This window comes from Oculina patagonica, chromosome 8 (assembly GCF_052425735.1).
Source record: "Oculina patagonica isolate OP01 chromosome 8, crgOcupat, whole genome shotgun sequence".
Lineage (NCBI taxonomy): Eukaryota > Metazoa > Cnidaria > Anthozoa > Scleractinia > Oculinidae > Oculina > Oculina patagonica.
Window position 1 is genome coordinate 8,224,108 of NC_135765.1, and position 101,289 is coordinate 8,325,396.

Consider the following 101,289-nt stretch of genomic DNA (forward strand, 5'->3'; position numbering starts at 1 on the left):
CTTGGGAAAAATATTGAGGGTTAGGTGCATTTTAATCAACTGTTGATTTCGCGACCGTCATATGACGTTTAAAGGAAATACCAAATTTTAGAAAAACCCTTCCTGGCCTCAATTTTCCAAGAATTCTTCAATAATTGTGCACTGTTCATGATTTAATTTTTTCATCACTCCCACTAATATTCAATGACCTACATGTACTTTGAGAAGATAATTTAGTTTACCAACAACGTTTTAAGACGATAGATCACTAACAATTTGAACACTTACTAATTTAGGAATTTACTGGAAACACAGACCGTGACACTGTTGTTTATCATGATCTGAACCCACCAATCAGGGCACGTTACGTCCGTTTTCGTCCAGTGGCTTGGATTGACCACATATCAATGAGGGTAGAGTTTTATGGTTGTCAAGGTAATTGTGAAACGCCTTTAAATTTGTAAAAGTTAACACAAACCAAAAGCTAGGTAACGGCAAAGAAACTTATCATAAACGACCATAAAACGTAAGAGCAAAGGAAATTTTTAAAATGAAAACCTTTGACTTTACTAAACGTGGACAAAAAGGCAAGATGAAGTCACATTGGGTTAGCTTACAAACATGGGGAAATCATGAAAAGTAGTGCTTCAATGACTAACGTTTCGGTGAAAAAGCTAGACACAAAAAACGCAGTACATAGTTTACCTGCCTATATCATTTTGGTGAGATGACCGTAAACTGGAATTTTTCTTTGTTCTAAACCGAAGTGTTTTTACCAGGCAGGTTATAAATCGTTGGGGAGGGGTTGACAGGGAGGAAGCTAGATGTTAAATAATTATCTTAAATAAAAGAAGAATTGTGATTAATAAAAATATTACAGATATTAGTTGGACGTATAAAAATCATGCGTCATTTCGTACATGCATAAGGATACAAATATCCTGTAAGTGCCTCTTCATACGTGGTATTCTGTAACTTTGCAGGTAATTTATAATCACAGAGCTGTCTCTGATATTTTTTGAGTAAATACCATTCTATAATAAAAAAAAAAAACAGTTTGAATGCAGGGGAGTACGCAACGAAGAAAAAAACTACTCGGCTTGTCTGCTGCCGGATTTCTTGTTCAAGAAATGCTCGTACCAGCCGTCAATTTAAGTGCTAATAAAACAAGATTGATTGCAAGGCTGGTACATCGGCAGGAGGGCAATATAATTTGATTTACTATTTTTTTTATTTGATTTATTTATTTAGTTTATAGTTCTGGCCCTGAAGAAGACTAGCTCTGGTAGTTGAAATATTGGCCAATAAATCTTGCCCTCCTGCTGTTGTACCAGCCTTGCAATCAATCTGGTTTTATTCTATAATGGTGTATTGACTTTGTAACGATTTTATTAAACCTGTAGAATGTCAAGAATCCCTTGGGATGGAAAGCGGTGCAATCAGTGACGGACAAATAACTGCCTCTTCACAATTCGATAACAATCATGCCCCCACCCAGGGTAGACTACATTTCTCTTATACTTCAGTGAAAGCAGGCGCTTGGGCAGCTGCAATATCGGACGACAACCAATGGCTTCAGGTTGACTTGGGTAGCAACCACTTTACTGTGACACGTGTAGCAACACAAGGAAGAAATGGTAATAAACAGTGGGTAACCAAGTACAATCTGCAATACAGTGACGATGAAGTGAACTTCCAGTACTACAAGGAACAAGGACAAATTACAAACAAGGTAAAATCGACCTCGTTTATCGAAACGTTGATAAAAGCAACTGTCTATTTTTTTAAACGTCTTATTGTGAAAACAGTTAATAACTAAAATGTATTTTTTGTCACTAACATAGTTATCTTTTTCTCACATTTGCTACGCTCACCGTTACCATGGAAGTGGTGCCACGATGACACCGTACCATTAGCAATCGCAAAAAAGAAAGTGCTGCATTTTTTTTATAAATCATTAGTGAACTTAGTTTTCGAAGCATATTTTATCATTGTTTTGAACTGTTGATTATTTAAGTCTTCAATTATAACACCGGCCAGTCAGTGACCTAATTTTGATTTTACTGCTTTTTGAGAATACGATTATTGAGAGTTAAGTCAGAAAGTTTCCAAATGAAATTTCGTTAACAATTTGTTGTCTTACTATTTAAGGAATTTGCTGGAAACACAGACCCGAACACTGTTGTTTATCATGATCTAATCCCACCAATCAGAGCACGGTACATCCGTTTTCGACCAGTGGCCTGGAAAAGCCACATATCAATGAGGGCAGAGCTCTATGGTTGTCAAGGTAACTGTTCAACACATTTAATTCTTAAAAAAATAGAACATAAACGAAAAGCAAGTCAACGCCAAAGAGTTACCATAAAACGCAAGAGCAGTTCATATTTTAAAAAGTGGAAAACGTTAACGTAAATTAACGTCAACTAGAAGTTGAATCACGGTGGGCGCTGGTGGTTCAATTATGATCTTTCATGACATTCTGAATAATTGTTCACTTTCTTCATCCACAGCATAAATCTGTCAAAGGTTGACAGAACTGAATAAGACCAGTGGCAACTTTCTATTATCCAAGTACCAGTTCATTTGTTTCGTTTGCAAGGGACTTCCAGCACAAAATAAATGCCTACTTTATGTACACACCATTGATTCCATGCAGTGCCGTCTGGAATGGTGACTGAAGGCATGGGACAAATCCTTCCACGACATACAGAAGAACCATCGCACAAGGCCCAGTATGGAACTCGTTTTGCAACTTTAAAACTGAAGTCCGTTTCATGGCAACTACATCTGAATGTACTGAGTTTTGAAAGGAATAGATATGCCCTTATACTTTAATATAGGAGATCCCGGGTTAAGTCCTCTATCCTGCCATGCAATGTTACAGTTGTTGTCGAGTTCAGATGTTTGACTTTTCTCTTGTCATGATAATTAACTTAACCTTATTTATTTCCTGTTTTTATTAATAAAATAGCCCCATTTGTTAAATTTTGCATTCTGGCTTGATTTTCTATCGCTTAGGGATATTTTTTTGGTGATATCCAAGATGGCGGTATGACGTCATAAAATGTCACAGTGAGCAAAATTTATGTTACCGGTAGCCTTTTTTACTAATGGATGTTTTGCTTGGTAAATTTGATATCGATAAATACCGTTCTTGTAAACAACACTTTATTTTGCTTGAAAACGTATTCATATATCTGTGTAAGCTTAATCATGTAAAACCATCTTTGAAAGCTACTGTAAATTTGTAACGCGTGGTTGTTTGTTTAGAAAGCTGGCTGATTCATTAAATGTTTCTCATTTCTCACCGCTCCCAATATAATAATATACTGTATTGTAATTATAATTATTGTTACTTACACCTAATGCTAATGCTGTTTTTGTTTACTTGTGTAAGTCAAATGATGCTTGCGAATATAGTATTAGAAAATTTATGTGAAGTAAAAATGTATACAAACGTATACATTTGTATAAAAATGTATACAAAATGTATACACATGTATAAAAATGTATACAAACGTGTTGGATGACCACGCACCTCTTAGGAAGACAAAGTTGAGAGGTGCCTCTGAACAATCAAAGTTCATTACACCAGAAATAAGATCAGCTATGCGTAAAAGAAATGCTCTTAAACGCAAATACTACAAAACAAGGGCAGCCGTTGACTGGGACGCGTACAGGTGTCTTAGGAACCGCGTGGTTGCCATGCGTCGTAAATCCATCATCGAACACTTCAAACGCCTGTGTAACCTGAGCGCGGGAAACCCGAGGGATTTCTGGAGTTCATTGCGGCCTTTTATGAATTCGAGGCATCGCTCGCCAAATGAGCTAATTACTCTCAAAGAAGAACAAGGAGTTATCAAAGATCAAAATCAGGTGGCACAAACATTTAATGCATATTTCAGTAATATCACAGGGGACTTGATCGAAAACAAGCATACCGCTTTCAAAGAACAATCAGAACAATCGCACGTATGCAGATTCCCATCGAGCAAGAATGGTAAGACAACAAGCACGTTCTCATTCAAGCCGACGAATTACCACACAGTGAAAGCAGTGTTGGAGAATATTAAGCCGAACAAAGCTCAAGGATACGACCTGATTCCTCCGAGAGCGGTTAAGGCATCTTCTAGGTCCATTGCAATGCCTTTCTGCAAACTAATTAATACTATCATTAGTAGGTCGCAAGTACCTGACACCTGGAAGCACGGTCAAATCACGCCACTCCACAAGAAAGACAGCGTCTTGGATAAAAAGAACTTTAGACCGGTGACTGTCTTACCTGTTTTTGGTAAAGTGTTTGAGAGGCTAATACACATGCAAATGACGGAACACTTTGAGCCCATTTTTCACGATTCTGTTTTTGCTTATCGCAAATATCACGGATGTCCTTCAGCACTATTAACGCTAACAGAGCATTGGAAAGAGGAACTGGATAAATGCAATGCGATTGCTGCGATAGCAATTGATCTAAGCAAGGCATTTGACTGCCTGCCACATGAACTGATCTTGGAGAAGCTTAAGTTCTATGGCATGGAGGACAAAGCAGTTGCCCTTTTGTACAGCTATCTATCATCCAGGTATCAGCGAGTGAAGCTGGGCGACACCTTTTCAGACTGGACAGGTGTGGCGGCTGGGGTCCCGCAGGGATCTATTCTGGGACCACTGTTATTTAACATTTTTATGAATGATTTAAACTTTGCTATTGAAAGGTGCAAGTTCATGAATTACGCAGATGATACGAAGATTCACACCTCGGATCCAAACCCACAAGTTGTCGAGGAGGATATCAATAGGGACTTAGCAAACACGCTGCATTGGTTCCAGCAAAATGGGATGAAAGCGAATCCTGAAAAGTACCAGGCTCTTGTGCTGGGAAACAGTGATTATGATATGAACATTAAATGTGTGGATAAAAGAATTCCCATTTCTAAAGAAATCAAATTATTAGGTGTTACACTAGATAACAGGCTCAAGTTTGATGCCCACATCGCGGATATTTGTCGTAAAGTAGGAGGACAAGTGAATGCCCTGAATAGGCTAAAAAATATTCTACCTTGTAAGACCAAAGAAGCACTCTACCGCGCCTTTATTTTCCCTTATTTTACTTATTGCAGCCAAGTCTGGCACCACTGCGGGACCAGAAACGCTAACAAGCTAGAAAAAGTTAACGAGCGTGCACTTAGATTAATTTATAAAGATAATTCTACATCATATCAGACTTTGTTAGAGTGGATAGGTCTTAACAACACTTTAGAAACCCGTAGGATACAGGACATGTTAATTACCATAAACAGCTGTTTTCAGGGCAGAGCCCCTGTAAAAATTGGTCGTCTCATAAATGTGAGAAGGAGCAGTTACAATTTGCGAGGTGCAAATGTCTTGACATTACCTAAGGCAAATAGTACCAAATACGGACTCAAACGTTTCAGTTATTACGCCGCTAAGCAATGGAACGGACTTCCCGAGAACATACGCTGCCTAGCTGGCACCAAAGATTTTATACGCAACATTCGAAATTTAACGTTTTAAATTGTAAGTTTTTATTTTTTTTAGGACTTTTTATAGCGATATTAATCAATCAAGGGTGTTTTAATTTTTTATATTTTTAATCATGTTAATTATATTATCTATAGTAGCTAGCATTTTTATATTGTATATATTGTAATTAATTTAGATTTTAGTTTTTAATTTCGTGAAATAACTGTAAACTAGCCGTAAAGCTAAGATTATTTCACGTTAATAAAGTATCTATCTATCTATCTAAGTAAACAACGTATCATTAGTTTAAGTGTGGTAACAAAATGCATTGCTAGTTCTTACTATGTTAGGGGCTACAGTCAACTCTCCCTTAACGGACATCTCGATAAGACGAACAACAGTATAAGACGGACATCTGGTGTTGGTCCTGTCCTCGCAAAACATATCCTTTTTTCCTTACCACACTGCTAACGACATGCAATAGGCCATCATAGTTTTCGTATTCTCTGTATTGGATTGGAACCAGCTTGTAATGGAGGATAATAAACAGTTATTGGATGAGGTTTTTGTGATATCCGGAATAATCAAGGTCGAGGTAAGTCACCGTAAGTGTTATCAGCCGAAGCCGAAGGCTGAGGCTGATAACACTTACCGAGATCTTGATTATTCCGGATATCACAAAAACCGAATTTAATAATTGTTTTATCATACATTGTTTTTCTGCAAAAAATAAGGACAAAACGACTACAACCGTTCTACTAGTTCTACTTGTCGTCTTGCTTTTGAATGCTTTTCTCTCAAGGTATTCGTGAAATAGTTCCTCCGCAATCATTGTCGGTCATTTTGTGTTTTCCGAGAATTTATTATCCAGCAATTTTTCAGTTTAGGTAAATGTTTTGCTGGGTTGAAGAAGCGAATCGACGAACTATGAATTTCCTTCGCTGTCAGATGTGTCCCACATTCCTCTCGGAAATCATGCATTGCGCGCCCAACCTACAGATTAGTGAATAATCTGTTAGCAGATTATTCACTAATCTGTAGGTTGCGCTGATTCTCAGAATTAACTGTAGGCTCTTAGCCAATGAGAAGACAGATAGTGACTACAATGTATAATAATGCAGGTAACATTCTCGTCCCCAGAGGCCGCGATCCTTCTGGTCAGCACCCGGGATCGAGACCTCTGGCCGCTTCCGGTTCAGATCCGATTACGATTGGCGTTGCTCAAACAATAGAATTGAGACCGGAAGAGAAATTTCAGTCAACATGGCGGAAAGAACTTCGACGTAGCGTATTCGCTGTAAAGCGTCTGTTTGCCGACCTTGTAACGTAAATATTATCCCGAAGACGCATCTGTTGGCTTTATTTGGTTCCAAAGCAACCAACGAAGGAATCATGTGAGATTGAGAAAACATTTCTGCCTCAACAATTGCTTTCGAAGCTGGTTTCCCTCCCGAATGTGCTGAACTCTGTGAAATTGTAACGCGTGAAGCAGAAGTATTTCAGGAGTTTATTATGATTGCTGTCCATTCGAAAGCTCAGCAAGAATCAGTATAAATCTGATCGAAGAAAGGCAAATCGAATCGTTAGAAGACAGCCTGGCCTCAACTTCTTCGCCAAATTCAGGAAGAGAGAAAAAAGAATGGTATATCTTTTATAAGCAGACAGTAGTTAATCGCTTCAAAATTAGATGCAGCAAGTATTGTTGATTTATTCACTGCGAGGAAAAGAGCTGATATTTTTTTTCTTCACATTTTATTTATCACTTTTAAATGGCCTATGTACATGATTTGTTAACAGCTGAAATTACTATCAGACAGACTGGTTTGTTTACAGCCAGATGATAACAGAATTAGTGGAGATCTAAGAACTTAAGTATAAAATAATTAAGGCAATGATGATTTAAAATGACAACAAAATAAGTGGAGATCTAAGAGCCAAAGTACAATATTATTTAACACTGTAACAGAGATTATTAAAAAACATAGTTATAATTGTTTAAAAGAGAAAGGAGCTGATCATAATATGTCTGCCACAGGTATGCCATGTAATGTTATGAAAATAGCCTGTTAAATTATTGTTGTTTTTCTGTTGATACAATTCAAAACTCAAATTGGCTGTTATACCTGTGTGAGACAGTTTGGACAAAATGCAAGTGTGTCAGTTTTGTACCTCCCCTTTACATAATTTGTTGTTTTGCTTTGCTCAGCCATTGCAATGTTAGTGGATTTTATATCCATGCCACCAGCATTGCATTGGACTTGCAAATTTTACTTATTCTGCAGCCACACAGTGATCACATGTATATTTATTAGTTAGTTAATAGCCCAGATGCCCTTGAGTTCACCTCTGGAGTTTGTACATATAATATATGTAGCATTGAAAACAGATTTATTTTGCATATTTTGAATTATTGTGAACATTATTGGCATGTGACCTTCAGCATACTTTAGGGGAGGTTGAGAAAAAAAATAGTCTTTTATTCAGGCAAAATGGATGAACCGTTCAAGCAGAGACACATGCTGTGGTCTCCAAAAAGTTTTCCCTCCAAAAACTTACCTCCATCCTGGCCACAATTCCTGCAATCTTGTGGTAATGTAAAGGGGACTTTCAGCTCCCATTGCTGCTTTAAGAATTAACATTGACAGAAAGTAAAGTGTGCAAACAAGACAAATAAACATGAATGACATGCAGTTTTGGGTGTCCAAGTTAATGTTTTTAATTCTTCTTCTTTTAGAGCATATTATACCTTCAGTTTCACTTCATGTCAGTTTTAACTTCATGTCAGTTTTAATAATGTTGATCTTGATTTACCAATAAAACCATTTGTACTATTTGATCACCTGTGCTCTCATGGTATGCTGATTTAATGTGACATTACAAAAGAATCATCTTGAATGTGTAACCAGGGAGTTTCGGCAAATAATTTAAAGCGCACCCCCCCCCCCCCCCTTCTACAAAAATTTTCCCGTACACAATTGCACGTTACTATATGGCATGCCGATACCTAACAGCTAAACAAGGATAAATGAGATGTCCATTGCATGGGTGCCACTTTTCATCCTCTTCTCACATAACATTACCCCGGTACTTGGCAGTGCACATGCATGACTCAGGGTTTGTCAAACCAGGGTTTGTTTTACTTTTCTTTAACTAGTAATTTAATTATTGATTGTGTACTAAAATTATGCAGCCAACTGAACTGAGATAAATCAACATCCTCTATCATTTACACCAGCCGTGAGCATAACCTGTGTTGTGTCTGACATTTGCAGATTGCAGACAAAGAGAATATATCATGTTACGTACCATTTCCATAAACAGGCTAACCAAAGTGCTATTAAGGCTAACCAGAGTAAATAGTAGGCTAACCGTAGTGTGAAGTAGGCGAACCAGGGTGAAAGTCTGCAGTCTGCAAATGTCAGACACCGCAACCTATGCACCTTACACAATAGACCATTTTACAGTTGTCTGCTCAGTGATCTGGCCTTTGAATGGAAGTGAGGCTGGAGGTCACCTTGTTTTGATACAGACCTCACTGCTTTTGACATGTAAATCAAGTTGTTCTGAACAAGTTTGCATTTACATGAAAAAGCAGAGGTTTGTAACAATGCAAGGTCACCTCCAGCCTCACTACCATTCAAAGGCCAGGTCACTTGGCATGCAACTGTAAAATGGACTATTATACCAGCTGTAGCCATACAAGTAAGAGCAGGAGTGAATATGCTTCAGCAGTCCCTCTTGAAAATTGCCTCCAAAACTAAATTTAAGAACTAAAAGTTATCAACATTGCTCTGCATGGAGAGTAATTGCAGCTCCACTGTTTTACAAGTCCCACACTTCAAGCATAATGGTTTACCTGCTTTCATAATTTTCATGAGTTTGTATGGTGGATGCCTGAAGGAGTAACAACAGCTCACACTGTATAAATGAAGCTACTTCTTGTTTATGTAGGACCATTATATTAACAAGCAGAGGCCACAGTTCATTGTAAACATGAACAAGGTTGTCATTTTTAATTTTTTTTGTAAAAAGCTGTGAGGGATTTAAAGTTCAGTTCAGTATAGCTTTGTATAGTGTGAGCCCCAAATTGATCACTTTCTTGGATGATGGGATGTACATATAGCTAGTATACTGGGGAAAATAAATGATCTCTGTGTGTAGACTAAAATTGCCAGCATGCACATTATGTGTAACAAAATAGGAGTTCAAAACATATTTATACCTGGCACATAACATATTATTGGTGGGACTGAATTTAATAATCAAACCTACTGCATTTTTTTTTCAAGTTTGGTTGCCGAGTCAATGCCATTTAATAATAACCATGCCCAACAATTTGCATGAATTTGCCACTTTGAATTAAACTTCCTAAATATCTCACAACTTCAAACTTGGAAGTTGGAAGTTATATATGGGCCAGGCTACATATTCCTGAAAGAGGGGCTTCCCAGTTCTCCAAGTAGTCCAAGTAAAATCTAGCTTGGGAAAAATATCCATGGAATATTCACTCTAGCTTCCTATTAAATTTATATAATTCCTTGCAGAAATGTTTTTTCCTGGAATCACACATTTATCAGCTGAATCCTTGACATAATTATGCTGGAATGGATTAGAAAGACAAAAGACGCATACAATAACATTTTCTGCATTTTATTTAGCCGTTTAACTTTCTGTGGTTCACTCTCAATCGACTGGAGAAAAACCTAGCTAAAGTAAGCTTACAGATTTCATAAACAATAAAATTGCTACATAAAAACTGCATGCTTACCAATCGATTGCGAGATAAACTTCATCCACAACAATCCCTCGTACCTTGTGCTTAAAAGCGTTTTTTTTCTTATGGTAGTCAGTCAACAAAACATCGATTATGCATCATCTGCCATCATCTCTTGTGCAGACGTAAAGTGCTGATAATTTTGTGATCGCAAATCGGTACATTTAACGGTAAAATAACTGCCACTGTAGACTTTCTCGCGGACGATCTTCCATAAATTCAGTAGTTGATAAATCAATGATTTGCCATCGCTAACACATCTTTGCTCTTGACCGCTAACTGTTTCAAAGACCTTCAAAGCTCCATAATTATTTTCTTTTTGGTCCGCCATTTTGAAAACTGTCTGAGCTTGCGCAGAAGGACCGGAAGTCCGCGATTCGCGGACTTGAAATTGGAGCCGGCCAGAGGTCTCGATCCCGGGTGCTGACCAGAAGGATCGCGGCCTCTGGGGACGAGAATGTGCAGGTAATCTTTTCAAATACGAATTACGTGAAGCTCCTTTTAATGACATTCCCCGCATTAGCCTCCATTGCAAGCTATTTCCAGTCCAATACCGAGAATACGAAAATAATCTATTAATCCCCATCAATAAAATCTTTTCCAACAGAGACTCAATAAGTAAGGACAGTGATATGAAGGACATTTCGTTACCTAGTACATTAAGTTTGTGTACCTAGGTCACGTGACGTTTAACGCTAATTCGTTGAAGAAATCACTGCACTAGAGTCTTGTTCGATTAAATAGTTAAACTCGAAATCAGTCAGGGAAGCTTTTTTTTTAATTTTAAAATGCAGATTGAACATTTGATCCCGATGGTCAACAAAGAAACATATAAGTTTATTAACTTGTACTAGTTTATAAACGTTTTGTTATTTTATTTTATCTTTAATTTTTACACTGTCAGTTTATTTAGAATAACAAAATATTTTACGTATTTCTAGTATTACGCAAAATACCGCAAACCCTACATATATATATATATATCCTTTCCAATGTAATTTTAAGGAGGCTCGATGTAGTTTCTTTAGCCGACGGGTGGTTGTTTTGAAAATTAAAATTATCTAGGAAGCCAATGCTCGATTTTTGCCAAAATACACCATAATGATCAAATATGACCAAATTTTAATTTTTTATTCATCACTTAGCCACAAGGGTTACCATAGCAACGATTGACGTTTTCTTTTCTTGTTTTAATATAAAATAGGCGCTTTTAAATTGTTTTGTATTATTTGAGCGCAGTTACTCTTACTGAAATATAAATACCTACACCATCTAAAACCATTAACAAAAGGCGAAAGAGTTTTTGCTTTAATTTGTTAAAATATATCGACTGCCAATTGTAGGGAATTATAAGAAATAACAAAAACTTCATTCTTGATTTACTCAAAAACGCTCTTACAGATTTTCCTAAAATTTTGTGTACAGGTAGTCAATCTACTATACTTGAACATATCAAAAAATTAATACCAAGAGTCAATCTAGATTTCGAGAAAATCAAGCTTGTTTGAAAACAAAAGAAAATGCCAATGGTTGCTATGGTATCCTTTGTGATTAAGTGACGGGTAAAAATTTAAAATTTGGTCATATTTGATCATTATGGTGTGTTTTGGTAAAAACCATACGAACTTTTAGGCACTTCCGGATTAGGCACTTCCGGATTAGGAACACCTTCAAATTACAGACAGTTAAGTTGATCCCAGAGAACGAATCTAGAATTGGCTATCTCTCTATCTCAACTTTTAGACTTGACCACTCATATAACTTTTGAAATTTGCTTTTTTCGCTTAAAATCCATACATAAGTTACGTGAGACAATGTTTTTTTCCAACTTGTAGCGCTACAAACGTTGCATTGCCAATTTTAAAAAAAGAGTATTTCACGTGTGCCCAATTTTTGCAACCTGTAACGTAAATTTTGGAACATAAGTCACTTAATTTTCCAAATTAAAATTTCACGAAAATCCGTATTGAGCGACTTTTTTAATTTAATTAGCGATTTTTTTAAAAAATCGCTTAGTTTGCTGACGTAAAGTATCGGCAAAATTTCATGTAATTAGGTAGTCAGGTCCCTGAACTCTCCGCGCGCTATGTCATAGATATTGAACCGCTATGTAGGGCGGGGGTCCGGTAGGGAGAGTTTAGGGACTGGACTAATAGATGACTCGAGTCGATGTGGGTGTATTGGACATGCATGAGTTTAATCAACCCACTATGTATTAGCATTAGTTTATCTTTACGCTTTTAAAATAGTGCACTCGTTTGTTTCCACTCTCACTTTACGCTCTTTGCCAGAACTGCCCCTGATAAAAGTTGATTTTGTCTATGCGAGTCTTAAAGAAATCTGCTTTACATTTAATTTTCAGCTCTTTGATTAGCCTTGCACTTTATTTTTTTAAAGTTCCTTCTTTTATTCCATGCTCTAGCAGAGCCTGGGTGTCACAGGTGACTTACTTTTGTCTGGGCGACTTGTAAACGGATCTGTAAAACTTTGCTTTCATGAAAGCTTCTGAGAGCTGGGTACGCATGATTTCTTGCATAAGAGCCTTTGGGCACCCTGAAATTATTCTAAGAGCACAGCTTTGAGCAACATATATAGTCACTGGTATTTCCGGATTTCTAACCTTCAAAATATTTAATTTCTTTTCGGCGCCAAGGAACATCAGTTCTTGTGAGAATTCGCTTGGCTCGGTTTGCCGAGATGACTTCCAGCCCGGTATAACATGAGCCGAGTCAGCCGGGATGGACTAGATTTGGCACGAAAGACACGAAAGACGGTTTGAATTTAGCAAGAATGATTTTGGCGCGAAGATTGAGTCGATTGTCGATGACCTTTTCCTAGCAATTTGGTGTTTTATCTTCTGCCCGCACAGGAAGTGCAGTGCGTCCAAAAATTCGACTTCCTGAACACGCACAATATTTGTTCGAGATGAAGCAATTCATATAGACACCTGTGACGACATTGCCAAATTGGAAGCATGGCTCTGAATATATGAATAAATTTGCATTTAGCAGGCAATTTTCTGGCGGTTTCTTTGGGCTGCCACAAAGAATCTGCCGTAAAAACGCCAATAACGCCAAATATCTTTACCATCAACCAATCAGATCACCGCAAACTTTTGTCATGCAAATATCACCTTATTTCCATATCACGTGACCCCATCCATTTCGCAGTCCGTGCATGTTCTGTGGTTCGGAAACGATTATCAGCCATTTTGAGTTTTGTTTTCGAGTTTTGACTGAAGTTTTGAAGTATATTACGACCCAGGAATGAAGTGGAGTTGTTTGGAAACGATTTTTGTGTGTATGACCTTCCTTTCGGTGAGTATTTTGGGTTGACATTTCGATCACTCGACTGCGGAGCGGTGAAGAACTCACAAAGCTAACGCAGTTTAGTGTATGTAGTTGTAATGGGCGACGAAGTTTACTTGATTATCGTCAAGAAATCAAGCTTTGGCCATCGCCGCTCGCTAAATAAACGGGCAATTCTATTGAAAAAGTTGATTTTAAAGTCGTAGAATTGTTATTCCTATAATCGAGCTCGTTTTGGGGTTTAATTTAGGTTATATTGTAAGTCTATAATGTTGTCGGTTCTCTTTCGGCCCGTTGCTGCCCGAGGCAAAAGGGAAGTGTGAACGCAAGCGTTTTCTTCGCTTCTCAAAGCGCCTTCTGTTCCTCAAAGCAACTTCATTTAACGAGTAAATGGTGTACATTCAAAGCGGTATTACGTTTTCGCATTCTTGTAAGAGAAAAGAGGATTTAAAATCGGGTTAGAACTCGCAAAGTTTTCATTGCCTCTTCGAGTGTCGAAATTTGTGGAATACTGTTAATATTAAGCACAATTTATCTTGCTTTTATCACACCGACACGGCTATTCTGTGTTCAACGACATGCAACTGCAAAGATCTTATAAAGATCTTTATTTGAAGCGAAAACTGGTATTCTCTTGAATTTGAAACCAATGCAAATTTTGTGTGTAAACATTGTGTCCAAGTGTATTCCTTGTATCATATTACACTTCGATACCATTTTAAACGATCGACTTCAATATCGCCACGAAAAACATGCATTTTAAGTCTTTTACCGAATCAGTAATATTGTCTGTTAGAAAAAAATGAAATCCAGCAGTCTCTATGTTTAGTTGGCAAAAATTCAAAGCGAAATACAAGTCAAAACAAAATAGAGTACAGACTACTCACAGAAATAGATTATTATTCAAGCAGTTAGATGTTAAACAAGGCGTTTTTAATTTTAAAAAAAAGTTCTAAAAATATAAAAATAAGTTTAAAAAACAGTACATTTATAAATATAATTTTTCAAAATCATCTTCTAGATTAGTTGGGCATATTATTAGTGCATGTAAATACAGTATTTTTATGTACACAGTATTCAACATTGCATCATCAAAATAAAGCTCAAGAACATAATTTTGGGGGCTTGTTAAAACTTAGGGCATCGAGGAATAATAACATATTTCAGTTGCAATTTGTGAGAGTTTTCTATACAGTAAATTGAAAGTGTTTACATGTAATACTATTTTGTTCCCTTTTAAGAATTGAATTTTACAGTTTTTGTATAGTATAGTGCTGTAGTTTATACATCTGAAAATTGATAATCTGGGAAAATCCCAAACCATATAACTAATGTGTTGGTTGTATTGTGTAACAAACATGGATTGGTGTATTCACGTTATTGTTTGGTTCAGGTATGAAGCTTCTTCAATATTTTGTTGTAAACAATTCTGAATATCTGAGATGAGTTTAATTTGTTGACCAGTTGGATGCATTCAGAGAATCAATTCCTGTGGTGCGTTCTACACACAAACTTCAACTTTATAGGCTACTTCACCAGCAGTGTGTTTCATTATTAAAATTTAAAGCTCATTCCTAATTTTAAAATTGTGCCCAGTTAATTAACTCTTAAAAGTCGTAGGTGCGAATATAACGTGTGAAGCCATTGACAAAAACTTAAAAAAAAAATCCTTGCTTCAATCTGAACAGCAATTTAATTTTAGTGTGTAATAATAATGCAATGCCGTCTCCATCCCCTGGTGCTGTTTTGCTCCAGATTTCAATCAATAATTTATTTGGGCTCCATTCCTTTTAATTATTTGTGTTTTTTTGCAAACTTTCTTTTCATAGCGACATGTAGGAAACTTTAAAAGTTTAGTTGACACAGTACATGTAATTATTTTGAGCAGCAGTAGTGGCAAGCACTGTTTTAATGTCACAACTTTCGCATGCTAGTCTTGTGTCTACCTGTGTAGATCTTGGCAATGAGATTCCATAATGTAAATTTCTCCACAGTTTGGAGTTTGTACAATACCATTCGCTAAAAAGAACCCTGCAAAGCTGGAGACTCCTTTCTTCCAGAGCTTATAAACTAATTAGGCCATGTGCTAGTCACTTTTTTCAATAAAGCTGAAATCAGAAATACAATGTAGAAATACTACTTACAAAAAATGAAAACCCGTCACAGTTTTCTGTGTTGTCAATAGAACTGGTTGCATGGATAGTTTTGACACATCATTTGATTGATTACTCAATATTGAGCAGCTGGATTTGGTGATTGGTCTCAAATATACTGTACATACCAGTCCAATACTCGAGCAATAAAGTAAAACCACCTTCTTTTTACAAGTGATATAAACCCTTAATTTATATTTTGACTGTCTTTGAGCAATTCTCACCTTTTACTAACAGCCTTAAATTTTACGTTTGGTAATGCATAATTCACAGTCCTAAATCATTTTTCATTGGCAAGTTTGATAAATAAAAGTTTGAAGCAGGGTTTAACCTTTTTCATATGCATACATGTAAAGTTTGATAGCTAGAGGCTACAAATTAGAAATTTGCTGGTAAAGTTTGATTGGGGATTAATTCAATTTTTAATGTTACGTGTTTACAAATAGTGTTATCAGCTATATCAGTGCCGCAACTGTGGGGTAGTACATGTACTCAACTCCTGCCTTTGAAGTGCAACTAACCCCCAATTTTTATTTTTGCTAAAATAAATTTCCTTGTTTCCTTGATCTTTTCTGCGAAAAAATTATCGTGGTCAATAAATCCTAAGCTTGCACTTCTACAGGCATTTGAAATTCGAAATTTGTGTCCCGTGACTGTGCAAATGGGGACTTTGGTCGGGAATCTTGATGATGTAATGCCGGAACCGCATATTGATGTGGCCAAGAGATTGTTGTTTTAGCATTTGCATGTGTGCAAACCTTCTTTGGAGAATTTTTTTATATGCACGCCTTCCTTAGCGCCCCAATTGTTCCACAAAAAATATGTCTTCCAGTGACACAAGTCCTGAGTGCAACTATATTATTCAAAAGATTCTGATCTTTTCATGGCTTTGCTTTGTTACAGGTTGGTAATGCTCTTGTGGAGAACCTCAATGATGAACTGGACTATGATCCCCAAGTAGCCATCAGTTGTGATAAAGTGACAAGGCATGTTGACGTTAACACTGGAGACTGGGTTGCAGATAAGAACTCAACCAGGCTTTGTACAACTGACAAGAATGAAATCCTGAAGTAAGAATCAGCAGAGTTAACATTATTTGAATAGTGTGGGTAATCAAAGATAGCAAACTTGTGAAATTGGGATTTAATTTCAAAATTATCTTTCTTTCTAGGTACTGTAAGGCTGTCTATCCTTCTCAGGATGTCAGAAACGTTGTCGAAGTCAACAATCGTGTTTCAGTGGGTGACAGTTTGGTCACTCCATATCGCTGTCTGGGTGAGTTTGTTGGAAGGTACCGGGTATAATAACATTATTAACATTTACAGTCAACTCTTCTTATAGCGGACACGCTCGGGGCGTCCTTAATAATTGTCTGTTATAGCGAGAGTCCGTAATAGCAGGAGTCATTTCCAGTCAAAACTCTTTCGCCGGGGATCTGGATTTTGTCTGTAATAGTGAGAGTCCGCAATAGTGGGGTGTCTGCAAGGCAAGAGTTGACTGTATCTTGCTTTGTGATTAATGTTGGTGATACATGTATGCATTTCAACTTCAAATGATCCTTTTTCTTGAGTAAAAAATAATGTGCAAAGAAATACAGTGTGTCGTGTCTGCATTGGACTGCTAATCTTGCAGCTCTAGGCGTAATTTTGACAAAACACACATTTCTCACACTAGTACAGGGGATCATTGTTAGGGTAATGTGTCAAAATGCAGAAGGAAGTGAACATATAGCATTCCATCTGGGGAAAGTGTATAAAGCAATCTAGTCGCTTTTTGTTACTGGAGTTTTTGGATTTTGTTAGTTCAAACCTGACATTGTTTACTGATGTGTGTTCACCTTCAAACATTTATTACCTTTGACGTTTAAGAATGTTATGAAAGAACATTTGTTTTCTTAACTACATATTACATGTGCATGCATATATGATAAATGGTGATAATTAAATCGATGCAATAATTTTTTCTTTCTTCATACTAGTGGGCACTTTTGAGTCCGATGCCTTGTTAGTGCCTCCAAGATGTCGCTTTGAGCACATGCATTTTACCTCCGATTGCCTAAGTCACGACGAGTGGCATGAGCGAGCTTCAAAAAAGTGCCAAAGCGAGGGCATGATCGTGAAGGACTATGGAGTCCTCATTCCGTGCAGCGTAGGGAAATTCACTGGTGTGGAGTTTGTCTGCTGTCCTGAAGACGCCAGTGAGGAGGCCACTGATGCTGTTAAGGTGGTTCCTATTTCCGAGGCAAGCACTTCTGAGCCGACTAGTGTTTTGGAACTCTTGAAGAAGGAGATTAGCAAGTTTGCAGAGCATGTGGAGGGAGCTTCTGTTGGTATGTTTGAGAGTTTGTCTGAGAACTACTTGTTACATGTTTTATAAGTCATATTAGATTTATTTAATAGTTGAAACTGTAATGAAGCTTGTCAGATTTACAAACACATGTATATGGCAGAAATTTAACCATAATTATTTTATCTAAGGAATGTGATTTACGTTTTGAAAGTTTATATTTCAATTGTTTGTTTGGAGTGTTTTGTCATTCAGAAATTGAGTTTCAGGACTAAGAGGCATTGCTTTCAAATACACCCAAGCTCAATCAATACAACAGCATGTGCTACACTCTGTATATCACCGTTGTTAAAACCACATGTGTACTTCATATTGTTATTGACTTGATCAGTGCTTGAAAGTGTTTTATTTGGATCCCTGTTACAGGTACTTACTTAAAATTATTGTCAATTTCTTTCATAAGGTTGTGACAGGACGAAGTACCACGAACGCCGTGACAAGCTGGAAGAAACTCACCATGGACGAGTTCAGTCACTGATTCAACACTGGGAGCAGGCAGAGAAGCGCTACAAGTTACTGAAAGCAGGCGATCAAGACCAGGCAGATAGTTCCATTGAGGGTGAGCTTTGTTTTCATACTCTAAACATGTAATGTTGTTTCAGTCTGCATAAAGGTTAGAGTTATCAGGTGCTTCAAGTAATCGAGGATAAAATTAGTAAGAAAATGACCTGGAGGGAAAGCAAAAAGGTTTCAGTTAGCGGGAAGTTTGAGTCGTTGAGGGTTCAAGTAATCAGGACTCAAGGCTGTACAATGTTAAAAGGCTGTCATTTTCTTGCTTAGCTTGGTGGTTTGCAAGTCTCTAAAATAATAAATCATGAACTTCCTAACATTGCCAATACAATGTCCTGCTAATACCTGTACAGTGTGTACAGTCAACTGTCTCTTAACGGACACCTCTATAATATGGTCAAACATCTCCATAAGACGGACACCTAGTGTTGGTCCCTGCCGTTTTCAGTCATTTTACTGTAACTTACATGTACAGTAACTCCGTATAAGTCGGACACCTCTCTAAGACTGACAGTTGGAGCTGGTCCTTACTGTGTCCGTTTTAGACAGAGTTGACTGTACTTGCTCCTAATTGTTGCATTAGCTACATGTAGTGTACAGTTAACCTCCCATAAGGGACACCTTTGGGGCCAGAACAAGTGTCTATTTAGAAGAGTTGTCCACTTCTAGCAGGTTAAAAATAAAGTGTTTGCATGAGAATGGGGCCATGACTTGGGGCTTATGGGAGGTGCCTGCCTACAGGAGTTGTCTTTGTGTCCATAAGCAGAAGTTCAAGTGTATTTTTTTGTTGTCTACTTGCAGAAGAACTTGAGAACTTCAAGAAGTCACTGAACTCCTTTGATGAGCAAGCCAAGTTGGAACGTGCTCGGCTGAAAGAGGAGCATCACCAGTGTACCCAGATTGACCTGAATGACAAGAAGAACCAAGCAATGCGTGACTTTGTGGCTGCCCTTCAGGAGGAGCCCAGGGATGGTAACAAGATTCTGGAAGCTGTGCAGCGCTTTGTGAAAACGTGTACTCAGGATCGTCTGCATAAGTAAGTTGGTGAATGAAGCTAGTGAAATTCTACATCTGCTATGACTGAATGGTTAAGTGATGTAAATCATGGTACAGCATAAAATAAATAAATAAAAAATAAATCATCTTTTTTTCCGAGGGTAGCACGTAACAGTCTTGCGACTGACAAACCTGTGGCCCTCGGATTCCCGATCAAATAACACTTGGCAAAAACAATTTGCACTGAGCTAAAATCATTGTGCACTAAAAACTGTTACTGTCAAAGGTAAACTTTACCGGCCCTTAGCCAATCAGCGTGGCGTATTTGTAGAGCCTTCCCAGACGGTAAACTTTACCCAAGCCAGTAAAGTTTACCTGTTTGTGCAGCCAGCTGTTACTGAAATAGCGGCCTAGAAGCGGGTATATCAAATAAAACTATTACTATTTTGCTTTAAACCAGTTTTCTAATCGTAAGAAAGAAGTTATGCTACTGAAAACATCAAAATATTAAAGTTTTTCTCAAAAAGTGGCGCGCTTTTCTGCAAGGAATTCATGATAAAACTTTCTATTTTTGGCTGGTCAATTGACACTTGTAAAGATTACATCTAGGCGACGACAGGACTCTTCCTGTGTTATACATCCACAACTGGAAATAATGCATAACCGTACAAAAGTCGAAAATTTCCAATTTTAACCTAACATTAAAAAATATTTGCTGTCATGCAAGTTATCTCAGTCAGTCTGTCAGTTCTTTGGCTAGACAGCGTTTTAGTTCACAGTCGCTCTGATTTTCCTTTCTGAATTGCCTATTGTTCCAATTGAATCCAAATTGATTTTCAAAGGTTTTTTACTCGAACGCTCTATTGATTTAGAAATTACTACTTTCTCTGCTTGAAAGCAAACAATCGACACGCAATGCCAAACACCGCAATGTTTAAATTTGGACCAAGATGACCCTTTGAAACCATGCTACATTGGTAAAGTTTACCCTGTTTTTAGCGCCAATTTCTCCGGTCACGAAAGCGAATTCGCATCGGTACATAAATACTGCACTTTTGTTTCCTGTTGTTATCAGGAATATTTAATTTGTATCGCTGCTACAGGTCGAACATTAAATTTAAAAACGATTTGATCAATTACTGATTCAATACGTTCAATCGCAAACAACGCAACTTCGAGATTGGAAACCTGATACTGTATTGTTTACATCGGTAAAGATTACCGTCAGTAATTCAGTTTAGCGCCATCAGTCCTTCGCTAAATTTGTTATTTTTTCAAACGTTCTGAAAGCAAGGAAGGAAGGAGGGATTGTCTGTGTTTATATTCAGAAACACTTCGTTACGGACTACCTCAATATTACTAAAGGATGAAAAAAAAATCGCTTGCCAGATCCTGTGATAGACATAATAGATTTCCGTCGAGACTTAACCCCGTGTATGAATGAAATCTTGTGTCATTTTTCCTTAGAAAATTTGGCAAGAACGTTGTCGCTTGTATGTCGTTCACTGGATATTTATATTTTTTTCTTTAGTAACGATCTTGTCATTTATTAAAGTAAATATATCTTGAGAGCTGTTGGCAAGAAACTTCTCGTTTCCCGCTAAATGTTATTACTCAATCGAGCGTGGCAACATATATTTTTTGCCAGTTTTGTAATTTGCAACAAAACCGATAACTTACAATAAAAATAACAATCGCTGTGTTTGTCGTGTTTATCGAGCGCATAATTCTATTATAACTAACGAAGTATCAAAGTCTAAAGTCTAATGAATGGAACTGAACTAACACGATTGAATAATACTTTCCGTGACTCGATCGGTGACTTTGATGTTTCTGTTTCGATTCTGTTGATTTCCGAATTGAATTGAATTCAACTCTATTAAAACAAGACATAAAATTATCATATTATCGTCAACATTCCTGTATTAGTCTGCTTTCACTGTGTTTTTTTATGACACATGTTTTGCCGTTGTTTCTGAGACATGGTAAAGTTTACCTGAACACGAAGCATTTTCGCAATTTCGCGCTCACGGGTCACTGACATAAACATGCATGGAAGCTAAGATGCAGAGAGTAAATATATTTAACATCATAATCAGCAATAAAGAAAAGTTTGACAATCCTGAAAGCAGTAGAAAAAATAGAGAAAAAACAAGCTGAATATACAGGGAGTATAGCATACAGTGTGTGAAGAAAATATATTTTCCGATTATGTCTGAGACTGTATTAGGTCAGACAATTAAATAGGGTGTCGGTTTCCGTTTTGGTTAAGTTTACCAACAGGCGACACATTTTTGCGCGTTAGTTTCCACACTCCAGTCGACCTCTCGCTCTGGTTAGAAAGACCTTAATAATTCGTGGGCGAAAATATATTGCCTAATTTTGGTAAACTTTACCAAAACGGAAACCGACACCCTATTTCTTGTCTGACTTTTTAGACTTATTATAGTATGCTGTATCAGAAAAGTATTATTTTGATTTTTTCTCTATTTTTTTCTTTGCTTTCAAGCTTGTCAAACTTTTCTTTATTGCTGATTATGATGTTAAATATATTCACTTTCTCATCTCAGCTTCCATCATTTTTGGAAGTGACGTAAAGCACGTCTTAGTAACACCATAGAAAGAAAAATTATAAAAAAAAGTGAAAGCACACTAATACAGGAATTTGCGATAATATATAATTTTTTCTTTTTTATAGATGAACAATCAAACAAATCGAAAAGAAAACAAAGTCACCGACGAGTCAGGAAATATTAATCGTGTTAGTTCAGTTCCATTCATAGACTTCAGACTTTGATACTTCGTTAGTTATAATAAAATTATGCGCTCGATAAACACGACAAAGCTTTATTTTATTGTAAGTTATCGGTTTTTTGCAAATTACAAAACTGGCAAAAAATATTTGTTGCCACGCTCGATTGAGTAATAAAATTTAGCGGGAAACAGAAGTTTCTTGCCAACAGCTCTCAAGATATATTTACTTTTATAAATGACAAGATCGTTACTAACGAAAAAAATATATCCAGTGAACGACATACAAGCCACAACGTTCTTGCCAAATTTCTAAGGAAAAATGAAAGATTCATTCATACAAAGCGAGTATTCTTCTATCACAGGATCTGGAAGCTTTTTTTTCATCCTTTAGTAATATTGAGGTAGTCCGTAACGAAGTGTTTCTGAATATAAACACAGACAATCCCTCCTTCCTTCCTTGCTTTCAGAACGTTTGAAAAAATAACAAATTTAGCGAAGAACTGATGGCGCTAAACTGAATTATTGACGGTAATCTTTACCGATGTAAACAATACAGTATCAGGTTTCCAATCTCGAAGTTGCGTTGTTTGCGATTGAACGTATTGAATCAGTAATTGATCAAATCGTTTTTAAATTTAATGTTCGACCTGTAGCAGCGACACAAATTAAATATTCCTGATAACAACAGGAAACAAAAGTGCAGTATTTATGTACCGATGCGAATTCGCTTTCGTGACCGGAGAAATTGGCGCTAAAAACAGGGTAAACTTTACCAATGTAGCATGGTTTCAAAGGGTCATCTTGGTCCAAATTTAAACATTGCGGTGTTTGGCATTGCGTGTCGATTGTTTGCTTTCAAGCAGAGAAAGTAGTAATTTCTAAATCAATAGAGCGTTCGAGTAAAAAACCTTTGAAAATCAATTTGGATTCAATTGGAACAATAGGCAATTCAGAAAGGAAAATCAGAGCGACTGTGAACTAAAACGCTGTCTAGCCAAAGAACTGACAGACTGACTGAGATAACTTGCATGACAGCAAATATTTTTTAATGTTAGGTTAAAATTGGAAATTTTCGACTTTTGTACGGTTATGCATTATTTCCAGTTGTGGATGTATAACACAGGAAAAAGAGTCCTGTCGTCGCCTAGACGTAATCTTTACAAGTGTCAATTGACCAGCCAAAAATAGAAAGTTTTATCATGAATTCCTTGCAGAAAAGCGCGCCACTTTTTGAGAAAAACTTTAATATTTTGATGTTTTCAGTAGCATAACTCCTTTCTTACGATTAGAAAACTGGTTTAAGGCAAAATAGTAATAGTTTCATTTGATATGCCCGCTTCTAGGCCGCTATTTCAGTAACAGCTGGCTGCACAAACAGGTAAACTTTACTGGCTTGGGTAAAGTTTACCGTCTGGGAAGGCTCTACAAATACGCCACGCTGATTGGCTAAGGGCCGGTAAAGTTTACCTTTGACAGTAACAGTTTTTAGTGCACAATGATTTTAGCTCAGTGCAAATTGTTTTTGCCAAGTGTTAAATTGAAATTTAGAAGTGTCGATTTTTGTGGAGGGAGGAAAACTGGAGAACCTGGAGAAAAACCCTCGGAGCAAGGACGAGAACCAACAACAAACTCGACCCACATATGGCACCGGGCCAGAATCGAACCCGGGTCACATTGGTGGGAGGCAAGCGCTCTCACCACTGGGCCATCCCTGCTCCCCCAATATATTATGCTCTTTTGTGAGTAAATGAAATCTGTTGAATCAATAAATTTATCACAGGGCCTATTGAGATGCAAAGGGTGACAGACAACCTTAGTGAAAGTTGGTCTAATTATAACTTACCGTATTTATTCAATTAAGCGCCCAACCTCGAATAAGCGCCCACCTCGAATAAGCGCCCACCCAGTAGGTAGGAAAAGTTAATAAGCACCCAGCCTCGAATAAGCGCCCACCCCTATCCCCCTTAAATGAGGGCACAAGAGGAATTTTGATTATTGTTAAAGTTGAGATTAAAATTGACTAAGTACGGTACTACTTAGAGACTATCCCGAAGACCGAGTTTTTTTAGTTTTTTTTTACTGAAACTTTCAATGAACTTTTAATATTCAGCTTTCGTACACCTTCACGTTTAGTTATTACACATTGTTTTCTTGCAAAATAAACGTACTGCTTGCTAAAAATGGTGAAAATGTAATAAGCGCCCAGCCTCGAATAAGCGCCCACCTCGAATAAGCGCCCACCCTCAAGGTCCAAAAATTTAATAAGCGCCCAGGGCGGTTAATCGAATAAATACGGTATTCAAATTACATTATCAATTAGAAAAGTGGCAGTTATTCTTATGCAGAGTAGGCAAATAACTTTTCATTCTTTGATTTGTCACAGTGGCAGTTGAAGGGCTTGGTAATCTGGGTAACCTAAAATTCTTGATCAAAAATCGGTTTTGAACCTTGCAGCTTTTTTTGTCACATTTCAGCTTGCGTTACTTTGAGTATGTGCAGAAACACCACCCAGAGAAAGCCGAAGAAGCAAGGGAGGCCCTGCAAAACCACTTCAAAGGCATCAATAAGCTTGTCAACGAGTCCATGATTCTGTTGTACAAACTGCCAGAGGTTGCTCGCCAATTTCAGTTTGATTTGCCTGACTGGATTCCAAAGCCGCCTGCCCTGGTGAGTAAATAATATTATCACCTTGTAAAATTCATTAATAATTCATGAGGGTGCAAACCAATCCCAGCACAGTACAGATCACATGTACACAACTGTAAACCCCAATACAAATCAAACAAAAGAATAACTTGATACAAACTCCGCTCAGCTAATTAGTATTCATAACTTTGATACAGATCTCTACTGATTCGCAAACAATACTACATTCAATTATTGTCATTCACAAGCAGAATAAAATATTTGCGTCCGATCTGTATGGCCGTACGCCCATACAGATCTCATATTTTATCTACTAGTTATTTGATGGTAAGATACAGCTGTAAGTGATACATGTGCCGAACGGCTGGTTTGCCAAGTCACATTATTACAGGGTTGGTATGGGTCATGGTAAACCTGGAAAAATATGGAATTAATTTTATGCGTGGGCCATGGAAAGTCATATTTGATATATTTGATTTTGATTAAATTTTATTTTGTTATTAAGAAGATGACACACTAAGTGTAGATGATGAGTGTTCGTGGTTTTTTGTTTGTTTAGTTAGGTACGCTGGTTTAGATTTTAATGTTTGGTTACTTTTAGAGGACCCCTGAAAACCCTAGGTGATTGGAGGCCTCCTCTTAAAATATTATGTATTATTATTATTATTTATTATGGAAAATGATGTTGATCATACAGAATACAGTTAATAAATTAGTCAGGTTACATGTAGCTTACCCAAAATTGAGATAATGTTTGAACATTTCCAAGAAATGGTCAAATTAAGATCATAAAAAAAAACTTTGAAAATCATGGAAAAGGTCATGGAATGTCGTGTTATTTCAAAAGCAGGCAGGTTTACGTACCTGAAGTCAAGATAAGTTCGGAAATTTTTTCAGAAAGTAATAGTCAAATCTAGGTCATAAAAAACTTTGAGAATTGTGGAAATGGTCATGGCAAGTCATGTTATTTCAAAAGCTCAAATCATTTGTTATTATTTTGCTCTTGAACAGCCCACAGAGGCGCCAACAGTGGAGAAAAGTTCTGCAGCCAAGGACCCCACAGACCCACCAAACCAACCAGAAGGTGATATAGTTCATACTGGTGTGCCATCTAGTAGTGAGGAGGATAAAGATGAAAAACTGCCAGGTAAGCTCATAGTGAGAGCTGTCAGGGCTACAAGTCACTATCAGCAGGCAGCTCTGGCTTTTATGGTTATCAACTGCAATGAAAATGACTGGCCAGCAACATAGAGATAGAGCTGAAGGATGTACTACATTTTGTCCCGTAGCTAACAGGGTGAGACCGGAGCGCAGGCATGTAGGGGCACAGGAGCCCACAGCAGGAGTGTGGAGTACTGGAAGAATACCTGACAGTGATACTGGGATCTGACATGACAGCCAGAAACCAGTGAGAAAAGGTCTCAAGCGGCTAAGAAAAAAACATTGTTGGTTCATGAAGAAGACCAGCCATTTCTTCTGTCTTTATACATGTACCAGTACCTTCAAGATTATCCAATGTCTTTATTTTCTTATGAAATTTCAGCCTGTGATAAACTCTCTTTGAGTTGGTGAAATTAGCTGGTATTCAGGTATAAGCTTCATTCCATGAATTTTTGGGGTAGCCTGCAAATGCAGATAAGTCAGTCTAACAGAAATCTGTCTGTATTGGTAGGCTATGCTCAGGGAGGCAAGGGTTCATTACTCTCAAAAGCACTCTTCCAGTGGGAGAAACCTTACTGAACACAAAGAACCGTTGAATTTTACTTGGCATTGTAACATAGAAAGACTACATTGTAGGGCGGCCAGAATCATTTTCAACTTGCCCAAGGACATGCCGTCAAATGATGTGCTTAAATATGATCAGTGGTCTACATTTTCCCTGTATTATAAGCTCGACATCCTTAGGCTATTTTATAAGGCAAACAACGACAGCCTGCCCGAGCCCCTGATGGAATTGATACTTGACAAGTCCAGTCACGGCTATTCGCTTCGAAGCAAAAGAACTTTCTTCTATACCACGATTTAACTCGCAATTTATGAAGGACTCACTTAGATACAAGGGATCTGTTCTTTGGAACACTGTTTCACATCACGAACAACATAGAAGCTTTTCAAGCTTTTTCGAGCTGAGAGAGCATGTTGTAAATAGAGACTATTTTAAAGATTTTAATTTTAACGCCCTGTCAGCCTTAACAACCCGCCACAGACATAGTGATTTTATATACAATTTGTTTTTAGTTAGTTTATCGTAATTATATCGATATGGTAGATACTTAGTAACAGTTTTAGTTAGTAATTACTCAAATAATTATATTTTTTATTGTAAATCTTAATTTTTATTGTAAATATAGGAATTGTAATTTTAGATATTTTAATTGTAATTTTAATCTTAGCAGAGTTAAGCTTTAACTCACGACCCCACAAGCTTTTAGCTTTAATTATTATCGTGTTTAAATAAAGTTTAAAAAAGTGGACAAAAAGAAGAGAGAGAAAATAAAACTAAAGACAAATTATTTTCTTTCTTTGCTGTAGCTGAACCTGCTGCTGATGCTAGAAAGAAGGGTGATGATGATGTCGATGACGATGATGATAGTGATGAAGACGAGTCTGAGAACGAGGAAGCCGTTTACAGGCACACGCATTCCCGCCATTCCCGTGCCACGTTCTCCGCCGTGATTGGTCTCAGCTGCGGCGCCCTAGTCATCATGATCATCATTGTGGTTGCCATGGCAATGCGCCGACCGCGCTCTAGCAACAACACCAAGACGGTCCTTGTCGACACGGACGCCGAGGGCGCCTCGGAGAAGAGCCACCTGATGAACATGCAGGAGAATGGCTACGAAAATCCCACCTATAAGTTTTACGATTACTGAACATGCTGGCTAACTTTAAAGACACGCTTACTTGTAGGATTTTGCGAAGTTCTCATAACTGGTTTTACACTCGTTTGACCAGTATTGACCGGTTTTAATCTTGACTGTGTTTGAGATTCACTGTATTTATATAAGACGCATTTTTGGTAGTGGATAAGGCAAGGTCTTTCAGAGCACAAGTGAAACGTATTTAGTACAAAAAAGGCAAAGTAACTTTTTATAACCGTAATCGTTCTCTATAACTACAAATCGCGAGGGGGTTTCTTTTTAAAAGGCTAAGAATTCCGTGTTTTTATTGCAAAAGGATATTTGATTTCCAACCGGAAATTGGACCTTTAGTATTTTATTGGTGAGAGGCGGACACGTGCGTAGCCGTGTTCATCTCGTTGCCTTGGTTTCCAAGTTGATTGACACCTGTACATGTCACCAATAACATTACTAACCTCATTTCCTTTGCCATGTGATTTCGCCTCAAACTTTTCTTTCTATTTTAGACATGGAAGTCAACTATTGGAAGTCGATCCTTGCAATTTTGTGAACTAAACCCTCTCGCGTTAATTTTAGTCTTGGTGTAGATTTTATAGCTTTTAGTAAGGGGTGTAAAGACAGTAGATGTAACAGTATTTAAACAGTATTTATTGGACAGAAAGTCGTTAGAAAAAAAAAAAACAGTTGTAAGTTAACTTCGATTCTAATCAGCGGCTGCTGTACAAATATGCAACAGTCAACTTTTTCTATTGTGAAAGCCCAGTCTAGGCTCGATATTCCGCCACGTGGAGGGAAAACTGTCCCGCGCTAGGAACGCGGTTCGGACGCGAGAGAGCGGCGAAAATCGAGCCTATGAGGCAATATCAACCGTCTGCCATAGAGAGGCATCTTCCTTGAGAAGGCAGCAATAAAGGAACGGTCGAGATTTGTCTTCTTCAGCGAGGTGCCTTGCCTGCTACGCAGGCTAAGACAAAGTTGACTGAGCAGCGTACGTATATAGAACGAGATTCTAGCTATCGCATTTGTCATGTAAATGTGCAAGTAACAACAGTACCTGTAACATCAACAACTTTATCAGTAGCAGCAGTAGCAGCAGCAACAACAGAGCTTGTAGTCTCGTCCCTTTAAGTCTTAAAGATGTAAATGGCACTTAGAAAATCAAGAAACGCTTTTGAAAGTTTTATTACCTTTTAGTCACATATAGTACATCATGGTATCTTTTACTGATATTTTATGATCTTAGATTTAATTCTCTTAAGGTTTCACAGTGAGAGGTGTTCCGTTGAAGTGATAGTCTAGGTACCTCAAAAGTGCCCCCCTCCCGCAAATCGGGTCCTGCGGATTTTCGGAGCCCATGTTTTCTCTGCTTCGTTATTCTGCGACCTAAGTCGCAATGTAAGTAAGAAAGCAGGGAAAACAGATCGGTAAATAAACGAATCACTTTTCAGAACGCTTTTAATGGATCCATCGAGTATAATCAAGAGTGAACTCTTAACAATACTTGTAAAATGATGGGACGTGCTGTAATAAGAAACAAGCGTTTCTAGGGCCGCTGAAAGTTGTAATGTAAAGCACCGGGATTTGGCTATTAAATATTCCATTTTTAGTACCTTAATTTTGTGTGGACTGGTTTTCAGCAAATGAAAACGATCATTTCTTTTCGCTTTGTCGTGGAAGGACGTTTCGTCCCCAGGGACGCTCGATTATGGTGACGGTGGGCCTATGCGCTAGGCAAGCGTGCCAGGTAAATGAGGCGGGAGAAAGTTCTTTTTTTTTTTCGCTGCCGCGCCCGTCCATTAATTAATTCTCGCGGCTTCATTTCTCTGCATAAGGCCCCAAACGTGAGCGCACTTGAAGTCTGGGATAATAGGCCAGACCGCCGGACTCCCAGTGGACCAATTTAGTAAAATATTCTGTTTGCCAACGACCGCACGCGACTTGCCTCATCCTCGCCGTCGGAGACCCACGGGCCTCGGGCAGTTAGTCAAGGCGAAACGAAGTAAATCTGGCAGAAAAACTTTCCTCGCTACGATTTCTACCCGGTTTACTTCGTTTCGCTTCGTCTAACTGCCCCTGGGTCTCCGAGGATAGCCTTGTCTAGGACATGAATTATTTCTAATTTGTTTCTTAATCAAACCCAGCCTAGTCCCCTCTGAACGTGTGAGTTCGACTTGTTGGCGTCTATCGGCTGAAGTGCGCGGTCAAAGAAACTAGAAAATGCCTAGGGACTAGGCTGAATCAAACCTACATCTTGCTGACCATCTTGCTTGCGATCGTCGCGACAACCGTAAAGGAATAGAAGATAAAATCAAAGAGTAGGGACGAAGTCCCGGTGTTGTGGGGGTGTAGTAAACAATATGTGTACAGGATTGAAAATGAATGAAAAATGCGCTATATAAATTCATTATCATTATTGAATACCCGTGTCAGGAGACCTGAGTCATCGAAAGCAAGTCACATTAACCTTATTCAGAACGGGGGGGGGGGGGGGGGGGGGGGCTTTTGAGGCCCGCGCTGACTTTGAACTTTTATAACTTCTTAAAGATTTAACCAAACGCTGCCAAACCTTCTGAGTTTTCCTAAAATTTATCTGGCAACAATTTGGTAGGGTTGGATGATGTGTCAGGAACTTGACATCACCATGGCAACGGCATTTTGACAGGCATGTTTTCCCAAATTTGTAATTTTGCGTGTTTCTGTTAATAAAAATCAACATAAATGGGATTATTTTTACATTTTTACGGGTTTAAAGCACATTTTTATTATTTCATTTTGAGTACTTTGCAGTGATTTTGGGTGGTTTTCTGGCATTGTGGAAAAAATAATTTTTGAAATCCAAGATGGCGGATCCAAGATGGCGGCCGTTTTGAAATCATGATGTAATTGTCACGTGATGTGTCGTCACCATCCCACGTGACGTATACCAAAAGAAAGAGTTTCGGACGTACAATACATCCTATAAGTTTCATGGTGATTACTTAAATATTCTGGAAGTTACAAAGGGGGGGCTTCCGAAGCCCCCCCCCCCCCCCGGTCTGAGAAGGTCGGAAAAAAGCCCGGTCTGAATAGGGTTAAACAATCCTAAGGAATAATCTCACCGTTCGAATCTGAACTAAACTGGACACTTATTCCTCCCGACCCCTTCACCGATTCTTCACGTTTGTCCTTCCGAAATATAACGAAAACACATACTCAAACAACGTTAAAATTTATTTCATCATTCATATACATAACCGAGTGATAAAGTTCTACCCAAAACTGCTAGGCCGCTTCCAAACGCTGTTTTTGGCAAGTCTTCGTACATGTACATTTCGAAACTTACTAGTCAACAAAGATGGCGCCTAAAGCGACGAGTATTCCCGAAAACAAACGAAGTAACCTCGTTCGTTCCTAGTGTTTTTTTTTTTATCTCAAGGAACGTGGTAACGAGGTTGCTCTGACGGTGACACAAGACTGCATCGCTTGACTGCATCGGCTTGGCCAATTCTCACATGTCTCCACCAAGTAAGACTGCGGATTGGGGGGGGGGGGGGATGCCGCGTCGCAAGCACGCATTGATGGGAGAGGGAGGGGGTGGGGTAAAATCCATCGCCAGTGTAAATTCGGCCTACACATGCGACTTCTCGGTGCGCGGCGGCGAGTTGACATTTGGTGATTTTGATTTGATCATCGACTCATTACTGTCATCGAATGCAATCGTTACGTTAATAGAAGGCATTCAGAACGACTAAAACCAAGCCTTAACTTTTTACTTCCTATTTCTAACTATCTTTTCAGCTTGCAGAAGTTTTCCATTTTAACTTTCTCAGCAAAAAAGAGCAACTCTCTTTTTGTAGCTCTTTTTTTTTTATCGGAGGCCGAACCTTCGATCGCGCGATGTTTTCTTTGTTAACGAGTTTCTAAGCCATGAAAGGTATAGTTGGTGGAGTGAGACCTAATGTTTCTGTGACAAATTTCTGTGCTTTTGCTGCCTCGCGGAGTGAAAACGTCTGTGCCAGCTCTGCTTCTGTTCTCACCAGGGTAATCGCCTTGTTGAAAAGCTCGATTGCTCTATCCAAGTTTCCCCTAAAAAAAGAAAAAAAGGTTAGTTGTTAATACCTTACCTTGTCAAACAAAGTTACGACATAATCCAAATTCCGAAAAATACCCTACCCTCAACCACCCTTCTCGATCTCAGACGCAAACGAATAGACAAACAAACAAACAGGGAAAACAAATCCTTTCGGAAATAATCCATCCAGAATGTAAGCCCATGGGCTGACATTTAGTATTAATAGCTCTTGAAGAAAGAGATAACTTCTCCAATTGAAGCATATTTATTGTAGAGATTGTTTTGTAGTGTCTGTTTTAGAACGCTCATAGCAACTGTTAGACTAATTTTGGGTTTCATATACGTAAAATAAAATAAAATTTCAGTCACAGTCACAATAACCCCACCCCCGTTATATAAGAACACCCCCAACCCCCCCCCCCCCCCAAAAAAAAAAAATAATAATAATAAGCCAAAAAACCTACGTAAAAGGGACGTCGAGAAAATAGAAGGTGTGGCTTATATTTGAAATTTTACAAGGATTTTATAAGGATGCAGAAACGGCACAGGGGAAAAAGCGCTCGCTTCTCTGTCTCGCCAGTGTTGCCCAAAATGGAATCCCGGGAAGACGTCTTTATGTGGGTTTAGTTTGTTGGTCGCTTTATGTCACAGAAATCGGCGCCAATGAGCGTTCTGTCCTTTTTAACTCCCTCGAATTGAAAGGCTTAAACCTAACCTTGATTAATTGTACAGGAATCATAAATTCAACAATTACCTTTGAACTTCAAGGGTAGCTAGTGTTTCGTAGGCGAAGTCGCATTTTTCGTCGATTGCTAAAGCTTCACCAACTAACTCAGCAGCTTTCTCCACGTCTTGTCGTGACTGCAGCATTAGCATACTGTAAAAGGAAAAGATCAGAATCCATCTTCGCCTTTCAAACTTTCAAATGAATAGATCGTGAAGCAGATAGAGTACAGAGTATATTGTCCTAATGCACCACCAAATTTATAGATGTGAGATCCGTGAGATCCTCAGAAAGTAAAAACGAAGCGGACAAACAAATTCTGCTGCAACCTATTGTACCCTGAGCTGCAAACCTCGTCAAAACGAACAAAGTGCGTCAACACTCGCCTCCTCCTTACACTTGCAATTTGAGGGTTGTCCAATACACCCGCATATCTCGCGACTAGACTTCCAGTAAGTTGAGTCGAGTATAAGCAAGACGAGTCGTCACGACTCAATCCCGTCGAGTTGAGTGGCCGACTTTTTCTACCCTTCCTCATTCCCTTTCTGTATTTTACGCTAAGTCTCTCGCGACTAAATTTTCGGTAAGTCGAGTCGACTTTAAGCAAGACGAGTCGTCACGACTCGATTTGAGTCGCCGACTTTTTCTACCCACACACGGTGTTTTAACCTAAGTCTCTCGCGACCAGACTTCAGGAAAGTCGAGTCGGCTTTATGCAAGACGAGTCGTCATAAGACGACTTAAGTCGCCAAATTTTCTATTCAAAGTTATGTTGGAAAGAGTCGCGACGACTAGTGTCGAGTCGCAACGAGTTGAACATTTTGTAACCTCTGCCCTACGGAAATTTTACTTCCGGCAAACGTTTTAACTTGGGATTTCCATTTTCGGTATGATTTGCGACTAGACTTCTGCTTAGTCGACTGAGTCGTCAGTGCTTAGACACGACTCGAGTCGATGCGGGTGTATTGGACATGCAATTTTCATTACGAGCTCAGGTGCGACAAAAGTTGCACTGGAAAGCCGACAAATATCGCATCAAAAATTCAAGGAGCGCGGAAGGTGACCGGAAACGAGAAGCAAACGACTTTGAGAAAGTGTGTAAACGGCCTTTAAACAGGGATGGGGTCGGCAAGAGGCAAACTTTGTCAAACACGAATTGTTCCAACAATTATGACAAGGCCTGCAAATTTAAGGATTAGTGGTACTTACCCTTTATAAACACGATGGACAGGGTTCTGTGGTTCAAGTCTTATCGCATCATCAAAGTGCTCCTCTGCTTTAGGAAACTGCTGCATATCCTGAAGAACCTACGATGAATTTATTTTATGAGTAATTAACCCCTTTTTGCGCACAGGGTAACCCATTTAGAAATTTATGTCACTGCTATTAATATAGGCCCTGATGTATTACAATAATACTCTGCACTTATGCACTTACAGTCTGCGAACAGGCTCCCGAGTGGTGTTATGCAAGCGAAGTGAGCGCAAGAGGGGAAGGGGGGGGGGGGGGGGGGGGGGGCTGGCTGAGGCGCCGTTGTAAGGGATTTTACTACCGTTGATTTGACTGGCTAGATTAAAATTCTCTTTGTTAAAAATGTAGCCAATCAAATCATGTGTAACCAGAGCCACTTGTGCCCTTGTGCCCCAGGCTCTGCCAGGACAAGCGACTTTGGGGACAAGAATGGATCGCACCGAGACTCTCTTCAAAATCTTGTTAGTTTAAAATCCATTTAAGACAAACCTGCGCAAAAAGACTGTGTGCATCCGCTGAATCAGGATACTTATCCACAGTTTTCTGCAGCATGTCCACAGCCCCATGGGCCAAGATCGGAGACTGCTGTAGGGCAGCGGACTTGTAAATACAATACGCTAATTGGATCTTTGCTGGGATGAAGCTGTCATTCAGAGATATGCATTTCTCAAAATCTTCTTTGGCTTCTTGAAGTTTTTCTGATAAGAAGTAGATCTAACAAAATAAAAAGAAGGCATGATTTTAAATCTAAGTTTTGGACTCAACATTGTTCAATAGGTCTTTGGAGGGGAGGGGGTTGCCGTTGGGGTTATCAATGAAGACCTTTTGGATATTAAATATTTTTCTATGGGGAGGAAGGGGGTTATTTTCTGCTGAAATGAAATTGCACTCAGAGTCGATGAAGTATATTGACGTATAAGATTGAAAGGTAACAAACTTAACTTAAGTGCTGAGCCTAATTTTTCATCAAACACTGAATAAAATTGTGTCAGTTCTCTGGTCGTCAGTCCCGTAAGTGTCCTATTTGCTGAGCTTTTCTTCGTTCAGTCGCTCTTGTTATACATTTAGAAGTATCTTTAACTTTTTACATCAATCCCTTTATCTTGTGTAGTTGAGTCAACTATGGCTTCTTTGTGGTATTCATGTGGTTTTAGTGAAGGGGGATTCTTTAATTGGCAGGAGAGGAGAATTTTTTTGCAGTTTACGGTATGACAAAAACCTTGCTGAAGGTATTAAACTCTCATAGATTGAAGGTTCACATACCTGACCTCTGTGATGATATATATCTGAGTTATTAGGATCGAGTGACACTGCTTTGGTAAAATCTTGAAAACATTCCATAACATTACTGGCCTGTAGCTGCATGCTTCCCCGTTTGATCAAACAATTTACTTTAAGCTAAAATGGAAAGGAAAAGAATTCATAATTTACTGACTTTAGCTATTAAACTTGTTTGTACGAGGCGTGTTATCTTACATTAGTGGTTGATGCACTGTATTCTGAATTGTTCGATCCTGGTATGGATAAACTTCGATATGTTTAACCCTTTACCCCCTAAAGTGAATGGCCTTTTTTCTTAAATTAAAAAATATAAGGCCCACATCCATGTATAATATACCATTTGAAAGGTGTTGATCAGTATGTTTCATAAAACACTTAAACAACAAATAAAAAGAAAAACGTGGCTTTGAAATAAATGGGTTAAAACGTTAAAAAGAGAAAGAGTAAAAAAGTTGTTTCTCTCTGTATATAGTAGGTATACCCATAAACTATATGTTTTTGTGCAGATCTCAGTGAAGTGGTTAATTTCAGTTAGGTTGCAAAACACATATGCATCAGGCAAAAAGTTCCAAAAGTTATAGGGGTGGTCAATCATGTCACAAATAGAGGGTATAGTATAGTAAATGGTTTGAACCGAGGAGTATCAGTAGGTCATATAGTGTAATTGTCTGGGTGAGAGTAATTCTGAGAAGAACTGTTGTTGGTGAGTCTGACGTTTGGACAACCTGAGCGAAAGTCATGTTCAGAGTCAAGTGTCAGACTTGACTCTGAAGACTACTTCCGTTTAGGTTGTCTAACGGCATGTTCACATCGTGGTGGGGGACCCCGGGTAGGTGAGGTACCTCACCTTGGTGAGGTTACCAATCTCTTCATACAATCTCTCTTTTTTTCTTGATTGCATTCACATGCGAGGTGGGGTACCTCACCTAGGCGGGTTACCCGCCAACCATCACCAGCGTGGTGAGTTCTTCCGATGACATAAACTCAAACAACTCGAAAACCCTGAAGTTGACAGTGCACACGACAATTTGGAAACCGATAGTCAAGATGATCAAAGCGAAGTCCTGTCCGAATTAACAGCTACGAAGCGAAAAGCATCTTGGTCGTCAGATCAGAGCTTGAATCGTCCGACCAAATCTGCCAAGAAGACAAACGACAAAACCCCAAAAGTCAGGTCGTGGACTCCAGAACGAGTGAACTGTTACTTAATATTCGAAAGAGTACAAAGTCACCTGTGACTTCAATCGGAAAGATTTTGAACAAGATTTGTCAGCAATGTCCCCGGGGTTGCAATGCGAAGACAAGTTTTCTTCACCACGGGTAAGTGGCGTACCTCACCTAACCGGGGTCCCCCACTGCCATGTGAACAGGCCCTAAAATTCTTCTCAGAACTACATGTACTCTTACTGGGGCGATCACCCTATACGTGGACCTATTGTTAACAGTTTAGCAGCTTGTAAGGTGGCACTCTACCTTGGTTGATGCATGCTCCTCATCAGCATTTATCACTTGTGTCAAGTCATGGACTGCGTCATCAACTTTTGATGTCAGGCAGTGCAGAGTTCCTCTTAATGCAAAAGCCTTTATGTAGAGTGGTCCAGTTCCTACATAGCACAAAATAAAGCCAAGCAATTGTTTTGAATTCAGTCTGCCAAAAACCAAAACATACTTCATCAGAACCCAACACTTATGATTTGATTTTGTGGCACTGTAATATTTTGAAAATCGGTCGGAAGTCAAATGGAAAGGTCCGTTTTGGTTCAGTCTAACTGGAATATTCGGGAATACCTTTGGAGGTGGTCCACTTTGACTGGTTGGACCGATCAGACTGAAATTTACCGTTCCATTTTGACAAACTAATCAGTTGTCTTACTTTAGTTCAGTAGCTTCTCACAGATGCGGGGAACTTGGGAAAAGGAATGCAAAATGGAAAAGACCGTTCCACCTGCTTGGCCTGGATTAAGCGAAAAATGTCATTCCATTTTACGACTGTCAGTTCCTGTTGGTCCGACTGGAAAATCTATTTATCCTCAACGACTTATTTATTAGCCCTGTAGGGTTGCCAGTATGTCTTTGTCTGTGTTTTTGTTATGTACATGTGGCACAATGGGAGAAGCGTTTAGCAGCCATACTAACCTTTCTCAATTTGCTGTGTGCACAAGTCTACTACACCTTCATATCTCTTTTCTTTCATTTGTTTAACAGCTTCGAGAAAAGGTGAATCCTCGGGCAAATCTTCCTCAGAATCTACTTCTAATGTGTCATCTATAACGAAACAGAACAGTAATGTACTCGAGCACAAAAAGTTAAAACAAAATATTATTTAAAATTTAAAATTTGGTCTGAATAACTAGAAACACTGCATGTGTCACACAACATTTTCATGAATTAGGAAAATGTTTTCTGGCAAATATGGCCTAATGGTTAGAGGGCCGGACTCCGGATCGAGCGGTCCGAGTTCGAGCCCCGGCCAGGGTCACTTGTGTTGTGTTCTTGGGCAAGACACTTTACTCTCATGGTGCCTCTCTCCACCCAGGTGTATAAATGGGTACCGGCGACATAATGCTGGGGGGAACTCTGCAATGGACTAGCATCCCATTCAGGGGGAAGTAGAAATATTCCTAGAGGCTTAATGCTACGGAAACCGGGATAAGCTCCGGCAGTGTGGGCCGCTTGGCTCGTGGCTTCTCCTTTTCTGGCAAATCAGTGTTCAAAGCCATGTCCAGGTTGAGATGTGTTTGTATTCGGTCAGCAGTGTTTTGTTGAAATGCATTGTATACATGAGTAACTGCAAAGCAAAGCAAAACAAACCACAACTGTACAATGATGGGCCAGTTGTTGGAAGGGCAGATAATGCTATCCACCAGATACATGTAAATCACTATCCAGTGGATAAATGCTAACAAAACATACTATGCTATCCACTGGATAGCGATTTATGCAGCGAAAAGCGTTATCCGCCCTTCAACAACTGGGCCCAGGTGGATAAGAACCCCGTCAAATGGGCTCATCATAATGATTAATTTGGAACTTACCATGACAAAAAGATTCCAGATAGGCTTTAGTGTATGTTGGAGAAGGTAAACTTAGTTCTCTGTTCTGTATCAAGAAAAAAACATTGTCAGTGAACAAGTTCAATTAAGGCCTACAGGTGGTTATTTTTTCTACCTTTTGCCTATTATTTACATCCCTGAATACACAATGCCAAGAACTTGTAAGAGCAACAGCACTTTCTTGGTAGCTAACAAAAGTTAACAGTCATGTGCACAATGCATGAAGATGCATGAGAAACATAACAAAGATTAAGAATAAGTTAACAGTTGATTCTAGTAAGCCATGTTAGAGCTCAAGAATAAAAAGTATTTACTACTTTGCAGTGATGTTTATACCTTGTAATATTCTTGAGCTTTCTCTTTTCCAATTTCTTTTAGTACTCGATCTGCTTGCAACATCCAGTTTGGATTATTAAAACCCTCTATCATACACACTGCTGTAAGATCTGCAGATGGAAGAAACACAATTAATTCATACAATAGTTATTAATTGAAAGTAAATGGTTTGAACCCAGGAGTATCAGTAGTTCGTATAGTGTGATCGTCCGGGTGAGAGTAGTTCTGAGAAGAACTGTTGTTGGTGACTGACTGACAATGTCAACAACTACCGGCACCTTACAAACGACTTATTCACGACGTAAACAGAAGCGACAAACGAACCGCCAACAGAACAACTTAATTTGACTAACAATAGACGGAACAGAACGACTTAATTAGACTAACAATAGACGGATCGAAACTGACCAATTACTGATGACAAAATTTACACGAGTCTTACAGCCAATAACATCACGGCTTAAGGTATTAGAACTGCTATAAGGTCAAAAATAAACCATACCAAAAAACTCGCTCTTTTCAAAGATATTAATAAAGTTAACACAAATACAAGAGATGGGGGCTTCTTTTAGCTTAGAAGCGAAGAAAAAAAAGGCGAAAGTTGGTTGCTACAAGCGACATTTTGCGATGTTAATGATTAGCGCTCTGCCATCCGAGTCGATATGACCTAGCGTTAACAGCAATGTTACATGAATCGGCTTTAGAACATGCGATCGTATCTACGCAGTTCGAGCGAAATTTTAGTAAAAGACGGCAAAATTCTTTTGTATTTCATCTTCAAATACTAGTAATACGTGACTCGCAGGGCCTCGCGAAGCTCTGGGTTGGGGAGGCGGGGGGGGGGGGGGGGTGGTGTTATAAATAAGGAGTGGATTATTTAAAGTTGAACATTGTACATAGTCAATTTTCCACAGTAGGCAGGAAGATATATTTGTTAAAAATTAGTAACGGGCATGGCCGCGACACCCTCGTTCCCAGGGTCTACTCCGCTTTGAAGATGGCGGCTCTTTCAGGTTCGTAAAGAGGTCTAAAGCGTTGGGAAGCGCAGGCTATTTTCAAAATCATCGACAAATTATTACAAATTATATAGTCGCATTTTGGAAATTTATTTGAGGGCATTAAAAAAAAAGAAGAAAGAACGGCAGGAGGATTCGAACCCTCCGCCCGCGCGCCCCTGATGGCGATGAAAGGTTTATAGCCTGAATAGGCGTTGAGGGAGTATTATGTGGAAATCAGTGTTATTTTAATCCGAAAAGAAAAACGATAAAAATGAAAGGTTCAGGATTCGAACCCACAAAAAAAAATAAGGAAAAAAAAAAAAAAAAAAAAAAAAAAAACCCTAGCCGGATTCGAACCCGCGCCCTTAGTCCCGAAGATCTGATTTCAAGTTCGCCGCCTCACACCATTAGGCCACCAGCGCGCGGCCGTGTGACGTCATTTCCGCCAGACACCAAGCTCACAAATATATATATATGACCGTAAACTCCACACGAGATTTCATCCCGCCTGAGCCCTTTGAGGGACAAAACTATACACCCCGCTACGCTCGGCCTTCGGCCTCGCTTCGCGAGGAATAATTCGAAAGCATCGACTAAATCTATGCCTCTTTTTAAGCCTTCTAACGCTCACAAAGAAGCTGTCTTGATATCCGACCCTCGCAGAGCCCAGAGAAGACGCAGCATGAGTTCCGTAACGCAATTGCAAAATCTGGCGTTGCTATGTGTATCATATTTGTTTACGCCGCCATGTTTTCTCCGACAGTAATCGGAAAAATCCGTATTTTTTTGTGCTTGTTCGTGTAGCAATTGTAACAATGCAGCCTTAAACACAATGAACAGCGGTCTACCTCTGAGAATTCAATATGGCGTCGAAAAAAACAGAGTGTCGAACGCACATTTCGCTGATTACATTTGCAAATTTCGCCGCTGTAACTGACCGCCTCGAAAAGTACTTGCAATTTAAAGGTGTAGAATTGTCAAATCTCGGTAAAATTTGCACTGTTTTTTTGTGTAATGTTGAGGAAACTGTGTGTGAATACCCGGAGCAGCCCAGACATTTTTGACAAAATTATGGCTGTTCAAAGTTGAGGCACACATAAAAATAATTAGAAGGCTCTATCTGCAGAAGTAAATGCTGGCATAATCCGGGTATTTGTAGGTAATTAAACGTTTCTATCATAAATCCGCTCCAGTTGAAATTATCCCTGTATCTTTCAAAGGAAAGCCGTAAATCGACAATCTTTAATTTTATGAGCCTGCGATTTAACCACGAATTCACACCTAAGGTGTGAAAATTGACACCTCGTATATCATTTTCCTGAATGTCCAGGTCTTGTTTAATAAGCCTATGTACTTTTATTTTGAAAACTTATTTAACGTTTGAGATATTAATTTTCAAATTGGACATGTTTATAGCAGTTCTACTACCTTAACTGACCAATCAGCTTCAACGGACCAGACTTATAACATCATCAACTGACAACAACTTTTCACTTGACTCTGAAGATGACTTCCGCTCAGGTTGTCGAAACGTCAGTCACCAACAACAGTTCTTCTCAGAACTACTCTCACCCGGACGATCACACTATACGAACTACAATAGTTATTATACATAATCATAATCATAATCACGATGACATGCTTGGTGCTACAGTAAATGTGTTGAAAGCGTAAACTTAAAAGAGGAACCTACTGTCAACACATTTATTTGCACAGTTGAATCCCGATAACTCGAACCTTCAAGGGAAATCGAAAAAAAGGTTTGAGGTATCGGGAGTTCGAGTAATCGAGGGTAAAATTAGTAAGAAAATGACCTGAAGGGGAATAGAAAGAGGTTCAAGTTAGCGGGAGTTCGAGTTACTGAGGGTTCTCGGAGAGTTATCGAGATTCAACTGTAGTTAAAACAATACCATAATACATGTACATGGTACATGTACACGTAATGAACTCATCTGCTCAAAAGTTCACTGAGAAAAAAAAGAAACATATACATGTATGCCTGACAAGACAGCATATTACAGCAACATCTACTAGGTACCACACAACAAATTGAAATCAAACTTACAAATAATATTGTGAAAGAGATGATACTGGTGCTTACAAATACACATCGCTAAAAAAAAAAAACAGTTTGATGTACCTTGAAGACACTCTTCCTTCTTGTCAAGTTTTTCATAAGCTCTTGCTCTCTTCATGAAAGCTTTGGAATATTTCTTGTTGAGTTCTATGGCTAAAAGCATGTCAGAGAGATAAATTAATTATTAACAATAGTCAAGGGATAAAATTTTGTGATCAGCCAAAGAAAACCAAATTGGTGTTACTAACAGTAATCTGGTGGCCATAGTTTAACACTTACATATACATAAAGTAATTACCTTTAAATGACTTAATACCATTACAAAAAAAAAAAAAATCACATATACGATTTTTTAAACAGACAATCTCTAACCTTTAGTAGCATCAGCAAGCACTTGTTCAAAGTTTTTCTATCATAATGATAAAAAAGTATCAGATGTTAGATATGTTAGTGTGTTTCAAAATTCTTTGGGATAATCCAAATATATATTAAAGATCATTGATGCATGATCAATGACTCATGTTGTGTTAAAAAAAAAATTCATTCTGGGCAAGGATTCATTGTGCCGTGTGATGCACCATGAGCCGATTGATCTTGGATCATTGATCCTGCTCTGATGTTGATCATCTCAAAGAAATGCACTATTAGGCTACATGCAATAACTTGAATTGTTTAACACATAGTATGCCATATCAACAAGTACATGTAGGCAGTTCAGTACTGGCAGTAGCTGGTGTTTTAGCCAGGTGCCCGCACTTAATGAGAACCCTGATCATGATCTAGCTGGCCAAATATATTTGTGGTCGCGGAAAGAGAAGGCATGGGCAGAGACAGGGGGAGACAGTGCTGCAAATATTTTTTTGTTTACTTAGTACTACAGTACCGCCCGAAACTACTTACCCATTTGCCGCGGTTATACCTCGGTCAAACTGCAGATTGATACTGCGTTCTCGCCTCGGCATAGACGCGGCGTGCCGCGAAAAATCGCCGGTTTTACCGGGGTTTTTTGCGGCAAGGCAATACCGCGGTAAACGGTGAGACGCGGTAGAGTTGAATAGGCTTATTTACCTTTTGTTTAGAGTTCATTAAGAACAACGGGCAAGATTTCACGCTCCGATGATATATCGCACATCTCTCAAATTCAAAGAAACCACCGCTTCAAAGCAGGAATGCAAATAGCCGGAACGTGACTTTTGAGTTCTTTAAACGTTTAAATGAGAAAGACATCTTTTAGAATAATGTTAGAGCTGCATTGCCGCTAGTAAACAAATGTTTTGTGTTCATGTCGCACATAACGTGTCGGATCGAAGACATGCTGCCCATTGCGCGTGTAGACTGATCTTGGAACTTGTCATGAATGAGTTGCATCGTCTTTAAGCAATATTTTAATAAATAGTTTCTTTGTGGTTCAGTGTGAGCACTTTTTTTCTTCGCTATAATTTTCACACAACACGGCGGCACGTGCTGCCGAAAGCGACGAGCAACGTAAAATATTCGTTTGCCTTCTTTGATTTCCTCGGGCTTCTTTCCATTATTTTAGTACTTTCAGTTTGGACTCAACGAAACTTTCCGTCGATATTCTCGCTATAACACAGTTACTTTTCACAGCTCTTAGTAAACAAACTCTGAACAGGATCTGGAGCGTGCGTTCAGAGTGTTGACATGTAGTCGGCTGTCAAAAAGTTATGCAAATTTCTCTTGAAATTTGACCCGTGCATCGGAGAAGTGAATTTTCCTTTCGACCGCTTAGTTCGTCTACAACGCAGGCTACACCGCTTAGGAACGCTTCTCCTCGGGTTATTCTTTACCTTCGAAGCAAATAAACGAGAACTTTCGTTCACGTATTAAAACAAGATTTCTCAGCCTAGATTCTTTCGGCACGCTCCGAGACTTGTTTGCTAACTGATTGTCTGTTGTCGATATTATTGTCGGTGGCGTCACGGCGTAGTTATAAAATGATAACTCCGGTTTTATTCGGCGTAAATCGGTAATTTAAACGGTGAAATGATTTCTATAGGGAGAAACGATGTTCTATGAAAGTTTTTATGATGCGTTTTGGGCATTTATTAACTTTTTTGCAAGATACAGATTCTGTGTTTAGAACTCGCTGGCGAGTCTCGTTTGCTGAAATGTCTATTGTTATGTACCCGGGTTTTGTAGAGTCACGGCAAGTTAAGTAGCGAAAATAATGATATCTCTAGTTCTGTACGGCCTTATTCGATGATTTAAACGGCGAAATGATTTCTGTAGGTAGAATTTATGTTCTGTGAAGTTGTGAACATTTTTGCAAGTTCAAGTTTCGCTCTGGCGAGCGGCGGCTTGTCTGCTGATTGTCGCGATCGATTGTAAACATTTTAGCGTCACGGCAATTATCGGAATAATATCTCTGGTTCTATTTGGCATAAATCGGTTATTAAAACGGTCAAACTACACTGAAATTATCAATATGAACATAGTTAGTAGAAGAAAAGGTGTTTTATCGAAGTTTCTATGATGCGTTGTGAACATTTTATCACTTTTTGCAAGATAAAGTTTTGGGCTGAGCGGTACTGTATCCGTAGTTGAGAAGTAGTTCAGTCGAACGATTGTTAAACTTGAATGAATTACTTTTCACGACTTGAGGGAATTAAACCGAAAACAATGGCTTGACATTCCCTATCAGTAACTATTGTTTCTTCACCGCGGTATAATGCATCTTGCTTACCGCGGCGTTCGGTCACGTTCGTCCAAGACGAGGTTGAGCTTTCCGCGGCACCGCGGTGGATTCGCGGCACAACCGCGCGGCAAGGACGAGGTTTCACCGCGTGCTAATGGGTAAGTAGTTTCGGGCGGTACTGTATGTCCTACTGAGACACCATCTTGGACGGACAAAACAAATTTGTGGTCAGACAAATTTTTATTTATGGTAGCCATAAAATAATTTGCGATCAAAAATTGTCCAGACATCATGTCCGGCCACACTTGGGATTTTGTAGGACACGAGCAAATTTTTGGTCGGCCAATGTCCGACTGTTATTTGCAGCCCTGGAGAGAGGAAACCTAAAGGAAAAATATACTTAGCAGTTAGTGTTAATCACCTGTTGTTCATATGCTGCTGCCCTGTTTTGGTAGTATGTTGCTAGTTCAGTCTTCTGGTCTTCAGGACAGAGCTCGATGGCTTCTGTATAGCATTTAATGGCTTGGTCAAATTTTCCACCTTTGAAGTACTTGTTACCCCTTAGCTTGGTAGCTTGAGCTTTTGCTGCTGGGGTCTGCAATGAGAATGACAAAAACATTAATATCTATGTCACTATGATGTAGTATGTTTCGTAACAAATGTAACTTATTGTTCATTAGGTAATGTAACCAGCATGTGAGTAATGTATGTAGTGTAAGTAGTGTGAAGAATGTAAGCAATTCTAATGTGCACAGTGAAATGTAAAAATGTACTAAGTAATTGTAAGTTAAGTCATGTAGGTAACCTAAGTAATTGTTCTGTAAGTAGGCTTTATATTATTTTTTTTTTCTGTGTGTTGCAATAAAAAAAAAATAAAAAAAAATCTATATCACAAGACCAATTTCTTGTTACTTATGTGTGTGGGGTAAGCAAATAAAAAAAATAATTGAAATTTGAATGCAGTCAGGGTTAAAATTCCAGCTTGCCCTTCCGACAACTTGCTCTCAAATTGTGCTTGCCCAGGGTAGTTGCATACTTGTCTTAGTTTTGTCTCTCATAAAACTGGCATGTTAATCACCTTCTTTGACATAGTAAAGTAAAGTAAAGTCTGTCTCCGAGCCATGAGGCCCATACAGCCGGAGCTTATCCCGGTTTCAGTAGCATTAAGCGACTAGGAGTATTGCTACTCCCCCCTGGATGGGATGCTAGTCCATCGCAGGGTTACCCCCCAGCAGTAAATTCGCTGGTACCCATTTATTCACCTGGGTGGAGAGAGGCACTGTGAGAGTAAAGTATCTTGCCCAAGAACACAACGCAGCGCCCCGGCCAGGCCTCGAACCCGGCCCGTTCGACTCGGAGACAAGCGTGCTAACCATTAGGCCACCGCGCCTCCCACCCTTCTTTGACATACAACTTTAAAAATGTTGGCATAATGGTTTCTGTACTCGTGAGATGCAAGTCATGCCTCCCCCCCCCCCACTTGCACAATTCCCAAAGTATTTGCTAATGTAATTTCTCTTTGCTCACACTTAAAGAACCAGAAATATACCCCGGTATGTGATTATCATTTTTTAGTGTAGTTAGATATTTATCACTAAATATTATTGTACATTTTTTAAAATTTTTCTTCACAATGTTCATTTGGTTGGGGTGACTAAGCTTGGGGCAACGGAGGGGTGGGGCAAGATAACCTGCTACCTGGCCCAGCCACTTTACTGTATAAATAAGCAGGACGTATCTAATCGATAGAAATCGATCACCGAAAATGTAATCGATTAATCGATAATACTCGATAGTACTCGATATTTGTCGATTGATTAGTCAATTTAATCGATTGAAATCGATAATCACAAATTTTTTGTCACATCGATGGAAAACGAGAATCAAAAACGTGATCTGATCTTATCGTAACTTGCGTAACACTTACCTTCAAGCTTACCTTCGAATCTGCTTTGTTAATAAAGAAGTTACTTCTTTTCCAATGGACTACTGTGTATTAGTTCGAGTGAGTTGTGACTCATTCTAGCGTAAAACTGAGAAATTTATGAAAGAGAATCTTCGTCCATTTTCTTTTTGATCATTGTCGAACAAATCGATAGCTAATTACAGAAACTGATCAAAATCGATAATCACAAGAACGCGAGTGATCGATTTCTATCGATTTCCGATATTAATCGATTGATTAGTATCGATTACAATCGATTAGGTTCGATTTCTATCGACTATCGAAAATATCGATTAGATACGTCCTGAAATAAGTTATGGACGCAAAATAAACAAAACACTATGACCACAGAAAACTGTCAATTAACTACAGATGCATTGTAACTGACCATCTTGAAAAAAGTTGAGAACTCTAACTGTATAAATTTTTAGCCAAGGAGAAGTGAGTTTATATTCGGGTTAAGTATAGGGGAGGGGTGGTATTGGTTGTGTACAGAAGGGCCTTGCAGGGGAGGTGAAGATTTAAAGCGAAGTTATTTTCCCCCGACATTACCAAGTTTTCCTCAGACACGTCATCGCTTTGAGGAGCTTCATTTCCAGGCACTCCACTTTTGCTTGCAGATGCTTTATCGCCCTCCGTCCCTTTTTCCGCATCTTGATCCTCCTCGGACGTTCTCGAGGACTTCCAGTAGTAAAATGCGCCTAGAATGCAAGCTGCGGCTACGGGCGCCCCGATGAGAGCTGCAATCTGCCACTTGGTGAGGCCCCCGCCCGATTCTTGTGTACTCATGATCAGCTGTCCTAGAAAAAGTCGATTTTTTACACTTGTTCGATGGTTCACTCTACTTCGGAGCCATATTGGATTTTTGCGCACGTGTGTACTAGTGCGCATAAATTGGGAGTGTATTCGCTGACTCACATATATTGTGGGCTCCATGTGAAATTCGAGAGGTTACCAAGGAACAAGATGGCGACGGAAGGCCAGCCGAAATGCAGCTTGCGTTTTTTATGAGAATTTTTTCCTTATTCTAGATGTCTGGGACACGTTTGACACGCAAGGTAACGGTAGAAGGCGGCAAAAAGCTTCCTGAAGCAAGTGGGCAGAGTTCAGGCTCGAGCTCTGCAACAAGACGGAGTGTTTTTGATAGACTGGGCCCTGGAACAAGCGAAGTAAGTAAAGATTGAAATTGACATCATGTTGGTTTCTTAATTTTGTCGACCAAACAACAACAACACGATTATTTAGGTCGCTTGCATCGATGCATAAAAATCTGTTCAATCTTGTGGAAAGCAATAAATCATTACGAAGCAAAATTTCTAGCTAGAGTAAAGAAACAAATGTTTTTGGATTATTTAACACGCTTCCTGTACGCGTTATTGGGGATGCTAGAAAGTAAAGTTATTGTCAGTATACCTTGTAGGAACACCAGTTTTCCCTAGAGTCAGTTTGTTTCCTAGATAAGGATGTTATGTATTGTTTTAAGAAGTCACTGATTTAAAAAAATTCAATTTCTACTTTTTTGCTTTTGTGAGTGCTATGGAATAGACCCTTCCACGCGTACGGTTTCTAACGCCATCTTGGTTGGGGGGGCAAACGCGGCAAAATTGACAGTAAATGTATGGGAAAAATCGGGAGTTTGACGCTCGATAATTCGAGAAAGGTTGACATTCTGCAATTTCTATGAATTACAAACTTAAAATTCCAGCTGAAAGAGTTAACCGATCAAATTTGAGAATATTACTCTCACTAAGAAAGCCGCAAAATTAAGATTTTCATTTTTCATATATTTGCCTGTAAAATGGAGCCGCCGTTCGCGGGAAAATTTAGAAGCATTTGTATGAAAAACTAAAAGTACGATTTCTCGCTCCCAAGTAAACCGATCCCCTTCAAATTTAATCGGTTTACTCTTTTATCTAGTATCTTTAGTTTGCAATTCACAAAAGTTTCAGAATGTCAACGGTCCTCGAATTATCGAGCATCAAACTCCTGATTTTTCCCATACATTTACTGTAAATTTTGCCGTGTTTGCCCCCCAACCAAGATGGCGTCAGAAACCATGGAAGGGTCTATTCAATTTCTACTTTGTTGCTTTTGTGAGTGCTATGGAATTAAATTATTGCATACCTTGTACAGTATGTATATGATGTGGTTCAATTTTACCCTTGGTGCAAGTTGGTATTTTCCTTTGTTCTGGTGTATGTAAATATATGATAATGAATATACAGCAAAGGAAAATACCAGATTGTACCAAAAACCCTCCAATTCAAGTTACATGTAAGACCATTTTAGTCACCATAAAGACTAAAATTTTGGAGCTAGAAACTACCATATTTATTCGATTAAGCGCCCAACCTCGAATTAGCGCCCACCTCGAATAAGCGTCCACCCTAAAGGTAGGAAAAGTTAATAAGCGCCCAGCCTCGAATAAGCGCCCATCCCCACCCACAAAGAAACTGAAAACCATAAGAGGAGTATTGATTATTAAAATTGACTATGTACTACTAAGAAGACTTCCCCCATGACCGAGTTTTCTTAGTATTTTACAGAAACTTTCAATGAACAGTTAAAATTCTGCTTTGGTACATCTTCCCCTTTTAATATTATTTATTGTTTTGTTACAAAAATAAACTTAATATTTGCTGAAAATCGTTAGAATTTAATTAGCGCCCAGCCTCGAATAAGCGCCCACCTCGAATAAGCCCCCACTCCTAAGGACCAAAAAATTTAATAAGTGCCCAGGATGCTTAATCGAATAAATACGGTAAATTGGAACTGAAGCTGCCAGCCTGGCAACTAAAATTGAGAAGAAGGATTGAAAGCCTGAGCTTAATATAGCAACTAAAATTTTCACTGGAGACCAGTCTTGAGCAGTTGGTGGCCAAATGGCCAGTAAGGAACAAAATAAACTTGGAGGGTTAACCAAGGGTAAAGTTAAAACACAAAAAATACAGTCATGTACATAATTTGTAACTTGAGCTTAATGTGGATTGAACTTCTCTTGAGTAAAACTAATTATTATAATTTAATAAGCTTACTTGACTATTTTCCTTGTAGCGACCAAGAATCAGGGAGCCATATCCTCCTGAAAAATGCAGAAACTGGTTGCGGGATGGGAGATGTCAGTTTGGAAGAAACTGCAAATTTCTTCATGGGCCTTTTAGTGGGCCGAAACAGAGAACAAAGGGTGTCAGAAGTATTGTGAGAAGTGATGTGGACAGGTATGATCCATGTATGCATGTAGCTATGAAACAAGAGGCATTGTTTGCGTGAACTCAGGCTGTTTTTTTTTTTACACTTTTTTATGTTGTTTTACCGCTCATTTATCATGAGAAAGTATGAATTATGGAAGTATTGGTCTGTAAAAGGATTCCGTGAGAGATTGGTAATTGTCATTCATGACATCACAGATACATCACTAAATACTGGTATTTGTTTCGATATTTTTCAACTTGTTTACAAACGTTCCTAATTGGTAAATGTGCATTTGTGACATACAGCTGTAGCCATTACACCATTCTTCATAATTTAAACTGTGATTTGCGGGTGAACGTAAAAAAAGCCACAATTTCATCTTCACTCTTGGGCCTTTCCTTAATAAGCCCAAGTAATAAACATTCAGTAAATCCTTACATGGTAAAAAAAAATGCTGTCCGGTCGGACACAACTTTTTAAAGTAGATAGTTTTTCCCACTGGGCAAAAGCAAAAGCTTGTAATTTTGAAAGTATTTTAGCCAGAGAACATTTCAACATTTTTGTTGTTTTACCCTGGCCGTGGTCTACCAATATTTTTGAGTAACTTTTCGTTCTCACTTGTGTGATGGGCAAGGCTGCAGGCAAGTCATCTGCTGACAAAATTTTGATAAAGTAAACAAAGGCAAAAGTGCAGCTTGAGAGCTGCTTGTCTGAAAGGCTTGCTGGAATTGAGTCATGATTTTGATTTGGTTGTTGGTAATGTACTTTATGGTCTATTTTTGAAGTGGCTTTTGACAACATTTTTGGAAGCTCATAATTATTATATGAATAAGTTGTCAATTTCTGCGGGCATGATTCACTTCTTTGTTGTTTTTCCCTTTATATGAAGCCCTGTTAAAAGCTATGTGGGTTTTTTAAGCAAATCCTGTGTTAAATTCCATGTTAGTTCAGAGGAATTTGACTCAATCGAGGGTCACTTAATTTTGCGTAGGCAACTGAGATTTCAGTGAAATTGAGGTGACTGGCCCCTAAGCACTGGAGTTAATTTTTAGCCCTGTAGCTCCGATAAGCCATCCAGTGCCTCATGCTAACATGCAATCCATATAAAAGTACGGTAGAATCCCATTTTTTCAAGCCTCCAGGGTAAACAAAATTTAGGACATTCAAGAAATTCAGGGTAAAATTACAGGGGGGTACTATTTAAGGGAAACAAAAGTTTGTTTGAGGAATTGGCAGTTTCGCGAAACTGAGAGGTTGAGAAATTGTGTTCTAAGTCCTGTATGTAGAGAAACGGATCACTTGTTGCAATGAAACTTGGGCTAACTGTTTTGTTACTGTTTATTTATGTTGGTGATGCTGGTTTTGATGAACACAGATCAGAAGAAAGAGGTATGTATTATTCTGTAAAATGTATATTGACAATTAAAGGGACTGTGTCACAGATTTTAACTGATTTTGATACTGCGGTACCCTTGTTCGCAAAATTTATATTTGTGTTGCAGGAAACCTAAAAATAATAGTCCATTTTTAGAGCATTGAAACTTTTAAGAAGTATCTTTGGCTGCGGATGGCTCAGATGGAAGACGCGGCGGGGGCCCCAGATTGCAATTAGAAAAAGTTAGGCAAACGTTTTCAAGTTGTTTCCGCGTGTCTTCGAAAAATCGATATTTATAGCCATAGGCTAAGCTTGATTTCTATCTGCAAGTTAAGGTTTTATATTCCCTAAGATGTTCAAAGAATCAATTTGAAAAGTATCCGATCGAATGAACCCATCTGCTAAGAGAAAATGCCATTCGGATTTAGAAAAGGTTTGTTGACTGAATTGGAGCTATGGCGGTCATTTTGGAATGATGACTCTCGTTTTGTAAGGTTGAATTTTGACAGTATAAACTTGGGGTTTTTTTTGCGCCATAGTTCTCATCCTGACTGTACGCTGATACATATTTTTTACATTTACTGAAACCTTTTTTTTCTTTCAATGAGCACCTCATTACAATGGTCAGTTATTTCTGCCCCAGGGTGGCCGAGGGGTTCAACTGTACTTTGTGTACTTTGGGGGGGGGAGGGTAACGATGATGATGATGATGATGAAAGATGGTGATGATGATGATGATGATGATGATGATGATGATGATGATGATGATGATGATGATTAAAATGATTAATATTGTTATTTATTATTTTTATTATTTACATTATACATTTCATTTTGTGGGTCTTTTCTTAGATGATGGGACCATGGGTGGTCGAACTCGAAGTCTTGACAGTTTAGAACCTGATGATGATGAAGAGAGGGAAATTCCAATTAAAAAGAAGAAGCACAGATCATTTGATGAATCCTCTGACACTGGCAAGAAGAGTGATAAGGTTAAAAGAAGGCAACACATGGACAAAGACTCTTCAGAAGGTGAGAGTGTGATGAGTGATACAGTGTATCAGAAATTTGGTGCTGCGAATTTACAGTGTGAGTTGTCTTTCGTGTATGGGGGGGGGGGGGGGGGCATGGTGGCCCAATGGTTAGTGCACCAGACTCTGGATCGAGTGGTTCGGGGTTCGAGCGCTAGCAGGGGTCATTGTGTTGTGTTCTTGGGCAAGATGCCCACTTTACTCTCATAGTGCCTCTCACCACCCAGAAGTATAAAAGGGAAGTGGCAAATTTAATTTTTGGGGTACATGTAACCTTGCAGTGGACTAACATCCCATCCATTGAGGAGTAGAAATACTCCTAGTCGCTTAATGCTACAAAAACTGGGGTATAGCTCCAGCCTGCTGGGCCACTAGGATTGAACACAGACCATTGCAGGCTTAACCAACCTTAAGCTGGATTAGTTACTTGAATTTGCCATGTACTCATTTTTTTTTTTTTTTTGTTTTTGCCCTCGGTCTGGGGGTTGGGAAGAGAGAGACCCTGGGAAAGAGGTTGAGATTTTGGGGGCTTTTTTTCGGAGGGAGGGGACTTATTTTCGAAAGTTATACAGTGAGTCTGTTTATAATAAAGGAATTTTTTGTTGTTATTTTTTCGAATTAGACGAGGAGGAGGATGAAGATGAACAAAGCAAACGGAAAAGGAAAGTGAAAAAGCGGCAACTTACCGGCGGTGTTGTCATCACCAAGACCCTCAGTCCAGAACAAGAGGAGAGAGACTGGGGAGATGAGGAGTACGAGGAGGAGCGAAGTGATTTGGACTGGGAAGAACGGGGAGAGCTAGACTTTGAACGCCAGCTGAATTTAGAAAAGCGAAGACAAGATCTTCAGCGTCAGCTGGCTCTTATGGATGAGGAGGAAGCGGCGAGAGAGAAAGCCGAAAGGAAAGTCAAAGATGTTAAGAAAGAAAAAGACGAAGAACCGAAACCAGTGATTCCCGTGGTGCACAGCAAACTGCATCCAGATAAATCGTCCGTGTCTCCTGGGGACGAGTTCTCGCCAGTCTCCTCGCAGTCAACTCCAAAGAAAAAGAAGAAAAAATCGGAAGGCGAACCGAAAAAAGTGAAGACAAAACGCAAGTTGTCGCCGTCGACTAAGGAGGTAAAGAAACGGAAAGGTGTCAAGCCAGTTTCTGAAGGTTTGGAGATTGGTTTTGTAGACGAAAGAGCTCGAAAAATGCCAGATTTGCCACCGGAAAGGTCAAAAGTGTTGGGTGCTCGTACGCAGCATGAGTTTGAAGGGAGTAGTGAAGAAAAGCCACGCGTTACCAAAAAGAAACAGCTGAAGACAAAATCGAAGGAAAGTCACTTCGGGGACGCTTATTTAAGTCCCTCGGGTCCCTCGGGTATTGGACCCTCGGGATCTCCACCAAGAGAGGAAATCCCGCATGACAAGAGGTCGTATACTCCTGAAGAACAAAGGCCTCCCGTGGAAAAGATACGTCGGAGAACAGCTTTATCTTCTCCTGAAGGCCCTAACTCTCCGGCTGTCCGCTATGCGAGTGACAGCAGAACTCGTAGAGTCACAGACCCCTCCGAGGAGGGAAGTCCCCGGAAACCTGTCCGGGAGGTCCACGGTGCCGGGCCACCCGGGGAGGGGGAATATAAAACAAAGGCAAAAGGGTACGACAAGCGTTACAAATCAGAAGCGTCGCCGTCTACCCCGGAGCATGGCCGTAGGACAGTGGTAAAAGACACACGGCATGTTGAGGAAGGAAGGGCTGAAAGAAGAAAGAAAATAGTGGAAGAAGAACCACCCCGCAGCCCTTCTCCCGAGGATATCCCCGCGCGGGGCCCGGTCACACCACCCGAGGAACAGCGAAGGCATAGGACCCCACCACCTAGGGGGGATAGACGCGGACCACAAACCCCACCGGGTGAACCTGATTTTGATAACGGAGCACCGAGGCAAATGGAAAGCGATCGAGCCCCACTTCGCCGTCGGGGACCGTATACTCCGCCGCCCCCCAACCACTCCCCCCGTGCGGACTAGAGGTGACAAAAATCGCGAAGAATTTTATGAGGGGAGGTCTGAGACGGTACCGTATCGCGATGAGGGTGTCCCCTCGCGGAGTAAGGAGCGGGGTGAACGTGAAACTCGATATTCGAAACAGAGAGGGGAAGATGTTGCAGATGAGTTATCGCGAGGTGGCCGAGGGCATCCTCAGGTAGACGAAGGCTATCCGAGGAGCCGAGCTCGGGACGAAGATCTTGGCAGAGGTCGACATCGCGAGGATCGCCAAGACGAATATCATCAACCAGGTCGGCCGAAAGACGAACGAGCAGACGAGTTTCACCGAATTCGCGATCGTGAACCAGAACGTAGCGACGATCATCACGGAAGCCGTGCCGAAGAGCCCCGAGGTGACGATCTCCCGCGGAGAAAGCCAGAAAGAGATGATGAATATCTTCGGCGAAGAGATGAACGGGACGACGACCATTTACGCTCGCGAAATCGGGAGCCAGAGAAAGGCGACGAACGCCCACGACGGAAAGACGAGCGAAATGACGAACATCAACGAGGGCGTGTTCGTGAAGAGCACGAGGATGATTTGCAGAGGTCCCGCGGAGGACGTGATTTTCCCAGGCGTCAGTTTGAGGGTGGAGACGAAAGACACTGGGAAGGACGCGGTGACAGAGACGCTAGAGAAGTTCAGTTAAGCGATCGTGACAGACGACGGCCTGATATTCCCCGGCAAGACATGCAAGACAAGTAGGTTCTATGTCTAACTTGCACATTTTTGTTAGTCTGTTCACAGCCCTCAATTTTCTCGTATCTTTTTTTCGATCGTTGAACGCGGTGAGAGAATACCGAGAGAACTGGGCGCCAGCACAAAACGGGAGGTGCGAGGGGGGACCACTTCCCCTCGCTTCGCTATCGCGCTTGCCGTTCATCTCGCGTTTATTGCGCGTTGGAAGAGTATAGAGGCTGTGAACAGTCTACATTTCCGTTATCGAGACTTCATTTCTGCAGCACTTTGAGCATGAGGTAAGCGGTCATAACAAGTATACCCGGACAGTGCTCACTATACCTCAAAAAAAAGTCGTCTTGATTGTATGGCCCTTTCTCTACAAGCAGTTGACCCTAGGGCGCTTACCATTACTCAGAACTGGCCGGCCAGACAGGTATACCATTCGAGAACAGAATTCCGTTTTGTTAGTCGTATTTGTCCTGTCAAATCAGTAGTGATAAATATTGTACACTGTTGTGGTGGATTTGTGGGAGAATCCATGGAAGAGACTTATTTCACTCCAAAACCCCCTGACCGGCCTTCCAGGTCTGACAAATGGAAATCGCCCAAAGAAACAAGATAGAAACCTCTCTATGTTGTTTTTGCCTTATCTAAAATTTTTACACCAGCAAATTGTTTTCACAAGGTTCATCAGACAGGTGATGTCTTGTATACCGCTCTTACCCTGGGGTCCTCCTTCAGTACACTTGTTTTGACGACTTCCCTTAGATGCGACAAAGTTTAACAACTTCAATAGATAAGCCCGCGGATACAGTGGAAACCAGCAATAAGGACAGTTGTTTAATACGTACACATCTTTATTACGGATGTTAAACGGAATCCTCGCTATTATTGTTATAGGGAGTGTTTTTTTGCTAGCTTCGGGCTGAGTAGTGGGCAAGATGAACAATCTCCTGGTCATAAGTGTATTTAAACGGAAATTTTTCCTGTTTTCAGCCGCAGCCGTGAAAGACCTGGCGATAGGCCACGTGACAGAGAGGGTCGCCATCCACCCTCAGGACCTGACTATCACAGACGCACATCCCCCATCCCCCACGGGCCTCGACGATCATCCCCACCCCATGGACCCCCGAGGGGTCCGCATCGCTTCGAGGAGCGGAGGCGTAGTTTATCTCCGGGAGGTCGCAGAGAAGAAAGTTATCGCCCTGGTCCTCCGAGAGACCAAGGGGGGTATAGCACGGGACGAGAGCCAGTACGTGGGAGGGGTGGGTACTCCGCACCTTTCGATAATCGTAGCCGACCTATGGAGGGTCGACGAAGAAACTCACCCCCTCCTAGACAGTACGTGGAACGTGGCAGAGGTGCGCCGCGAGGGAGGGGAAGTAGAGGTTAGTGGAAGTTTGTAACTTCAAATTTTTTAGCCATAGTAAACAGAAATCGTTTTTCTTTCCGCACGCGAAATTGTTTTCCCATTTGGAGACGTCTGGAAATTTCAAGACGAGCATCAAGCAATCAGAGACAACATCAGTCTGGAATATTTTGGGTCGGGTCCCTTCGTCTAGTCGTTTGGTCTCTTGACTTGCCTTTCGCAACTTTAGTAACACACGAAAATATGTTGTATTACAAGGCTTGGACAAAGTTATAGGGAAAGCAGCTTTATTTATACAAGTTATCATGTTCTTAAACTTGCGGGACAGTGTATATGAAACAAAATACTTTAAATGACTCAGCATAGCTAAGAAATGCAGCAAGCAGTAGATTAATCACTTGGCTTTTTACTTATCCAGTCCCTAACCCTTGGGGTGGGGGGTTAACATGGCGTGGCCAAGGACTTGAACTCGGGACTACAGATATCAATCTACTTAGAGACAGGTTGGAGGCAAGGAACCCGCCCCTTAAGTATAACAGGAGCGGCACCCTAGCCACTGAGCCACACCGTCTCTGTTTCTTTTATCACATTGAAAATAAAAATACTACGTATGCCATTACGCACACAGGTGGCCGAGGCTTCCCCGACAGAATTCGACCGCCAGGGGACCGGTACCAAGATTCGCCTCGCGACAGAGGAGCACCATGGGATCCAGAGCGTCGTCGTGAAAGGGATCATCCACGTGACCGGGACCGAGCACACGGCGAATCACGTGACAGAGACAGACGTCCGAGAGGAGAGGTGTCACCGGGGCGTGCTCCCAGGCACTGGGAGGACAGGAGAGGCGGTGAGTGCTTGGATCACTGCTTCCGTTTGTCCGTAGACACTTAAAGGGACCGTGTCACGGGAGTTGAGTTTATTAAGATACAAGCAAACGAGATGAACTTTGAAACTGTTCAGCCCAACAATATTTCAAAAACCCATATCGCAATCCGTTTCAATCTTCATCATTTTTGCCCATCAGTACCTTCGTTTGTACTGCTGTGTTACTGAAATGTTACTTCATTGATTAAGAGGTTATTTTTATATTTTACCGAATAGATGGTCATTTCCCATGCCTAAATGGCAAAAATCTGTGACACTGTCCCTTTAAGGGTTTACACTAAACGATTTGTCGGCCCCATTCGATCTAAGCAAATTGACACGCTGCGATTCGTCGGCCGGCTTTTCTTTGCCTATTTGAATTGAAAGGATGAAAGTCGACCCATTTTTAAAAAAATCTGTGACATTGCAACAGATTTTCAAGAAATCGGGCCGATTTTTAAATACGCACTCATTTTCTTATCAAATCTGCGCCAAATCGCGCCGACAAATTGTAGCGTGTACGCCGGCCTTTAGTGGAAGACGGGCATTTTGTTTGTCGAACATCGTTAAAGAGTCGAAAGGAATTTCGGGTTTTTTAGCCAATCAGAAAATTGATCGAACATTTGCGAGGAAACCGAAAGCTGTCGGGTCAGTTTAAAGCAATACCATTTCAGGTCATGTGGCTATGTTTGGGAGTTTAAATAAAACAAAACGACTAAACAATCATCTCTTTGTACCTTAACAGTCAACAATTAACTTATTTCACGGCGAAACTGACCAGATAGGTTAACATGGTCGGCAGACCAACAGATTTTCACTTTTTCGTGGAATTTATTTTCCAGGAAGCCCGGGGCGAGCTGGTAGCCCACCACGTGATCGCCGGGCGCATGAGCCGGAGAAAATGCCGCGTGAGGTGGAGGAAGAACGCAGGCGCCGATCAGACGACGAAGAGGAAGAATGGGAATACGAGGAAGATATGGGAGAGGAAAAGGATAAGATTCCACGACAAGGGGAAAGGTATGAGTTGGCATTGTGAATCTGCGTATAATTTATTATCATTGGTGATGTAGTCATTTTACCTAAGATTATTGAAAAATGGTTATGAAGGATGGTCGCAGTTTTGGGCTTTCTTTTAGAAAAAGGGAAGCGGTCTTTTATCTGTTTGCATAGCCTAATGTGGCATTTGAGAAAGGTTGGGAGAATTCGGTAGTGTACCTGTTTTTTCTTTTTTTTTTTTTCCTGTCTGTGGCTAGATTTTTATAGTAGAATCCCGATTTCTCAAAATTCAAGGGGAAACGAGAATTGCTTCAAGAAATCGGGGGTAAAATTACAGAGAAGTACTGTACTTGGGAAACGAAAATTGGTTCAAAAAAATTGGGAGATTCGAGAAATCTAGATTCTACTGTATATAAACTTTGAAATTGTTCAAAACTGTTTCGAGTGTTGCCAATTACTATGTGAACACGCGCGCTACTTTCTATTTTTTGTACATTGGCAAAAAGATCTCGGATCTTGCGAATCTCCGAAAATAAGGAAACCGGCTTACAACAATGCTAAGGATAACCCTGAAATGGAACAGCATCTTATATTATTCACTTTTTTTACCGCCTACTTATTATTCGTGTCACCTACGCCACAATTATTTTTATACCCTGCACTGTGAATATTTTCTCATTCCCTGATGATGCCGTGGATCGGCGAAAGCTAGGAATAAAGTACGTAAAATACGGTAGCTTAGAGGACACTGTCACCAGTTTCGCTTCAAAAACTCAAGAGCCAAAAGAATGAACTACGAATAGTGGTCCATTTTATTAAAAATCACCATGCAAGTGTACTGAAGCGATAAACAAATGATTTATTGCGATTCCTTCAGGATTTTAACATCTCAATTGAAAAAATCAGACTGATTTTTTCAAGTTTTGTCCTTGTGGAATGGAAAAACACCTAAAAATTATTATGGCTCCCTTCTTCCTTCAACAACAATTTACTTTATATCTCCATCTTGATGTACTAGGTGCATTTCATGTACGAGAATACCTACCGTAAAATTCCGGTTATAAGCCCCCCCCCCCCCCCCCGCTTATAAGCCCCTCGGTTATAGGCCCATCAACCTGGAAACAAAAAAATACATCTGAATATAAGTCCCCCCGGATATAAGCCCCCCTCTACCGGATGACAGTACTGAACAGGGCTAAATGTTGCTTTTTGTGCGTTTTTAACTTAAAAACGTATTTCGATCAACACTCCCGAGGCTCGTTTCGAAACGTTGTTTTCCTTACGCTTATAAGCCCTCCCGAATATAAGCCCCTCCGCTTATAAGCCCACCCAAAAACCCTTACGAAGTTGTATAAGCCCAGGGCTTATAACCGGAATTCTACGGTATTCGCCATTTAGTACTTTTACCGAAAAGTATCAAAATCCCCGCGACAGTGTCCCTTTCAGGCCTCACTCGACTGACTAATTACCATCACTCAAGATGCTACTGAAGGACAACTTCAAACGTTTGACGAAACTGAGATAAACTTGAAAAATTGTCAGGCCGAAGTTTTTCAAGTCTACCCAAACGCAATCTATTTTAATCTTCTCCAAGTTTGTTTATCCTTGCTGCTTCTTGGTTTTTCTTTGTTACTTTTAAGTTGTTCTACAGCTTTAAGCCGTTATTCTAGATATTTCAGTTGTATTTCTATGAGCAGTTGGTACTGCTGAAACCGTCTAAGATTGCGTGACCTAGCCTAAGATTGCGTGACCTAGCCCTTCTAATCACGTCGTTGCATTTTTTTCTTGATTAACAGAAAACGACCAAGGGAAACGGGTTCGTCTGCCTCGACAATCGAGTCGCCTGTTGGAGGAAAAAGACGTCGTAGTACCGAGACACCGGAGATGGAGGAAGCGCCCATGATAGACACCCCGAAAGGTGAAGAACAGGAAGCCCAAGCCACCACAGGAACACCAGGGAAACAAACTGCGAAACTCAAAAAGAAGAAAGTGAGCAAAAAAGAGGGAAAATTGCCGAAAACGGAAGAAGAAGCTAATCTCGAAGTTCAAGTGCCTCAAGAGTCGCCTGTAGAATCTGAAGAACTGTTGGAAGGCGAGAGGCCAGCTAAAGCGGAGAAAAAGAACAAGAAAGAGAAAGGAAAAGTCAAAGAAAAAATTACAAAAAAGAAAAAGAAAATTGCTGCAGCGTCAGCGGAAGAATCCGAAGTTGCTCCGGAATTGGCCGAAGAACCAACGAACGTGACCGAAGAGAGTGGCGTCACTTCGTCGGAAAATCTCGGGGAAGTGACGCAACCGTCCGAAGAGGAACCGATTTCTAAGGTGGCAAAGAAACGCCGACACCCGGGCGCTCCCGAAGGAGAGGAAACGAAGGTGAAGGGAGGAGATAAACCACCGAAGAAAAAGAAAAAGAAGAAACATCAGCCTGAGGTTGTCGTTCAACCGTGGGCCGACCTGGCGAGGGCGAGGACGAAGAAACGACTGTTGACAAATCTGAAAATAACGAAGGTCAGGTAAGCGAGAAAGATGGGCAGCTTGCACTAGCGAAGGAAAATGACGACAAGAAATCTTCAGACGAAACGCAGGATTCTACAAAAGTCGAGGAGCCACTTGAGGTGTTCAGTGATTGGAGCGACGACAGCCCGATCGGAGATGACACCTGGTCCGACATAAACGAACCGGAGATTCCCGAGCACAAGCCGAAGACCGACGAGAAAGAGCGCAAGACTGTAGCGTCGCCTGTCCCGCCAGCGTACGATGATGTTTACGATCCGATTAGCGACGACGAACTTGATGCGATGTTAGGGGACGAAGACGAGGAGGGTGGGGCAGGGCTTTCTGATGCCAAAGGTTCAGCAAGTGCCCCTATGGCCGTTGAAGAAGTCGATTGGAGCGCGTTGGTCTCCGCACAAAGCACTTTGGAGAAAACAGGTACTGAGATCTGTCTTATTACAGTTGAACCTTCACAGCGGTCAAACGCAAAAATGACATCACCTCCGGTTTTCGGCGCCTCCAACTTTTCTAAGGATTTGACTCAAAAGTGTGCAAACTTTTGTAGGAAATTGTTATAGAAATAGCACGGTAAAAGAAAATTTCAAGCTGGGAAACTTAGTGGAGATCAATTATCAAATTTCCTATCCATAAGCGGCATATAAACCTTAACTTTCCAGGGACGGCGTTAACTTTTGGCTTTAAAGCGAAAGCTTTTGGAACATTTAAGACTTTGCATGGAGAAGTTTGGAGAAGTTTTGACGGGAATTTATACGCACGCGCGTGGTGTTTGACCGCTGTGTGAGTTAAACCCCTATTAAGGCGGGGGTTCGCGTGAAAGCCGTTTTTCCATCGTTTAATGTGGGTTTAATGCGAATATCCTGGGGTGCTCTTTTTTTTTTTTTTTTTTTTTTTTTTTATTTATTTATTTAAACAAACATTACTCTGCATACATTACTCAGCATCACTCTAGTTATTACATTGCTCTGCTTATTGAATTAATCACCAGTGTTTATCACTAACTTATACTAACAGTGATTTACTAACGGTCACTAGCAGCGTAATGTTACTTACTTTACATTGCTAAGCAAAACATAACTTACAATACATCACAATACAAAATCACTATTCACTAGTTAAGCTTACTTGCCTGGTTGTAATTACTCGTAGTGCTATACAGAACGACACCTTAGTTACTTTCTATGGACACAACAAATTAAATTTAAGAGCAGTGTTGGTGGAAACAGGATAAGATTTTGGGCTTTGGTTTAGTGTGTCTGTCTCAAATGGCTAATTAAATCAAAAGAGGAAGTAAATAAAAAGTCTTCGCGGGAGACTCTGTGACTTAGGGAAGAGCGCATTTCTCTATTTGCCATTGTAATATAGCTTTTCTTTGAAATTCCTGCATGTCTGGTTTCTTGTCTAAACATTTACAAACGTAAATGTATTGCTTTAGGATAATGACGAAAAGGTGTAGTCTGCGTCTTGGGTAATCGGTTAGGTGAGTTAAACGGGGGATGTCGTTAAAAGTTATTTGTTTATTTGAAAGTGTAATGTCGGCGTCATTTTCATGATTGAACCATGATATGGCTTTCGAGTAAAAGGCTGTTGTTACGGTACAATCTAGAAATGTATGTTCTATAGAGTCTGGTCGAAGACAAAGAGTGCATGCTTCATCCTCAGCTAGTCTGAATTTAAAGAGCTCCTTTTTGGTCATTATTATTCTGTGCAGTAACCTGAACGAGAATTGTCTTAATTTATTATCCTTTGTGAATTTATATATAGACGAAAATTTTTTTCCCCAATCTGTGAAGAGATCAGGGAATTTGTTTTTCCAGTTTTTTATACCAGTAGGCTCGGTGATACAGTTTCCATTGAGAATTTTATAGTAGTTTTTGCAGCGCATTTCAGTTAAATCCATGGTAGGAATCCCTGAAGAAGATATATTTGTTGTGTTTGACAATTCTTGCGAGGGCACTTCAGTTGTGGCAGCTTTCTTTTTTAAATCCGATGGGATAGCAGCAATTAATTGAAGGTAGTGAAGAAAGTTTGTTTTAAGTTTAAACTTGTTTTGGAATTCTTCAATCGTTAAAAAATTCCCATTCGCATTTAGAACATCTTGTACATAAAGAATTTTTCGTTCGAACCAAGATCTCCAAAAAACGGGATGATTTTCAATGGTTATGGCCTTGTTGTTCCACAGTAAGAATTCACCGTAAGAAAATATATTGGTCTTGTTTTTAAATTCTTGGAAATATTGTAGCAGTTCTCGATAGAAATTAGGTAAACATTTGTTTATGGATTCAGCATTATAGTTGGATTTGAGAAGAAAGTGGAGACCACCGTACTCTGAAAGATAGTAATTCGGGATTGCTTTCCATAAGTCGTCGGTATCACCTAGTAACCTACTTATCCATGCTAAGCGTAAGGATTTCACCATTGTTGCAAAATTAATAAAATTTAGTCCCCCTTCCGCTAGGGGTTGATATATAACTGCTCTCTTTATTTTATCTTTTTTGTTTTTCCATAGAAAAGAGAAGAGTTGTGTTTGAACAATTTTAATAACTGCATTTGGAACGGAAAGCAAAGATGCCCCGTAGACTAATTGGGACACACCTAACGTTTTAGCCAATAAGGATTTGCCATAGAGCGTGAGATCCCTAGAAAGCCATAAATTCAATTTAGTTCTCATTTTCCTAATTCTACTGAGGAAATTCTCTTCAATGTTCTTATCTTGGTTGTATGATAGAAAGGTCCCTAAAACTTTAATTGGCGCTCTCGTACTTTTAAATTCCAGAATCTTACAAGTATTGTGTTTCATTGAACCTAACCACATTGCTTTGGTCTTCTTCCTATTTAATTTTAGCCCTGAGATGTCCCCAAATACCTCTATAGTTTGAAGGTGTGATTTGAGGGAGTCTGTACTATTTGTTATGATAGTTGTGTCGTCAGCAAATTGCGAAATTCTCGCTTCTTTATCATTTGGTAAACATATACCTCTACAGTTCGGGCTCTGACGGATCTTCAATGCTAGCAATTCCACAGTAAGGATAAAGAGGGAAGGGCTTAGTGGACATCCCTGTCGCACCCCTCTTGTTACTTCAAAATAATTGGTCATACGACCACCATTCATAACAGAGCTTTGTACATTATTGTAGATAACAGAAAACCATTTTTTAAAAGTGCAGCCGAATTTAAACACATCTAGAGTTTTTGATATAAAATTCCATTCTATAGTGTCGAATGCCTTTTCGAAATCAACAAAAAGAAAAATTCCAGGCAGTTTCTTAATATCTGTATACTCCATTATATCATTCAAGAGTCTAATATTTTGTCCTATATATCTCCCATTAACAAAACCCGTTTGGTCAGAGCAAACTAATTTTGGTAAGACTTTTTCCATTCTCCTCGCCAATGCCTTAGTTAATATTTTGTAATCAATATTGAGTAGAGATATAGGGCGCCAGTTCTTCAATTCCGTCAAGTTCTCATCGCCTTTTGGGATGAGTGTTATTGTTCCTCGTTTCTGGGATACAGATAATGAACCTTTGCGAAAAGCTTCATTATAAGAATTAAGAAGGTCCTTACAGAGAAGATCGAAAAAAGTTTGATAAAATTCCTTTGTAAAACCGTCCTCCCCTGGGGATTTATTATCCGCAAAGGAGGTTAATGCTTCTTTCAATTCGTTGATAGTCAAATCTTTTTCTAGGAAGCTTTGTTCTTCCTCATTGAGTTGAGGAATGTTGAGATCCTCAATAAAGTCGTTGAATTTTTGCTCAAATGCATGGTTGTCCATGTTTCTATTTATTTTAGCGGTGTACATTTTCCTGAAAAAAATTTCAATTTCCTTGTTGACTTGTGCGGGGTTTGAAACTATCTCTTCTTTTTCTAGTTTCACCTCTCGGATCAATTTTTTCTCGTAGTTTGTTTTTTCGAGATTATAGAAATATTTGGTAGGCTTTTCTCCTTGTTCTACCCATTTCATCTTTGACCTGAACATGGTCTCTTTACCTCTTATTTCATGGAGTCGTTTTAGTTCTTCTTTGGCGGCCTCGAATTTTTCTAGGATATCCTGGTCGAAATAATCTCCATTGCAAATTTCGAAGTCGAGTTCTTGTAACTCTTTCTGAAGGGCCTCTTCCTTGTTCCTTAATTTACATCTTTTCTTTTTTGAATATCCTATAGTTTTTGATCGTAATTCCATCTTGATTAGTTCCCATAGAAGCTGGTTGTCTGTAACTTTGGAGTGTTTTCTTAATATTTGTGGATAATAAAAAGCGATCAGTTCTTTATAGTTATCATCTTCCAATAGGGTGTTATTAAATTTCCATAAACCTGGACCTCTATTAAACTCGCTTTTAACAACGATACTTAAGAAGATCGCGTTATGATCGGGCGCTGTCGAAATACGAATTTCCGCTTGTCTAACATCGCAAGAAAGCGAGCGCGGAACAAGAAAGTAGTCGATCCTCGATTTTAAGTTTAACGATTTTGATACGTAGGTAAAGGATTTCGACTTTGGATGCAGATCACGATAAATATCAGTGAGGTTTAATTCCTCCATAAGATCTACGAGTGTGTTTCTACTGCTTGTAGCCTTCCACGGGAGACCGCCGAGTTTATCAATTCGATTAAGAGTGATATTCCAGTCACCGGATATGATGACTTTTGATGTATCAGTTTTAGAGATAAGTTGTTGGCTTAGTGTTTTTATAAAGTCGTCTTGGTCGTGACAGTTATTTGGGCCGTAGATGTTTGTAATAAAAAAATATTTCTCCTCTATTGTAAGTTTTGCAATTAAGAATCTTCCCTCGGGATCTACTTGAATGCTATTTAAATTGAAAGGTGAATTGGGATTGCGTTGATGGATAATTCAAGGCACTCTAAATATAAGTGGCGCCCGTGTTTCTACGTTTGCTCCTTGTGTGGCTATTGTGAACTTTTGGATAACCAATCGGAGAACTTTTCGTGTTTGACTCAAAATTGTGGAATGTAAGTTAAACCGCGGCCTTTGTCCGCCCGTTACATGTTTTAAGTCTGATTACTAATGCTCTTGTTTTTGGTTTTTAGGACAAGAGCCTGGGTCTCACCTAAAGCGGTTCACACCTGGTCACGTGTTCTCGCGGATTGGAATCTCTTCCTCGCTCGCTGGTCCGCGGCTTACCAAACTAGTTCAAAAAGCATGCGCGGAGATAGCAAAGGATAAACCCTCAGGGGTACAGACAGTGGATTCGAGTGACGTAGAGGACACGTGCGAATCACAAGTTACCAATAGCGTCGGCGCGTTAATGGCAGGCGCGGCTGCAAAAGCGCGGGAAAGAGAACTGTTGTTTTCGAGCGTGGGGCCGTGTAGGCGGGCGCTGTGTGCTCGCAGAGATCTGGCGATGAGAAAGCGGCTGAGGAGGCTGACGGGAAAGGTATGTTGAGGCTTTATCATTAGAGCAGTTTTCAATTGAGTGTCGTAAAACCAAAACCAAAGTAATTACTCCGGCCAATCTAAGCTAATGTTTAGTAATTGAAATAGTTATATAAAAGAGTTTAAAAACTAAAGCGAATTACAAGCATGAACTGGTATATAACAAAAAAGATAAAAATCGTAAATTAGGTGCTATGAATAAAGTGGGCTTTGACAAGATTTTTAAAAGAGGAGAGTGATACAGCTTGTTGGATTTTTAAAGGTAGGGAATTAAAAAGAAATCTAAAAGTACGCTTGGGTTTAGCTTGGGTTTGCTTGCTTGGGTTTAGGTAGATGGAGGTCAGACTTCCTTCGAGTGTTGTAGCCATGTACATTGTAGTTCCTAATGAAATAGTTACTTAAATACTGAGGAACTAAGTTATGCAAACATTTACCGTTTGTGTAAATGAAATTGCACCATTAATCTTTAAGGGACACTTTCACGGGAATTTTTCTGCTTTTCGGTAAAAAGTACTAAATTGGCGAAGTGGCCTTGCTCGTACATAAAATGCACCTAGTACATAAGATGAAGATGAAGTAAATTATTGATAGAGGAAGAGTGGAGCAATTTTTATTTTTAGCTGTTTTTCCAGGCCACAAGGGCAGAACCTGAAAATCAACCCGAGTTTTCAAGTTGAGATCATCACAGTATTATCAATAGTTTACAGCTTCAGTACACTGCCATAGTAATTTTTAACAAAACTGGACCACTATTCGTAGGTTTCTTTTATGTCTTTAGGCTTTTGAATTTTTGAAGTGAAGCTCGTTATCATAGTTAGTGCTCTTTTAAGCCCGCCGCACACTAGCCGATTATTACCGATTGGCCAAGCAATGCCTGAGATAAGAAAGGTTTGTCAATACAAAGCTTTCTCGAGAGGCAAGGACAAATGTGTTGACGAATCGCAAATTTCTCCTAACTAACATTAAAAGAAATATATAGTAGCCAGTAATGAGAATTACTCTTTTACACCTCGGATTGTAAATGGTTTGCAGTAAAGAAACGGTCAAATCATTTACTTGCTATTTTCTTTGTCTCTGACAGGTTGGTCTTTTCCAAACCCCGCCGTCGGCCCCAGTCGACAACGAACTTTATTCGATGAGCGTGGCCTTGTACAAACATGAACATCCCTCCACGGACTCCTCTGTTACGAAGTTAATCCCCTCAAGGGTGGGGACAGTTCTGACCACAGTGAATTCTTAAGATCTCCTGCTCTTTGTCTATTCCCGTTAGGTAGTACAGTAGTGTATTTTCTTTTACCATTAAAGATAGCTCAGCTATAACCAAACGGTGGTACCACTCTTTGCTGTATACAAAATGTCAACCACGATTTGAAGAATAGTCCGGCGGCTTAGCTCCTGAATTGTGCGATTTTTGATACAAGCACCAAACTTTGCAGGATTACAGGCAACGCCAATTTCCTGTTTTCAGCTAGTAAATAGTAATGAAATTTTTAGCCAACAGGCCCCTTCCCCACGAAGTACTTCTTCTTGCGCTCTTATAAACCTTTTATTGTAGATTTTATTTCAAAAATACAGATATGAATGCTTTGAATACGGCTTAAAATTGTCATGTTTTTACTTTTTTTATACCAATAATTTACTAGGAAATTATTGCATGCTCCCTCGCGTCTTTCGTTTTGCGCTTACGTCCAGGTCTCTCGCGATTCATTCCCCGGTCCCAGCGTTCGCCATTGGCTAACAGAAGAAAAATTCGAAAATATAGAAGGCTGTGAACAATCCAAATTACAGCATTTCATTCTAAATTTTGTACGTGCGAGCGGTTTTCATGGAAACTGGCGTTTTTCGGTCTTGACACTATATCTGAAAAAACTTCTGTTGGTGACCACTTTCAGCCTGCCAAATTTCACGCTTGTATCAAAAAGTGCACAAATCAACTACAATTTCGAGCTAAGCCGCCAGACTAGAACTGCGTCTTCGCCAAATTTTATTCTGTTCCACGCGCGGCGTTCGGGTTGTTAGGGAGCAGTGCGAAAAACGGCGAGCGAAAAATTTGTGGTGCCCGGTGTGGCCCTTCGCCATGTTTTCTACTCGCGGTTTTTTTTGCGCCGCTTTTCAACTAACGGAACGTCTGGAACAGGCTACCAAAATGCCGCGCAAGGCCCATACATACAACTGAATTTTTTCTCGACGTCTTTACCCCTACCCTTTACACTCGGTTTCGGACGTTTTGTCTTGGAGAGGTGAGCTGTGAGGTTGTCGAAGAACAGTGCTTAGTATTTGTAGTTGATAGCATGAGGTGGAGGGTTTTTTTTTTTTTTTTTTTTTGGGGGGGGGGGGGGGGGGTTGTTGTGGTGGGGGTCACATGTGTCATGGAATTTTGCGTGATAACAAGTAGGGAACAGAATACCTTGCCTCGGTCGGAATGAAGTCTTTAAACAATGAATTATTCCGCGGTGTTTGAAAATACCGTTATTGCGAAGTCATGACGTGGCAGCCTTACTGTAAGAATAGGTAACTCTCTGGACACTTGGTTTCTTCAGCGAACGGCCTCTTTTTTGGGCGTGTCGCATCTTTGCTGTGAACAACGAGAGCAAACGTCTTGGTACGAGGTAGTTCTTCGAAATTTCGCGAAAACAGTACGCACTACCATCGTCTTGACCCACTTTCCTCTTCGAGGCTTGTGAAAAAGGGTTGGTGGGTCGGCGGGCCAAAAGAAAAGCATACAGTACTACTAAACAAACAAAACAAAACAAAACAAATGTAAAAAAAAAAATAGTTTCAAATGTGGTAGCCTGAATCATAACATCCTCAGCATTGAAATTTCAACACGAGAACTTTTTGTTTCATAAGGTGTTTTGGTCCCATGAAGACGTTTACAAGGAGTGACAAAGTCTTAACAACCTAAAATGTGGGAAAAGATATGCTGAGAATCCGGCCCCACCCCACCCCATTTCAGGATCTCAATAATGTGGTCGGTTATCGGATTCCTCGAGGGAGGGGTCCCCGGGCCGATGTGAAAAGTTTTCCTATTGTGTTTTTCAAAGTTCTTGTATTTCCCACATTTTCACTTTCTAACAAAGTAACCGATAAAAAATAGATAAATTATAAAAAAATAAATAAATAAATAAATAAATAAACTTTGTTGCTCAATTCCCCAAACGTACCCCCTCTCCATCCCCCTTCCCATCCTTCTAGGAAGCTACCTGTAGCTAACAACTGCATTAAGAACACATGTAGAAAAAGAGCAAGCTATGACCATTCCTTCTCCAACTTCAAACCAAAAGTGGGTTCGTCGGGCGATGGCAAACGAAACACTTTATAACAGGCGTCCTACGTCCTTTGGGTAATTAGAGATTAGGTGGACTCGTTGGGCCTGGGTTCTTTTGGCCTTCAGGTTGAGCCGACGGCGGATCAGCGGTTAACCACCACCACAAGTTTTCGCGCGTAAAAACAAGCAAGAGTTTTCCAGCGCTGAAATTGACTCGAAACGGAACGAAAAACGTCAAAATTATGCCACGAAATACACAAAATGACAAGAAAACGCACAAGGAAGTGAACCAATGGATATTTGTTGCTCCAGGTATGGTATTTTTTCTATAAAAGTGTTGTCTAGCATACGTATTGAAGTGGCGATTCGACTACCAGATCGCATCCTCGTTTGATAAAATTGCATGATTGATGAAACGGTTCCAGTATTAATCCGTTCGATTTGTGTCTGTACCTTACGTGTAGAGAGTGCTGTTTGTGCTCAAGATTGTGGTGAAACAGAACCTGTGTTCATCAAGATTCCACATCCGAGGACAGGTAAGCTGTTTATGAGCTGTCTCTGTCATAGAAAACAAGGATTTGTGCAACCCCAAACGAGATCTTGACGGTTAAAAATATTAGCATTCTGCCCTAACCACCCTAGATGAGACAATTTCCATAATTTACACCCTTAACAGGGTTGCTACAGGTCAGGAAATGGTCAGTGGGGAAAAAAACTTGAAAGTCAGCCAAAAGTGGGGGGATTACAATGTATATTTTGAGTCAGGGAAAATAATTATTACTAACATTTTAAAGAAAAGTCAGGGAAAACTGAAATAATAAAGCCTGGCCAAAAGGATGCAACATTTCAACACAACATATCGATTGCAAAATTGTTGGTTCATGAATGATGTGAGATGTTGTGAATGAGCTTGCTTAACGGATGCAACATACATTTGTAGCGCAACATGTGTTGTTTTGCACATGTCTGGCCACCCTGTTGCAAAAGAGTAGTATTCTGGATGGCACAAATTGAGCTAGTGCAAGTGCTCCGCTGCAACAATGCTGCGCAAAGGTGGCCAAATGATTCCAACTTCATGCAACATCCAAAATTGTTGCGAGAAGAATTTTACCATTTTCAAACTTGATCCAACAACATGCAACATGTTACAACAGGGTGGCCAAACGTGTGCAACATGTGCCCAACAATGTTGCGATATGTTGCCCTGAAATGCTGGGAGTGTTTGGCCGAGGCTTTGCTTAACACCTCTGATTTAATATCAGTGAAGGCTGGAAGAAACATTTCAGGTTAATGTGACCTCTGTCAGCAATTGTTTTTTCTTTGAAAGGAGAAGCTGGATGCCACTACTTTATCTGACATTTTGTACTTATTTAGTCAGGAAAATTTGATTTGAATCAGGGAAAAGTAACGGAATTTTGAAGACTGATGTCTGTGGGAACCATGCTTAAGCAAGACGACAAGCATCTCATCCCTTTCATATGGGAGTTAATTGTTGTCTATGATTAATATATACATGTACATAATAAAATTTAATTAAAGATTATATCTTCAGTTTACAACTTGTCTGTGATTGATCACTTTCAGGCAAGGAACAGCAGTTTCTGCTATCCCACAGTGGAGAGAAGATCTTTGAAGTCTTGCAGTTTAAGGAAGAACCTAGATCGTGGTTTGTAGAGGATTCTGTTCAAAAAGGTATGTAACCAACCTTCAATATTTACAATAAACATAATAAAATAATCAGATACAGTTACCATAGTTGAGCTATTACAATGTAATTGTGGGAGCGTCAAAAGTGTTGTTCAAGACACCCAGCTATTTTTAAAACCTCGGACAAATTTCACCCCTCCTCTTTTTGATATTACCCCCTCCCCCCAAAACAATGTTTTATTTGCTATCTGCAAGACTTGCTTCGTTGGTGTATAACATCGAAAAGGGGGATGGGGGATGGTTGTTACCAGTAATCAACATTGGATTTGAAGTGGAAGAATGGAAATATTTAAATTGGCACTCATGTCAACCAACTGCCTCAACTACCGGGTACGTTTGACACTCATTGTAGCTTAAAAAATGATGGAGCTAAGCGAGTGACATTTTGGCATGTATTATGACAATTCTGCCTGACAAGTTTGAGAACTACATGTAAGGTGTCAAATAATTGATAAGTTCTTTTTTTATCTTTCTTAGATGGAAGTCTATATGTCATAACACCTGTAGACCCATTGTTTCTCATCTTACCATATCTTACCAAATTTTCTCAAAAGGTAAGCCATCTTTTTTGGTGTCACATAGTTTTACTCCTATTTAAGCGTGACACTGTATTATTTATATACGTGGACATCATCCTGAGGGGCAAAAGTAACCCACAATCTCACTAAGAAAGATGAAATGTTCATGTCATGTCACAAAGTATTGACATGTCATGAGTTCTCAATGGGATTTGAGCCCATGACCTCCCTAACGTAGGGTACGCCGTACTCTATCCACTGAGCTACCGAGAGACTCTTGGTGAACTAGCCCATTTACTAGGTTCACATTTAATTTAGCCTTCTGTGGAGGCATATTTTAGCGGGCGAACACCTTTTGATCTGGCGACTGCCATCTTGGATTCGTATTTGGGAGAGGATTGGGGAGAGAGGAGAAAAATTTGCCCCAGGGAGTAGGAGTGAGGCTTAATGTAATTCCCCCCCCCCCCCCTTGCGTGTTTTCTCGCTTCCAAACCTCTCTCGGCCTTCATCCAACATGGGGTGAATCTACTTGATCACTTCTACTCTTGCTGCCTGCACACGGAAAACGCCTGCACTGAAGGCTAGGTACATGTGACAGACACCCTGAATACTGCTAGGATCAGCAAACTTGAGAGCATACTTAAAAGATGTTTGATTTTTTTGTTTTTTTGTCTGTTGGTTTGTTTATTTTTTTCTCTGACTTGTAGTTTAGAACCCTGGAGCAATTACTCCTGGATGAGGGGCACCCATCGATCAGCAGGCTGACTGGATGTCTAACATCTGAGGAGATTCTTAACATCTGCGACATCAAGGGTGATGATGATCTTCAAGTTTACAGACTCAACAATGACAAGGCTATAGCATGGTTAAAAACAAAGGTATTGAATTGTATCCATGCCAAACAGAGCCTCTTGACTCTGTGCAGATAACGAAGAATCTGCAGAAGTTACAAGTGTATTTTTTTTTTTTTTTTTTCATTTTGAGCATGGGTGACTACTGGTAGTTCAATTTTATTATCATTGTTTGGATACCATTAAATTCAAAACAAATCTGTGGAAGTTTTTATCCAGTTTTCTGTAATCTTAAAGGAATGAGGATTTCCACTACATCAATTATCTCAGCCAAGAATCAAAAAGGACAAAAGAGAGGGTGCCAGACCAAATAAAACAAAATAATATAATAGTTAATTCAACTGGAACAACATAAGTGTATTGTTATTATACTCAGACCAGATTTAACCAACAGACAAAGGAACAAATTTAACCATTTTTGAAAGGTTCTAGACAATAATAACTCTATTGATGCATGTTATTTGTTTTTTCTTCTTAAGGTTGAACAGACTGCTGATTGTGTTTCTTCAAGTGGTGTCCATGTGTCCAAAGGTTCCCAGAGTGCCACCTTTGTACGAAGTAAACGACACACAGATGCTTCTAGAGGTACATGCAGTGTTCTAAGAATAGTGTACAGCGGAGAGTAGGCAAAAGCTAAAATTAATAAGCTAGATGTAAAATAACACTTCTCCAGTGTAGCAGTTATTAATTTCTGTACCAGCAAAAAGTTGCAAAGCTACTCAAAGCAAACCACAAGGGCAAACCTCTGTGGCATTGAGTCAAATGCAAGGCAATCACCTGCTGGCAACAGGAAATCTTCTAGTAACTATGATTATTAATAATTCCATTAATACAATCATGTAGTGAAAAGCAGACTTGTCTTTTTTTTTGTTATTTGAATTTGTTGTTATTAAATTTTTGTAGTTAGTTAGATAGGTAGATAGTCCAGTAACTTAATTGACTGATGGAAAAACCGTGTATAAATAAAGTTATCTTATCTTATCTTATCTAGTTTATAATGCGTATCAGTTCATCTATCTGCAGTCTGTCTGTGTGTCTGTCTGGCTGAATCAAAATTTACCTAGTTACTCAAATGTAGTTACTTAATAAGTGATCTTTTTTTGAATGCATGCGAGAACAACCCTTAAGTTACCCTAGACTAAGCTAAGAAATACAAAAAAAAATGTACTGGACCATGTTCTTAAAACAAAATGTTATAATATTCCCATAAAGAGGAGGAACACTGAGGAATTCATTACCTATCGACGTAAAAGCATCCAAATTTAAAGTTATAAAGGAAACCTGGACAGTAGGCAAGCAAACTGTTGACTAGATTTTACTCTTTGTACATATTAATTTTTTTAGTGTATTTGCTTCTGTTTCAATATGGTTTTTATACAAAGAAGTTTTTTATACATGTACTTATGGATTTACCGTATTAAAATGAAAGTGAATCAATCAATCTGTCTGTCTTTCTGTCTTAGATCAGTTTCTTATTTAATCATATATATTGATTCATTAAATTTATTTGGTCAATCAATCAGTCAGTTAGTGAGTCAATCAGGTCAGTCTGTTTTTTTATCCATCAGTTTTGATTGTATATCTTTTTATTTCATTGCTGCTGTTATTGTTTTCAGCGGACTATGTTAGGTATGCCTTTGGTTTGGTGTCTGATTATCTGTCATCAAAGTGGAGTGAAAGTCTCAAGGAATCTATAGGGTAATATTAATTGATAAAGTTACAAGTGAACAATTTTGCCTTCCTTATTTTAACTCATTGACTCTTAAACTGACCTAAACCAGTCTTGAGGAGGGGGGGGGGGTGCATGGAATCACACCCCTCTCACATCCCGAAAATGAAACAACTTTTCCCTCTCAAAATAACCTTTTTGATCTTCTCTGCCACAACCACAGGCTTTCCTTGATGTTTTGAATGAAACATTATCACAAGTTAAGCTTCAAAAATTATTCCTCTGACAGGTTGTCTGAGTCATTCCTTTAAACCTGGAATTTAGTCAACCAATCGTAATAATCTTTATTATAAAGAACGTTTTTTTTTATCACCCCAAGTTTCAAATGCTGACAAGTTTACTCTGAGTTTAAAAGGTGTTTGATGGTTCACTTATCTCTGAGCAGAACTGTAAGTAATTTGTTAATCTTGAAACTTAATAATTAGCTTGTGTTTGCCTTTGTTTTAGTATCACAGATGAAGCGCAACTGTCATCCCCAGAGGGACCCCCGACAAAGGCAAGTTGATGACAAGCATATTACAATGATGCATACATGTATCATGCCTTCTGTGATAAGTTTTTGATTAGCTTTTGCTGACATTCTTTTACAACTGATTAATGGGTTGTTTGATCATATGGTTTGATTTGACCAAATTATATCCATTTTGCAAATGTGGCACATTTCTTGATAGACTTGAAGGGGTTGAGCTTTGGGTTGTGCACAACTGGCACAATGGGCAGATTTTAAGGCATGTTTTTTTTCTCTAGGGGTAAATACAAAAGTACTTAGACTCACTGATTGTTATAAAAAAGCAACAACAATCTGCAGGTTTCTTTGGTGATGTGGTTTATTGTGTGCACTTGTTAAATTTACCTGTTTGTTTTTTCCTTGTCTCTCATTTTCTTAGAGAGCTAAAGTTACTGATGAGATTCCTGAAGCAGCAGAAGATTATTCCAAAGAATTCGGCAAGCTGAATTCCAAAACAGATGGTGGAAAGGTATCAAATGCCACTTACTGAAGCACATTAAAAATAATATGGGTAATGAATCTACCATTGACACATCATGCCAACATGCTGACCAAAATTAATATGTAGGCTGAAATTAATATCCATGAACACACCGCTGACACTACTGGTGCATTGTCCAACACATTGCAAACACAAATCAGAAATCATTGGCTTCTGTGGTTCATGGTGGATTCAATCAAAGTGGGTACAAGGATTTACTTGTCTGCCCTCATTGGTGTAAGTGCATCGGGTGTCCGACATTTGTAGACTTCAGGCTTACAGATAATTAAGCAATCAATAAGCCGACACCACCACCACTTGGAAGATCACAATGAAATTGGTCATTTGATCAAGTTTTATGTTTTTAGGATGAACAGAGACGAAATTTTCGACCTTGAAACATGGTTCAAAATCCATACAAACATCTTTTATTTTGAGACAGTGTTCCGGCCAAAACCATAAAATAAACTCTTAAAATTGTTATGATTTTTGGGATACTCTTAAACATTGGCAAACATGGTAGATTTAGTTTCTTTCAAATAATAGGTCCATGGCAGGATTTAACAGCTTTCACAAAACTGATAAAACTTGCAAGATTATATATATGGTTTTAGGGGAAGCGGTCTCAAAATAACAGATGTTTGACTGTATGGATTTTGAACCATGTTTCAAGGTCGATAATTTCGTCTCTGTTCATCCTAAAAGCATCAAACTTGATCAAATGACGAATCTCACCATGATCTTTCTTGTGATGGTGTCAGATTATTGATTGCTTAAAATTTGAAACTTGCCCCAACAACCTGCGCAACTTTGGAACTTCACAATGCGGAATTTCACACTTCAGTTAGCGTGAATAACACTCCAGTTAGCCTGTTTACAGTTAGCGCTCGATAATGAAAATGGTAGAACACAATATAATCCTCTTAGTCTGCAGTCTGCAAATGTCAGACATCAGAGTGCATCCAACCTTTTGGAACAAGAAAAATACATCTACTCTGAAAACATCAACGATACACGTACCAGGCATAATGAACTCTTTATTATAATAGTGTTCCACTCACTGTCTATTCTAGAACTTTGGGTAAATATTTTATTATAACACGTCACACTGAGTAAAAATATAGTTTCATGACTTGTCGTAACTATAACTTCTGGCAAGTCTTTTGATAAGTGGTCTAACGAGAATGTAATCTGGGTCACGGCAAAAAACTTAGAGTCTTAAAAAAGGCATGGATATTTTCAATATTCTTGGAAAATGATTTTATGAGTCTTGGAATCATTGACCCAATACTTGACTAAAAAAGGAATATCTGAATTATTTTTCATTTTTTACTAATTCCTCTAAATGTATTTATTAATTGTTTATTACAGGCAAACACAAAGTTAACTGCAGCACAGAAGTCATTATCAAAGGTGGACAAAAAGGGAATGAAGTCAATATCAAGTTTCTTTGGAGCTGCAGGCGGCAAAAAGGCCAAGAACAGATAGTACAATAATAATGGTAGCGGTACTGGGACATGTTATGATTTTGATGAATTTGTATAAGACTGATTTGCCATTTAATCATCTCATTATTAAAAGTTAGTTTTTGGAAAGAATTTGGTTAGAGCTGAATTTTGTACTATGCAGTGATAAATGAAGTAATCACAATTTCGATGTCCCGAATTACAACAATAAAAAACCCCATCTTACAGCTACGTTTCTGTTTGTTTGTTTGTTTTATTTTTCCAATGTTTTTTACCTTGGAATCTATATTAAAGGTTGGCATAGCTAACAAGAACATATCCTCAGGAGAAGAAAAAGTAATAGTTTTTCAAGTCGAATCAGTTTTAAATTAGTTGCATTTATTTCGAGATTGTCTGCTTATCGTTGTCATTTTCTTAGAGAGCCAGCTATCGCGTCAATTCCAATCCAATGCCAGTGAATTGTGTAACCTTTAGTTGCCATTCGGCTTTTGCGGTTATGGATTGCCGCTCTCTGCGAATAAATCATAAATCGAGGTGAAAGTATATCTTAAATCGCAAAATATCGTTTGATAAAAGAGTCTACTGTCGGAATGGTCTATGATTTTATGCATAGTATCAGGCTTTGCGGCATGATAATGTAGACAGACAGGCAGGCAGGCAGACAGACAGACAGACAGACGAGTAGGTAAGTAAGTAACTTCATTTAAGAGGGTGACAGTACATGTAACAGAATAACTGATGAACTTCTGGCCCTCTTTCCAAAATGGTACAATACCTAGTTAATCTAATTAACTCTAACTGTCGAATGGAGGAGAGCGCGAGTTCAAAGCGCCTCATTTATGTCATTCTTTTACGTCAAGAATAGACGGTGAAATTGACTTAGTTTAGGGTTGACAGTAAATAAATGTGCCTCGATTAGCACTTTAGCCAAGGCTTCAGAAACTTGGAGCCTTGAATCTAATCAGTATACCTTTGCGCCTCCCATACCTCCTTCCAGATGACGAAGAGCTTAAAAATCCCTAAGAATTCGTTAATTATAGTTACCTGGTGCAACTTGGCTTTCATTACCTGAAAGAAGAAAATATGACACAATAAGATCACCATTAAGACAATTTAGGTTTTTTATGTATTGATCAGGCAGGTCATATGTTTTCAAAGGATTTTGTAACAAAATCTAAATAGATATGCTAACTACTATATGCTAAGCCAATGCATTTCAGCATTCTGGTGTTGGCTATTCTCTATTTTCCAATTGCCCATAATACACTTTGTTTACCCCCCAAATTTTGCATAAACTATTCTTTTCAAATTCTCTTGGGAGGACTGCATATTTCCAAAACAATAGTTTATTCCAAATTTGAGGGGCAAACAAAGTGCATTATGGGCAATTGGAAAATAGAGAATAAGGTAAGTTGGTCTTCTGGCTTAAAAGTCGAGAATGTTTTTAGATAAACATGCTTGCTCCCCATCCTCACCCTCTACAAGAAAGAGTCGAATGACTAAACTAATTACCTGAAAGAAGAAAACATGACACAATAAGATCACCATTAAGACAATTTAGGTTTTTGTTTCGTTTCCTCAGAAACGATACGGTATTATTGTTTCGTTTCCTCAGAAACGATACGGTATTATTTTGGCTTCGATGTGAACTATTTACACAGTGAGGGCTACTATCCAATCAGAAGAACAGTCGTAACCACAAAGTAAATACGTTTGACTGAAAGCAATTAACTTCGTAAAAACATGTTCTTCAAATATCGGAAAGATATTCCTCAGCATGATAAAAAAATATTGAGATTCGTTGCAAACAGAAATATCTAACGACTGCAATGGTTTTAAGTTTGATTAAAGCGATGTATTGTAAGAAAACTAGAGAAAGCTCTCGTAGCGTTTAATTGTTAAGTAAACATTCTAGCGATTTTCTGAAACGGAAGTAAATTTTCACCAATCAGTGTTTGCAAGCGCAAACAAAAACGGGATGACTTGTCGTGTTTGCTTGCACGCGGGGCTGCTATCCAATCACAAGAGCGGTCGTAACCACAAAGTAAATACGTATGACCGATGGCAATTAATTTCGTAAAAACAGTCATGTTCTTCAAATATCGGAAATATATTCCTCAGCATGACCAAAAAAATTTAGATTCGTTGCAAACAGAAATATCTAACGACTGCAATGGTTTTAAGTTTGACTAAAGCGATGTATTGTAAGAAAACTAGAGAAAGCTCTCGTAGCGTTTAATATTATTCTGAAACGGAAGTAAATTTCCACCAACCAGTGTTTACTAGTCTCCCTCGCAGCCGTTCTTAGTGTCGTCACGCAAAATTCCTCCCCACTAACGGCTGCTCACATTCGAACAACATTCCTTTCCACCATTTCAGCCAATCACCATTCGGTTCATATATCTCAGGAACCGTACCCGCCAAAGTAATCTAACCAATCGCATTGCGTGTTTTATTTTGGAGTTCTCAGCTTTCAAAATAGTGACCCTTGGCCTTGAAGAAGCTTTTGATGTTGTTTAATAGCAATACATTTCGAATTTCGAGCTTAAATACAAATGCGTTGAGAATCGTTTCGATTTTCCGGCGATTATTCTGATTTGTTCATGACTGGATGTGAATGTGATCTGCTATTCAGCGACCAGCGAGTTGTCAGCTTGCAAAGCGTGCTATCAAAGGCTTATAACGTTTAAAAAGGCATCTGATCATCTTCAAGAGCTTAAAACTGAATTGAAGGGAATCTTCAAGGATCAAACAATTCCAAGAACAAAACGCTTGTTAAGAGTCGTGAAAGACGATGGAGAAACTGCGACAGCTTCATGCCGTGGGAAAGCCTCGAAATGTTTACAATATCCGATCAATACAACTTGATACAGGAGAGACTTTCCGAAACTCATAGGTAGGTTGACAAAAATATCCTTCTTTTTTCTCGACTACATTTCTAAACATTGTTTTTTGCTGTGAATTCGCAATGTTATTTCGTCCGTTGTGGAAACTTTTAGAAATGAATAAAATATGTTTCTTAATTTACACGTTGTTTGCTTCAGTTCGAATGTTTGATCCGAATGTTCCGCAAAACGTTAAAATACTGGAAAATATTTCGCTCTGTTTCAATAAAGACGTCCAGAACCGCAATCTTTGAGAAAGAAGAGACAAGAATACGAAAACAATAATTATATTTGTCGCTCCCGAACGCACACTTCGCCGTGCATAACTTGCAATTGTTGGATGACATGAACCGTCCCGACATGAACTGGCGAAAAGTAAAGTTTATCCCAACACAAATTAAATTTAGTCAAATTTAACTTCTTTTACACAGCAGAGGAATTTAAAACTTTTTATGAGACGTATGGTCTTCGGTTTTTAGTCTTCTGCGTTTGTAAACCGGTTGAAACTGAACGGTTTACAGATCTTTTCAGAAAAATAATTTTTCGAAAGCAGACACAGCAGACAATGTAGCGCCGCATTGTTGAACGGTTGCTATAAAATAAGCTAAAAGATAAAAGTTTGCGCCTTTTATTTTCATGCTGTTTTATTGCAACGGTCAGCGAAGCGAAGCCCTTTTTGATAAATTTCCCGCATAAGGGTTTAATCGGCACCAGTTATAGAGAGTTGACGCCGCGGAATAAAACAAATAAAATTTATTTATCATCAGAACTTGTTGCGTGCGTGCGAAATACATGGGATCGAATGTCCTTTGAAACGCAGACATAACGTCGCAAAATTACAGGAGTACTCCGTGTATTTGTTCAGTTTCTGCTCCAAATTCAAACCGAAATTAATGATGTAAGTGGATTCAAAATACGCTGTAGAGAATTTTAAAAGCTGGCTCAACAGTCCCGTGAATGATTTTAAATGCTCGGTGATTTCGTTGAATATCGAATGCCGTGATTGTTAATTTTATCGAATGTTTCAAAACGTGTTGACAATGTTTTGAAAAATTATTTATAAATGGAATTGCAACGCTTTTTGATTCCGTTGAAAAACATTGCTTGCGTTTTCAAAACACATCGAAATGTTCTTCTCTGCAACAACCGAATTCGCGGGAAAAAACATGTTGATTACGATCTCCCGTGCTGTGATTGGTCACATAAGAAACAAAGGGAAAGGAATGTTGTTCGAATGTGAGCAGCCGTTAGTGGGGAGGAATTTTGCGTGACGACACTAAGAACGGCTGCGAGGGAGACTAAGTGTTTACAAGCGCAAAGAAAAACGGGATGACTTGGCGTATCTCGTGTTTGCTCGCACGGTAGAGCTTAAGTGCGCTACAAAGAGAAGTGCATATTTGCAGGTGACTTACAAAGTTAATTTCACTTCATGTAACAGAGGAATTTATAAATGTGGGAGATTGCCCTATTCTATTTGTACAGGAAAATTTCACGCCATCTTCGACGTCACAAACAGCGCGAATACACGCAAAATTGCGTGGGTTCTCGCGTGGATGTACCTGGAATTGCGTGATTAGTGTCACGTCGGCGTCGCAAAAACATTCGAGTCTGCACGGAAAGTTGAGAAATTCTGCTCAAAGTTAAATTTTGTATGGATAGTATCGAATAGCAAGGTGTGCAACTGCCGTGTCGAACTAAATTCGTCTCCTTAGTTGATGTAACGCTCAATATTAACTACCGTTGCAACTGCTGGTGCAGATTTCTGAGATTAAATTAATGATATAAACATTATTTGGATTATTCAAAGCCATCGCGGTCTGATCGAAACTCCACAGTATCGCCAAAAATGCAAATCGTTATTATCAGTGTTACCAATGCAAGGCTGTTACACTGACAATAGAATCAACTTGGCTGTGTCTTATTCTGTGGAGATAATTTCATATTTGCCGGGAGAGCGTGCAGCGCGGATCGAGCAAAATACAATCCTGATACGACTATATATAACATATAACTTTCTTTAAACTTGAATTTTGCTTAATTAAAAATCCTTGTTAAAAATCTGTGAATGGTAGCTTTTTACATTAATTTTCTTTGGTTGTTTACGTGTCTTTGTAAAGTGACAACAGGCATTTCATTTTGAAGAAATGGCTTCGAAACAGTGTGCTTATCTCTGTTCTTGTCGACAAGGGTTTTGGTTTGTCTTGAATTTGGCATTTATTTGATTTGAGCATGTGATCAACTCAGAGAAGTATATACCTCAAGCTTTTTGTCAAAAGGTAATAATTTCATCTACGATTAAAGTGTTGTTTTGCATTTTATCAGAGATCAGTAGTCACAGAACACTTTATTTATGGAACTTATTTTTTTTAGGATTGTTTGTTTCAAAAAATAAACCATTTAAATTAATTGCATTACTCTGATCTTGCATTTTACTCTTGTGGTTTCATGTTTCCCCACATTGATAGGAATATATTTAAATATTTTCTGTAAGTTATTTTTCCATTCATGTAACATTCAAAGTTATGCTATCGGGTGCCATTTTTAAGCAAAAAAGTGTTCTGCAGAAATAAAAACAAATCATTTTAATTTCCACTGAATGAGTTAAAACGATAAAGGCAAGCTCCCTTCACTAAACTTAATTTGGAGAGAAAGACATATGCTATTTCTATAAAGAGAACTATTTATGTGTTACTTGAACTCTTAAAAGCCAAACTGCAGCAGGACGTAGTTTATATTATGTCTCCTTTACATAAAATCGACAGTAGGTGTAAAATGGGAATTTAAGTTACTACTAAATATGAAGTTCTTATTTTCATTCTGTACTCGTGCATAAATTCGGCAAATTCAACATACACTAGGACCTTCTCCAAATTAAAGTAAACCCCAAACCCACCTCTCCTTAAGTGTTACACTATTCTCACCCTTCCGCAATCAGGAAACGAAACACTATTTCTTTTTGTTTTTGAAATAGCTGCTTGTTTTGGATTCAAGTTGAACTATTTACGCAGTGGAGGCTACTATCCAATCAGGAGAACGCTCGCAACCACAAAGTAAATATGTTTGACCGAAGGCAATTTATTTCGTAAAAGCATGTTATCGGAAAGATAATCCTCAGCATGACCAAAAAATATTGAGATTCCTTACAAATACAAATATCCGACGACTGCACTGGTTTTAGGTTTGATTAACGCAATGTATTGAAAAAAAAAAATAGAGTAAGCTCTTTAAGCCTTTAATTGTAAAGTAAACATCTTAGCTATATTCTGAAATGGAAGAAAACTTCCACCAATCAGAGTGTTTGCAACGCAAACAAAAGCGTGATGACATGGCGTATCCGCCGTGTTTGCTCGCACGGAAGGGCTAGCGTGCCCCGAAAACGGGCAAGTTGATTGAAGAGAAGGGCATATATGCAGGAGATTTACAAAGTTTTTTCACTGAATGTAACAGATTAATGTATAAATGTGCTTAATGTAACAGATTAATGTATAAATGTGTAAAGGAAAATTCACGGCATCTTCGACGTCACAAGCCGTGCGAATACACGCAAAATTGCGTGGGTTCTCGCGTGGACGTATCCGGAGTTGCGTGATCAGTGTCACGTGAATCGCGAAAACATTCGAGTCGGCACGAATAGTTCAGAACGAAAAAGAAGACAGTCAAGTTCTGTTAAAACATCAAATTTCGTATGGACAGTTTCGTATAGCAAGCTGTACAAATGCCATGTCGAACAACATTTATCTCTTTAGCTAAATACAATTGACACTTAAATAAAGTTTATGTATGTTTTTATGTATGTAAAGCTCAAGATTAACTACTGCGACTGCTGGATAAGCTTGGATAAGTTTTCTGAGATGAAATTAACAATACCGTCGCTTGCATCTAAGCGTGAACACGTGCCGCCGAAACATGATCTAATTGGGTATCAAACGTGGCATGATTGGTCATCAAACGTTTGAAGTTTAGCAGACCGTAACGGCAACTTTTGCGCCGAAACTTCAACACATTCCGGTTTCGAAACAGTCGAAATGGCGGAAAGATTGGATATCAAGACTGCCTTCGACAAATTGATCCTGATCTGTGTCGATATGCATTTGCAGGCTCACTTGAATCACTTCTGGTGCAAAATTTCGCCAGTTCTCAGTGTTTATGGTGAGCATTTTGAGCATGAAAGTTGCCATTACGGTCTGCTAAACTTCAATGTTTCATGACGAAACATGCCACGTTTGATACCCAATTAGATCATGTTTCGGCGGCTCGTGTTCACGCTTAGATGCAAGCGACGGTATAAACATTCTTTGCATTACTCCCGATTACTCAAAGCCATGACGATCTGATCGAAACTCCACGGCATCGCCAAAAATGCAAATCGTAATTATCAAGGCTGTTACACTGACAACAGAAGCAAATTGGCTGTGTCTTATTCTGTGGAAATAATTCATATTTGCCAGAAGAGCTTCCAGCGCGGATCGAGACGAACGAGCAAAATAAAATCCAGTTTTGACTAAATACTTCTGGACGCATTTAAATCCCGGTTAAAGATCTGTGTATGGTAACTTTTTTACATTAATTCACCCTTGTTGTTTACGTGTCGAAGTTTAGTGACCACACGTATTTTTTTTTGGAAGAAATGGCTTCGAAACAATGTATTTGTGCTTATCTCTGTTCTTGTCGACTAGGGTTTCGGTTTGTCTAGAATTTGGCATTTATTTGATTTGAGCATGTGCCTTGAGCATGTGATCAATTCAGAGATCAATTTAGAGAAGTATATACCTCAAGATTTTTGTCAAAAGGTAATAATTTCATCTACGATTATATTGATAGGAGCTCCCTTTATTTAATTTTATTTGGAGAGAAAGACTCATACTATTTCTATATGGAGAAATATTAATGTGTTACTTGAACTCTACCAAACTGTAGCAGGCCTAAGTTTATGCCTCCTTCACATAAAATGGACAGTAGGTGTTAAATGGGAAGTTACTCCTGAATATGAAGTTCTTTTCATTCTTCACTCGCGCATAAATTCAGAAAATTTACACTAGGATCTCCAAATTAAAATAAACCCCAAACCCACCTCTCCTTAAACATTACGCTATTCTCACCCTTCCGCATTCTGGAAACGAAACACTATTTCTTTTTGAAATAGCTGCTTGTTTATGTATTGATCAGGCAGGTCATATGTTTTCAAAGGATTTTGTAACACAAATCTAAATAGATATGCTAACTATATGCTAAGCCAATGCATTACAGCATTCTGGTGTTGGCTATAAGGTAAGTTGGTCTTCTGGCTTAAAAGTCGAGAGTGTTTTTAGATAAACATGCTTGCTCCCCATCCTCACCCTCTACAAGAAAGAGTCGAATGACTTACTTTCGCCGCCAAAGAGGTTTTCAAAACAAATCACCAGGAAAGTCAGACACACCATTCCAATGAAAAGAGCCCACGCAATGATTTGTGACTCCGTCTTGGTTTTGGCAATGAGATCATTTAAGGCATCTATTTCATAAGCAGTCAGATTTTTCATCTTATTAGGACCTGCGCCAACTTTTCCGCAGACGTAGTAATCCGTTTCGGCGAATGAGACTATCAACCATACGACTGGAGCAACGAACACCCGTGTCATGCTTGGTATGGTCGTTTTACAGCATATACCTTCCTTTACCCTGATTTTGCCGTTTACTTTTTGATTCTGATTTTGACTTTTTTTGTTTTTGCCTTTTACTTCGAAGCACAGGTTCAAAGGATTCCAGTCGTCTACGATCACGAGCATGTTTGCAAAGACCAGGATTATGAACGGAGCGAAAAGGAATAGGTAGCCATAAGTGTTGCTCTTTTCCACTGGACAGTCGAAGAGCTCTGAGTTCAAAAGAACGTTCAACCCCACGGTTATCCCACTAAGCACAAGGTTTGTCAAAGTGGATTTATTATCAGCCAGGAAATCGGTGATTGTCTCCAAGAGTTTGCCGATTGGATTATCTGCCATAGTTCGTTCTAAAAAAACAATTAGGAATTAAAATATAAAAATAATAATTTAACAACTCTACATCTACCTCCATCATCACTTAATTGGCAGATTTTTCTACAATGTTGGACAATTAAAATGACCCCCCCCCCCCTCCCCCCATTTCAATGATGGAAAAATGGCGCGTTTTGGTCTTAGCGTGAATTCATCAAATTGAATATAATTCGAGAGGGATGGGGGGGGGGGGGGGGTCATGTTTCCTTTCTATGCCGTCGAAGATTGCAGCTTCTAAGGGGTTAAAATGTCGTTACCTCTCAGTTTTTTAATCAAATATTCTAGGTACAATCTATATATGCACAGCCTAATGGATTTGAAACAAAGTAATCGGGACAACATCCCTTTAACAATCGACACGTCTCTTCGGCCGAATTTACATCAATTAACTCTGATTAGTTCAGTTCCTGTCAGGTACTGTGGATATTACTAATGGTTAGAAATCTTCTTAGCAACGATATTGAACACGGTTGCAACAAGTAAACTAAGATATGTCAGTAGGTCGTATAGTGTGATCGTCCGGGTGAGAGTAGTTCTGAGAAGAACAGTTGTTGGTGACTGACGTTTCGACAACCTGAGCGGAAGTCACCTTCAGAGTCATCTTCATCTTTGGAGATTGGAGTATCTGCCATAGTTCGTTCTAAAAAACACTAATAATTGAAATAGAAAAAATAATAATTATTTAACAGCTCTACATCTACCTCCATCATCACTTAATGGGTCATCTTCAGAGTCATCTAGATCTTCATCGGAGATTGGAGTATCTGCCATAGTTTGTTCTAAAAAAACAATAAGAATTGAAATAGAAAAAATAATAATTATTTAACAACTCTACATCTACCTCCATCATCACTTAATTGGTTGCTAAGGAAGACGAATAACAAAATATTTTTTACTGTACTGAAGCCCGTGGTCATTTCGTTTCGCTTCTTCCCAGCTGCACGACCAAAAAAAAAGGCCTAGAAAGTACAACCTGGAGCGTGCACTGAAATTAGTTCTATTAAACGTCCGAGAGGAACAGTACTACGAAATTTACATGTTAGAGGGGTTTCTCGACACGCCGTTTGAAAACAACTAGAGTAAAAAAAATTCAGTCCCAATAATATCACGAGGGAAATATGCGATGCCTAAGAGAAAAAAGTCTTAGTTTTACACTGACACGAGGCTTAGATAGTCATGTCCAAAATTACTCTGGAGAAGTATTTCTCACAGAAGCATTGCTAGTAACTAAGAAACTTAACGCTTTCAAGACAAAAGGAAAAGATATAACTTCAATCCTGGTTATACGGAAAAACTATTCAACGTAGCTAGTACTTGATACAAGACTGTTTGTTTTGACTTTTTCCTCTTTAGATAACTAATCTATTAGTTCAAACCTTGCTCGTTATCAGACATGTTATCAGCCTTACTCGGCCTTACTAGGAACTTGCGTCCGGCTTCTGTACGCAGCGTCAGAGAAATCTGCAGTTTTGTATGCATGTGTGTTTACAGTTCTACTAAGTAGTCAAGCGACAGCACTTGAGTAGAATCAGCCTTAAATTTCCAAATATAGTTATCATCTCAATTGCTGTACGGCCGTGTACCAATTATGGTCAAGTGCACGTGGTTTTCTGTAAAGTTACTGTTTAATTGATTTGTGTATTGACGCGAAACCGAACAAATGATACAATACATACGTGCAGCATATCATGAAAGCATACTTTTTTCGCCAGCTTTCAAAGTCTGGTACAGACAGTTGTACGAGCGAATATATACCGTAAAACGTCTACAATACCCACCCCACCCCACCCCCTTCTCGTTTCTTCAGCCTTCAAACCCTTCCATTATGCTTAGTCAAAGACGATTTACAGGAAAGGGCTTGGACAAAAATCATTTTGATCCACCACATAACTTTACGTACTTTTCGTAAATTTGTAACGGGCATGTAGGTGAAATATCCTATTTCAGATTTTTATACGCTAGTTGATTTCGTATTTGAAAGCCCCGCTCTATCTCTCTCTTCTCACCCCCTCCCCCCGTCTCTTCCCTTCAAATTCACTATCAAACTCTCACCCTACCCCTAATTAACCTAAAAGGGTTTTGAAAAGAAATCGGCCCCAAGGGGAAGTGGGAGGATCTTGATTACTGCAACACTGTTCAGCTTCTTCAGCATTAAATGATAGACAACGCTTTACTAATTTTGCAGAAAACTATTGACATAGATACAAACACAAAGAGACAAATAAGCTGTACCTGCACAAAGTCTTTGGAAAAGTTTATTAATTCCTATAACGTTTAAACTGTCAGAATCGTAGACAAAATTGTTCAGAACGGCGCCTTTAATTTGGCTAATGCGGCTTCCTTGTTATTGTAGCAATCAGCATTGACGTAAGCCGATTTGTTTCAGAATTTCGAGAGCATATTGTTCTTCAACCATCCTTGCATAATAACTTCGCGTTCCTGTCTTTTTTTCTATTGCTGACGCCACAAAAGGAATCCGAGTTATTTTATTAGCAAATTTGCTGTGTCATCCATGGAGTACTCTTTCAATCAGGCTGAAGAGTAAAGTAACACATTTTTTTTGTTCGCACACACTTTATGACAATTTGCTTCATATTCTCTTGTTTGCTACTATTTACTACTATTTACCTCCGGTTTCTCCTGCGTCGAACTTTGTAATAGTTTAAAGCAAAAATATGCAAGACTCTAGCGAGGAAACATAAAAAGAGCAATGGTAAACTATATGCGGCGTACAAAGCTTAACTTTTCAGTGACTGTCTTAACATTTGGATTGAAAATGGAGGATTTCGAAAGTTTGAAACGTTGCCATCTCCCTGGCCACTTGTGCTTTCCGTGTTGCTTCCTCGCCGTACACATCGTAACGCGCGTCAAAAAAGTTGATTGATTTCCCATGTATTCCCGCAACGATACAAAGTAGTCCGCTATTTCTGTCGACTGGCGTCGTTTTAAACAATATCGCCGGCGATTGTGATAAGAAGAAACACTTCTCCCGGGAAAAAATATCAATAATGACACCAAACGCTATCCAACGTGAAGTCCATTAGCTAATCTCGATGCGGAAAGTCCCAAAACCTACTCTAAATCTTGTAAATTGCAGTTTTAAAATTTCTCAACAGCCCAGTAACAATCAACGCATTAATTTCTTCCAAATTTAAACCAACTTTTAGTTCGGGTTCCTCTCAGGTTTTGTGAATGTTACCATTAGTTGTGGCAATCTTACTGATAGGAACCATACTGTTCACGGTTAAAACTGGTAAACTATGATATGTCGATTGGTTGCTAAGGGTACCGAATAGGCAAGATTCAGTCGGCAAGACGAGAGTGTACTTCTAACTTAAACTCTGGTACCCAAAGAGGCTCAAGCTTTCGTTTCGCTTCTTCCCGGCTGCACGACAGAAAAAAAAAGCCTTAGAAGTACAACCTATTTAGTGCTGGAGCGTGCATGGAAATAAGCGCCATTTAACGTCTAGCTGTCTGTGAGAGAAACAGAACCACGATCATTACACTCTTTTTATTTTGTAAGAATATTGTTTTTCCGGCCCAGGCTGAATATTCTTATTTTTCTGCCGATTTTAGGCTGACAATATTATTATGAAAATTCTTAGATAGGCATGTATTGGGGTATCAATTACAAGTGTTTGGTGCCCAGATCTGTATCGTGTTACATTGTGCACTTCTTTCATCGCTTTTCGTTGCAGCCAGCAAGGTCTTCATATTAATGCACCGTTCATCGAAGTGTCATAAGCATCGAACATTTGGCTATGGCAGGTTTTTATTGTTTTATTGGCTAGTTAAAGTTAAAGGACTATATACGGTTCAGTTATTTATAAAAACATATTTACAAATTTGCAACTCAAAACTATATTCTTTTCAAAATCTGAGCCTTGGGTTTATTATTAAGTTAAAAATTTGCAAAATTAAGCCTCGGTATTTTTTTAAACTAGATTCTTATAAAATAAAAGAGTGTACATATTAATTTAGAATGGTTTCTCGTTGCTGTTTGAAAACAACTGCATTAGGGAATTTAAACCACAAGAAAAAAGCACGAGTGAAATATGCGTTGTCGTGGTTTAGTACACGAGGTTTATATTATAGCTATGTCCAAAATTACTTCGGAGTACTATTTCTCACATTGGCAATGGCAGTAACTAACTACTTAACGCTTTCAAGACACAAGGAAAACATCTAACTTCGACCCTGGTTACACGGAAAAACTATTCAACGTAGCTAGTTCTTGATACATGACTGTTTGGTTTAACTTTTTCCTCTTTAGATAACTAATACTATGCGTAAGACTATGAGTTCAAACCTTTCTGGACTCCGGCAGGGCTTTTATCGTTTTTGGACTCCCCGCTATCAACCTTACTCGGCCTTACTAGGAACTTGCGTCCGGCTTCTGTACGCAGCGTCAGAGAAGACTGCAGTTTTTTTGTGTGTGTTTACAGTCTTATTTATCAGTCAAGCGTCATCACTAAGTAGAATCAGCCTTAAATTTCCAAATATAGTTATCATCTCAATTGCTGTACGGCCGTGTACCAATTATGGTCAAGTGCACGTGGTTTTCTATAAAGTTACTGTCTAATTGATTTGTGTATTGATGCGAAACTGAACAAATGCTATCATGTATGCGTGCAGCATATCACGAAAGCATACTTTAATTGTTCGCCATCTTTCGAAGTCTGGTGCAGACAGTTGTACGAGCGAATATATACCGTAAAACGTCTACAATACTCACCCCCCCCCCCACCCCACCCCCTTCTCGTTTCTTCAGCCATCAAACCCTTCCATTATGCTTAGCCAAAAACGATTTACAGGAAAGCGCTTGGACAAAAATCATTTTGATCCACCACATAACTTTACGTACTTTCGTAAATTTGTAACGGGCATGTAGGTAAAATATCCTATTTCAGCTTTTTATACGCTAGTTGATTTTATATTTGAAAGCCCCGCTATATCTCTCTCTTCTCACCCCTCCCCCCCTCTCTTCCCTTCAAATTCACTATCAAACTCTCACCCTACCCCTAACCTAAAAGGGTTTTGAAAAGAAATCGGTTGGGACTTAAAAGTCGGATAATCTTGTTTACTCCAACACTGTTTAGTTTCTTCAGCATCAAATGATAGGCCACGCTTGACTAATTTTGCAGAAAGCTATTGACATACGTACAAACACAAAGAGACAACTAAGCTTTTACTGCTCAAACTCTTTGGAAAAGTTCATTAATCACTATAACGTTTAAACTGTCGGCGCCTTTTAATTACGTCACTTCCTTGTTATTGTAGTAATGTTTAGAACACTCAGCATTGACGTAAGCCTGTTTGTTTCAGAATTTCGAGAGCATATTGTTGTTCAACTATCCTTGCATAATTACTACGCGTTCATGTCTAAAGGGAATTTTTGACGTGCTCAGTGGCTGAAAAATTTCATATAAATATAGACTGTGACAAATAGATTTTTCCCATGACAGCGTGATAATCATTTCTTTTATGTCTCCTTCGAAAGTAGTTAATGCGGGTTTTTTACTCCTATATTTCTGTTATTCTATTGTATTAAGAAGTCTGTGAAATGTTGAAAACAAAGCAGTAAAACTTGAAAGCTGCTATTTTTTAGTGACGTATATCGGTACGTTTTGAAGTTGAAGTACTTTGTTTTTAAAGTTATCGAGGTATGTCGACCAAGGGAGGGGGGAGGGGGAGGGGGAACTCAATAAAGTTTTATATGGGAAGTCTCTGCCCCGGGGTCCAAAGCTTTATCCTCTTTTACCATTTTTTTTTTTTTTACATAAAAGGTAACTATGTCATATACCTTCAATACAAAACGGTAACCCTCTAAATAGATACCAGCGTAACGAACGACTTGTGTCACCAGAGCGAAAGAATCACCCGTTTTATCACCCGTTTAACGCTCACCAGTTTCACTCCTTTTTGCTAGCGTCGTTTCATATTCGCGTTATATAGACTGAAGATGAATTCAACAGACTTGTTCTTAGATGAAACCCTCTCCCCTGGCCCCGATAAGCCCTTCTAGTCACTCAGAAAAAAACAAAGACTAGCTCTTGGTCATGGAAATTAAAACGAGCAAGTCTAAAGTGTTCTTTAAGCATTCATTCGAGTGAGCAACGCGCTGTCAAAGATGTCAACAGAACTAATCATAGTGGAGCTTATCTCACATCGTTAGGCAAACGGTTTAATGCATTTTTTTTTTGGGATTTTATTATTTAGAATGTACCGTATTTATTCAGCTATAAGCCGATCTCGGCTATAAGCCGAGACCCCAAACTTCGGACTTATAAACTTAGTTGGATCATCAGATGGTTCACTTAGCTCTGAGCAGAACTGTAAGTTGTTAATCTTGAAACTTAATAATTAGCTTGTGTTTTTGTTTTGTTTTAGTATCACAGATGAAGCGCAGCTGTCATCCCCAGAGGGACCCCCGACAAAGGCAAGTTGATGACAAACAATCTAATGATGCATATCATGCCTTTTCTGTGCCAAGTTTTTGATAAGCTTTTGCTGACATTTTTTTTTTATATAAGAATATAACTGATAAATTTTTATGGGTTTTGTTTGATCATGTGGTTTGATTTGACCAAATTATATCCATTTGGCAGATGTGGCACGTTTCTTGATAGACTTGAAGGGGTCTTGCTTTGGGTTGTGCACAACTGCAACAACAGGCAGATTTTAAGACATGATTTTTTTTTTCTGTGGGGAGAAAATACAAAACTGCAGCTAGATGTTCTACTCTGGAAAAACACAAGTACTTAGACTCACTAATTGTTATAAAGAAATTACAACAATCTGCATCTTTCTTTGGTGATGTGGTGTGGTTTATTGTGTGTGCTTGTTTTACCTGTTTGTTTTTTCTTTGTCACGCATTTTTAAGCGATGGCGTGACATCGCTTTTATGCCATCGCACGATCGGTTCGTTTTGTCTGTTTGGCCCGATCGAACAGAAATCAAGTTTAACTTAACAAGAAATCGCCGCGTAAAACACAAAAGCAAAATACTTCTGTGCAGTTAGAATGGAAAACTACAATGTATGAACGAAAGAGACTTATTATATATGATGGAATCTATTAGATTGAGTTGGCAGAAATTTCTAATTCTAAAAATACAAAGGGCCGCTGTGAGCAAGAGACCGTTTGACCTTAAAAGCTTGCTCGCGCGTATCGTATGTCGTTTATCCGTGATATCACACTGCAGTATAACGCAATCTTTGTTGAGACAACACAGGGAAATCTAAATAAATAATAAAAATATAAATAAAGTATTACTGCTGTTCAATTGAGCAAATCTACGAAGAAAATGTATTATTTGCATCCTTGGTCTGTGAATTCATATTAAACAACTTCATTTATTTAAATTCCATCAGATCCTCGGACTATACTATTTATACAATCACTAACATTGCTTCTTATGTTAAAAAAATGTAAGATGCAGTTGGATAACAGTCATTTCGACACACAAGGTGTCAGCTACTATTATTTACTTTAAGTTTTCCTCAAAATTATGTAAGACCCCTCGTGAAACGCCATCGCTTCTGCATGCATCGCGTGCCAGTTATTTTAGAGAGCTAAAGTTACTGATGACATTCCTGAAGCAGTAGAAGATTACTCCAAAGAATTCGGCAAGTTGAATTCCAAAACAGAAAGTGGAAAGGTATCAAATGTCACAAATTAAAATAATATGGGTAATGAATCTGCCATTGACACATCATGCCAATGTGCTGAACAAATATTTTGGCTGAAAATAATACCCACTCACTGCTGACACTACTGGTAGTCTACTGGTGCATTGTCCAACCGATGCAAACACAAATCAGAAATCATTGGGTTCTGTGGTTCATGGCAGATTCAATCAAAGTGGGTACATAGAGGATATTACATGGTTGCGCGGAGATATGAAATTTATCTTTGAGTGTTCAAATCGATATCTCACGAGTGAGCGCAGCGAACGAGTGGGATATCGATTTGAACACGAGAAGATATATATGTTATTTGCCGGCCGGGAGGTCCGTATTGGGAAAAACTGTACCCTCGGTCTTGAGCACGGCCCTCGGCCTGCGGCCTCGGGCCGTACTCAAGACCTCGGGTACAGTTTTTCCCAATACGGACCGACCTAGGCCGGCAAATAACGTTTTTATTTTTTTTTACTTTAATTTATTTGGAAAAGAAACCAAGGAAAAATGAGTCGCAAAATCTTTGTTTTTACGCGCGGATTTGATTTGATTTGATTTGAGTCCGACTTGATCGACGAGCAAGGATGAAGAATGCTGTTTGGCAGTTTGCTATTTAATTCCGAATGAAATAGCTTTACTTAAAATGAACCGTACTCAAAAAAGGTTCAGCATATTTAATTTACATTGCAGAGAATCAAGAAAAGCAAATGAAGTCATAAATAAAGCACAAATATGCCGCAAAACTTAACACATTTAAATCGATTTCAGTCGGCTTCCCAAACAATTCTCGATAAGAATTTTTGCTCACAGGGTGTTAAGGCTATTTCTCTGACTCAAAAATACTCTTTGACTGGAAAGCAGTATTTTAATCTATTCACACTTGTATTTAACAAATTAATAATCTCTGTACTTTTTCCAGCAGAATTTTATTCTGATAAACAGTTTCATACTGAATAAAATGCGTAGTGTCTACGTACGGCACAATATTGTGATAATTAATTTGTCCGTTTTTAATCAAAGAATCTCATTTCCTTGAATGATGGCAAATAGTGTTCTGCTTTAGCAAAACTTGACAGATAAACAAGGCAGTTAAACTCATAGATAGAGCCTAAAAACGTGGTGAAGGTTACCGCAATGGCGTGAAAATCATTGCAAAATGCACAAACAACGCGACGGCAAACTACGAACGGTAATTAAAACTACAACTCGATTTTGTTGAGAAAGAAATAAATACTCGCCTTTTGAAGAACTTTGAGGCCTTTAATTCCACTGCTTTTTAGTCCTTTCAAATTTACAACGGTTGGTAAACTCGAGTAAACAGCTATTTCGATTTTGGAGAGCAAAACTTTCATGTGTTCGTTCGTCTCGCCGGCACACTGATTTCGCGTGGAACTGAATCCCGTTCCGTTGATTCCCTGCGGCCCGCGTACCGTTGACCGCGGTCAAGATCGGAAAATTCCGCCCGCTCCCGGAACCAATCAGATTGCAGGATTTGGTTCATCTTGCCCGCTCACGCGCTGAGAAAAAAATAATTCCTGGTATTTCACTGATGTTTATATAATAAAAGGATTTACTTGTCTGCCCTCATTGGTGTAAGTGCATCGGGTGTCCGACATTTGCAGACTCCAGGCTTACAGATAATTAAGCAATCGATAAACCGACACCACCACCACTTGGAAGATCACAATGAAATTGGTCATTTGATCAAGTTTGATGTTTTTAGGATAAACAAAGACGAAATTATCGACCTTGAAACATGGTTCAAAATCCATACAAACATCTTTTATTTTGAGACATTGTTGCGGCCAGAACCATAACATAAACTCTTAAAATTTTTATGATTTTTGGGATACTCTTAAACATTGGCAAACATGGTAGATTTAGTTTCTTTCAAATAATAGGCCCATGGCAGGATTTAACAGCTGTCACAAAACTGATAAAACTTGCAAGAGTATAATTATATGGTTTTGGGGACACAGTCTCAAAATAAGAGAAGTTTGTATGGATTTTGAACTTCACATTTCAGAAGTTCACACTTGGGTTAGCATGAATAACACTCCAGTTAGCCTGTTTACAGTTAGCTCTGGATATTGAGTCTACAAATGTCAACCTTTTGGAACAAGAAAAACACATCTACTCTGAAAACAACAACAACAAACAAAACAACAAAATACATGTAGGCATAATGAAGTCTTTATTATCAATGATAGTATTTCACTCACTATCTAATCTAGAACTTTGGGTAAATATTTTATTGTAACACGTCACACTGAGTAAAAATATAGTGTCATGACTTTTCATAATCATAACTTCTGGCAAGTCTTATGATAAGTGGACTAACGAAAATGTAATCTGGGTCACAGCAAAAAACTTAGAGTCTTTAAAAAGGCATGGATATATTCAATATTCTTGGAAAATGATTTTATGAGTCTTGGAATCATTGACCGAATACTTGACTAAAAAAGGAATATCTGAATTATTTTTCATTTTTAATTCCTCTAAACGTATTTATCTACTGTTTTATTACAGACAAACACAAAGTTAACTGCAGCGCAGAAGTCACTATCTAAGGTAGACAAAAAGGGAATGAAGTCCATATCAAGTTTCTTTGGAGCTGCAGGCGGCAAAAAGACCAAGAACAGATAGTACAATAATAATGGTAGCGGTACTGGGACATGTTATGATTTTGATGAATTTGTATAAAACTGACTTGCCATTTAATCATCTCGTTATTAAAAGTTATTTTTGGAAAGAATTTGGTTAGAGCTGAATATTGTACTATACAGTAATAAATGAAGAAGTCACAACTTTGATGTCTCGAAATACAACAGTTAAATTAAAAACCCCATCTTTTAGCTACGTTTCTGTTTTTGTTTGTTTGTTTGTTTTATTTTTCCAGTGTTGTTTACCTTAGAATCCGTATTAAAGGTTGGCCTAGCCGACAAGAACATATCCTCAGAAGAAGAAAAAATAGTAAATTTTCAAGTCTAATCAGTTTTAAATTAATTGTTGCACTTAATTCGAAGTCTTTCGCTTGTCGTTGTCATAGCAATACCGCAGTTTTCTTAGAGAGCCAGCTCTCATGTCAAATTCCAATCCAATGCCAGTGACGCGTGTAACCTTCAGTTGCCAATGTTAGACATTTCGGCTTATGGATTGCCGCTCTCTGCGAATAAATCATAAATCGAGAAGAAAGTGTACCTTAAATCACAAAATATCGTTTGATAAAAGAGTCTACTGAAAGGTCTATTTTGTCCATAGTATCAGGCTTTGCAGTATGATAATGTAGACAGGCAGACCGACAGGTAGGTAGGTAGGTGGGTAGGTAACTTTATTTTAAGAGGGTGACACGTAACAGAATAACTGTTAAACTCGTGGCACTCTATCCAAAATGATACAATACCTAATTAATCTAATTAACTCTAACTGTCGAATGGAGCAGAGCGCAAGCGCCTCATTTATGTAATACCTTTACGTCAAGAATGGACAGTGAAATTGACTTAGTTTAGGGTTGACAGTAGGTAAATGTGCCTCGATTAGCACCTTAGCCAGGGCTTTAGAAACTCGGAGCCTTGAATATAATCATTAAACCTTTGCGCCTCCCATACCTCCTTTCAGATGACGAAAGGCTTAAAAATTCCTTAGAATACGTTAACTATAGTTACCTTGTGCAACTTGGCGTTCATCACCTTAAAAAAGAAAACATGACACAATAAGATCACCATTAAGACAATTTAGGTATTTTATGTATTGATCAGGCAGGTCATATGTTTTCAAAGGATTTTGTAACAAATCTAAATAGATATGCTAACTATATAAGCCAATGCAAAGGGAATTTTGTTTTAACTTACAGCATTCTGGTGTTTGCTGTAGAATAGAAAGCCTTTATTTAAATAGGGTTACTCCATCAGCTTTTACAATAAAAAAAAACTGTTATCAATAGAGGCCCTAGTAAAAAGTAAAAAAATTAAAATTAAAAAGTCGCTAAAAGCCTTACAGTGTACTTAAAATGGAAGTTAAAAAGGTAAGTTAATTGGTCTCCTGGATTAAAAGTCGAGAGTGTTTTGAGATAAACATGCAATCATGGGCCAAATCTCTTGCTCCCTATCCTCACCCTATACTAGAAAGAGTCGAATGACTTACTTTTGCCTTTGCCGCCAAAGAGGTTCTCAAGACAAATCACCAGGAAAGTCACACACACCATTCCAACGAAAAGAGCCCACGCAATGATTTGTGACTCCGTCTTGGTTTTGGCAATGAGATCTTCCAAGGCTTCTATTTCATCAGCAGTCAGATTTTTCATCTTATCAGGACCTGCGCCAACTTTTCCGCAGACGTAGTAATCTGTTTCGGCAAATGAGACTATCAACCACACGATTGGAGCAACGAACACTCGTGTAATGCTTGGTATGGTCACTTTACAGCATGTACCGGCTTTGGCTTTAGCATTTTCCCCGTCCAGTACTTCAGAACACAGCTTACGAGGATCCCAGTCGACTACGATCACAAGCATGTTTGCAAAGATCAGAATTATGAACGGAGCGAAAAGGAACAGGTAGCCATAAGTTGTGCTCTTTTCCACTGGACAGTCGAAGAGCTCATCCGCCAAAAGAACGTTCAACCCCACGGTAATCCCAGTAAGTACAAGGTTTGTCAAGGTGGTTTTATTGTTAGCCAGGAAATCGGTGATTGTCTTCAAAAGTTTGCCGATTGGAGTATCTGCCATAATTGTTCTAAAAACGATTAAGAATGAAGCTGTAAAAAACCAACTTTCATAAGATTAAATTTAGAAGTACAGTAGATTGTAAAAATAAGCGAAAAAACGGAACGGCGTTTTGGAGTCATCTTGGCACCATTATCAAGTGAAGAATGTAACGGAAAAGATAATTTATACTGAATAAAAGTAATTGGCAACCTGAAAAATAACTTCCTACCGTAGCTCTTACTAACGAGTTGGTGTACCTATAAATGTTTACACTTCACAACGTTACACCCCTGTTACAATCGACGCCTTTCTTCCGAATTGTTTGTTCGGTTTCAAGTAGAGCAATCACACTTGGAAACCATACTGATCACGGTCAGACTACTAAAACAAGTTAATGTCAATTGGTTGCTAAGGAAACCGAATTGGCATTTTTAAGGAAACAGAGAAAGCAAAGAAAAAAGCCCATGAGGCCTAGAAGACATTAGAAAGTGCAACCCGGAGCTTGCATGGAAATTAGTTTTATTAAAGTTATGAGAGGAACAGTACTTCGAACATTACATGTTAAAACATCTTTGTTTAAGTAAACGAGGTACATATAGCCATGTCCAAAATTACTCTGAAGTAGTATTTCTCACAGAGGGAAGAAAGTAACTAGGGAAGAGCGCTTTCAACACGCAGTGAAAAAATACACCTTCGATATGTCGATTGGTTGCTAAGGGTACCGGTTAGCCAAGATTTAAAGGGGCAGTATCATGGCGATTTTGATGCATTTTCGCCATAACGGAGCTAAAATTATACCTCAATAGCTTCACTCATTCACAAGATGCGCAGAGAACACCAAGGTGAAGATATTACTTGGGCATGAATATTTCAAAGGAGAGCAAAATGTATTTAGTTTTTTAACGATTTGTCCATGACACATGGACAGAGTTTGAAAACGTCTGCCAGACGTTTTCAATTTTTGTTTGAAATCTCATCCCTGTATAACTCATGATAATACATCTTTTGTTACTTTAGTTGACGAAAATAGTCATTTTTAACAAAGCTTGACCATTTATTTTTCAAGTTTCCATTAATATAAATATATCGCGAGTGTTTTGAAAAAAGTTGACCTGAGTTCAACTTTTTTCGCCGCTGTCTGTGGTTACGCAGCGATTTACCCAATCATACTTTTGGATTTTGTCACATGACACCACTTACCATGTGGAAAACCATTTTGTTTTAAATCGCCGTCGATTTACATGGGAAAACATTCAGATGTAGAAAGACTTAGAGAGGCCTTTTTATATTAATCATATTTTATTTATCTTTTTTAAACTCAAAGTAAATTGTAATTTATTTAATTAATATTTTACTTTTTAACATTGTCAAGCGCCCTTGAACGTATGGAAAGGGCGCTATACAAATGATTATTATTATTATTATTATTATTATTATTTTCAGCAATAAACTATAGAACTGACTACAGAACCAAATTAAATGAACGCAGTAGTGAAAGAAAACGCCTGGCGTCAGGTGACGTAGGCTTTAACTGGCAATCCGGGAAGGTAGCCTCAAACCTTTTTTACTTGATGGTGTCTTTCGAAAGTATTTATAAAATGCCTCTTGGTCAAATTCACGCATTTCTTTTACTAGCGTGTGGTACAAAGTATTTTCATGACAGCCATATTCTAGGTCAAACAACAAGATATTTGCATAAAAATGTTAATGATCTTTTTCCCAAAGGAAAAACAATTTATTGTTTCACTCCTCCAATATGGCCGCCAATAACGTTAACACACTCTATTCACCAACTTGATAATTCAGGATGGCGGGCATTTACGTACGTTTAACGCACGTAAAACACAAACGCTTTTTATTACTTTTTACCCGACAGTGGAAATTTGCCTACGTATCTTTTTTTACGCACGTTTTACGTACGTAAATATTTACGCGTTAGTGGAAATCCACCTTAAGAGAAAGAAATCTATAAGTTTTATTACACGAGGTTTATATTATAAATAGCCATGTCTAAAATTACTCTGAAGTAGTATTTCACACGGAGGCAATGTTAGTAACTAGGAAACTTAACGCTTTCAAGACAGGAAAAAAATATAACTTCGACCCTGGATACACGGAAAAACTATACAACGTAGCTAGAACTTGATACAAGACTGTTTGGCTTGAGTTTTTCTTCTTTAGATAACTAACTTATTGGTTCAAACCTTGCTCGACTCCCGCAGGGCTTTTATCGCTTTTGAACTCCCCGTTATCAGCCTTACTCGGCCTTACTGAGAAACTTGCGTCCGACTTCTGTACGCAGCGTCCGAGAAGACTGCAGTTTTGTGTGTGTGTACCGTTTTATTTATCAGTGAAGCGTCATCACTAAGTAGAATCAGCCTTAAATTTCCAAATATAGTTATCATCTCAATTGCTTTACGGCCGTGTTCCAATTATGGTCAAGTGCACGTGGTTTTCTATAAAGTTACTGTCTAATTGATTTGTGTATTGACGCGAAACTGAACAAGTGTTATCATGTATGCGTGCAGCATATCACGAAAGCATACTTTGTTCGCCATCTTTCGAAGTCTGGTGCAGACAGTTGTACGAGCGAATATATACCGTAAAACGTCTACCTTCTCGTTTCTTCAGCCTTCAAACCCTTCCATTATGCTTAGCCAAAGACGATTTACAGGAAAGGGCTTGGACAAAAATCATTTTGATCCACCACATAACTTTACGTACTTTTCGTAAATTTGTAACGGGCATGTAGGTAAAATATCCTTGATTTCAGATTTGTACACGCTAGTTGGTTTGGTTTTTAAAAGCCCCGCTCTATCTCTCTCACCCCTCCCCCTCTCTTCCCTTCAAATTCACTATCAAACTCTCACCCTACCCCTAACCTAAAAGGGTTTTGAAAATAATTCGGCCCAAAGGGAAGTGGGAGGGACTTAAAAGTCGGACAATCTTGATTACTGCAACACTGTTCAGCTTCTTCAGCATTAAATGATAGGCAACGCTTTACTAATTTCGCAGAAAACTATTGGCATAGATACAAACACAAAGAGACAAATCAACTGTACCTGCACAAAGTCTTTGGAAAAGTTTATTAATTCCTATAACGTTTAAACTGTCAGAATTACAATATCACAGACTAAATTGTTCAGAACGGCGCCTTTAATTTGGCTAATGCGACTTCCTTGTTATTGTAGCAATGCAATGGCTAGAACCTTTGCCAGCATTGACGTAAGCCGATTTGTTTCAGAAGTTCGAGAGCACATTGTTGTTCAACCATCCTTGCATAATTACTTCGCGTTCCTGTCTTTTTTTCTATATCTGACGCCACAAAAGGAATCCAAGTTATTTAGCAAATTTTTGACGTGCTCAGTGGCTAAAAAATGTCATATAAATATAGACTGTGACAACTAGTTTTTTCCCCACGACAGCGTGATAATCATTTCGTTTATGTCCTCTTCGAAAGTAGATAATGTGGGTTTTTTATTCCTAGATTTCTGTTATTCTATTCTATTAAGAAGTCTGTGAAATGTTGGAAACAAAGCAGTAAAACTTGAAAGCTGCGCATGCTATTATTTAGTGACGTAAAGCGGTACGTTTTTGAAGTTGAAGGGGGGGGGGGGGGGTCCAAAGCTTTATCCTCTTTTACCATTTTTTTTACAGAAAAGGTAACCCTATAATATACCTTTGATAGAGAATGGTACCCCCCCCCCCACTTTAAATAAATACCAGCGGAAAGATCGACTTGTGTCACCAGAGCGAAAGAATCACCCGTTTAACGCTCACCAGTTTCACTCCTTTTTGCTAGCGTCGTTTCATATTCGCGTTATACAGACTGAAGATGAATTCAACAGACTTGTTCTTA

General features: G+C 39.0%; 4 protein-coding genes and 1 pseudogene across 6 annotated transcripts in view; 4 read left to right on the forward strand and 1 right to left on the reverse strand.

Moving 5' to 3' along the window:
* LOC144662569 (lactadherin-like) overlaps positions 1 to 2,800 on the forward strand; it is a 111,247-nt gene extending 108,447 nt beyond the window's left edge. The window contains exons 6-9 of the mRNA XM_078523410.1: positions 276 to 414; positions 1,383 to 1,711; positions 2,131 to 2,269; positions 2,493 to 2,800. Coding sequence (XP_078379536.1) covers positions 276 to 414; positions 1,383 to 1,711; positions 2,131 to 2,269; positions 2,493 to 2,497 — 612 coding nt within the window. The 3' untranslated portion in view covers positions 2,498 to 2,800. The remainder of the gene's footprint in view (positions 1 to 275; positions 415 to 1,382; positions 1,712 to 2,130; positions 2,270 to 2,492) is intronic.
* A 10,596-nt stretch (positions 2,801 to 13,396) lies between these two features.
* On the forward strand, positions 13,397 to 29,426 carry LOC144662563 (amyloid-beta precursor protein-like). Its single transcript, XM_078523405.1, has 9 exons — positions 13,397 to 13,554; positions 16,602 to 16,768; positions 16,870 to 16,973; positions 17,677 to 18,027; positions 18,448 to 18,603; positions 19,356 to 19,590; positions 24,779 to 24,971; positions 25,962 to 26,097; positions 27,483 to 29,426. The coding sequence occupies exons 1-9, from the start codon at positions 13,504 to 13,506 to the stop codon at positions 27,821 to 27,823; spliced, it is 1,734 nt and encodes a 577-aa protein (XP_078379531.1). The 5' UTR covers positions 13,397 to 13,503; the 3' UTR covers positions 27,824 to 29,426.
* Positions 29,427 to 31,002: 1,576 nt separating this feature from the next.
* Positions 31,003 to 47,055, reverse strand: LOC144662565 (mitochondrial import receptor subunit TOM70-like). The gene is made up of 13 exons (XM_078523406.1): positions 46,736 to 47,055; positions 44,660 to 44,833; positions 41,955 to 41,991; positions 41,646 to 41,735; positions 38,508 to 38,617; positions 38,154 to 38,217; positions 37,255 to 37,383; positions 36,592 to 36,722; positions 35,101 to 35,235; positions 34,327 to 34,551; positions 33,796 to 33,893; positions 32,617 to 32,739; positions 31,003 to 31,876 (listed from the first exon to the last, which is right to left on the reverse strand). Exons 1-13 carry the CDS (start codon positions 46,970 to 46,972, stop codon positions 31,711 to 31,713), a joined length of 1,719 nt encoding a protein of 572 aa, XP_078379532.1. The 5' UTR covers positions 46,973 to 47,055; the 3' UTR covers positions 31,003 to 31,710.
* Positions 47,056 to 47,136: 81 nt separating this feature from the next.
* Positions 47,137 to 66,948, forward strand: LOC144662522 (uncharacterized; annotated as a pseudogene). The gene is made up of 11 exons (XR_013572464.1): positions 47,137 to 47,352; positions 49,238 to 49,401; positions 50,751 to 50,764; positions 51,603 to 51,782; positions 52,404 to 54,511; positions 55,488 to 55,879; positions 56,489 to 56,707; positions 57,567 to 57,741; positions 59,517 to 60,648; positions 65,278 to 65,624; positions 66,705 to 66,948. The product of XR_013572464.1 is annotated as an uncharacterized LOC144662522 (transcript).
* Positions 66,949 to 68,944: 1,996 nt separating this feature from the next.
* LOC144662618 (ribonuclease H2 subunit B-like) lies at positions 68,945 to 95,473 on the forward strand. Of its 2 annotated transcripts, none has more exons than XM_078523471.1 (10): positions 68,945 to 69,203; positions 69,356 to 69,427; positions 70,476 to 70,583; positions 71,076 to 71,152; positions 71,824 to 71,994; positions 72,447 to 72,552; positions 73,584 to 73,665; positions 74,144 to 74,196; positions 92,621 to 92,706; positions 95,255 to 95,473. In XM_078523471.1, exons 1-10 carry the CDS (start codon positions 69,134 to 69,136, stop codon positions 95,369 to 95,371), a joined length of 942 nt encoding a protein of 313 aa, XP_078379597.1. In that variant the 5' UTR covers positions 68,945 to 69,133; the 3' UTR covers positions 95,372 to 95,473. The 2 variants fall into 2 exon arrangements, with proteins under 2 accessions (XP_078379597.1, XP_078379595.1); XM_078523469.1 differs by lacking the exons at positions 92,621 to 92,706; positions 95,255 to 95,473 and adding exons at positions 74,588 to 74,673; positions 76,057 to 76,376 and having other exon boundaries at positions 68,965 to 69,203.
* The last annotated feature ends 5,816 nt before the right edge of the window (positions 95,474 to 101,289 follow it).

What these genes read in the sequence shown, in the direction of transcription:
- LOC144662565 (XM_078523406.1), bottom strand. Translation starts at nt 46,972, where the DNA reads ATGAGTACACAAGAATCGGGCGGGGGCCTCACCAAGTGGCAGATTGCA. An exon ending in CAGCAGCATATGAACAACAG is followed by an intron (nt 41,992 to 44,659) that starts GTGATTAACACT and finishes TCATTATGATAG; the next exon opens with AAAAACTTTGAACAAGTGCT. An exon ending in CACACAGTCTTTTTGCGCAG is followed by an intron (nt 33,894 to 34,326) that starts GTTTGTCTTAAA and finishes AATTCATCGTAG; the next exon opens with GTTCTTCAGGATATGCAGCA.
- LOC144662563 (XM_078523405.1), top strand. Translation starts at nt 13,504, where the DNA reads ATGAAGTGGAGTTGTTTGGAAACGATTTTTGTGTGTATGACCTTCCTT. An exon ending in CACTCCATATCGCTGTCTGG is followed by an intron (nt 16,974 to 17,676) that starts GTGAGTTTGTTG and finishes TCTTCATACTAG; the next exon opens with TGGGCACTTTTGAGTCCGAT. An exon ending in TAAAGATGAAAAACTGCCAG is followed by an intron (nt 26,098 to 27,482) that starts GTAAGCTCATAG and finishes TCTTTGCTGTAG; the next exon opens with CTGAACCTGCTGCTGATGCT.
- LOC144662618 (XM_078523471.1), top strand. Translation starts at nt 69,134, where the DNA reads ATGCCACGAAATACACAAAATGACAAGAAAACGCACAAGGAAGTGAAC. An exon ending in TAGCATGGTTAAAAACAAAG is followed by an intron (nt 71,995 to 72,446) that starts GTATTGAATTGT and finishes TTTCTTCTTAAG; the next exon opens with GTTGAACAGACTGCTGATTG. An exon ending in ACACACAGATGCTTCTAGAG is followed by an intron (nt 72,553 to 73,583) that starts GTACATGCAGTG and finishes TATTGTTTTCAG; the next exon opens with CGGACTATGTTAGGTATGCC.